Source organism: Prionailurus viverrinus, chromosome B3 (genome assembly GCF_022837055.1).
Source record: "Prionailurus viverrinus isolate Anna chromosome B3, UM_Priviv_1.0, whole genome shotgun sequence".
Lineage (NCBI taxonomy): Eukaryota > Metazoa > Chordata > Mammalia > Carnivora > Felidae > Prionailurus > Prionailurus viverrinus.
The window spans coordinates 117,931,333-118,075,511 of NC_062566.1; the positions used below are offsets into that span (position 1 = coordinate 117,931,333).

Here is a 144,179-nt window from a genome sequence, read left to right on the forward strand (position 1 = left end):
CCAATGCATAAGATAACCCCGCACCCTGACAGCCCAGGGCAGCAAGCCTCTGCCCCCTCTTCATCAGCACCACCTCCCCCCACCCCTGCACCCCAGCATCCTTCCCTTTGCTCACAGAGCATCAGTCACATTTTCTTTTGGATCCCTCATGCCTTAGAAATGTTTTCTGTATCACCTCTGTCTAAACCATACTGGTTACCTATTTTTATCATGCTCTTTACTTTTCCTTCACAGACTTAGCAGTTTGTAAAATGATGAATGAGTCCGGATGCTTATTTGTTTGCTGCTGGTACTGGTAATGCCAGAGCCTGACATGGAAATAACACTCCATATTTATTGGTTGAATGAATAAAGGCAGAGATAGCTTTCTGAATAGTTTATTTGGGCAAAACAATATTATTTGCATGGGATGATTCTTAAGTCATTTCAAGTAGTCCCCCTTCAGTTCTTAACATGTGCTCTCAAAACTGATAACTGATACACCTGACCCAACCCATTATTTATAGCTTCACAGTCATCCAAGGTAAAAAAAAAAAAAAAAAAAAAATCATCTGGCAAAAAAGGTAGATGGGGATAAGGGAGAAAGAGAGAAGAGTGACATTTTAACACAGTACTAGAATTTAACATTTTTAAAAAAATTTTTTTTTCAACGTTTATTTATTTTTGGGACAGAGAGAGACAGAGCATGAACGGGGGAGGGACAGAGAGAGAGGGAGACACAGAATCGGAAACAGGCTCCAGGCTCTGAGCCATCAGCCCAGAGCCCGACGCGGGGCTCGAACTCACGGACCGCGAGATCGTGACCTGGCTGAAGTCGGACGCTTACCTGACTGCACCACCCAGGCGCCCCAGAATTTAACATTTTTTATTTACATTTCCCCCTCTCACACTTTCTCAGATTAGATAGGCATCCCAGCAATGGAGAGGGGTTATCACAGCACCTCTTGCAAAGTCCAGCTTACAGGCAAATTGGTCAATGAAAAAAAAAAAAAAAAAAAACAAAGGCCAACAAAACAAGATCTCAGCTCCCCATAAGCTATCTCTCTGTTCTTATTCTCTTTCCCCCTTCTCTTAATGTTTGCTACCTTTCTACAGAGAGGGATCATCAAGACTGTATGGACATGCTGGCTGAATTGACATGGTGATTTCACCAGTATCCTGTAAAGAACCATCAAGGATGCTTTTTATCACTCCAACCACTGGTTTAACATCACTGAGGGAACATGACCTAATGTTAAGGGTGAAGACAAGTTACCATCCACCCCAATCAGGAATATGTCCCACACTCCCTTTGAAGGCCTGGGCCAAGCGACCAAGCTTTGCACAAGAAACCTGAGAATTGTCAGAAAACGCAGGCTCTGAATTGACTCAAGGGTCCTCACGCATGGAGGGATCCACTTATCCATGGAGATGGCAACAAGGCAGGACACTTAGCACATCAGGGTATTGCTCTTGTCTTTACTTTCCATTCAGCTTCCCCACAACTACTCCAAAGAACAGAGCTTTGGGTATTGCTTCAATAAAAACGTGTAACTGCAGTTTAAGAACCATTGCATTCTTTAGGATTGGTTTATAATAACTCATCATACCACAAAGAATCACAGTTTAAGGCCATCTATCACGTGCACTGTGTAGTAAACAAGACCTTGCCCACAGCTCCCCCATCAAGCCACCTCCAAGCGTGGACTGCCAGACCCACCAGAGAAGACTAAACAACTTCAGTGAGTATCAAGCTAACTCCTTTGGTTTCCACCTAAAAAAGATTCAGTCTATAGCGAAAGGTGCTTGGAAAACAGAAGTCACTGGAGATGACAGAAGGGGCAACATTGTCCATAAAATTAAAAGCAAAAGGATCATTGGCTGGTCGTGGTGTCTCTTCTGGATGAGAAGGCAGGAAGCCAACCTTCTCATTAGGCTATCTGGGCACACGGGAATTGGGCAGGAGCCCAAACACTACATTTCCTGCGGTCAAAGCTGAGGAGAAGATAGATATGCTTTTCTCCGAGTGGAAGGGATTTTGATTAATTGGCTTAATGGATTAAGATGCCTGCGGGGCACTGAGCTTCCGTGTTAAGCAGGTAGCAGTTTATCTTATGTTCTTGGGCTGCATTTAAGCAAATAGCTGCTCAACAGCCAAGAAGAATCTTTTGATTTTCATGACTCCCCGCTTCATGACCCCTTCGGCCTATGCTGATTTTACCTGTGGGAGATGGTCAACAGTTCTGAACTTCATGAAGGCAGACAGAGGAAAAGCACTACACTCTTTCCCCTTTTCTAACTGCACAGGTTATAGCCACCAGAGATTAAAGCCCATGGTGGCTTACCTAGAACACCAGGGAAGGAAAGACACCCTGGGAATTCGGTCCCAGCCGTTCTTCACACAAGAGAGCCAGGAGGCAGTCAGTTGTATTTGATCTCCTGTCGATGGTTTTGCCACATCCCGACAAATTCTTACAAAACAAGAATTGCCCAAATTCTTTTTCTTCACTGCCTAAGCTGCCCAATCTGGTATGATTGGGGCCAGAGCCTTATCAATTAGGAAAGGGGGCGGGGTGGGGGGAAAAACAGGGAGGTAGTGGTAGATAGCGTCCCCTTTTCCCCCTTCCCTGAGAAGCCAGGAAATCTCTCCACGTAAGCCATTTTCTCCTGGTTTTCACTAACAGAAATGAAGCAGAGCATATTAAACACTAGGAAGTTCAGCTAGACTGTAATAGTCATAACAAACTTAGATATAAGTTCCCTCAAGTAGGGCACAAAGAAGCTCACTATCTCCCCTGAAAGGTAAGGCTGAGTGTCCCAAGAAAAGAGTATCTGACCTAGCGATCCTCCAAACACAGCACCACCACGTATGTTTTCTCTGGACTTGAAATGCTAACAATCAAGAATCAGAAGGTAGAGAAAGAAAGGCCAAATATAGGAGGGAGGGATTACAGAGAAAAATCATTGGCAGAATATTCAATTCCTGGGCTTCTGAAAGGGCACTGAGCAAACACCTAGCCCTTAGCAGTTGTATAGGGTATTTCTGTTCACCTTGCATGACTGCATCAGGAAGAAGGATGCTGTGACCTTCTGAAGTCCTCACCCTATCATGAAAACTTAAGATAGTAACTACAGGACTAAGATGTCAAGTTCTTCAAACAAGCAAGCAGTATTTGGGGGTTCTGGAGATGATTTATTTTTTTATTTCTTAGAGCACGCACACGAGATGGGGAGAGAGGCAGAGGGAAAGAGAAAGAATCTTGAGCAGGCTTCACGCTCAGCACAGAGCCCCACGCGGGGCTCCATCCCATGATCCTGGGGCTCATGACCTGAGATGAAATCAAGAGTTGGACGCTTACCTAGGCGAGCCACCCAGGTGCCCCTAGACTAGGATGATTTTTTTTTAAGTTTGAGAGAGTATGAGGAGTGTGCATGTGAGTGGGGGAGGGGCAGAGAGAGAGAGAGAGAGAGAGAGAGAGAGAGAATCCCAAACAGGCTCTGTGTTGTCAGCTCGAGCCCAACTCAGGGCATGAACTCACAAATCATGAGATCATGACCTGAGCTGAAATCAAGAGTAGGACACTTAACCAACTGAGCCACCCAGGTGCTCCTAGGGTGCTTTTTAAAGGGAAGACATTTTCTAGAGCAAAGCAAAAAGTTGAAGTGCTCCAAAGACCCCAGTCCTGAAAATACTCTTTGCATATTTACTTGCTGTAGAGCGTATGCCATATTCTGGGGTAAAGCTTTTAAAATAAAGGCAGGAGGAGAATCTGCCACTGCCTCTTGATCCATTCTTTGTGATTGTGATGTCTCCTAGGTATATATTTCCTGGTTTCTGATGTGATCTGCAAAAAAAGGTCTTATAAACCTGAAATGGATAAAGGCAATGCTAAATAGAAAGAGGGATGAGAAAAAGTGGTAAGCTTAGCCCCATCTCTACTGATTGACTCCGATTCTCAGCTTTGGCAGTAATAGTTAGCTGCTACCTGTTTGCATCCCATCAGATTTGTGAATCAGGCTGTGTTAAACCATGCATCCAAACAATACCTATGTCTACTCATTCCCAATGACTGTATTTATATATACACCTGTATTTCCCCAGATGCTTGGTTAAATAATGATACTTGTGATATGACTGGACCCTAGATTTATACTACAGTTTCCAAGAAGAGACAACCAGCGAGTATAACATTTTGTTCTCTAGAAAGCAGATATCCTGCTTTGCCTCACAGCTTTGTCTCTTCAAAAATAAACTTGTAACTTAACTACATTTATCCTGACATAACTTTGCACCAGCAAAGTGATGTGTGTGTGTGTATCTATCTATATATCTATACATATATATACATAGATATATATAGATATATATATATTTAAATGCCCATACTGACATTTTAAATTGCAGTGACTTCATGCAAGCCAAAGTAAAAAGAGTAGCAGGAAAGTTCATTGCTTAAAGTTTGTGACTTTTGCAAACCCTACAACATTTTATAGTAACTACAGTGCAAACTCTGGTGCTCTAGTGGGGTTCTGTGGTGAGGGACTAGATGTAGGGGAAAGGTTAGCAATGTATTTTTACAGGACTACTTAGTTGACACAATCTCTTTACTTCCATTTACACATGCTAAATATAGTCCCTGCATTTCTACTTGCTTCTTTCATTCACCTTTTCTATTGTTTAAAAAAGTAAAACAAAACCTTAGAGTATTTCAAAGGCTGAAGGCTCTCAAGATGTTGAGAGTGACCAAAGGTAACGTAAGACGTGAAAACAAAACTTCCCCAACAATCATATTGCTTCTGTCCTCCCCTACGTGTATCTGCACAAACACCACAGCTGATGACAAGATACCCAGGAGAATTTGGACTGAGTATTTTTACCAGTTCAAGGAGTGATTTCAAAAACAGAGACGTGCAAAACTACTTTCACACAGTGTTCTTCCATTCTGTTCCCGATCCTTCCCCCATAATTACTTGATGGCTACTAAAAGACAAGCTGATTTTGGATATAATAAAGTCAAAAGTCCTCTTCACTTAAGCTTTGGTCAACAGAAAAAAGTAAGAGCTTTAACACGGTGGTTTTCAGATTTGTTCTTTGGTCAGGCAGTATAAAGCTCTCTGAATGAAGTCCCCTTACCTGCAAAGAGTCGAAATAGAGGATCCCAGTTTAGCAAAGAGATACAGGTGTTCAGGATTGCTCAAGAGGAAAAAAAAAAAGGAAAAAAGAGAGAGACCCTAACCTCCAGATGCCAGATTAGAATTGTCTTAGGACATCAAGAATAACAAAAGAGAACTAGCAGTCAGAAGAGTAATATTTAAATGGGTCAGCTTCTAAAAAGGGTAAGTTAATAACTTTAATCCTTAAAGAGGAACATGACAAATGATTTCTGAGTAGAGGATTTACCAACATTTTCCTTTATCAGTTTAAATCCTAATCTGGACCCAGACCCAGGCAGAAAAGTAAACAGTATGAATCAACCACAGATGTTCCACCGGGAGTAATCCGTTCTCTCCACACTGCCCCAGCCCTCTGACCCCTGCAGGATGGCAGGTCACTCTGCCAAACAGCTGTAGACACAGAACACACAGTGAGGTGTGAGTCAGCTCCACCACAACAGGTCTGACCAGGGTGGGATGTGAGTACTTTTTGAACAATTTAAGTGTTTTAAATAGCAAGTGGGAGTGTTAGTTTAGAGCTTGGGGAAAACCCAAGAAAGTGGACATAGCCCTCAGACGGTGACCATTACAAAGAAATATTTGATGGTGAAGGAAGAAATCATCTGGTGACCAGAACAAAACGGAACAAGACCAAGCCTTGGGAGGCTGCTGGCCAGAGGGAGATACATAATGAGGGGCGGTTTTAGCAATGTTAGTGTTTAGGTTTTTCTTAAACGGCTAAACTTGAGATGAAAGGAACACTTTGGTCGAATCCTTGACAGGTTAAATAAGGATTCTGAGGTTGGTGGCCTCTGAGACCTGGATGGGAAGTAAGCGGAAGGCACTTGCTCCCTGGGAAGGAGGGCCGGGTGAGTCTCCAGGCTGTAGTACGGGGGACAGCAGGAGCTTTTGTAGGGCCAAGTCTGCAGGTGGCAGGGAGAGGGTAACGGCCTGCGTGGTTAGCCAGGGACAGGCTAGGGTCAGCGTGATTTCACAAGGAGAAGAGTTATAAAATAAAACATTTTTAATGGACAAAAAAGTAGAGAGCGGGTCACCTCTTTTTTGAAAGGTGAAATGTAGCAAAGGAAGAACGTGAAGCAGTTTTTTACTATTTACAAAATGCCACTTAGAGTGAGGTGGCCACCGTCAGTAGTTGAGGAAATGTCTTTCACGTGAGATGGCCACAGAAGTATGGTTCCTGGAACTGGCTCAGAAAAGCCACACACTGTCCTGGTAGGAAGAGTTCCTCCAAGGGAGCACCAAAAAGGCTCAGTCTTCTGTTTCTTCATATGTAGTCTCGTCAAAGGGCCTGTCCAGTAGAGGTACCAACCGATGACGGGAATACTTCAGTTGCAATAGGTCCCCAACTTCATCTATCTCTTTTAAAGCCTAAAATATGTAAGAGCAGAGGTTAGTCAGAGCCAGTAGGATGCAGGCATGCCTGGTGCTTTATTTTTCTAAAAACACTCATGGCAAGATTATCTTTTATGAGACCATTCGTGTCTAGTGCATTTACTGTGATCAGACTATAGGACAGCTGTGGAAAGAGCTGCTTTTTCAGCAAGAATGTCAGGCTGGTCATGAATAATGGGTTGTGAATAGCAATTATGCAGGATAAAGGGTATAATTCATCAAAGGACATTATGCTTGGTAGAAAAAGGAATATGCACCCTGAACTTGTCAGCCTGGCTACAACTATCCTCTCTCCTTTCGTATTCCAGTACTTGTTGTTTCTATTATTAAAATACAAGAAAACCGATGAGAGGTCTGTGTTGAGATGCCTTCTACATGCAAGATGAAGACAGCACCCAAGGTGGGCTGCTGATCAGACTTAGTAAGAAAAAGAGGAAGCTGGGGCGCCTGGGTGGCTCAGTTGGTTAAGCATCAGATTTAGGCTCAGGTCATGATCTCACCGTTTGTGAGTTTGAGCCCCGTGTTGGGCTCTGTGCTGACAGCTCAGAGCCTGGAGGCTGCTCTGGATTCTCTCTCTCCCTCTGCCCCTCCCCTGCTCGAACTCTGTCTCTCTCTCAAAAATAAACAAACATAAAAAAAATAAAAAAGAAAGAAAGAAAAAGGGGAAGCTGTTAGGAGACTCTGGGTAGGTAATGAACAAGGTGTAAGTGAGGGAGCAAGAACAGACAGAACCAGGATTTAAACTCAGGTATGAGTCTGAACTCCAAAATCCTAATCTTGAGAGATCATCTTGTCTTCCCATCAAAACTAATTAGCTCAGTATAACTTTCTTTCTTGTAAAACTTGCTCTTTTGTTTTTCAAAGAAATTCAAACGCTAAGATAAGTTATGAAATGAAACTTATTTCATAAGATAAGTTATGAAAAGTCTCTCCCTGTCACCCTGCCTTTTTTTTTTTTTTTTTTTGAGAGTGCATGTGTGAGCGGGGGAGGGGCAGAGAGAAGGAGAGAAAATCCCCAGCAGGCTTTGCACTGTCAGAACAGAGCCCGATGCGGGGCTCAATCTCACAACAGTGAGATCATGACCTGAGCCAAAATCAAAAGTTGGATGATTAACGGGCTGAGCCACCTAGGCACCCCAAAAAATCTCTTCCTGATTGCTACACCAGTCCTATCTGGTAGAGGTAATTGTTATTTTTTATACGTGTATGTTTTTTAAAAAATGAACTCTCGGTTGAAGTATAACATGTATACAGCAAAGTGCACGAATCACAGTTCACAGACTTAATCTTTCCAAAAAGCAGCCCAGAGAGTCAGAATAGAGGATCCAATATAAGAAAGCGATATGTGTTCACAATTTCTCAGAAAAAATCTAATAGAAGGACAGAGAAACTCTAAGCCCAGATACTTCCCAAAGAAATCCAAAGACAGCAAAAATTTGTGACCCTAGGTTCTAAGGCTTTTTACTAAGAGTGCCTCACGCAGGTCACAGAACGCAGTTTGCATGGCAGCTCTCCGGCCCTATTATTCATTCCCCAAGCACCTGTGGATGTTACCCCGTGGATCCAGTAACAAACCTGGGGCGAAGGGCCCCAGCTTCGGAGACAGGGCTCTGTCTAGGACACCCTAATTAGACTAAGAAATGGAAAAGGTGGGCAGTAGTAGCCGAGTGTGACTCTCTAAATTTCCATCACGTCATACACATCTTCTGTTCACTCTTACGGTTACAATTTCATATGAAAATGTATACCTTCTACTTCATAAAAGGGAATCAACTGATTAGTAAAAGACACATTTGCCTGTTCTTAAATTTAACTTTTAAAACTCAGTGTTTGTAGAGAGAAAAAAACCCACCGGTAAATAGTATTCCTTAATTTATGTAGAAGAAAAAAAATTTTTCACTGCAAATGTGGAAAATATAGAAAGCAAATTAAGAGCTGCACTTCAGAATGCTATCAGAACAGTGGTATCTTCAAGAAAATGTTTAACCGAAAGTTCCATATGTAAATAAGAGTGACTTCAGCTGGAAGAACCCATTAACCATTTATCCCCCTGACCTCTGATACAGGATTTATTAATTTAAAACAACACATGACTTATGGAAGATCACAAAGGAAAGGACATTTATGACCTCTGACTTCAGAAAGACCTGATTTTTTTTACTGATGTAAAAAAGAAAATGAATAGACAGAAAGAAAAAAAAAACCCACAGTATCCCAAAGGGATCTAGATTATATGATTTCCTCTGATCCCACACCAAATATTTCAGATAAATTGATTTTATTTATTTATTAAAGATAAAATTGTACCTAGAAACTGTTAGTTTGCCATTATATAGGTTACCTGGTTAGATTAGAAATAAGAAACTGCTACAAGTTCCACCATCTGTTAAATAATCTACACTCAACCTCTGGACAGGGTGAGATGGGTTCTTAGGAAAAAAAGATGAGTAAATCAGAATTGAGTTTGGTCCTTGAATAAGAGAATATTCTAGGACAGCTGTACCCCAGAGATGATCGATAACCTTGCCCTTCTCATTTTTAAAAGTAACAGTTTTACTGAGATACAATTCATATGCCATAAGTCACCTTTTATTTTTAATTGATTAATCTTTATTTTTGAGACAGCAAGAGAGTGTGCGAGTGGGGGAGGGGCAGGGAGACAGGGAGAGAGGGAGGGAGATTTGGTGGGGGGGTGGGGTGGGGTGGGGTGTGGAAGAATCTTAAGCAGGCTCCACGCTCAGCATGGAGCCCAAAGCAGGGCTTGATTCCATGACCCTGGAATCATAACCTAAGCTGAAATCAAGAGCTCAACCTACTGAGTCACCCAGGCACCCCAAATTGTAAAGTGTACAATTCAGTGTTTCTTAGTATATTCACAGAGGTGTACAACTTTCACCATGTAATCTTAAAGCATTACCACCTCAAAAAAGAAACCCCACACTCTCATCCTCATCCCTGCCTCCTCCCAGACCCTGAAAACCACCAATCTATTTTCTGACCCTATGGATTTGCCTGTTCGTTACATTTCATATAATGTGGTCTTTTGTGCCTGGCTTCTTTTACTTAGCATAATGTTTTCAAGGTTCATCCATGTTGTAGGGGCCAACTTCATTCTTTTGCATATAGTTATTCAGTTGTCCAGTACCACTTGCTGAAGAGAACATTCTTTCCCCATTAACTAGTCTGAGCTCTCCTGTGGAAAAATCAATTGGCCATAGGTGCATGGGTGTACTTATGGACTCTCACCACCATTGGTCTATATGTCTATCCTTAAGCTAGCACCCCACTGATTTAATTACTTTGTAGTAAGTTTCAAAACTGGAGAGTTTGACTCCTCCAACTTAGATTTTCCATTTCCATACTGTTTTGGCTATCGGGGGCCCCTTACAGTTCCTTATGAACTTGAGGATCAGCTTTTCCATTTCTGCTAAAAAAAAAAAGCCACTGGAATTTTGACAGGGACTGCATTAGATCTACACATTTTAGAGTTTTCAGTATACAAATTTTTCATATCATTGGTTTAATTTATTCCTGGGTATTTTATTGTTTTGAATGCTAGCATAAATGAAATTTTCTTAATTTCCTTTTTGTTTCTTCACTGCTGGTATTGGGAAATGTCCTAACTTTGTGCTGATTGTTTATTTTTTTATTTTATTTTTTTAATTTTTTTAATGTTTATTTATTTTTGAGAGACAGAGACAGCATGAGTGGGGGAGGGGCAGAGAGAGAAGAAGCACAGAATCCGAAGCAGGCTCCAGGCTCCGAACTGTCAGCACAGAGCCCAACGCGGGGCTCGAACTCACGAGCTGTGACATCATGACCTGAGCCGAAGTCAGATGCTCAACCAACTGAGCCACCCAGGCGCCCCTGTGCTGATTGTTTACTCTGCAACTCTGCTAGCTATGTTTATTAGCTCTAGAGGTTGGTTTTGGTTTTTCTGTGTGTGAATTTTATGGCATTTCTATGTAATCATGTCACACGGCTCATTACACACAAAATGCATTTGTACCTCATAAGGCTCATGTTTACCTCCATAAAATATCTGAGGACAAAACAACTTCAAGAAACCTTTGGTTTCAAAAAATGCACTTTATGCTTCAAGAAAAACTAAACGGGAGGCAAAATCAAACAATTCCTTAAGTGGATCTTACAGAAAGGGTGAGAATTCTCAACTGGCAAACATATTTATTGGCAACATAAATCTACTTCAATATCTTGGCTACATCTAAATTCTTTCATGAATGTGTATAGTCTTTGGGAGTCAAAGCTGTTGTTAGAAGACAGTGTATTGCTGTAGCCATTGCTTGTAATGACACAGATCTTTTGTTAAAGGCACATCAAACTTTTAAACACACAAATAAAAGAGAATAGAAGAAAAGTTGGTATCAGTGGGTTAAAAAAGAAATAATGAAGAAACTTACCAGTAAGATTTTTGAAAAATTGGAAAATCTATTGGACAAAATTTGAAAGGCACATCAAAATAAAGAAAAAGAAAAAGATACAGTACCAATAATACACTGAATCTAATTTCCCAGTGTTAGAATGTGATTAAAAATATAAATAAAGTTAAAGAAAAAAAAAAGGCTTGCAGTAGAAATAGCGCAAGGACAATTACACAGTTATAGTGGCCATAATAAGGGACAGAATAGAACAAGATAAAGCGAGAAATTCCCAGAGCTCTGATGGGTCTAGCGGGTGTTGCTAATGGCTTTGCGATTTATTTTGTAAATTGCAGTGTTTGAAGCAGCACTGTATACTCCCTCCTCCATTTTACCAGTCAATACCTCAGGTGCTCAAAGAACTTCAAGATCAACAGATGATTAATTTCATCTGACATCTAGGTGTGCTTAGTGTAGGTATGTTTATATCAAGGTCAAAGTGTCTACTTACAGTATCAAGTATTTCTTTGGTATGAGCTGCTGACAGGCAAAACCTGGCTCTGGACTCAATAATCGGAGTAGCAGGAAATCCCACCACAACTACCCCGATATTCCGCTTCAGCATCTCCCGTCCAAAGGCGCTGCAAGGGGAAAGCAGGGTAAGAATCAGGAAGAATAATAAACTACGGTCCAAAGGTCTTTGGTCCTGAGTGATTTAAACTCAGGTGACACAGGCATTGGAGACTTCTATTAGAAATTTCCTCTAACTTCTTTTCAAGTTAAAATTGCCAGACTTCTTTAATTCAGTCCTAAAGTGGTCTTCTCCCAAATGGTTTCCTTCACAAAGATAAAGAATATAGTTGTCACAGACCAATTTTTAATAGGGCTTGACTAAAGTGATTTGCAGTTAGAGCCTTAAAGTGTCCCTGACACATAAGAGTGGTTCAGAGGCTTCAAAATGAACTTGAGTTTATTTTTTTAAATATTTTATTTATTTTTGAGAGAGAGAAAGAGAGCAAGAGCAGGAGAGGGGCAGAGAGAGAGGGAGACACAGAATCCGAGGCAAGCTCTGGGCTCTGTGTGGACAGCTCAGAGCCTGGAGGCTGCCTCGGATTCTGTGTCTCCTTCTGTCTCTGCCCACCCCGCTCCCAAAAATAAATAAACATTTAAAAAAAACTAAAAATTTTAAAACCTTGTCCTTGAAATATTAGAATTGGCAGTAAATTTAAAGAATTCTTAAGATCACAGATGCAAAAGATCTGGGTAACATGGACATCTTTCTGCTGGCAGAATGGCCGATCAGTATTAGCCCTCCAGACCAGGTATTTCTTTTTTTTTTTTTTTTAAGTTTATTTATCTATTTAAGTAATCTTTACCCAACGTGGGGCTCAAACTCACCTGAGATCAAGAGTCATACAACTCTTCAGACTGAGCTAGCCAGGTGCCCCAAAGACCAGGTATTTCTGATTTGGAATTTAGGATTTCCTTTGGTGTCTGTGAGGCAAACTCATCCCCAGGCTTCAGCTGATTTCCCAGACTACACAAAATTTATTTAACTCTCCACCCTAAACCAAAGTGATGGCACGTGGCCTCACTCCACATCTATATCTTGTCTAAATAACAGAATTCTAACTTTCATGTAAGTTCTTATTTGCTAATTATGTTGTTTCTTGTCTTTCCCTCTTGCTGACCTACCTTATTCCTTCTTGACTATTCCCTTAGCTCTTTAAAGCATTTGTTTGAGGGGCGCCTGGGTGGCTTGGTCGGTTAAGCGTCCGACTTCGGCTCAGGTCATGATCTCACGGTCCGTGAGTTCGAGCCCCGCGTCGGGCTCTGTGCTGATGGCTCAGAGCCTGGAGCCCGTTTCAGATTCTGTGTCTCCCTCTCTCTCTGACCTTCCCCCATTCATGCTCTGTCTCTCTCTGTCTCAAAAATAAACATTAAAAAAATTAAAAAAAAAAAAAAATAAATAAATAAAGCATTTGTTTGAGAATAAAAAATCCTCCACACTTTAGTTACATGAGTAACCAATTATGTAAGTGCCACCCTCTCTCCACTTCCTCTATACTTCTTTTGACCCTGAGCACCCTGCATCTTCAGTCACCCTCCCAAACGGTCTAGTGCTTTATTCACCCTTTCTAAATCTTAATCATTTTGCACAGTCAGGTTTCCCTTGTGTAGAATAGGTCAGACATAGTCCTCTCTAAAAAAACAGTTCTGGGGCACCTGGGTGGCTCAGATGGTTAAGCGTCCGACTCTTTTTTTTTTTTTTTTTTTTAATTTTTTTTTCAACGTTTTTTATTTATTTTTGGGACAGAGAGAGACAGAGCATGAACGGGGGAGGGGCAGAGAGAGAGGGAGACACAGAATCGGAAACAGGCTCCAGGCTCTGAGCCATCAGCCCAGAGCCCGACGCGGGGCTCGAACTCCCGGACCGCGAGATCGTGACCTGGCTGAAGTCGGACGTTTAACCGACTGCGCCACCCAGGCGCCCCAAGCGTCCGACTCTTGATTTTGGCTCAGGTCATGATCTCACAGTGCATGGGTTTGACCCCTGCATCGGGCTCTGTGCTGGTGGCTCAGAGCCTGCTTGGGATTCTCTGTCTCCCCCTCTCTCTCTGCAACCCCCCCTCGCAAAATAAACATTTTCAAAAAAGGAAAGAAAGAAACAGCTCTAGACTAAGTTCTTCAGACCACACAACTCTTTGTTTATTTACGATAATTCCATTTAAAGAAGAGGGAGAAAATCTACACCTCTGCTTTGGTTCATTTCCTCCATCCCTGTAAGGCTATGAGGCCAAACGCACATAGGACTTCCTGTTGAAAACTGAACTTTTTTTCCCCTCAGTGGGCACTTTTCCCCAATTTCCTCCTCGTTATCTTTGCAATCACCATACTTCTCCGCTTTAATTTTCCCTCCTATATCCACTTTAATAAACATTTACTGAGTGCCCTCTGAGTGACAGGGATCATGATGGGCACTGGGGATTCAAAGATGAATAAAAATATCTGCTTCTTTAATGAGTTCAATTAAACCTGAGAAACGATCCTTATCCAGTTTTATATTTAAGATCAGTCAAAACCCACAAATCTGAAAAAATGTGCCTTTTTTTTTAACCCGAGTCTATACTAAGTAGATAACTCCTTTCTAAAAAAAATTTTTTTTAACGTTTATTTATTTTTGAGACAGAGAGAGACAGAGCATGAACGAGGTAGGGGCAGAGAGAGAGGGAGACACAGAATCGGAAGCAAGCTCCAGGCTCTGAGCCATCAGCCCAGAGCCCCACGTGGGGCTCGAACTCACGGACCGTGAGTACGTGACCCGAGCTGAAGTCGGACGCTTAACTGACTGAGCCACCCAGGCGCCCCAGATAACTCCTTTCTAATCTCTGATGCAGTTTTGCCTACTTTGCAAGTAACTATATTTGCTCACTTCATACTACTTTTCTTTCTTCCTTCCTTCCTTTTTTTTTTTTTTTAATTACTTTTCAAATGTCTTCTGGTTTTGTTATATACCTGGACTTGTCAAACACACTGGAAATGGTTCCAGAGCAAGGCTTTCCATTATACACGAGTTGCACAAATCAAAGAAACTGGTGTAATCTGCAACAACACACCCTGACCTCAAGGCTCACGACTCCCCTCCGGGCACTGCATTTCAGCTCCACTCACCTTCTTGCTACCCCTCTATCGACTAAGCATGTTCTTGTGCTATGGCATTTGCAGAGAACTTCTTTCTCTAAGTGGCTAACTCAGCTCCTTCAAGCTCACATGTCACCTTCCCTTTCCACTGGCTCACCCTGACCATTCCAAGTTAATACTGTCATCTGTCCACCCACAGGGTACTCTCCCCATCCCCTGCTCTACTTTTCCCCATAACATGTAACATCTTCTAACAAATTACATAACTTATTTATTATGTTTGTCTGACTTCTGCCCCATTAGAACATTAAACTCCACAAGGACAGGGATTTTATTTTTGTGTTTTGTTCACTGATCTATGCCAATCTCCTAGAAGAGGGCACTGAACTCAATATTTGTTTAATGAAACACTAACAAGTTAACATTATTTCATAAATTGGAATCCACTATTTACGGAATTTCTAGCAAATGAAGGTAGGTTAATATAATGAAGCCAAGACAATTTTTCCTGACAAAATACATAAGCCTGAGTCTAACAGCACAGAAACCTTAAGTCTAATTAGAGACCCATCTGTAGTCTGCAATAAAACATACCCAATTTTGGCTGGCATGTAGAGCATCAAAGGCACCACTGGAGAATCTTCATTTCCATAGATGATGAAGCCCATCTCTTTCAGACGTCTTCTGAAATACCTGGTGTTTTCAGCTAACTGCTGTATACATTCTTTGCCTGGAAAATCAAGAGGAGGAAAACAATAACACTAAGAAAAAGGAATGGGGAAAAAGAGAGCAATCTCCTCTGTCTCCATTCTATCAATCAGTCCTATGTTTGGTTCCTCCCTCCTAACATAAAATATTTTCACATAACAAACTGTATGAAATATAAATACAAACAAATCTTGCTTTGTATTCTGTCACAATAGATGTTGATAGCAGATTTTGTAATAATGTACAAAATGAAGTTTAACAATATTTTCATGGCACATTAGCATCATTAAACATTTTCAATATATCTCATTTAACATTCTTCTATCCCTTAACAGTAGGTACAATATTAACTATTATCTTCACTTTGCAGGTTGGGTGACTCCCACAAAGGTGGTGACTGGCCTGCAGTTACACGTTAACAGGTGGCACAGCCAAGACGAGAATCTAGGTCCCTTGACTTCAATATTCATTCCAATGAACTATGCTGCAAATAATTTTACACACAAGACCAGAGATGGAGCCATTTAGATCCCCAAACTTTCCTCCTAAGAGTTTGGTTTTATGTTACCATTTCCCCGAAACTACTATCAGACAACAATAGCATATCCGTAATAATGTAAAATCATATATATATATTTTTAAGGTTTATTTATTTTTGGGACAGAGAGAGACAGAGCATGAACGGGGGAGGGGCAGAGAGAGAGGGAGACACAGAATCAGAAACAGGCTCCAGGCTCTGAGCCATCAGCCCAGAGCCCGACGCGGGGCCCGAACTCACGGACGGCGAGATCGTGACCTGGCTGAAGTCGGACGCTTAACCGACTGCGCCACCCAGGCGTCCCTGTAAAATCATATTTTTAATCCCAGTCTGTTCATCTTCCTTACATAGGAATGGATTATAACAAACATTTCTCAAACCGCGGACTAAATATTTGAACTGGGTTTTGACATTATGGTACGTAAATCTATGAAGAGACGTCCACGAACAGACATCATGGAGAGCAAGCCTAAATTCAAAAGATCAGCACGCAAAGGGCTCAGCACTGCTTAAGGGTCTTCCCAACCACAAATACTCACAAATAAGAAAGGGTTGCACCCATCTTCTCACATATATTAGGGAGCCAACAAATTCGTATTTTTTAAAGTACAAGTGTCATATACCTCCAAAGATAAATTAATCAGTTGATCAGAAACACAGATGGTTAACAAACGTGCTTAGAATGCTAACATATCCATCCACTGATGCAAAGCCACCCTAGATAAGTCTGCTACAAATAACCCAAAATTAATACTTCGTGTAAATAATTTCAAGTTAACCAGAGAATAACACTCAAACTTAGACTCACTTAATGTGAACACTGAACAACATCACTTAAGTTATGACATATGTCCTACAATAAAGCAGACATTAAAGTATGTTACATTTAAGTATATTGAGAATCTCTGAGCCCTGTGCCCAAGTTTTTCCCTAGAAATACCAATACACGCTTAACTCTGCATTTAGAAAAAGAGACTTCTACTTCTGGCCATGGTAAAATACCCGGGACCAGTTTTACCTTTATGCCGTTAACAACAGAAAACTGGACAAATCACATAAAACAAAATGTATATACAATGGTTTTCAAACACCAGGCCACAGGCAGTGCAGGACTATGCTGCTGGGGAGAAGGAAAACAATACAGAAGCCTCTGGATTGCCCCGTGACTGCCTAGAGGCAGGTCCCAGGCTGCTGCCCAGGGACAGGAACCTAGTCTCCTCAGTTGGGACACCAGCGATCAGAGTTGGGGATGCTAAGGTGGCTAGAATTTGCTGGGCAGCGTACAGGAAAGGAGGGAGAAGTGTACAAAGAGAGAAGTGTGGGGGTCTACAGAAGGGTCCCCTTGAGCCTCTGGCTGAGTGTCATCTGCTTGTGCTTGAGAAGAAACCACCAGGGGCTGGGGAAAAAGCCAGCAGAAAGCAGCAGACTCAACAGTTCCCAGAGCTCATAGGGAATTGGCAACAGTGTGTATCGTCACCTTCCAAAATGGAGAGTCACACGAGTCGTGGAGCTAAATTAGCCCTAGACTCAAAGTTGCTGTGGATCCACCCTTACAAACTTTAACAGCAAGTCTCAAAAGGATCCAACTAATTCCAAGAACAAAGTCCAACACTACCTAAAGGAATACAACAAAGTGCAGCCCCTGGTAATGTAAAATTTACAACATCTGGCATACAATAAAAAATTCCAGCCATTCAAAGAAACGGGAAAATATGACCCACTAACCAGGAGGTAAGTCAATCAATAGCAATAGACCATAAATAAGAGTACCAGCAGACAAGGATGCACAAAATGCTATTGTAAATATGCTCCATACATTCGGAAAAGTGGGGGGAAAACACGATAAAAGGGAGAAAGGAAATATGCTGATGAATCTCAAAAAGCATTATGCTATATGAAATAAGCCAGACACAAAAGACTATACACTGAGTGCATTCATATATAGGAAATTCTAAGAAAGACATAATTATAGAGACAGAACACAGGTTAGTGATTGCCAGGGAGTGGAGAGAGGACTGGCTGCAAAGGGGTATGAGGGAACTCCTGGGGAGTGACAAAAACATCCTATTCCTCGACTGTGGTGTGATTGCCTGACTACATTCATTGGTCAACGCTCATGGAATTATACACTTAAAGCTGGTGAATTTTACTGTATACAAGTGATATCTCACTAAAGATGGTTTTTAAAAAATTGAGTGATACACCTGCATATTAGTATACATTATTTTTTTCTGCATTTACCTTATTATTTTGCAATTTGCTACCTTTTTCTCATCACAAACCAAATAGCTAAGAAAATTTTTTTTCATTGCAAATGGCAAGACTTCATCCTAAAAAAATTTTTTTTTTCTCATTCCAAGAATATCAAGAAAAATTATCAAGGGAAAGGGGGCGCCTGGGTGGCTCAGTCGGTTAAGCATCGACTGAGGCTCAGGTCATGATCTCACGGTTCGTGAGTTTGAGCCCTGCGTCGGGCTCTGTGCTGTCAGCTCGGAGCCTGGAGCCTGCTTCAGATTTTGTGTCTCCCTCTCTCTCTGCCATTCCCCCCTGCTCCCACTCTGTCTCTCTGTCTCTCTCTCTCAAAAATAAATAAAAAAAATTAATTAAAAAAATTTTTTTTTGAAAGAAAAATTATCAAGGAAAAGAAGAAATCTTAGGAGATGAAGACCTTAACTTTTTCAATTACTATATCATTCTAAGCAAGTTTTCTCTAACGGAAGGAAGTGAAAATCTCAGGTGCACGATTCATCACCATCTGCCCCCAGACAAGAAGAGTCCCAGGAGAACATACATCTAAAATGACACTCACGTCACACAACCTGAAGACAGTGGGAGTAGGCATTTAGGATCCCCAACTTATATAGCCCCATTATTGCTGACTAGCGTTCCTTTGTAAAGATACACCACTATTTTTTTGTTTGTATACTCACGTGCTAATGGACATCAGAGATCACCAACCTTCATTTTGGCAGCTATTAAAAGTTGAGATTAAAAAGAATTCTCTCCTAAATATATATCTAGGTATCATAGTCACACTAGAATTGAAATACAATTTAAAAATAAATTAAAAAAAAAGAAGAAATTAACAGCTCCATTTCATTTGATCCCAACTGCTTTTAGATGGGTATAGTAAAAGAATGTACTATTGACAAAAAGAAACTGCCCGCAGGTGTTAAATTACTTTTTCTAAGGCCTTTCTTTCAGTAGGAGGCAGATCAACGTTCTCTGGGTCTGTCAGTGTTTTTTCTTCTACACCACATCAAGAAATTATGTATTTTTCAAACTTTAAAGAGCACAGCCCTTTACTGGGTAAGAGTATCTGTGTCCTATTTTTAAAACAGTACTTACTGGCAAATGAATAGGGTAGGGGTGAATGGGTGCAGGAGCCTAGGGAGACACAGGGCAAGTACAAGACAAGTGAAAAATAGTACTTCCAATGAACTCACCCTGAACAGCAGACCGCAGTCACTGCTGGTGAGTACGGGGAATAAAGACCGAGAGGAAGTGTCAAGACCAGTGCTAAAGAAAGAAGTCAACTCGATCACAAATGGCAGCAAATCATACAAGTTCAGTGGTCTATTTATGCTACAAAAGTCACAGCCTGAACCATGAACTGCTAATATTTGACTATTTGTGACCTAAAAATGGCAATTTCTTGTGGTACAACCTAATAATATCAAAGATAATAATAGGAAAAATAAACAAATAATAGCACACAATTCAGTAAGCTCTGGCATTTACATATACTGGGAAGTAGTTAAGTGGTTATTCCTTTTTTTGACGTGACACTGAACTTTAAAGACAACACAGTTACCTATTTTGAATTAAATATCACCTAAAATACTAGTTAACATTAATGCAAGAAGTGTAACTGCTACTTAAGTCCAATCTGCTAGCTCAGTTCTAAGAAGTTTTCTTACCACAGAGTTGCCACAAGTTATAACAGGCTGGAAGAATGGTCTAAGAGGGATTTAGACCATTTCTTTTTCTTTTTTCTTTTTTTTTTTTTTTTATTTAAGTAAACTCTACACCCAATGTGGGGCTCAAACTCATGACCCCAAGACCAAGAGTCTGACCAACTGTTAGGGATTTAAAACATGTAAAGTGTAAAAAGAAGGTTTAGTCTTGTCTTAAAAAATCTAACTCTTAAAATGTCTTTATCTTTTTAAGAACACAGATGGTAATAGAAGAGGCCAGCATTCTTCTCTACTTTGCAAACATAAATCTTTACTTTTAAGGATGATAAAAAGCATCAAAGCAATTGAAAAAAAAAAAAAAAACAACCTTAATACTGATTCTCTTTAACTTTACAACTAAGCCTTGCTGTGTGGCCGTGAGTTTGGAGTTCTTCAATATGGTTAAGTGAAACCATTTTTAGAACTTCCTTAATAAAATCTACAGCTTGGCATGAAAAAAAGAAAAGAAAACAGGACCACATAATTTCATTTCTCAGAAAATGTAAGAGATAACTTTAATACATCATTTTTAGTCCTCAACTTCTTTGCAATGAATTTTATGCTTAGGAAGTAATGAAGGATCAATAGATTGTGATGGCATCATTAGATTTAGTTCTTTTAAGGAAACAAAACCTCAAAAGGTGGGGCATCACAACTATCTACCTATTGATAACCACTATGTATTAATAACTTCAAGTCACCGAACAAGATAGGATTAGATTTGGAGCTATAATTATTAACCCTGCCAAATAGATTGTGAGGTTGTACCAAATGCATTCCAGATGTTCTCCAAAAGGAATATTTTTATCAAGTCTTAATCCAGATTCCTCACGATTGCCAGCCATGTGAACTTAATGTTTGAAGGAACTACTGGATTATTACTCAAATAAAATTTCATAAGCCCTCCCAGACAGGTATCAATCAGAACAGCTAGTGTTCTATGAGCTACAAATTTCCTGATGTCTCAGGACTGGTTACAAAAACAACAGGACAAGACCTATGTATAGAGTAAGGGGATAAAAAAGGGAGCATTTTGTCTGAAATGGCATTAGTGCTAACTACTCAGAACTTATTCTTCAAAAATTATAGCATGTACTCACCTGCTTAAATAGCAATATAATTGTCAATTTAGCTGATGAGCTTTTATATAACTTATAACATAATCAACAAAATGTGTTTGAGTCTGCAACTTCAAAAACACCATCTCTGGTGTTAACTGAAATCTTTCAAAATAAAGGACACAAATATAAATGATGTTCAGCCAGATCTGATCCCCTAACTCACATCATACTCCATTACACAGTTCCTAATCTTCTTAGATTTCCTGGATATGCTGATATAATCTGCTTTCCTGGGAAAAATAAAATAAAATTACTGCTACTCTTCAGACTTACACTTTCCAATTAATTATAACGGGCTGGAAAAATTTGAAATTGAAGAACTTCTTCTCCCTCCCCCCCTTTTTCTTCAAGGTCATAATCTCAAAGTAGGTAAGGGTTTTCTTAATTGAGGGTCCCCCAAACAAAACAGCCCCAAGAATGGGCTCAATTGGTTTTCAGCTTTAACTACAAGGTAAGGGTTATTAAGGCAGGATAAAATATGGAAAAACACTACCCATCACCTTGTTCTAATTTAAACTATAAAAAACGTTACATTGTGGACAGTTCACATAGAGTCTCTTTTTTTTTTTTTTAACATTTATTTATTTTTGAGACAGAGAGAGACACAGCATGAACGGGGGAGGGGCAGAGAGAGAGGGAGACACAGAATCGGAAGCAGGCTCCAGGCTCTGAGCCATCAGCCCAGAGCCCAACGCGGGGCTCGAACTCGAGGACCGTGAGATTGTGACCTGAGCTGAAGTCGGACGCTTAACCGACTGAGCCACCCAGGCGCCCCACATAGAATCTCTTTAATACTATAGGTCTAAGAATTGAATTTAACTATCAATCTTTTAGTTTAATCATCTATCCAAATGGCTTATTTTTGCTATTTGGAAAGTTACTTTTTCTAATATTTTACTTTGGTTAGATCATACTGCCAAGTGAAAAGCAACTATGTTTCACTCTAGTGGTTTTTCTCTTGAAAAGCATTTTAGAAAAGTAGAATAAACTCACACATTGTGTACTTACTTTGCCTATGTTAAAGATGTGTCTCCACTCAAATCTAAAATGGGGTTATATCTTAAAGATCTCTTAAACAAGTATTATATTGTATCAAGTAAATGAGATCACATGCAAACTATGTTTTCAAAGGCTATTCCCATAGTGATTATGGAAGCTCTTAGTACTGATCCCCTTCAAGGCACAGAAAGTATGTAGTATAGCAAGCAGGGTGCCAGGCTCACTAAATGCTTCTTCCCTTTCCTTTGGCTGGTAACAGTAATTTCCAAACTGTATTTCATTTCAGTTGCTATATCTCTAAATATTACCAATTCCATTACCAGCCAGCCTTATCTTCTAATAAGATACTGCTGTATAGTCTCCCATAAGTGAGTGGAAGAACATGTTGATTTATATTAATGTAAATGAACTTGGCATTCTCTTATATGAGTGGTGCTACATCTAAATGTAATGTTAGGACAACAGCTCAATCTCTTGCTTGGCTGGAAGTATTTTGGGCTTAGCTGAAGAGGCAGTCAGGTCTGCCTTAACTATTGCTATTACAGCAGTTCCACGAACTGTAAATTATTTGCACGGTAGAAAATCTCAGATGCAATCACGATGACACTTTCAAAAGAGACAAGTAAACCTTGGCTACGATACTTAAACCACAGTGTCTTTCCTACACCACATCAATAATTTCTGAGAAGAAGAGACTTAGTAGGGTTGCCCTCCTTTCCCTTTTAGAAACTGGCAAATTTAAGAGTTATTTTGCAGCTGGGGAAAGTAAACCAATGCCAGGAGAGGCTAAGTAACTCCAAGAGGAGGAACCAGGATTTGAACTCCCTGGTTCTTCTAGTTTCAAAGACTGTACCCTCAACCACTGCTCACAGATCCTGTTTAGCTTCTGTATTAAGTAGGACATAAAAGGGAATGGTAGTTAACAGGAATGTAAAAAAAGAACTGAGTAACTGTTTAATTAAAGTCACTGATGGTGCCTGCTGGAGCCTCCCTTGGAGACTTACCTGCCTCTTAAGAATCTTACACTAACCCTGCCTCCACCACCCCAGCTCTGGAGGCCACACATCTCCTTGATTCTTGGGCCCTAATCCATCTGTTCCTAGGGAAAGAGTTGGTGCCGAGAGATTTCCTTTCATCCCGCATCCTTCGTATAATAGCACTTCAACCAGTATTAAGGGTTAAATTGTTTCAAGCTTATTCTGACCCAAGTCCCTTGATCTGTAGCAGACCTGACTGACTTTCTCTGAGATTTGCAGACCACTGGCCTTGAGGAGTGAAGGACCAAACTTTCTCAGAAGATAAGGTCTGACTACATTTGAAAGCAGTTATTGCTGCTGCCAGCAATTCTGTTCACACTCATGTCAACAGAGGAGTGGTTGCCTGGGCACCTGCTTCTCTTGCATATATCCCCCTCCCTTTTCCTGTGCATTCCCTTTTAAAACCTTCTGGCTTCCCCTGGATGGGGCAGATGGTCTCTGAGATATTAGTCCACCATCTTCCCATGTTGCCCGCTTCCTGAATAAAGCAACCTTTCCTTTCCCAACATCACCTGTCTCTCCACTATTGACTTTTGAGCGGCAAGGAACCAAATCTAAGATTGGAACGAGTTCTCTTGTCTAGTAACACTTCCAAATTTCCATTCTAAGATTTCAGTCACTGCTCTATCTTCCAACAGGGGGCATCCTGCAAAATTTCAGTCAACCACTGCCAGTGTTTCTCAGTAAGACTGCGATTGGCATATGGGACACAATTCTTAGTTGTTAAGGCTGTCCAGTGTCCTGAAGAACACTTAGAATCATTGGCCCCTTGGCAATAAATGCCAATACCACCACCCCATAGCCTAATCGGTGACAACCAAAAATGCCCCTAGATTTTTCCAAATATGTCTTAGGAAGGCAGCACTGCTCCTGGTTAGTTGAGAGCCACTACTGGCCCTAACGTTCTTTCTTCATAGGAACCATGGGTTTCTTTTCTCTTTACCCTTAAACTTGAGTTGGAGACACATCAGCTATATGATCTTGGGTATGTTTTTACCTCCCCTAGATTTAATTACGATATTACCAATTATGTAGAGGAAGATATAAATGTGGAGCAATCTGGTATATTTAAAGTGTAAAACCACACATGGGAAAACCCAATGTAAAATATGAGCTAAATGATTAGCAGTACATTAAAACACAATACTTTATGATTAGGTAAGGCTTCTTTTCAGCAGACCCTTTTCTTACCTTTCTGGAATTTTATTTCTATTCCATTACTTTGACTATTACAAATTATTACAGTTTATATAATAAATTGTACTCCCCCATTACTCTACTCTTTTTCAGTTCTCCTCCTTTTATTAAGATGTAATTCACATCCTGTAACATTCACCCTTTTAAAAATGTACAACTCAATGGTTTTTAGCATATGCAAAGTTGTGCAGCCATCACTAGTATGCAATTCATCTCTCCCAAAAGAAACTCCTTACCCGTTAACAGTCATTCCCCATTTCCCTCTCTCCACTGCCCTGAGCAACCACTGATCTACTTCCTGTCTCTATGATTTGCCTATTCTGGACATTTCATATAAATGGAATCATATTTTATGTGGCCTTTTGTATCTTACTTCTTTCACTTAATGTTTTCAAGGTTCATCCATGTTAGAACATATCAGTCCCTCATTCTTTTTTAAGAATTATTTTTTAATCCATTCTTTTTTAATGGATATACTACATTTTGTTTATCTACTCATCAGTTGATGCACACTGGTTGTTTCTACTTTTTGGCTACTGTGAATAATGCTGCATATGTTTTCAATTTGATTGGGAATATACCTAGGAAGAGAATCTGGGTAAAGTGGTAACTCTTTGGTGTCTGCTTTTTGAGGAACTGGAACTGTTTTCTAAAGTGGCTGGGACATTTTACATTCCCACCAGTAATACGGGAACACGCCATTCCAATTGCTTAGATCCTCACCAACATTACTGTCTTTTTTACTTAAGCCATACCAGTGAGAGTACAGTGGTATCCTGTGATTTTCATTTGCAAATCCCTAACGTCTAACAGGTTTAAATACCTTTTTTTCTGTGTTTATTGGCCATTTATCTTTTTTGGAGAAATACCTATTTGTATCCTTTGCACATTTTTAATTGGGTTGTTTAGTTTGAGTTGTAAAAGTTCTTTCTATATTCTGGATACTAGAGTCTTATCAGACATGATTTGCAAAACTTCCTCCCATTCTGAGGGTTGTATTTTCACTTTCTGGATGGGGTGTCTTTCAAAGAACAAAAGCTTGTAATTCTGATGAAGTGCAATATATGTTTTTTGGTTGCTTATTCTTTTGGTGTCATAACTAAGAAAGCACTGCCTAATCCCACAGTCATGAAGACTTACATCTACATTTTCTTCTAAGAGTTTGGTAAATTTGGCTCTTACACTTAGGCTTTTGATCCATTTTGAGTTATTTTTGTACAAGGTGGGAGGTAGGGGTCCAACTTCATTCTTTTGTATGCGGATATCTAATTGTCTCAGAATCATTTGTTAAGAGAGACTATTCTTTTCCATTGGATTGTCTTATTGAATACCAACTAATCCTAAATTAAAAGTTTACTTCTGGACTCTCGTTTGTATTTCATGGTCTGTCTATCTATACTTATGCCAGTTTGACACTATCTTGATACCACAGCTTCGGGACATGTGACTCCTCTTTGTTCTTTTTCAAGTTGGACTATTCTGGATCTCTTGTCTCTTGCATTTCCAAATGAATATGAGGATCCACTTGCCAACTTCTACAAAAAAGGCAGCTGGGATTCTGATGGGGATATTGTTGAATCTGTAGATCAACTTGGGAAGTACTGTTGTCTTAACAATACCAAGTCCTCCAATCCATGAGCACAGGAATCTTTCTATTTGTTTAGGTCTTCTTCCTGTTTGTTTCTGTACATTTTTTTTCCTTTGGATGGAATGTAGTAAATATTCTCAAAATATTGCGTTGGGTTGAGAAGGCAAGGCAAAGGGAGAAACGAATAAACATATTAAATACAACATGATACAGGTCCTAATTTGCGTAACAATAAATGTCTCTTCTTTTTTCCTCTTCCCTCTCTGATTTCCCCTAACGAAAATGTGTCTTTAAATGCATTAAAATATGTTGGAGAGGCTCTAGCAAATGCTGACAAAAATATGAAACCTCTCATACATTGCTAGTGAGATGGCAAACTGGGACTTTGTAAAAATGACAATATATGCAGGGTGGTCTCAGGCGGTCTCCTGTCAGCCTTTGTTAGTTAAGACAAACCTGGAAAAATAATGAAATTTGCTAGGTGTTCCAGGAATTTGTAAGACAGGGAAAGTGTTATGAAAAGCATACTTTGGAGTTAAAACCCTTGCCCCGAGGCAGGAAATGAAAGCCTAAGGGGCTGGCCCTTCCTCTTTTTCCTCCTTTCTCTTTTAAATGATATCAACAAATGCACAAATCAGACAATACTGGCCATAAAAATATTTATTTTCCACCTGTGAATCTGCTTTCATTCTCAAAGTCATTTTTCCCTAGATGTTTTAGTATTAGGTGTTTTGTCTACATAGTTCGCAAGGGGGAGTAGCTGATGAAAGGTTGGCACAAGTATTGTTAACGAATCTGGTTCCAACTGCCCTACTGGATGAAGGCCTTTTAGGAGAGCTGCAGGGCATTATCACCGGGATTATCAGCCTGCAATGCGCACAGAACTAATCAGATTAGCAAAGGAAAAGTTAAAATGACGCCAATCTCTCAGTAAGCACAATATATTACCGATGTACAAAAATGGGTTCTCTTGAGATTGTGCTTTCTAAGGAAGACTCAAATCTGAAATTCTGACCATCAAATATGGCAATGGCAAAATATCAATTTCTTAGGACTAATGCTTTTGCTAAATTACAATAGAAGGATGGGTTCTTTTGGAAAGGAGTAGAGTTTGATTTCCATTTTAAAAGGTAGAGCTGAGCAGAGGGTGTACATGTAGACAGACAGTTTAGGGAAGGCTGGACTTGTCCCAGGGTTTAAGATATTCCTGAACTAAATAAACCCTAGGTAAACAGAACATTCCTTACATGTGCAAGCATATCCTTTAATAGGGAGAATTGCTGGGATTCCTGACTCCACTTAATCAGGAAATCAGAGGTCTAAAAATAACTTTTACTTCTTCCAAGAAAGAGGAAGTGGGTTGGCAAGTGAACATTTAGATTTGATAATCAACAGTAATGAAAAACATTCTTAAGTCTCTGGGGTTTTCAAGAGCCTAAAGGAAAACAGCTGAATGTTGAATCCCCATTAAAACTGCTACTTATTAAAAAAAAAATTTTTTTTGTACATTTACAGAAGTCTCAATAGAATGTGTAAGTTTGTTTCATACAAATTATTTACTCCATGTAAATGATGAACCACTTAATCAAATTCAATATAGTCAATTAAAACAAAAGTGCTCATGGGGCACCTGGGTGGCTCAGTCGATTAAGCGCCGACTTTGGCTTAGGTCATGATCTCACAGTTTGTGAGTATGAGCCCCACGTTGGGCTCTGTGCTGACAGCTCAGAGCCTGGAGCCTGCTTTGGATTGTGTCTCCCTCTCTTCTGCTCCTACCCTGGTCATTCTCTCTCTCTCTCTCTCAAATAAACATTAAAAAAACTTTTTAAAAAGTGCTCAGATTTGAGAAAAATGACCAATTTATATTAAGGTCACCAAATGAAAGAAACGGTGCATATACAGTAGTTGTGAATATGCTTCAGGATTTCTGTGTTTTTTTTTTTTAAGTCTGCTAAAATACAATTGGGATGTTTATTACTTTTTCTATCGGCAGCAATGAAAAAAATCACTAGAAATCATATTTTTGTCTTTTTCAAATAATCTGCATTCAGTGTCAAAATCCTCAAAACGTTTAGATATCAAAGACAAATACTGATTTTTTTTTTATTAATGATGAGAAACAAGAGATCCAGTTTAATCAAGATCTGACATTTATAAATTTTAAGCATGCAAGTGAGCTAAAAGATTAAGAGATTAATTATAAATAACAACTACAGGAAGAGATGATCATTTGTGTGATTTCTAAGTTCATTAGGATAGTATACATCCAGAGAACCAACAGAAGTTCTCAGATCCGATGTTGAATAATGGAATGTGGGCAAGCACTCTTAAATGACCTTTATTATTTAAAAAAATTTTTTTTAATGTTTTATTTATTTTTTGAGACAGAGACAGAGCATGAGCAGGGGAGGGGCAGAGAGAGAGGGAGACACAGAATCATAAGCAGGCTCCAGGCTCTAGGCTGTCAGCACAGAGCCCGACGCGGGGCTGGAACCCACGGACTGTGAGATCATGACCTGAGCCGAAGTCGGCCGCTTAACTGACTGAGCCACAGGCGCCCCAAATGACCTTTATTTACTGTGCACTACATGCATACTGTATGCTGCAAGCAGAGAAAGAATCCATGCGTTAAAGACAGATTAGTACTATTGCCAAACTATAGACATGCTATCAAGGTGAGTCAACTAGGATATTGTTCAAAGCTCTTTATACTTAATGGTTTCCATGAAAATAAGTGCAGAAGCATAAATGCGTACACATCCCAAAGCGTCTTCTTCATTGTTTCCAGTGCTTTCTTTGCATTGTTTTTCTTTTGCTTTTTCTACTAGTGGCATTAACTGCTAGTGTTCTGCTAAAATCTTTAAAAATTCCATAATGAAAGGCAGATAATTATGCTACCCTCTGATATTTTTGATCTCTTATCTTTTTAGTTTCTGTACTATTTCTTCAATAAGCATCTGAGTTTTGGCAACCTCTGACTGAACAGCACTTAACATATTATTATCCTGATCTGCATCCAAGAGTTCCTCAGCAAGTTGTCTTGTAACTGCTATCTGTTCATGTCTCATTTTTCTGTCAGACACAATGGCCATCAAGTTAAATCAAATTTCACTGTGCTTTTGTATCCGTTTTTCTATGACTGCTTCATTGTGCTGTCATCTTGATCTCATGCATCTAAACCAGTCGGTCCTTCTCTTAATCCATCTAATTCATACAATCTTCTGTCCACAGGAACATAACTGACAGAATGAAAAGCATCTTCTTCTTTTGCTGATGTCTTTGCATCAAATGCAAACATCTGCTGTCTGGACAAGCTATTGTGGACTTGTCGAATCACACCTGGATTGCTCAATGCAAATCTTTCGTAGCTGCATCAAAGCTTTGTGAACGTTCTTTAAACTCTGATAATGTCTCTTCTAAATGGACACCTTGATGGGTACAATTCAATAACACACTTACTGTGGCTTGACTAGCACAAACATTATTAATTATCTGCTTGGCAAAAAATATCATGTCAAGTCTGGAGTCCTGAACTAAAGATACAGAGGGTGCTGATTCTTTTCCTGGCTGCCACTTGAAAAACAAAAAAAAAAAAATTAGCCCATGAACTGGCTTTAACTTTTCAAAATTCTTAGGCTCTAAACTCCGTATTTCTTCTACTTGGGCTCCTCAGCAACCAAATCCTTTAATGAGCTCAGTGAAGAGACCAGGGTTGTTTTCCATGAAGCACCATTCCCCAGCATTGGCTGTCATGGCCTAGGCCACACACTACCCCTGCTGCCACCTAGGCTCTGCCCACCCCTCATCCCACCCGGTACCAGCTGCCACTGGCCACTGAGCTCGTTGATCTCAGCAACCCTGCTGCGGAGTTCATCAACCCAGGTCACCCCACCTACTTCCGCCGACAGCCTGCTTCAGAATTTCTTACAGAAACTTAAAAGCAAACATTAAAGAAGTTGATTTGGGGGGCTACTAACATTTTTGAAGCCTCATCTACTTTTAAGACACAAAACTGTGAAGAAAAACAAATCTAGCACATAAAAATAAATAATAAAGATGTCTACACGAAAGACACTACACGAAAGACAAAAATCTCACCAGGAAGGCTACACAGAAAAGGAAGAATGTACTACATGCTAGGCAAGCAGATGTTAAATAAATACACCCTGAGTACCTGTCTAGTGTGTCTGTCAGACATCTAGGCCCTGGATACACTGCATGGAATAAAAGAAGCAAAGTTCATCCAATGTGGGAAATGGACAACAAAAAAGGTAAATGTCTCACTCAAGTGATGTCTGAGAAATGACCTGGATGAGCAAGCACTATCTCCATAAAGCACCAAGGCCCAGAAGCAAAAGCACATGTGGCATTTCCTAGGGTGGAGTAAACCAGCAAGGTTGGAACTGAGCCAGTAAAGGGAGCGTGTGATACAGGCGATCTATAGAGGGCCAATCCACAGGGGACTCACAGGTCTTCACTGTAAGAAAGACTCTGATTTTGATTTTGAGAGGTGGGAGAAGCCCCACAAGGGTTCTCAAACAGAAGATTGGTAAGATCTCCTGTTTCAACAGGGTTACCTAAGTGCTGCATTTAAACAGGTGAAGAGAGGGGCGCCTGGGTGGCGCAGTCGGTTAAGCGTCCGACTTCAGCCAGGTCACGATCTCGCGGTCCATGAGTTCGAGCCCCGCGTCAGGCTCTGGGCTGATGGCTCGGAGCCTGGAGCCTGTTTCCGATTCTGTGTCTCCCTCTCTCTCTGCCCCTCCCCCATTCATGCTCTGTCTCTCTCTGTGCCAAAAATAAATAAAAAAACGTTGAAAAAAAAATTAAAAAAATAAATAAAAAAAATAAACAGGTGAAGAGAGAAGCAGACAGGGGGCGTGGGCGATGATGGCTTGTACTAGGGTGACAGCAATGGATATGAAAAGTGGATAGGACATGTATTTTGAAGGTGGACAGAGTGTTACAAACTGTTAAAGCACACAGAAGATACAAAATAAATATTTGATGAATGAATGAATCTTGGATAGGAAGGAGAACCAATGTGGACTACAGTACTCAGGAAAGGCATTAGACTTATCACGTTTCACTTGAACTCTCTGCATGGATGTCTCCTATTCCTTATTATAAGCATGTTTATTTATCTTAATTCTTGGAAATTATTTTTGCTCGACTGATCCTTCTAGGACTATTAAATCCAAGTGAAAGTAGACAGAAGTCTAAGTAAATAACAGTGGCAATAGAGTAGTGGACAGATTCAAAGATATTAAGGAGGCACAATCTAAAGGCTCTGGTGATTAAATACATGGAATAAAGAAGCAGAGAAAATATAATAGGGGTTTCTTATTTGGACAACTTGCCGTTATCTGAAGGAACACGAAAGAAAAAGCATGTTTGAGGGGGAAACAAATGGAAAAGGCTAAAAATTTTAGAGAAACAAAACTCAATTTGGGGGAAGCAAGTATTTTTAAAGTCTAAAGGTTTAAAATTAAGTAGGTCAAGACTACTGCTTCCTTGGGGCGCCTGGGTGGCGCAGTCGGTTAAGCGTCCGACTTCAGCCAGGTCACGATCTCGCGGTCCGTGAGTTCAAGCCCCGCGTCAGGCTCTGGGATGATGGCTCAGAGCCTGGAGCCTGTTTCCGATTCTGTGTCTCCCTCTCTCTCTGCCCCTCCCCCGTTCATGCTCTGTCTCTCTCTGTCCCAAAAATAAATAAAAAACGTTGAAAAAAAAAATTAAAAAAAAAAAAAAAAAAAGACTACTGCTTCCAAACTCGGATTGGCATATTAAAAGTTAATTACTGTTTGGAATGATGACAGGATTCTGGAAATGGACAGTGGTAATTGTTACACAACATTCTATAGTATATTTAATGCCAGTGAATTGTACACCTAAAATGAGTTAAAATGTTACCTTTTATGTTATGTATATTTTACCACCATGTTCACTCACTAGAGGTCAAGTGGTTTTTTTGTTTGTTTTTTTTTAACGTTTATTCCTTTTCAAGAAACAGAGACAGAGTGCAAGTGGGGGAGACGCATAGAGAGAGGGAGACACAGAACCTGAAGCAGGCTCCAGGCTCTGAGCTGTCAGCACACAGCCTGATGCGGGGCTCAAACTCATGAACTGCTCGTGATCATGACTTGAGCTAAAATCAGTTGTTTAACCAACTGAGCCACCCAGGCGCCCTGAGGTCATTATTTTAAATGAGATATAATTCAGATTCCCATTTAAAGTGTTCAATTCCAAGTTTTTTAGTGTAACTATAGAACTGTGTAACCATCACAGTAATTAATTATAGAACATTTTCACTGCTCCCCAAAATAAACTGGCATGTATCACAGTCAATCATTCCCACTTCACCCCAGTCTTCCAGCCTATATGTCAGGTGTAAGCAATACTTTTTGTTTGTTTGTTTGTTGAGGAATAATTTATCCCAAAGTTGCTTTTTTCTACATAAACAAGAGACTTAGGGGGATAATTTCTGAACAAAGCCCACACATCTTTCTCCATTGTTAGCTTGGTGGTAAATACACAGCTCTACTAACAAAAATTCCTATGGACAATTTTTTTCCAGTAGGTGAAAATCATACAAATCAGTAAATATAAGCAATTTGTTTTCTCATTTTCATTTTGTTTTTGTTATTTTCTACCCATGTTTATATAGTTCTAAGTTTTTGAAAAACCTCAAAGGAACCAATAGCATTATGAAAGACAAAGGATAGAAGTAAAAAATTAGGTCGTGGAAAAATTCCTGGTACCCTTTAAGACATGCCTCTACTTTGTATGTCATTAATTTGCTCTTTTTATAAGTTCCTGTTTCTGTTCTTACACCTTTGATGTGTGGCCTCCTGTCCTCAAAACAAACTGCAAATTCTGAGGGCAAATAAGGTTTTCTCCCCCAGCACCTCCCCACCAAGAATATACAAACATTCAAGTTGAAATATTCTGAGAAAATGGAAACCTTTCTTATGTGTTCAAACTAATTTGAATTCCACAGAATTACCTAATTCAATTACACACACACACACACACACATACACACACACATAGCAATAATAATGAAATATGAAATAGCTCATACACAAAAAGCATCCTCACACTGGACACCCAAGTTCAAATTCTGGCTCTTCCAGTTAGTTAATTCTGTGACCTTGGGTAAGCAACTTAACTTCTCGGCTGTCTCATTTTCTAAAAGAAGGAAATCATGTCTAATACATATTCTGAGAATTTAAAAATTTTGAGGGGCGCCTGGGTGGCGCGGTCGGTTAAGCGTCCGACTTCAGCCAGGTCACGATCTCGCGGTCCATGAGTTCGAGCCCCGCGTCAGGCTCTGGGCTGATGGCTCAGAGCCTGGAGCCTGTTTCCGATTCTGTGTCTCCCTCTCTCTCTGCCCCTCCCCCGTTCATGCTCTGTCTCTCTCTGTCCCCCCAAAAAATAAATAAACGTTGAAAATAAAAATAAAAATAAAAATTTTGAGCAGTGCTCAGTACATAGTAAACAGAATACATGTCCACTTTATTATTCTCTGCCACCTGTGTATTTTTCCCTTAAAATTATGCCATTTACATCTTCCACAACATGACATGATCTGGCTTTAGCTTAGCCTTAGCTTTTAAAGATGAAATAAAGTACCCTCTTGCTTTCCCTCACTGTTTCTAGTTCCCCACTTTTTAATTTAGTATACTCTTAACACATAACATAGGACACAGCTGACATTACTAACATATAAACACATAACATATAAAGGTTTACAACTTATAAATACGCCTCAACTATCATACCATCATACTATACTATCAACTTTCCAAAGCTAGTTTTAGCCAGTGTTCCCTTACGCACCAATTTAGACAATCTCTGCCATCACATTATCCATTAATTACCATCCAGATGAGGCAAATTACCTTTGCAGTTGGGAGTATTCAAGATGGCAAGCAGACACCCTTATTTTCTGAAAACCACTGCCCACCTTAACAGGGATGGGACCTGGTCCCTATCTGGGCTAAACTGATTCTTTCACCTAATCCAGAAGAGGCATACAGACATGCTTGCACTAAGGATATTTTTTTAATTTAATTTAATTTAATTTAATTTAATTTTATTTTACTTTACTTTACTTTACTTTACTTTACTTTATTTTATTTTATTTTATTTTATTTTATTTTATTTTATTTTATTTTATTTTATTTTATTTTATTTTATTTTAAAGCAGGCTTAAAAGTCCCCAACAAGGGACTTGACCTCATTACCCTGAGATCAAGACCCAGAGGAGATCAAGAGTCAGATGCTTCACTGACTGACCCACCCAGGTGCCCGTACTAAGGACATTTTAAAGCCTGAAACCATCAGACAACCATTTTTAAGTAATACATCAAAGGAGTAAAAGCAGGTCTGAGAAAGAAAGGAACTAGAAATTCTACTGTCTTCCTAAATTTTACTCAGCTTTAGTTTGGTTCTTTGGTGGCACATACCCTTCTGAAGTCAGGCTATCTGGGTTTGTATTCTGGCTCCATCATCTACCAGCTGTAAGGTTTTGGCTAGGTCACTTAATCTCTCTGAGCTTGTTTCCTCATCTGCAAAATGGAATTGATAATGATGATTTCACCTACTTTGTAAGGCTGTTTGAAGGATGAAGTGAAATAATACATGTAAAGTGCTTAATAAAATGCCTCACATTTGGTACTTAAAAATTCATTAATTATATAAGAATTTATTATTTTACCTATAACAATGTGTTGAGGCATTATTCTTTCTTCCAATCAGAAAAAAGCCAGAATAGATGACTATATATACTTTGTCTTAATAAGGAGATATTAAATATCTTGAGCAAAAAGAGAAAAAGCCAACTGACTCTTCTAACTCTAAAGCCTAATAAGACACCAAAAATGAGAGAATAAAAATTAATAAAATAAAACACACAAGGGGTTAGGAGGTATTAAGAAATACTAGGAAAATGTTGCTTATTTTGAGAATTCAAAAACCTGAATGTTTTGCATTAAGAAGTTTTTGAAGATACTATGCCATTTTCCATAGCTGGCACACAGTAGTCAAAAACTGACTGCTGAGTGAATGAGGTCTTACTGTGGCTTAAACTAAAAAAAATAACATAACATAACATAACATAACATAACATAACATAACATAACATAACACAAAATTTTTAAAAAGCCAAAACCAAATAGAGGAGATAGTAAACAGCTCCCTCTGGATGTTTTAAACAAACATCTGGATGATATCAATAAAAGGAATAATATGCCTTAAAAAGACTAAAAAATATAAAAATGTAACAAGATACAGTTCTTATCTGCTACTAAAATAAATTTAACAACATATTCTCAATTAACTGTGCAGATGGGAGAGGGGTGAGGTACAGCAGCAAGGGTGCTCAGATAACCAAAAAAGTCTCCATTTGAATTTGAAATATATTTTGTTACCTTAAAAGCAGACTTCCTTAATTGCTAACATTTAATTCTGGCCTAAGTCCACATATGGCAGTTCCACTGAGAAGGGAACTAACACATAGTTAGGGGAAATGATACATTTAGTTGCAGAGGTGGATTATGAGAACAAATGTGCCATAGATAATGTGTTTGCAAAACCAAAAATATATGAAACATGCAAAATCCAAGAACATGCAAAAATTAACTATACGAAGAAGGTCTGTTTGCAATCATTTTATTTTTTTATTTTAATTATTTTTGAGAGAGGGGGAGAGGAGGAGAGAGAGAGAGAGAGAGAGGGGGAGAGAGAGAGAGAGAGAGAAGATGCACAGGTGTGCATAAGCCGGGAAGGCGCAGAGGGAGAGGGAAAGAGAAACTCATAAGAAGGCTCCGCGCTGGGCATGGATCTCATGATCCTGGATCATGACCTGAGCCGAAATCAAGAGTTGGACACTCAACCTACTGAGCCACCCAGGTGCTCCCGCAATCGTTTAAACTATACAGAAGAACAAACCAGTTCAACTGAAAGCAGCACATTCATTGATCAAAGAAACTTTTCCCAAGCAAAGTCTTATCATGGCCTATTTTCATTTCAATTTACTGTTTTCAGCTTAGAAATGCAAAGATTCAAGGTACACAGACTGCATTATCTGGACATACACATAACCCCGTTTAGGAGAGGTGTGGGATCTGTAAGGAAATGTGTTTGAGCATAATCCTACAGAGATGTACTTTCAGACAGGAACAGAGGAAGCCGCTTCTTGGCATCCTCTGTAATTATGGCAGGCTTCTGGTAACTCCACTGTTTCCTCTACTATCCTCACCATTACTGGTCAATACTCGCAGGCTGCAGGGACATCTGTGATGCTTTACAGTATCAAAGGCCTTAACTAATTAATCCTATTTTTTTTCTTTTTTTTTTTTTTTTGCCAATCATTACTAGCTGAGTCCTCAACCATTTCCTTGAAGAAACATCCAGAAGCCATGAAATGTGCATTTGAACACCTGGCATAATCCATTCCTCATTTGCATGATAGCTCTATCACTTGCACACATTTGTCGGTCATGACACACAGGTCAAAACTGTTTGTCAGAATACAAAATACACTGGGAATGCAAGCTGGTGCGGCCACTCCGGAAAACAGTATGGAGGTTCCTCAAAAAACTAAAAATAGAACTACCCTATGACCCAGCAATCGCACTACTAGGCATTTATCCAAGGGATACAGGTGTGCTGTTTCAAAGGGACACATGCACCCCCATGTTTATAGCAGCACTATCAACAATAGCCAAAGTATGGAAAGAGCCCAAATGTCCATCGATGGATGAATGGATAAAGAAGATGTGGTAAATACATACAATGGAATATTACTCAGTGATCAAAAAGAATAAAATCTTGCCATTTGCAACTACGTGGATGGAACTGGAGGGTATTATGCTAAGTGAAATTTGTCAGAGAAAGATAAAAATCATATGACTTTACTCATATGAGGACTTTAAGAGACAAAAACAGATGAACATAAGGGAAGGGAAACAAAAATAATATAAAAACAGGGAGGGGGACAACACAGAAGAGTCTCATAAATATGGAGAACAAACTGAGGGTTACTAGAGGGTTGTGGGAGGGGGGATGGGCTAAATGGGTAAGGGGCACTAAGGAATCTACTCCTGAAATCACTGTTGCACTATATGCTAACTAATTTGGATGCACATTTAAAAAAATAAAAAATAAAACTAAAAAAAAAAAATACACAATAACAACAGCAAAAGAAGACACCAACATGCTCAAGTCAAGACAGAGAAAGAGCTTCCTGCACAAGAGTATCTGTGTTGTGCCAGGGCACTTCTCACTGGTCTAAGGTAAGGAGAGCAATTGGCTAGACTCACCACTCACCAACTCTTATTAACAACTGACAGTAACATGGCTTATTTTGTTTCATTTTTTTAACACTTCAGAGAGAATTAACATTGTAATACATTAGCCTTATGTGGGGTGCTCTCTCAGATGAAGGTGTATGCACAAGAAATGCTGAAACAATACAGACAATTCCGCTTACCATAAGGACAAGATTCTGACCTTCAAGCCTACTTGGATAATATCACTTGCTTAGGCATTGTTAATGCCCCCATTTATGGAGAATTCACAAGCTGACAGCCCTCTCACAATGTGATTTCTTTCTCTTCTGTAATACTTAAGTACTATTAAACACAGACGGTAGAGGAGGTATCCCAGCAGAACTCATCTGTTTTTTGTTCTTGCCAAAATTACGGAGTAAAGTGTAATAATCCTAGAACAAAACTGTCCCCAGCAACGGTTAAAAAAGCAATAAATATTCTCATTTTCTTCCTACCCATGACTACCAGTCAACCTCTTTCTAATCAAGTGGTTTTATTTACACGCCATTGCTAAAAAGGAGTAACCGTGATAAAAATTACTATTTGTATAGAAGGGCATGTAAAATCAGTAATCTGCAGACTATATGCCAAACAACTGACATGAGTTATCCCAAGACATAAGATCATAGGGACTGTTTACTTTCTGTAATATTTGGGTTTGAAAATAAGCATGTTATTAGTTTTATAAACAAAATAAAGAATGAATAGATGGATACATTTAAATTGGTATTAAAAATCCTGTATTTTGGATCCTTAACAGACTGATCCCTGAGCTGCATATATATACTCATCATGTTACTGATGTTACTTTACAGCAAATTTCCCAGAGTTTGAACATTATTAATGAAACCAACTAAAAATCAATGAATAAACTAAAATATAAAGTTAACAAACAGTATTATAAAAACTGTTTACATTTGAAGAGAACCAGAGTTTAGAACCCAAAGCCAGTTCTTCACTGCCAAGCCCACTACAGAGGGAGACAAAAGTGACAGGCCTAGAACAGAGTTTATTCACGTATTTACTTCTAGTGAACCTGGAAAACTTTGCAGGCAAATTTTAGTGTTCAAAAACAAGAGGGCTGGGGTGCTGGGTGGGTGAGTCAGTTAAGCATCTGACTCTTGATTTCAGCTCAGGTCTTGATCTCACGGTTTGTGAGTCCGAGCCCCTGTTGGGCTCTTGCGGACAATGTGGAGCCTGCTTGGGATTCTCTCTCCCCCTCGCTCTGTCTCCCCCCGCCCCCAGCTTGTGCACTTGCTCACACAAACATTTTCTCTCTCTCTCTCAATAAATAAACATTTTTAAAAAAGAGAGAGAGTGCTAATCAACAGAGAAGAAAGCTGTGATGGCTAATTTTATGTGTTGTCTTCACTGGGCCACAGAGTGTCCGATGTTTGGTCAGACATAATTTGGGTGTGCTTGTGAGGGTGTTTTGGATGAGATTAACATTTGAACAACTGAGTAAAGGCTGTCCTCCTTAATGTGGGTGGGCCTCATCCAGTTGGTTGAAGGCCTCACAAGAATAAATGGGCCTTCCTGAATAAGAAGGAATTTCTCCTGCCTGCCTGTCATGCTGGCAAATCAGGTTTTTTCTGCCTTCAGACTTGAATTGAAGCATCAGCTCTTCCTGGGTCTCAAGACTAACGGCATTTGGACTAGAACTACATCAGCTCTTCTGGGCCTCCAGCTTGCCAAATGCAGATCTGCAGACCTGTCAGCCTCCACAACTATGTGAGTCAATTTCTTATAATACCTCTCTTGCCCACTCTCCCTCTTCCTCTCTATAAAAACACTGCACAGGAAAAGTCCAGCAAATGCTTTATGATGATGATTGCAGTTTTGATGCCTCAGAAAGCTTCAGATCCTCTCCAAGAAATGGCCATTTATTCATCTAACCAACTTATCCCAAGCCCAATGGGACTAAGATGATACTTAATAGAACATTTTCTTGAATAATGGCCACACTCTTACTTAGATGTTAAAAATAATCTCCAAGTGCTGTTAAAGCCAGTCATTTTCTACCATCTTCTTTCTACTTCTCTCCCCAAATGGTCACCATCCCCACTGCGACCACTATCTGAAGAACAAGCACAGAATTGGAAAGAGTACTAACCCATATAATTACTGTACTTCATCTAAATAGTTTTGATTATGAGAGAGAAGAACCCCCCCTTCCCATACCAAATATAAAAATAGCCAGGTACTTCCTTTGCTCTCTATCAATGGGCAAAAAACAGTACTCTAGGTCTCTAGGGAAGACAACATCCTATCATTAATGGGGTGTTTTTTAGGAATCATTGAATGGTACACATTACTCAAAATCACATACAGTAGCAAGCATCTTAGAGCAAAAAATCTTGCAGCCATACTCTGTGCACATTCCTCCAAGAATCAGGGTATGCTAACGAATTAAAACTGAATGGTAAGTTCAGAAAAGGTGAAGATCCATTAATGGAAAACAGAAAACCTTTCTGGCAGTAGTGGCAAACCCTTGGTACTTGCTGAAATTTCTTAAACTTTTGTTTATCTTAAGAATCTTATGAGTGCTTAAGTACCAAAGCTGATTTCCCTGCCAACAGAAATATATCGAGAGTTAACAAGGTTACACTACAAAGGAACTTCCACTCCATATTATTATTTTTATTATTTCACATGTAGATGATACCTTAGCATAGGGGCTGGGCAGAACAGGGATGAATTCTTAACAAAGTCATCCAGTTTCTTTCCGAAAGAAGCAGCAGTCTCTCCTCACTCATCTTTCTTAATTACCAATGGTCACCTTCTATGGACAGCTCTAAAGTGGGCGGAGAAGGCAGCAGACAACACTTTCCACTCATCAGAGAACTTTCTAGATCAATAAACTGTACATGTGTCACAAGCACCCAGTCGGGATATACCAGGGGAGTAGGATCTCATGGTTTACTGGAAAGGAGGGACAAAAGAATGCCTACACACACAAATCAACTGACCTATGAGGTCATCCTTTGTTCTTTAACTTCTTCATGAACACCTGAAAATTTCAATCTGTAAATGAAATTAAGATCACTATACCTAAAAATATCTTTAAGTACCAAACAGGACTAGAGCAGGAAACAGGAGTGGGAGAGAGAGGAGACCATGGGATGTAAAGAAAAAAACATTAGCAAAACCACACTATGTTGGAATTTGAATGTATGAGTTCAGGTTTTTCACATGATTTCAGAGAAAGAAGGATAAAGTATCTTATCCGGAAATATTACTTAAGACAAAAATAAAAGATATATTAGCTAAACGGCAGGGCAGACTGATTTGAATACCATGTTCCCCTTAAGTACCAGCTAAATTGCCCTAGAAAATATTTCTGTTTGAAGGTCCTTATAAGAGACATAAGGAATAGGACAATAAATGTACCCCCAACCCACTCTTAAGCTATTTTTGTGCTCCAGCAAACAGTCTTATAAAAGAGATATTTATAAGGCACTTCCAGAAAGCAAGAGTTCAGTAACTTTAACACTGAAGCAAAAGGAGTAGGAACTAGTTTCACCATCTCCTAGAAGCAGCCCCTCTATTTTGCCAGACTGGCAACAAACAAAGCGCTCAGTTTGGGCAACTGTCAAACTAATGAACATCAAAGCAGACAGCCTGCCTCTTCCTCCCCTAGGGACACTACTGTTCCAAAGTGGACTTTGGCGTTTTGTCTCCCTATAAGAATGCAGCCAAATTATCTGAGTCTACTCTCCCACATTACTGTTGCTCTTTCTCTCATCCGCAACTAGAGCAGCTTCTGCTAACACCAAGCACTGCACAGTAAATTACTCTCTCAAGTACTGCTTATCACTCCCTAACCGTAGTTTAATCTCTTAATTAGTTTCAATGCCAAAAATTAGGATTTCCTGAGGACTGCCACAGGATGTGCACCAGGCTGCAGGGGCCAAGGCTTAAAGTTGTTGATTCAATGCAATCAAGAGTTTAAAAGCATTGTTGCTATTGCACAGCCAGAAACAGAGGGCCCTAAACAAAAGGAAGAAAGGAGGCCAAGTGCTTTCGAAAAATTAAGGAACTGAGTTTAAAGGGTGCCAGCTCACAGTCAGGACAGAAAGTCTTAATTTGTCCAAAGACTATGCTTTGGGGCTAGAATACATTTAGGCAGAACTAAAGGGATGTATTGCCCTCAAGCACCCACCCTCAGATGAGGAGGGCCAGGAAATAAGACACTTGCTGGTAAGGCTAGGCTTGGAATTAAATTAATAGTTACCAGGGGTGGAAGACAAGCAATAATAAGTTTCACAAGCTAATTAGTATTGAACTTCTTAAAGTTTATAGCAGGGAAAGCCATTCGTAGGTTATGTACTAGAAAAATTTGATTCTGAATTAATAGGCCATTAAAAAAAAAAGAGCGAAACAAAAGTAATTCCAACCAGACTTAAGAAGCATGATCATGGGTCTCTGAATTCTTACTTCTCTTTCTCCTTTCCTAGTTGGTTTTTGACTTCTCCACCTGTGTCAATGATTTATTCAGGAAGGATCATCAGCTCTTTAGAAGAAAGCATCAAGGCATCCAGAGTTCCAAAAACAATTAAAATTGGCAACTCAGTTTTACCACCAAGCTCCTGTTCCACAAGCCAACATGTCCCTTTATTTTTCTTTCAAAAAAAAAAAAAAAAAAAAAAGAGGTCATATATCATGCCTTCCAGACACCTACCAGTAGAGTAACTCTTGGTTCTCTTGAAGTAAATAAGCAGAAGAAAGAAAGAAAGAAAGAAAGAAAGAAAGAGAGAGAGGGAGGGAGGGAGGGAGGGAGGGAGGAAGGGAGAAGAAAAAGAAAAAAAATAACCCTTAAATTCCTTAAAAACTAGTTTGCATTATTAACTGAGGTTTTCTTTAAAATAAACATTCTAGGGACACTTGGGTGGCTCAGTCGGTTAAACACCTGACTTCGGCTCAGGTCAGGATCTCACAATTTGTGGGTTTGAGCCCCACGTCGGGCTCTGTGCTGACAGCTGGGAGCCTGGAGCCTGCTTCAGATTCTGTGTCTCCCTCTCTCTCTGCCCCTCCCCTCTCTCCCTCTCTCTCTGCCCTCCCTCTCTCTCTCTCTCTGCCCGCTCCCTCTCTGCCTCTCTCTGCCCACTCACACTCTGTCTCTCTCTCAAAAATAAATAAACATTAAAAAAAAATTTTTTTTTAATGCACATTCTAGGGCCTTGTCCACCAAGACTCAGTGGTCTGGTAGAATGGACTAGAATCCTCATTTCTAACAAGCTTTACAACACTGGTGCTCAACTTCGAGGTGCTTTTAAATAACACCCTGCAGGGGTCTTACCCCCAGATACTCACAGGGTCTGCAAGGGACCCTGACATCAGCATTATTACTAACTTTAAAGCCTTCCTTTGTGTGAGCAAGTTAAGAACCACTTCACTAAAAGTGCCTTTGATGCCCAGGGTCCATGGACAAAGCTTGAGAACAGAGGCTTACAACAGTGTATCTTAATGAGGTCCTTCTGAACCTTACTTCACCACCGGAGCAGATGGCAGGCAGATTAAAATATTTAGATAATTAGAAAAACCATAGGTGACTTTTTGTTTGTTTCCTTAAATCAATTCCTCTTCAAAAAGCTCTCAAATGTGGCAAGGCTTCAGAAGGGTATCTGGTTCTTAATTGAGAACAGAGTCCATACACCCTCTCCTTTTTTTAAATATGTAGCAAATTGGTGAAAAGCTAGGATCAAGTCTCCTAGACAAAGTCCTCAGAAATAATTCTGGGGGCAGGGGGGAAGCAATTCTAATCATGCTAAGGTTTAGAAAGTTCTTCTCCAACAAACAAAACAGAGCGTGGGTTATAAAGGTTCACAAATTAGAAATGATAAGAACAGGCTTAAGGAATGGTCATAAGGCTCAGCTAAACAGTAACTGAATAAATCAAACTGTGGGGAAAAAAATCTTCAAAATAAACTTGTTTTTAATTTTTTGAAGGTTTTATTATTTATATTTGACAGAGAGAGACAGAGCATGAGCAGGGAAGGGGCAGAGAGAAAGGGAGACACAGAATCTGAAACAGGCTCCAGACTCTGAGCCGTCAGCACAGAGCCCGACACAGGGCTCGAACTCACAAACCGCAAGATCATGACCTGAGCCAAAGTCAGACGCTTAACTGACTGAGCCATCCAGGCGCCCCTAAAATAAATTTGATTATGTAATAAAACCAAGGTAATTCACCCACTTTCATCTTAAAAAACAAAATGACCCTGTACTGACTCACAATGCTTTAATTAAGAATTAGCTTCCTTATATCATCTTACTACATCTCCCAAAGGAGGAACATCCAGTGCAGGCTCCTTTCCTGTCCCATGGGAACCTCCAACTCCTTATTTATGTTTTGCATTAAGAACCATATTCTACGAACTGAACAAGCCTACATTTGTTCAAAGGTTAGCTCCCAGCCTGCTGCCTGTGGGCATCTTAATAGCTAGTTTCAAACAAACTCTGAAGCAAGACACAAAGGGAGAGACCACTCTTGTGGTGAGACACTTTTATTAGCATTTGGATGTGGAAGAAAGAGATGGGAGTGGAAGAAGAAACAGACTGTGCAACAGAGCTCTGGAGTATTCCGAACAGATTCCTAAAACAGAGAAGGAGGCTTAAGGGGTTATTGATCCATGGAGAGGAAATAGGTAGGTAAATACCCCAAAGGACTTTCATTTGCAGGGCTAATTACTCACAAATAAATTTAGCTGTTTTTTGGAATACTAGCATACCAGAAATCAGAAAATTAGAATGAGGTTATAAAGGTCTATTTTAATAAAATGTTAAATACCATTAATGCAACTTCAGAAGAAACGGAGTTCAAGAAAGCCACGTTCTTTCAATTTAGAGACAAGATATTGAGAAAACTTGTACCATTTGTGGGCTGAAATTTCTCCACTTATGAAGTAGTCATATTGCTTGCTGATTTTTTTTAATTTTTTTTTTTAATGTTTATTTTTGAAAGAGAGCACAGGCAGGGGAGTGGCAGAGAGAGAAGGACAGAATCCAAAGCAGGCTCCAGGCTCTGAGCTATGAGCACAGAGCCCAACGTGGGGCTTGAACCCACAAACTGTGAGATCATAACTTGAGCCGAAGTTGGATATTTAACCAACTGAGCCCCTGGCACCCCTGAAGTGGTCATATTGCTTGCCGATTTTAGAAGGCTTAAGCTATTGGTTAAAAAGCCCTTTAGGCTACATAATGATGAAGTCAATTTACAAAAGGAAAATCTTTCTTTTTCTTTAATTGCTGGTAATTTACTAGAGTGAAAGCTTCTATAGAAAAAAATCCACTTTGGGGCGCCTGGGTGGCTCAGTCGGTTGAGCGTCCGACTTCAGCCCAGGTCATGATCTCGCGGTTCGTGGGTTCGAGCCCCACGTCGGGCTCTGTGCTGACACCTCAGTGCCCGGAGCGTGTTTCAGATTCTGTGTCTCCCTCTCTCTCTGACCCTCCCCTGTTCATGCTCTGTCTCTCTCTGTCTCAAAAATAAAATAAACATAAAAAAATTAAAAAAAAAAAAAAAGAAAAAAATCCACTTAGATGGGCCACCTGGGTGGCTCTGTCAGTTAAGGGTCTTGACTCTTGATTTGGGCTCAGGTCATGATCTCACAGTTTGTGAGCCTGTGGTGGGCATTGCGTGGACAGTGCAAAACCCACCTGGGATTCTCAATCTCTCTCTCTGTCTCTCCCCATCCCTCCCTCTCTCTCTCCTCCGCCTGCTTAAGTACACTCTAAAAATAAACATTAAAAAAAAGGGAAAAATCCATTTGGAAAAATTAAAGGAACATAAGATTAATAAAATCTGAGTTTGCCTCAAATAATTAGCTAGCTTCAAGGAAGTTTAAGATTTTTGGGGGATGATGGTGAGGAAGGAGCTTTTGAGGGAGGAGACAGAAGGAGGAACCTGAGAAAAGAGGAAGCTGAAAAAAGGAAGAATTTACCTGTGGCTCTGAGACCAGGTCTTTTCTGGAATCCTATCCCTAGCACTAGACAGTAAGATTTTTCAAAGGCAAGTATCATGTTTGAAACCTACCACAGGATACACAGTAGATGCTTGATAAATGTTTTATAAATGTCGAAGCCAGTATCTTTTTTAACGGTGTTCAAGGAAGTCAGTTATAAGAAAGGAGGTAATCTGGTTTGACTCGCAATGTCAGATATACTGCTAAGCTATACTAAGAAGAAAACTTTATTAGAAAACTTGATTTTTATTTACATGAATTTCTAATATTGAATTAAACACTTAGGTAAAAGCAGATAAATAATGACAACAAAAAAAGTGGAATCCAAAAACAGTCCTGCGCGCAGAAAGCTCAGCACTTACAGAAGGGTGCCCAGGCTTAGCCTGTCCACCTTCCTGCAGAAAAGCAGGAGATTCTCCTTATGCCTACCTCTCCTCCCAAAAAGACTGTTTTCTTTTCTTTTTAAATATTTTTTTAACATGTATTCACTTTTGAGAGACAAAGAGTGGGAGAGGGGCAGAGAAAGAGGGAGACACAGAATCCAAAACAGGCTCCAGGTTCTGAGCTGTCAGCACAGAGCCTGATGTGGGGCTCAAACTCGAACTGTGAGATCATGACCTGAGCCCGAAGTCAGATGCTTAACTGACTGAGCCACCCCGGTGCCCCAAGATTCTGTTTTCTTTAAAAGTTCAGCCTCCTCAGCATGGGACTCCTGGAATGCTTTTTTAAATTATTTTTTTAAGTTTCTCAGTTCTCTTAAATTAACTTTTGACAGTTCCTGGGATTCTCAAGATGATCATTTAACACCTCATTAACAAGTCTATTATAGGAATTAATTCAAATGAGCCCAAACTAATTTTAATTAAACCTCAATCTGCCCAAGGTATTCCTTTTTTCTCCTATACAATAACCGCCTAAATAGGCTCAGTTCTTTCAAAACTAAGAAGTACAAAAAGTGCAGTTTTCCGGAAAATTACTTGTCATCGTTTCTAAATTTACCTAGTAAAATGCACCTATCTATTTAATTTGTTCCATGATTTGGCCATTCCGTTTAACATTCATCTACTTAAGCAATACACTTTAAGAACCCACTCATTTTCTAATAGTTATGGATGTGTGCATTCATTCATTCAGCAAATTTATCAAAAGGCTACTACTAGATGCCAGACACTAAGCTGGGTGCTACGCATGTTATTAACTACATCTCTAGCCAGAAATAAATTACAGCCAAGCACAGCTCTGGAAAATGAAAAAGCACAATTTTAGTTGCTTTTGGTCAGTCATGTTTTGCCTGGACTCATGAATAGATCTTACAGTTAAATTTCCATTACTGGAGGTGTGCTAAGTAAAAGTTAGAATTTCAAATGTCTGGCGGAATCTGTCAGAATTTCCTAGCTGTCAGTTTTTCTAGACGGCCTGTTCTAACTCCGTGTGTCCACTCAAAGCACGAGCCCCCCTCCTCCCCGCACACTTCCCACCCACTCTTCTCTGGCTTCGGTTCAACAGCTCCTCATCAATCCAGTCACATGACCCTCTCTTCTTTGGGAAAAGGAGAGGAACTGGAAGGAGAAAGGGGGAGAAAGGGAAGGAGGGAGGGAGGGAGGGAGAGGAGGGCTTACAAAGTAGGGGAGTGGGTGGATCTCAACCTCCCCTGCGCCATTGCGGCTTCTCTGAAGGCTCCACACTCCTATCACCACAGAGCAATACATCTTCCCACAAAAAAGATGAGAACATTTCTTAACAATCAACCATGCAATATCTGTGTATATGTTTAAGCCTTACTTTCATATTTTAGGCAGGATTTATTTCCATGTAGGTTATTCATGTAGCCTGGCATCTAATAACAAAAAAGTTGTACTCACAAAAGTGACATACACATAGGATAAAAGTCTAGTAGTACCGAATATTAAATACAAAGTACAGAAGTGCCCCCTGCCCACCTCCAACCAGCCACCTCCATTCCCATCCCAGGAAGCGGGGCCGGGTTCTCCATCCAGCTTGTTGGCAGCTAGCACCACAATGCTGATTAACACGCTCACACCCCTGCTTCTGTTCCAGCAGCGCTGCAGGGTGGTGGTGGTGGTGGTGGTGGTGGTGGTGGCAGCGGTGTGCCAAGACAGCCGTGCTTCCGCTACTAATCACCGCCCAGTTTTGTCGTATGACTGTTTTTAATTCTAGTGGCCAGTACCGTCATAAATTTGAAGACGATTCCTTTACTTTAAAATACTTTATTAACTTAAAATAGTATCTACTGATTCTCCACCAAGTACATAACAGAAGCTGATACACCTTCATGTCCCTCACCTTCCTTTACCCCTTTCAACACCTCCTGTCTTCCGTCTGCTACTGTTTACAATGCCGAGGTTTTTGTTATTTACATTTGGTTTATAACCACTGCTAAACTTTCCATGCTTTACCTGTAACTGATCCTATAAACTAGAAATTAATTAAGAGCAATAATATTATGATTATTTTACCACACTTGTGTGAAACAAAAGAAAGTCTTCCAAGTGTCAAAACTAAGTGATTTCTTTTTTTAACACCCAACAATTCAAGTCACATTTTAGTTTTGATTTCATCTTTTTTTCTTAATTGTTTTTAATGTTTATTTGTGAGAGAGACAGAGCATGAACAGGGGAAGGGCAGGGAGAGAGGGAGACACAGAATCTGAAGCAGGTTCCAGGCTCTGAGCTGTCAGCACAGAGCCCAATGTGGGGCTTGAACTCACGAACTGCAAGATCATGACCTGAGCCAAAGTCGGACGCTTAACCGACTGAGCCACCCAGACACCCAATTTCATCTTAAATGAAGAAGAGTTGTTCACTATTTCATAGCTCATCATATTATCATTATTTTTTTTTAAGTTTATTTATTTTGAGAGAGAGAGTGAGCATGCTCGTGAGCAGGAAAGGGACAGAGAGAGAGGGAGAGAGAGAGAATCCTAAGCAGGCGCCATGCTGTCAATGAAGAGCCCAACACAGGGCTCGATCTCACAAACCACCATGAGATCATGACCTGAGGCGAAATCAAGAGTCAGAAGCTTAACCAACTGAGACACACAGGCACCCCCATGTTATCATTATGAAACAACTATTTCAGATCCACTAACTCTGGCTCTGGGGAGGGGCAAGGAGAAAAATTATACTAAGCACATAACTGGAGAGAGAACAGTAGCTCCAGTGAAAACGAGTGCCATAGTCCCACATTCTGACGCAGGTCATATCTTTGCTTAGAATAGATGTTCAGGGACAACCCTAAAGCTCAACTAGAGTATTTAATGACAAACAAGTATTTATATTATAATCCAAGTCTTATCTGTTTTACAGTTACCTATAAATCCTATTTATATGAAACTAGGTTCAGTGTCTCTATCCTAATCTGATTCATAACATTTCTCCAACAATTCTTAGGCTCCATTTCTTTATCACTGATGAGATACAACACCTGCCAGTGAGAATGGAGCAAATGTTTCTCAGGCTCAGAAAGCCAGCTTACAAATGGTTGCTATGTTACAAGTGGACCTGGTTAGGGACAGCAAAGGTCAAATCACCTGTATCATCAAAGTTTGAGGATTTATCCCACTAAGGGAAAATCAGTAACAACATCAAATCAAAGATACATTTATATTTTAAAAACCAAATTATTAATCTTAAGTCTCTTGTATGTTTCTTCCTAAATCCTTTAATTCTAGGAACATTGGTCAGTATACATACATGAGGCTTCAATTCAGGAATAATCCTATATGAGTGAATGAATGATCTTTTCCTCTTAGGTGCATAGCTTTATCAAGTCCTCAGCATTTAAGAGAACAAAGAATATAAGGGACTAAATTGTAGGTCATTAACTCTTAAGAATGCCTCTCTTCAAGGCACCAAAGTATTCATTTAATCATCCCCCAGGTATTTACTGCATGCCTACTATGTGCCAAACACAGTTCTAAACAGAAAGAATAAAATGAACAAAATAGCCAAAACTCCAGGTTTTTGTGGAGTTTATATTCTACTTTGGGAAGATATAGGTAACAATTATGAAAATAATCAAGTCAAACAATTATTGACGCTAAGTTCCTGATACAGGCACTATTTAAGGTGTGAAGGAGGAACAAGACAAGGATCTTAACAGGGGAGGTGACAGGGGCGCCTGGGTGGCTCAGTCGGTTGAGCGTCCGACTTCAGCCCGGGTCACGATCTCGCGGTCTGTGAGTTCGAGCCCTGCGTCAGGCTCTGGGCTGATGGCTCAGAGCCTGGAACCTGCTTCCAATTCTGTGTCTCCCTCTCTCTCTGCCCCTCCCCTGTTCATGCTCTGTCTCTCTCTGTCTCAAGAATAAATAAACGTTAAAAAAAAAAAAAAAACAAAACAGGGGAGGTGACATACATACAGAAACATTACAGCCAATGGTTAGGGAACTTCAATACATTATACAGTGAAATCTCCACACTACTGGTCTAGCTCCAGTACCTGACCAACAAGCTTTTCAAGTTACTACCCAGTAATACTGCCATAACTGAACGTTCATTTTTGGAAAAGTTTCTGTCTTTCTATAACAGCATTATTCTATGACAGTTCATCCTTGTATTACCAAAAATATTAGCTAAAGGGAAAAAATAAAGTGTGAATACTAACACAGCACTCAGAAACTTAATTTATCTGAGACAAAACCAAAAATTATTAGACTCGCTGAATATGACAATAATAAACTTTATATGCTCATTGGAATTGTACTGTAGCTACACAATCAGTTATGAAGAAAAAAAACCCAAAAGCAAGTAACATAAAATACTTTAAAATACTTAAAACAGTCAAAATTACAATGAAAAGGTAAGGTTTAGAGATTTCATCACATATTTGGTGTTTTAGGACTGGACACCAATTTTAACATCTAGCAGTTAAGTCTACAAACTGACTTACATACACACTTTAGACAAAACACTGTGTTCAAACATTAAACACCAACCCTGTGAGACAAAATTATAAGTCTGTGATACTATAAAGCTGTGAAAAAGGCTTTTGAGAGAAAAAGGGTATTAGCACAAAGGTGTTGTAAAAGAGCCTTTCAGTTGGTCCTGAAGAATGAACAGAATTTGGGGAATAGGAGGATAAGCATTCTGGCAGAGGGACCAAGCTGGTTTAAATAAGGATACGTGAGAGGATACAGAAAAAGATGGGTTAAGCTACTGTTAAATGTAGAGGACCTTGAGCATCGTATCAAGAATTTGGACTTTATTCTGCGAGCAACTAGTAGATACTGAAGACTGCTATTTTCTATTTCTGCATCTTTAAGCAGATGCTGACAAACAGCTGTCTGTTAGGAAGCGCAACAGGTGGCCGTGTTCAGGAAAAGATTGCAGCAAGAAAAAGGCAGTTATAGGCTGGGGCAATAGTTTGGGCAATAGGTAATCAGGGCCTGAAATAGAAATGTGGCAATGGGAGTAAGCAGAAGTGAGAGGCAGAATCAACAAAATCTGACTTAGATATGGGGGAAGTTGACCAAGATTTCAGGCCTGAATAACCTGAAGATAGAAAACCGCAGTGTAACTTCTGTGCTGTTCCTGTTCAAGATACATTCCTGAGTCTTAATCACGAGGAAAACACTGGGTGAACCCAAGCTGAGGAATATTCTATAGCATAAGTGGCCTGTAATCGTTCGTGGTGTCAAAGTCATGGAAGTCAAAGAAAGAGTGGGAACCGTGGCGGCAGAAGACTAGAGACGGGGACCATTAAATGCAACACGTGATTCTGAACCACACCTGCATCACTCGGACACTGGCCAAACTTAAAAGGGGTCTGTGGAATAGACAGTAATAACGTTTCAGTATTAGTTACTGAAATAACATCATGCCATATTGTTTAGTTAATTGTTAATTTTTTCAGTGTCAATTTCTGACTTTGTATGGTTGTATTGTGGTTATGTAGGAAAATGTAGGAAGTACTCACTAAAGCATTTGGGATGATGAAGCTTCTCATCAGCAGCTTGATTTCAACTGGTTCAGGAAAAAAAAGTCTTTTGTGCTTTATTTCCAACTTTTCTTTTTTTTAATTTTTTTTTTTTAACGTTTATTTATTTTTGAGACAGAGAGAGACAGAGCATGAAGGGGAGAGGGGAAGAGAAAGAAGGAGACACAGAATCGGAAGCAGGCTCCAGGCTCTGAGCCATCAGCCCAGAGCCTGACGCGGGGCTCGAACTCACGGACGGCGAGATCATGACCTGAGCTGAAGTCGGACGCTTAACCGACTGCGCCACCCAGGCGCCCCTATTTCCAACTTTTCTGTGTGATTGTTTTAAATAAGAAAATGATTTAAAAATACTATGCTCAGAAATACTGACTCTACCATATGGCTATAGCTAGCTCTACATCATGGAATTTTGAAATATTTGAATAATATTTCAAATTATTGTGATTTTTTTTCCCACAGTTTTTAGTTGTCTTCCCCTGCCCCAGTCTCTTAAAGCCAACAGGAAAAGCCAAGAACACGGAGCAAGATTAGAATGCTCAAATTTCACATCCAGATGGCCAACCGACACACTCATCATCACTCATCATCAGGGAAATACAAATCAAAACCACAATGAGATACCACCTCACGCCTGTCAGAATGGCTAACATTATCAACTCAGGCAACAACAGATGTTGGCGAGAATGTGGAGAAAGAGGATCTCTTTTGCACTGCTGGTGGGATTGCAAGTTGGTGCAGCCACTCTGGAAAACAGTATGGAGGTTCCTCAAAAAACTAAAATTAGAACTACCCTATGACCCAGCAATTGCACTACTAGGTATTTATCCAAGGGATACAGGGGTGCTATTTCAAAGGGGCACGTGCACCCCAATGTTTATAGCAGCACTATCAACAACAGCCAAAGTATGGAAAGAGCCCAAATGTCCATCGATGGATGAATGGATAAAGAAGATGTGGTATATATATATTCAATGGAGTATTACTTGGCAATCAAAAAGAATGAAATCTTGCCACTTGCAAGTACGTGGATGGAACTAAAGGGTATTATGCTAAGCGAAATCAGTCAGAGAAAGACAAATCTCATATGACTTCACTCATATGAGGACTTTAAGAGACAAAACAGATGAGCATAACGGAAGGGAATAAAAATAAGACAAAAACACGGAGGGGGACAAAACATAAGAGACTCTTAAAATGGAGAACAAACAGAGGGTTACTGGAGGAGTTGTGGGAGGGGGGATGGCCTAAATGGGTAAGGGGCATTAAGGAATCTACTCCTGAAATCACTGTTGCACTATATGCTAACTTGGAGGTAAATTAAAAAGAAAAAAAATGCTCAAATTTCTCCCTACATTTTCTATTTTCTTCCAGAAGCTGCAAAGTTTCAAAAAATGAAACCTGCACACTTAAAAATAAAAGACATAAGAAAGATGATCTTTGTATGGCAACAAGAAACTTGTGCTGCAAATCAACAGGGGTCCATACTTGGCCAGGAAAGAAGAAAATAAAAACTACCTTAGCACAGGTAATACATGAACTTCCTAAATCAGTCTCAAAATTGACATTCTGAATAAAAGGCTCAAATTTATGACCACATATAAAATGCTAAAAACTCGAATAATAGATTATCTTAAAGAAAAGATACATAATCAGGGTACCTGGGTGGCTCAGTCAGTTGAGCGTCTGGCTTTGGCTCAGGTCATGATCTCATGGTCCGTGAGTTCGAGCCCCGCATCGGGCTCTGTGCTGACAGTTCAGAGCCTAGAGCCTGCTTCAGATTCTGTGTCTCCCTCTCTCTGCCCCTCCCCCACTCATGTTCTCTCTCTCACTCTCTCGCTCTCTCTCTCTCTCTCTCTCTCTGTCAAAAATAAACTTTAAAAAAAGAAAGAAAGAAAAGATATATAATAAATTCATGATCTTAAAAACAGAAAACTAAAACACATCTATCAAATACAACATGTTCAGAAAAGTGAATCTGAGTGCCAAATAGGGTAGAGTGTGTGGTAATAAGGGTAGATTCAATTATATGATACTCCAAGTGGTCAAGTGTAAACACAAAAACAAAACAAAAAAATGCCATGCTAATAACTGCAGCTTATTTAAAGCATCTAGCTATAATTCTTTGAATTATCTGAAACTGACATGAGAGAGAGAGAGAGAGAAAGAGAGAGAGAAAGAGAGAGAGAGAGAGAGAAAGAAAGAAAGAAAGAAAGAAAGAAAGAAAGAAAGAAAGAAAAGAAAAGAAAAGAAAAGAAAAAGGAAGGGAGGGAGGAAGAGAGAGAAAGAGGGAAAGAGAAAGAAAGAAAGAAAGAAAGAAAGAAAGAAAGAAAGAAAGAAAAGAAAAAGGAAGGAAGGAAGGAAGGAAGGAAGGAAGGAAGGAAGGAAGGGAATCAAGTTCCCAGTGACTTCACTGCCTTCAGCCCCATCTGCAACAGAACTCCTTTGGGTTAGCATCCTGTTTGAAGTGGTCCTACAGCAAGGACTAGTTATGGTGAAATAACTTTACACAACACAGAGATTGAAAACGTGCAAGTAAACAGGAACTGTCATATCTTATAAAAAGGAGAAAATAGTATGTCAAAAATGAACTTATTCAAAATAATGCTTGATATTTTATATCCAATAACAGAAATCAGAAAATTAGAGGGTAAGGCATGAAAAGAAAGCAAGCCAGCTTCTTAGTGCAACATTCCCTAAAACTAAAATCAAAGCCAGGACCAAGCACTTACATTACGTGACCTTTTCTCCCTCCTTCCTATACAGAAGTTAAACATGAGATATCTGACACAAGGTAGAGAAAAGGCTCTTCACTTTGCAAGTTCACTGTCATGATGTAAAAGTGTCTTCAGCTCACATATGGGTTATCTTTAGCTCTCCCCATTTCCAATTCACAGCACTGTGGAAATTCAATGAAAGAAATACTGGTGCAGCTCTTATGTAAATCTGATTCCTTCCAGACAAACTTCTTCAACATATAAAAAGCGAAAAACAGTACAATATTAAAATGCATGGTTCTAGAAAGCCTAGATAACCCAAGATGAAACTGAAAAAATGCCCCTAAAATAAGCCATGCACATACATATATAACCATAAAGACATACCACAAATTAATACAAAACAGAAGAAAGCAATAAACACTTACAGAAGATATATTTGACTCAGACTAAAGAAAAGTTTGTTTAAGGCACAAAAACATTGTCCACATGGGAAAAGAATCATAAATTCTATCACATTAAGAATGAAAACTTTTGTGAAAGTTTTGTGAAATTATTAACAAGATTTAAAGAAAAGCCATGTCTCTCAGGTTGAGAGACAATAGTGGTAAAGAATTATTATCCAGAATACATGAAGAACTCTTAAAAATACCCATCTAAACAAACAGCCAGGGGCGCCTGGGTGGCTCAGTAACTCTTGATCTCAGCTCAGGTTTTGATCTCAGGGTTGTAAGTTCAAGCCCCACCTTGGGCTCCACACTGGGCGTGGAACCTACTTAAGAAAATAACAAAAACAAACAAACAAAAACCCCCAGCCAATGGGACAAATGATCAGGAAAATAGAAATAAAAACTACAATGAGATTCTGTTTCACACAGATCCTATGTGCAGGATTAAAGGGACTGACAGTATCTACAAAGACAAGGAAATGGGCATATGATAACTTTCATATACTAGAATGGGAGACTTAACTGCTGTAAGGACTTCTGAAAGAATTTGGCAGCCTCTGAGGATATCCACCAATATCACTGTATGACCTCGTATGACCAACTTATGTAACATTTAAAAACAGATAATACCATAGACAGTCCTCGCTACTGGAATCCAGTCTGTTCCTAAGTGTGTCACACTGTGAATTTCAGGCGGCAGAGTCTGTATATTACATCATTCAAAAATAAGAAAAATTACATGTTCCTGGCTCATCCAAAGCTCCAAACTGAAACAGTCTTCAATATCTACATAACAGCCTACCAAGAATTTCTATAAAATAGAAGGCACCTAAAATACCAATGACCTATTTTAACCCTCAAACAACTGAAGTACTCTAGCGTGCATCATTCAGTGATGCTGCCCAGTACGGAGTCTATTATATTTCTACTTAGGCATTCACTCGTCTCCAGGAGCATGAGCACTCCCACGTTTTCTTCAAATGCAGGGACATCCGTGGGCCTCTTGTGCTCACCTATTTCCTTCATAGGCTTTCCTGCATATCACAGGACATTTTCACTAGTAATATAAGGAAGGTAAGAGATATTGCACAACACATTTTACAACACAAGTGGACAAGGGACCGGGTCCTATCAGGAAAAGAGGAGAAATACAACTGAAGTGCACTCCACAGCCTCTTCCCCAGACTTGTGCACAAGTGAAAACATCTTTGATGGTGTGCACATGATGGGGGTTTTGATTCAGACAGTTAAATTCCATAAGCATTTCTGGAAGTCATCACAGCAAAGAGTGAGCCTTCAAACAGTGGGGGATACTTACATTACATGGATATGGTCCTAGTAAAAGCATAAAAGTACAGAAAGATAATTTCAGAATAGTGGTTATCTCTAGGGAATGGGTGAGAGAAACAGAAACAAGAAGGGACATTACAGGGAGTTTTAGCTATCTTTTTCTTTTTAAAAAGTGGATAAATCGGGGCGCCTGGGTGGCGTAGTCGGTTAAGCGTCCGACTTCAGCCAGGTCACGATCTCGCGGTCCGGGAGTTCGAGCCCCGCGTCAGGCTCTGGGCTGATGGCTCGGAGCCTGGAGCCTGTTTCCGATTCTGTGTCTCCCTCTCTCTCTGCCCCTCCCCCGTTCATGCTCTGTCTCTCTCTGTCCCAAAAATAAATAAACGTTGAAAAAAGTGGATAAATGGGGTGAGATATTAACATCATTAAAATATTAGATCATGGGTACATTATTTTCTGTACCTTTTCATCAAATCTGAAGGACCAATAACATTTTTTTTAATGCTTATTTATTCTTGAGAGAGAGAGAGGAATAGAGACAGAGCACAAGCAGGGGAGGGGCAGAGAGAGAGGGAGAGACAGAATCCGAAGCAGGCTCCAGGCTCGAAGCTGTCAGCACACAGCCCGATGCAGGGCTCGAACCCATGAACCATGAGATCATGACCTGAGCCAAAGTCAAACACTTAGCCAGTTGAGCCACCCAGGTGCCCCTGAAGGACCAATAACATTTTTAACCTACCTGAAGCATGCCAGAAGCCTGCCAACATTAGTGAGGCCACAGATTCATAAGAATCTGAACTCAATACTAGACAAGAATCTGAATTTGATACTAGGGCAAGAGAACCAGTGTGTCTGTTTTTTTTTTGTGTGTGTCACCCTAATACCCTTAACAAGACAAGTGTGCCTCCTATCAGAACTGCCATCCTCCACACCTCACCTGCAACCCCTCTACCCGTACTATTATGCTCAGGCCACAGTGGACTCCTTGATATTCCTGACCACAGAGTTGCCTCCATCTCTAGGCCCTTTTATCCCTGGATTTTTCAGGGCCAAATCCTCACTTCTCTCAAATTCTTGCTAAAATCTTGCCTTCTCAATGACAGCTTTATTTAAAATTGCAAACTGGGTCCCTCAAAACTTCTCTACTTATTCTCCGGAGTACTCACCATTTTCTAGCATACTCCATAATCTGTTTCCCTCACTAGAAACCCCATTAGGCAAAAATTTGGGGGTGTTTCATTCTTGATGAATCACGAGTGCCTAGAAACAGCACCTAGCACACAGCAAGCACTCAAATATTTGGTAAAATAGTAAAACTTCAATTTTTCTGTTATAGTACTCTCCAAGACTAACACAACAAGCCACTGTCCTCTGCATCTCCAATACTGCCCAAGTATATACTCCACTCAAATGATCTGCTTGTAAGCCCATTTCCTGTGGATTGTGATTCACAGAGCCTAACACGTAGTGAAATACTCAGTGTTTGTGGAATGAATGAAATTCAATGTCTCGAACATAACAGATTAAGTTTCACTCAGGGCAGGCCACTTCTATTATAAAATCACACTCAGGCAATTACTTGCAGATACCTCTTTTTAAAAATCACTTTAAGGCATAGTCAAAGGGCTGCTGCTTGAGTCACACTTTTTTCCTTCTGCAAGGACAATGAAAAGATGCATTCAGTGATACCATAAAAATAAACATTACCTTACACAGTCAAATCTAAAAGAAATCAGGTCATATTTAATTAAGACTGGGTAGCTGGATTTAAGAGATACAGAATTTATCTCTACTTTTGGTTTCATTTTTATTATCCTCTATTTTGGCAGAGAAATAATGTAACCAAAAGAAGTTTGTCACTACTAATTAAAAGTTTTAGAGAGTAATTTTTAAAATGTATAAAAGCTGGTAGTGGCAAGTTGTAAAAATGGCCACACACTCTTGGACCCACTTCCCATTTGAGACGGTGTCTGATTTCCCCGCCCTGCAATCTGGACTGGCCTTAGTGACCTGCTTGTTAACAACAAATCAGAAAAGGTCATGGGGTTACAGCACATCCTTTGGAAATGCCTGCTCTGAAGCATCCCTCTGGATTCCCAGTCACCGTGCAATAAGGAGCCCAGCCTCGCGGGGAGGGAATGTGAAGGTGCTCGGGTCAACAGCCTCAGCTGAGCCCAGAATTCAAGACACTTGGGCCCAAGTGACATGGGAGGGAAGAAGCCTCCAGATGATCCCAGCCCCCAGCCATCTGAGTCTTCCCCAGCCGTTTGGGTCTTCCAAGCTCAAGCCTTGGATATTACGGAGCAAAGACAAGCCATCCTGCTGTGCCCTGACCGAATTCCTGACCTGCAGAATCTGTGAGCATAATAAGACGGCTCTTATTTCACACCACTACGCATAGGGGGTGGTTAGAGAGGCGAGAAATAAACTGGAAAATGAGTGCTAACCCAACGTCTATCTATAGCTAATTACCACATTTCATTTTCTCACTGCCAGCAGAGCCTAGATTTCATTATTTGGTATGGATAAGTCATCTATCCAGAGGTCACACATCACACAGATCCATGCTCTAGGACAGGGCAAAAAAATTATCCAAAATTAACTTTGATAGCTGTTGGCCTTTCACTGCAGTCACCTCAGTCCATATACTGGATCAGTAAGGTTGATGGCACCTACGTGAAGGAGGTAGATCACCGCTAGCTATATATGTATATCTCAGATCAGAACACGCTACTTGTAATTAACACCATAAAGGAAGGAGAGGAGATAACATAGACACTGTTAACAGGGGGTTACTCACAAGGCTCCATACTGTGTTCACAATATGAATGAAGTATTTCCTTCCCCAAGGAATGAATTCATGAAACTGAAAATCATCAACACTTTCAAAATCCATTTCCAAAAATCTCTTACTAGAGATAATAAGGATATATCACAGATGAGAAAAAATATTAAGGTAAAATTCTGATTTAAGAAAACAGGCTTACATTAATCAAAATCAGACATACTCCTTCCTTCCTGTTTTTCAGTGCAAACCAAATAAATCTTATTACCACAAAATATTATATAAATGAAGACAGCTCAAGGCTGATAATGAAGAATCTTTTACAAGAATAAGACTCATTTTAGACGCACTTAAAAAAGCAATAACCAAAACTAACGTATGTCTCATACACACAATGGAAATAGTTCAGAAGTGAAAAAAACAAAACAAAAATCCCAATTGTTCTACATTTTCTGCAGTCAATACTGCCCTCTAGTGATGCAGAATAAAAGCCAAATAGAAAGTGAGTACCACATTTTATTTATTGTTCATTTTAGTATGTTTATGTCAGGGCATCTAGCTTGGACTACAAATCCCACCAAAGACAGAATAAACAAATCCAGGATGACTTTTATTATCCGCTCTTAAATTAGAAACTCTTTTAAAAGGCACTGAATCAAGGACACTAATATATGCAAACAGCAGACTTTAAATACATTGGGAACAGATTCTCACTACACACAGTGAGTTACATCTTCATATAAAACTGTACAATTTGAGAAAGACTCTGGGGCTCATTACCTAAGACTTATGAAGATAGGTAAGATCGTAAGATTAAAGTGTCACCATCTGTAGACAAGAAAATTCAACTGGAAGCAAGCCAGGCTAGTTGTCATGGCATATGTGTACCAAACACACTGAAAAGTGCCCATAGCAACCAAGGCCTCACACACCTGCCAGTTCTGCCCATTAGTAGACCTGACTCCTCATTTGAGGAAAAAAGTTCAAGAAAAGAGCATGTTTGGTTGCTAAGCATTTACTGAACATAGGAAATTTTCCAAGAAAACAGACTTACCGAGGGTAGTGCCATCCTGCCCCATGATGCACTTCATAGAGGTGACAATCTGCTCCACAACAGGCGGTGACAGCGACGTGGCATACACTGCACTATGGGAATGTGTTCGCAGATAGTCTATCAGCTCCTGCAGAGTTCACAGAAGCAAGTCATTAGAGGTAAAGCTTGAATCCTCGGGCGATGTCACTGCCTTCCTTCCAGGTGAAAGCACTCTTCCTCCCTTCAAGAGCATGGGGATGGGGACACTAATCTGAGATGCAAGATCAACCAGCATCGATGGTCAAAGGACACCACCAGCAACAACTGCATCTGACACATGGCAACAGCCTCAGGCTTTGTTTTGTTAAATGTGCCACAACATGAAAGAAAGAGAAACTAGTTTTAAAGAAGCCCTCTAAATTTGGAGAACATATCACTTAATGTTATAAACATATGTGCAATGCTGTGTTAATAAACAAGGCGTATGGATTGCTTTTTAGATACAATAATTTCCTTTTTTTTTTTTTTAAGTTTATTTATTTATTTTGAGAACACACGCAGGGGAGGGGCAGAGAGACAGGGAGAGAGAGAAAATTCCAAGCAGGCTCCACACTGTCAGCGACTTGGGGCTCAATCTCACAAACCACGAGATCATGACTTGAGCCGAAACCAAGAGTCAGACACTTAACCAAATGAGCCACCTGGGCACCCCACAATAATTTACTTTTAAGTATTACAAAAAATATCATCTACATGCTACCCTATGTCTGCTAAGCCCATCCTTACACTTCTGAGTAAGAGTAAGACCGTTCTCTAGCATCAATTTTAAAGGTATTAAATATCCTCTAGGGGCGCCTGGGTGGCTCAGTTGGTTAAGTGTCCGACTTCACCTCAGGTCATAATCTCATGGTTCCTCATAACCATATCTCATAACCATAATCTCATGGTTCCTCAGTTCAAGCACCCCACCAGGCTCTCTGCTGTCAGAGCAGAGCCTGCTTCAGATCCTCTCTGTCCCCTTGTCTCTCTGCCCCCCCCCAAACATTAAAAAATCTAAATATCCTCCAGATACATAGATTTATAAAATAATATAAATATGGCAGAATAGAAATTCACTGGGTCTTTCATGAGAACAGGAAAGCCATCTCACTGAGTGAAGAAAAACTTTGTATGCCAGTTACAAGGAGTCCAAAACAATCAGGTCTATGTCCCTATTCTCTCCTTTTAACTTCACTAAATCTTTAAATAAAATGTGCAAAGTAGCTCATGTATCAGAACCCAAAAAGGACACACAGAATAGGACTACAAAAATAGTGTATCACTTCAAAAACACTAAAAACTATTCAAAACCCACAAAAGCAAAGATATACCATACCTAAATGATCTCCCAGAGTATGATTTCAAGTCCTTTGGTTTGGCAATAAATCTTAGCAATCAAACTCTCCAAAGTGAGCCTGGTTCCATTAACAAAAATTTGAGGTAAAACTCTATCAGCCTTGACTAAAACCACTAATAATGAGTTTTCTCTAAAAGGCAATCAATTATTAAGAGAAAGTCCATGCTTTAAGCCTCCCAATGTCAAGGTTTAAAAAGGAATTAGAGATATGTATGAGCTCCTACCACATACCTCATACAAATACTAACAAATGATGTGTTTTTTTCTAATACCATGGTGAGTTTTTTTAAATAACAGTTTTACCGAGATGGAATTAACTTTTCTAAAGTATACAATTCAGTGGCTTTCAGTATACTCATAGAGCTGTGCGACTTTCATCACTATCTAATCTTGTTTTATTTATTTTTTTAAAGTAGGCTCTATGCCCAGCATGGGGCTTGAACTCATGACCCTGAGATCAAGAATCACTCTACCAACTGAGCGAGCCAGGCCCTACTATCTAATTTTAGGACATTTTATTACCTCAGAAAGAAACCTCATACCCATCAGCAATCACTTGCCGCTTCTCCCATCCCCTCAGCCCTTGGCAACCACGAACTTACATTCTGTCTCTGAATCGGCCTGCTCTGGATATATCATATAAAAGCAATAATACAATGTGACCTTTGTGACTGACTTCTTTAAGTTCATGTAAACTGACTAACGTGAACTTTCAAATTCATCCATGTTGTAACATGGACATACATTATTTTTTCAACCCTTACTATACAATCTTATAAACTAGGCATATTTATCTCTGTTTTTAGTGATAAGGAAATGGGAAGGTTAAATGCTTTGCCCAAGGTCTCACAAAGTTAGGGAAATATTCAAACCTAGGCCTCTGTCTCATGATTCAGCCATTTCCATCACACCGCATTGATTCTCAAAAGCCTCAGAGTTCATTACATAATTTTTCAATTGAAAAATACAATGCCTTGTAGTACACCAGAGCAGGCAAAATAATCTTTTTCTTCCTGTCTCTATGCTCACCCAAGATGCATTCGAGGTCAAGGGGAGGGAAACTGGTCTTCTATTCCCACTGGCTCTCATTATAAACTCTACTTTTGAAACTGTGGGCACAACTCAAACCCAGTAGAAGACTGTGGCAAACAGGCAGCACCACTGTGTGTTCTCTCATACAAGAGGGTGTTCTGTATCTCAGACCAGTGTGTAGTTTAGAGCGAAGCTCAAATAAGAAAACAACAAACAATGAACAGAACCCGCCTTCAGTTTATCAGTCACTCCCTAAGCTAAACTGTGAAGCCCAAAGGCACTGTGAGCCTAAGCCACAAACAAATTCAGGGTCTCCACATCAGGGTTCCAGATTCTTATCTGTCACAAGTGAGTTACCAAGTCTAATCACCAGTCCCTTTATCCTCAATTGCTCAATTCACATGGCCCATTTACCTTCTTGCCTCCAATGTATCCTCCAGAAGCACCAAAACTCTTTGTGAATGTTCCCATCATAACGTCCACATCCTCAGGATCCAGGCCAAAGTAATCTACCACCCCTCGACCTGTAGGGCCCAGAGCCCCAATGCTGTGAGCTTCATCTAGATACAAGTATGCCTTGTATTTCTTCTTAAGAGCAATCACTTCAGGAAGGCGAACAATAGATCCCTCCATGCTGGCAAGACAGGAGAAAATACATACAGAGACTTCTTAACTCAAAATTAGGGGCTGGTCTGTCAACTTACTGTTATTATTAATTTTTTCAGTTTATTGCTTTTTAAAAATAGTTTGACAACTCTGCCTGTGATTTTATTTTTTAATTTTTTTCAACGTTTTTTATTTATTTTTGGGACAGAGAGAGACAGAGCATGAATGGGGGAGGGGCAGAGAGAGAGGGAGACACAGAATCGGAAACAGGCTCCAGGCTCTGAGCCATCAGCCCAGAGCCTGACGCGGGGCTCGAACTCACGGACCGCGAGATCGTGACCTGGCTGAAGTCCGACGCTTAACCGACTGCGCCACCCAGGCGCCCCATCTGCCTGTGATTTTAAACTAGCAAAGTTAGGTGATGCCATGGCCAGGCAGATGTCTAGGGGAAAGGAGAGTGGATCTTTTAAAACAAGCATCAGAACAGAACTGATCTTAATTTACCACAGAGGGATAAAGGTCACCAGATTCTTCCAATGCTTGTAATTACAGGCAACATTAGATTTTGTATTATGTTGCATGTGTAATTAAAATAACAGAATAAAATGAAATAAAAGAATTAAGTGTGAGGACTGCAAATAAACCAGAATTACAATCTTTCTTCAAATGAAATGATGTATGATTTTTTTTGACATATTAGAAAATATATTCCAATTCTTGGCCCTCTGTATAAATTCCCTCTATAAACAGCAGAAAAAGAAAGGACCCCAACAGAGGGGTGATCTGGAGACTATGAAGCACAACAGAAAGAATAAAGAAAAGCCAGAGAAAAAGACTTCTGTTCTAGTGCAAACTCTGCTTCCAGGTTTGTTTGTTTTTTTTAACGTTTATTTATTTTTGAGACAGAGAGAGACAGAGCATGAACGGGGGAGGGCCAGAGAGAGAGGGAGACACAGAATCTGAAGCAGGCTCCAGGCTCTGAGCTGTCAGCACAGAGCCCGACGCGGGGCTGGAACTCACAGAGCGCGAGATCATGACCTGAGCCGAAGTCGGCCGCTTAACCGACTGAGCCACCCAGGCGCCCCTGCTTCCAGGTATTTTAACAAATCATAAACATTGTTCCCTTAGTTTCCAGAGGGGTCTAGATTACCATTCCCTTCTGCTTAAAAATTCTGTAACTTCATGGAGCCAAATCAGAAAAGATAAGAATAGGAAAGTAGGATTACCTATATATTCCCTCCACAAGGATTAGAATTTTCTTCCAGGGCCTTCGAGTCCGAGGCTGACCATAAACAATGGCATCTTTCAGCAGCTTCTCTAGGCTTTGCATATCTACATCACACAAAAAAGAATTTCAGCACAAAGTACCTTCCTCTTTCTGAACTTTATTTCAGAAATGCAAATACACATTTCTTATTCAGGAAGGGTGTCTCAAATAGCAAAGGATATTAACTTATGGAATCAGAACTGAGCAGAAAAAGGCAAAATGGGTGAGCTACTGCTAGCCTGAATGACAATCTGAAATGTAATAAATGTTCAAAACCACAAAAACTCCACCAAATAACTGTGGCATAGGTGATTCAGAGTTGGTTAGCATGCTTGTGAAATGGCTCATGTTTCATGTTAAATAACCTGACCATTCAGTTAGCTTTTTTTTTTTTTGTATTCGTAGAATCAACTGTATCTTTAATCCTAGTGAGTCATTCAGAAATACACACATAAAAGACTGAGCAAGAAAGTGCAAATAAACTATTAAAAATACATGCACCTCTTAAAAAGCAAATAGGAGGGAAAATTCATGCGCATGCTCCATTTCCTTTCACCCAGGATACACTCAATAACTGCTTATTAAACAGCTTTAACTTAGTAGTGTGCTAAAAATACGCCAGTGGCATCCATGAGACTATGTGTTAAGAAAGCTTGGCAATTAGTTACCCTTTTGTTTGACTTGATCAGCTGTCTGTACATTATCTAGCTCTCATGGCTCTGTTGGTCCTTAAGGATGGTTAACAGGCCCAGAAACAGCTTGGCTGGTACTACCATTAATGAGGATCATAATTTTCCTGTTAATGATAAATGCTCTGGGGTGTCTCGGTCAGCTGAGCATCCGACTCTTGGTTTGTGCTCAGGTCATGATCCCAGGGTCAGGGGTTCAAGCCCCATGTCAGGCATCAGTCTCCACGCTGTGTGTGGAACCCACTTAAGATTCTCTCCCCCACCACAAGCCCTCCCCTGCCTCTCTCGGGGCACCTGGGTGGCTCAGTTGGTTAAGTGGCCGACTTCAGCTCAGGTCATGATCTCACTGTTCATGGATTCAAGCCCCACATTGGGTTCTGTGCTGACAGCTCAAAGCCTGGAGCCTGCTTTGGATTCTGTGTCTCCCTCTCTCTGCTCCTCCCCTGCTTTCACTCTGTCTCTCTCTCTCTCAGAAATAAATACACATTGAAAAAATTTATTTAGAAAAAGTTGAAAGCCAAATAAAAGGAGAATCTTGTATTTTGTACCAAAAGGCTTCCTTTAGCCTCTATTTTTATTCTAATGAGGAAGAGAATAACTTTTTAAAGTTTATTTATTTTTTTGAGAGAGAGAAAGAGAGAGACAGAGACAGAGAAAGAGAGAGAGAGAGTCCCAGGTAGACTCCACTCTGTCAGCACAGAGCCTGATTAGGGGCTCGAACTCACAAACTATTGATCGTGACCTGAGCCAAACCCAAGAGGCAGTCGCTTAACCAACTGAGCCACCCAGGTGCCCCAAGAATAACTTTTAAAAGACTGGACCAGAAGGACATTTTAAATGTTGCAACACGCTTCATTTAGATTTTCTATTATTAATGTAACTAATGGTACCACTGCCACTAACCCAAAAAATATTAAACACTAAAGTCTGAAGTGGATTCCACATCAAACTCACTGTTGTGTTTGAAGATTCGAATGGTTGCTCCCGAGAGTCTGGCTCCTAGAACCAGAGATGCATGGTTCAGTTCGTCACTCAAAATCAGGCAACCCTGCAAAACCACAAGCACAGGAAGGTAAGAAGCTGGGAGGAAAGACGTAGTTACACAAATTATAAAACGCTAAAATCATGAATAATGCTATCTTATTAAGGAAAGCTTGTACAACAGCAAAACTATCAATTTCAAGAAGAAGAAAAGTATACATATTTTTGTTTTGCAAAATTAACTTAGAAGTAGATGCAGAATTCCAGCCTTTTAATTTCTTCAGTCCTGTGACTGACTTAAATATTCAGGTATACAACAACAAGCTTTTATTTACATCCAAACTCTGAATTTCTCTTCTCCAAGTCTTCAAATCCTTTACTTGCCACTCTTGCATTCCACTGTACCTTAAAAGGATCCTCCTCCTTTCCCTCCATACAATTTTATTTTCTTCTCTTTCCAGCTCATTTTTTTTTCCTGACAAAATCTGCAATATGATTTGTTATTTACCTTTTTATGTATTTTTTTAAGAGTTTATTTTTAAGTAATCTCTGCACCCAACGTGGGGCTCGAACTTACAGCTCCAAGATCAAGAGTTGCATGCTCCACGACTGAGCCAGCCAGGAGCCCCTTACCTCCTTTTCAGACATTCTTATTCACCATTTCTGTGTATCAATCTACCATGAACTATCCTTAGTTCAAAAATAAAATAAAATTAAATGTCAGCAGTTAACAGCTAAGTACTTAATAGGTTCCTGGCATTATGTTAAGGCTTTTAAAGGCATTATTACTTTTAATCCTCATTAAAAAAATCTCTGAGGCAGGTACTATTATTATCCCCACTTTACATATGAGGAAATTCCCTTTCAGAGAAGTTAACAAACCTTGCCCAAGGTCACAAGCATGCTAAGTGATTCATTACAAAGCTTCTGCTACCAGAACACATGCTCTTATTCTACAGTATACTGTTTCCCCCTTCCTTGAAGCTGAATAATCAACAACCTCACATAGAATTTAGTATCAGACTCAAAGAAATATTAAAACTGTATTGGTTCCTGCCTTTAATAGATTAAATGATACTTAATAACATTTCAACTAAAATACTTGATTTGAAAGATAAATCTTTAAGGTAAGACCTTCCATGTCTGTATATAAGATCTCTAATTCTACATGATTATTAGAGTTTCTGAACATACAGGGAAGAATCGAACAAGATTATTTAACTCTTTACTGTGAAAAATTCTGAGAAATTCCAAGTAAGAATCTCAAGATTTATACTGCTAAAATGCAGGACAGGAATGTATTATAATCAACGTGACGAAGTCAAAGAACCATACATTTAGGTCTTTCAAAGAATGTGTCCACTGTATCTAAGTTTTTCAATTTACTGGCATAAAGTTCTTAAAATGTCCTTATTATCCTTTTAATGTCTATAGGATGTGTAGTGATGTGCCCTCTGTCATTCCTGCCACTGGCAATTTGTGTCTTCTTTTTATCCTCACCAGTCTGGCTAGAGAGTTATCAATTTTATTCATTTTCTCAAAGAACTATCTTTGGTTTCACACATTTTTCCCATTGTCTCTTTTCTAAATCATTGATTTCTGAATTTACCTTTATTTTATCTTTCCTCTGTTTGGACTCTTTGGGACTCTTTAATTTGCTCTTCTTTTTCAAAGTCCTTATTTAGATGGCTGATTCAAAATGTGTGTTTTTTTTATATAAAATTTATTGTCAAATTGGTTTCCATAAAAATTTTTCTTTTTTGGGGTGCCTGGGTGGCTCAGTCGGTTAAGCGTCCGACTTCGGCTCAGGTCATGATCTCACGGTCCAAGAGTTCAAGCCCCGCATCAGGTTCTGTGCTGACAGCTCAGAGCCTGCTTCAGACTCTGTGTCTCCCTCTCTCTCTGCCTCTCCCCTCCTCATACTCTGTCTCTCTCTCCTTCAAAAAAAAAGTTTTTCTTTTTTTTTAATGTTTATTTTTTCATTTTGAAGGGAGGGGTGATAGGGACTGAGAGAGGAGGAGAGAGAAAAATCCCAAGCAGGCTCAAGCTGTCAGCATGGAACACAGGGCTCCATCTCATGAACCATGAGATCACAACCTGAGCTGAAATCAAGAGTCGGACGCTTAACCAAATGAGCTACCCAGGCACCCCAAAACTTTTCTTTTATTAATACAAGCACTTAACACTATATAGTCCCTGAGAATTGCTTTAGCTTTGTCTCACAAATTATAATACGCTTCACTTCCATTTCATTCAAGTTATTTTCTATGTTTCCTTTCTGCTTTGACTAATGAGTTATCTGGAAGTATGTTTTTTCAAATATTTGAGCATTTTCCAAGTATCTCTGTGTTACTGATTTCTTCCTTTTTTTTTTTTTTTTTTTTTTAAATTTTATTTGTTTTTGAGAGAGAGAGCAGGCACGTACGAGTTGGGGAGGGGCAGAGGGAGACACAGAAGCAGACTCCAGGCTCTGAGCTGTCAACACGGAGCCCAATGTGGGGCTCAAACTCATAAACCGTGATATCATGACCTGAGCCAAAGTCTGACACCTACGGATGCCACCCAGGTGCCCCTTATGTTACTGATTTCTAATTTAATTGCATTAGAATCAGAGAACATACTTTGAATAATTTAAATTTTTAAAATTTTGTTAAGACTTGTTTAATGGCCCTGAAAATGGCCTATCTTGGTAAATGTTTGCTGTTATTGGGTAAAATGTTTCATAAATGTCAATTAGGTCAAGTTGGTTGGTAATGTTTTTCAAGTGTTCTCTAACCTTGCTGATTTTCTGCCTAGTTCTATCAATTATTCAGAGAAGGATATGGAGATCTCTAGTAACAATTATATATTTGTCTATTTCTCCTTTCATCAATTTTTGCTTCATGTACTTTGAAGCTCTATTTAGGTACCGATATATTTTAAATTGTTATCTTTTTAATGAATTAACTCCTGTATCATTATACAATGTTCCACTTTACCCGAGAAATATTCCTTGCTCTGAAATCTTTGTTTATATTAATATAGTCACTCTAACTTTCTTTTCAATTATTGTTTGCTTGCTGTATCTCCTTTCATCCTTTTACTTTTAACCTGTGTCTTTAAAGCAGGTTTTTGGTAGAAACCTACTTAATTTTATCTAATCTGACAAGCTCTTTTTTCTTTTTGAAAAAATAATTTTTTTAAGTTTATTTATTTTGAGAGAGAGAGCACGTGTGTGGGGGGAAGGGGCAGAGAGGAGAGAGAGAGAAACCCAAGCCAGCTCTGCACCATCAGTGCACAGCCCAACGTGGGGCTTGATCTCATGAATAGTGAGATCACGACCTGAGCCAAAGTCAGATGCTTAAATGACTGAGCCACCCAGATGCTCCCAACCTCTCTTTTCTAATTGGAATGTATAAGCCATTTATATTTAATATAATATCATATAATATCAATATAATTGGATTTAAACCTCCTCCCTTGGTATTTGTTCTCTATTTGTTCCATGTGTTCCTTGAAACCATACATTATAGGGGCACCTGGGTGGCTCAGTCAGTTAAGTGTCCGACTTCGGCTCAGGTCATGATCTTGCGGTCCGTAAGTTTGAGCCCCGCGTCGGGCTCTGTGCTGACAGCTCAGAGCCTGGAGCCTGTTTCAGATTCTGTGTCTCCCTCTCTCTCTGACCCTCCCCCGTTCATGCTCTGTCTCTCCCTGTCTCAAAAATAAATAAACGTTAAAAAAAAAAATTAAAAAGAAAAAAAAAGAAACCATACATTATATAACTGAAAAGGACTTTACAGTTAACCTAGTCCAAGTACCTCATTTTACAAGGCAAAATCTGAGGCTCAGAAAGTCTGTGACGGGGTGCCTGGCTGGCTCAGTCAGAAGAGCAGGCAATTCTAGTGTCTCCCTCCCTCTCTCTGCCTCTCCCCCACTCACACTGTCTCTCTCAAAAAATAAATAAACATTAAAAAAAAAAAAAAAAAAAGAAGAGCAGGCCAATTCTTGGACCTTGGGAGGTCATGGGTTTGAGCCCCAGGTTTGGGTGTAGAGATATCTTAAATAAATAAAACTTAAAAGGAAAAAAAAAAAAAAAAAAAAAAAAGGAAGGCTGTGACATGCTCACAGTCATAGAGCTAAATTTGAATATATAAAAAAATAAATAAATTTGAATATATAAGCAACCAAACAAAAACCCAAGTCTTCCAACTCAGTAATCTACCAATTTTTCAATATACAATTCTTAAATATCAATATTAAAAAACCTGGGGCACCTGGCTGGCTCAGTCAGTGGAGCATACAATTCTTGATCTCAGGGTTATGAGTTCAAGCCCCACATTGAGTGTGGAGCCTACTTAAAATAAAATTTAAAAAATAAATAAAATTCCTTGAAGGCCCTTTCAAGCGGAGAGTGTCAGTCTGCTAAAATGTGATTTACAAAGTCTCTTATCTCTTCTCTCCTTAACTGCCCCTTACAAACTCTACCCACAAGGGAGCAAAAAATACACAGTTCTTAAATTATTATTTTTATTAGTACTACTACTTTTAACCTTCATTATTACTTTTTTTAAGTTTATTTACTTATCTTGAGAGACAGAGAGAGAGTGCAAGCACAGGAGGGCAGAGAGGGAGAAAGAGAATCCCAAGGAGGCTCAACACTGTCAGTGCAGAGCCCGATGCAGGCTTGATCTCATGAACTGTGAGATCATGACCTGAGCCGAAATCAAGAGTTAGCCACTTAACTGATTGAGCCACCCAGGTGCTTCAAACCTTCACTATTATTAACTTATATTCTTACTTTTAATCTATAGTATTACCTTCACTTTACATATATACCTATAATTTGCCTATATTATCTCTGAGCAACACGCATTATAAGAACAAGTATTAGGGTACCTATGTATTTTCAAATTTTTCTACTTAGGAAAAACCACCTGTTAAACAACCTTCCAAATTAAACATTCTTTCTTTCAAAATTTTAGCATTTTATGAGGTTTTTATCAGAATCCCTTTCAAAACCACATGAATGACAAAGGCAAGAGTCCTCTAATGGAAGAGTAAAGAATCATGAGTTCTAGCAAGAAAGCTTCCACCAAGTCTTCATGTGATATTGTTATTCAAAAATTTGTGATAGAAATATCTTTCAGCAGACCAGGTTTGGTATGAAGTTTACAACAGCCTTTGGCTTGTTCTGAATGCTTTACAACATACAAGAGAGTTTTCATAAATGACAAGTCTTACTTTGCCAACAAGAGCAGGAATGTTCATTGAATTTGTTGCAAATCCCATGCCATATGCCATAGCAGCTTCTACTCCCAAGAAACTTGCCACAAGCTTCTCTAGTTCTTCATGCTTGTCCAGGTTTCCTGTGTGAAGAACTTAGTGAAGTTAACACTGCCAAATCCTGAATTTAAGAGTTACTCATTACTTTATAAAAAGAAATCACAGTCTTCACGTTACAACCTTTTCAGACTAAGCTCTATGGAAGAGTAGTATGAAGAGAAATGGCTAACGAAAGACATCGTGGTCGATACCACTTCAGATCTGAATACCTTCAGATTCAGCACCTGTGATGGAATTTCTGTAAAGAAGATTGCCAACAATTTCTCCCATTCCTGCTGACACATGATAGTTCTAAGTCTAGGCCTTGACAGGCCTGGCAACATCTGCTTTTATACTTTTGAAGTCAGCTGTCACACAAAACAGTCTAACTAGCTTGTTGTAAAGAAAAGCCACGGGGAGCAGGAGGGCCTCTGGAGGATAAGAGACTATGGAAGAGGAATGCAGGGCTCAGCCAGCCCTTGACTGATCCCACTACCCAACTGAGGTACCAGACATGTAAGTGAAACCACCCTGGATACTCTATCCTCAGCCATAATGCCCCACCCAACACCACATGGAGCTAAGATAAATATCAAGGCTTCTCCAAATGGCAGAATTATAAGCAAATAAATGTCTGTGTCTGTTTTAAGTTGCTAGGTTTTAGAATGATTTGTTATGTAGCAAAAGACAAGTTAAAAAACATCCTCCCTCACTTTGTATTGTGATTTTATGTCAATAATCAAATCTGTAAGGACCGAACAAGACTGATCAATGCAGAAAAGATGATGAAAAAAAGACTGCTGAACTGAGATGCTACAAGTTCTCAAAGCTTTAAGCAAGTCATTTAACCTCCCTGGGCTTCAGTTTCATATCTGCTAAATACCAATAATAATATTTGCTCTATCTACCTCATGACATTGTTGTGAGGATCAAAAGAGAGAAAAGGCTCAAGAAATTTATAAACTACAAAGTGCCATAAAGATGTAAGGTCTGATTACCATATATCGTCATTGCACCATGCTTCCTAAACTATGTCATTAAGGACCTGAGTACAAATGACCCAGCTAAACTTGCCAATCTTTAGACCTATGAGAAATAATGATGAATTACTGTTTTAATCTACTAAGTTTGAAGGTGATTCATAGTAATAAATATCCAGAAGTTGCCTTTTAACCTTTATAGTTATCAGTTCTCTGGAACAAAACAGAAGAATTTGAAATCGTCCTATGAACAAAAATGAAATTTATTCATATAAATCTATTCACCTTTACATTTTGTAAAGGTACAATAACAAAAAGTTAACATTTACTGAATATTTACCAAGTCACAAATGCTTTACATGAATTAATTCTTCAATAGCCCTATAAGGTAGTAATTATTTTCACCCCCACTTACCAGCATGGAAACAGATTAAATAACCCTCATATGCCCACAGGGTCAGGCCTAGGAAACAGCACTCTTAACCACTACCATTTGTAAAAGCCAACAAAGTGGACATTAAAGCTGTAAATGAGTCAAATACTTATGGAACTTTTCTAGAGATATTTTGTATTATAATATAATGGAAAAGATAAATATGTCTCAACATGTGTTGAACACATTAAAATCATCCATTGTTTCAGAAACTATATGGCAAAGTATGCATTTGGATGTTTACTATTCTAGCTCTGTATCAGCATTATTCCCTCCTGAGTAGCACAATTAAGAACATTAGCTGGCCAAACAGAGCCTGCACTTACCAATTTCCTGCCGAGTGCTGCACACTCCAACTCCATACTCCTCTAGGACTTTGGCAGCTGCTTCTTGACATGATCCAGTATTCCGTGCAAATCCAAGATAGTTGTAGGAACCCATGTTTATAACACCTTTAATTATATTCCCTGTGTACCTGTATTTCAATACCATAAAAGTTCATGAAACTCATGAGCAAATCAAATATGTACACGTAATAATAAACACACTGATGATATAAAAGGAAGCACCATATACAGAAAGTAGGGAGAATATGGCCTAGTAGAAAGGAAGCTCAAACTCACTAAGAAACTAAAATTAAGCAAATGAAAGTTAAAACAAAATAGTAATTTTCACGTATAGATAATGATAAAGATTTAAAAACTGACCATAGCCAGTGTTGGCCAGGACAGTCTCACATACTGTAGATAAGAATATCAGTCAGTAATTTTTTTTTTTTTTTGGAGGGCAGTTTGGCAGGACTTCTCCATTAAAAGACGTACATACTCTTTGACTCAGCAATTTCCACACAGATACGAAAGGATAGCTGCATAAAGATCCTTTCAGAGTCACTGCACAATTTATCTACCATGCCCCTTCTCCAGGCACACAGACCAGTGACATTCCATATGATGGAAGCTCGATCAGCCTGGGCCCACCAGTGAGAATAACATGGTTCAGAGGCTCCACCAACCTAAGGTGGACGGGAAGTGTGGACAAGAAACTGCTGCTGTTTGAACTCTGAAATTTTGGGGTTTTTAACAAAGGATGGTGCAGCCCAACCTGCCATACACTATATACATCCATACTATACGATGCTAAGTAGCCACTGCTAATATTAAGCTGGCTGTGGATACAGACAAGCAGGATATTACCAACATGTTAGCAAGAAAAAAGCAAGATATAAAATGATTTCTATAGTATGGTCCCATTTTTATAAATCAAAAATTACCTGTACGTAACCCCAGTGGATTCACCACATACATACCCCACAGAAAACATCTGGAGGAATCATACACAACAAACTGGTAACAGTGGTCACCTCTGGGGAGTGAAGATTTGTGGGGAAGTGGATTTGCAGAAGGGATAGTGGTTAGTTGTCATGGGGAAATGTTTCATTTATCTGTATTATCTGTCTTTTTCTTTTTTTAATAGTAACAATGCAACCATGCAATACTTGTGAGATCTAAACAATAAAGTTTTATGAATATGAAAAGTTTTCTAAACTATTCAGCCTATTTAAGTAAAAGCATTGCATATATCCTGGAATCATTCGAGAAATCAAAATATCTAGAAGTATATTCAGACACTTGATTCTGGTAAGTGGCACAACAGGACAGTTTTTCTTTGGCTTCTTGTTTTTCTTTTTAATTAGTCAAGCTTTGTCTTCAGTTATAATCTAACACAGTATCAAATGTAACAGAAAAATATATTTTAAAAATCTGGATAACGATGAACTATATGCAAGGAAACTAATTATGTTGTGCTGTACTCTCAGCTTCGACTCTTGTTTTAACAGAATACTCAATTTGCAATAGAATAAATTCTGAAGTGAAGAAATTCCTTTTTGTTGCTGTCAAGAGATAATTTCCCAACTGAGACTCACTTGAAGGACCAGTTATAATCATGAGACTGCCTCTCCATGATGTCCACCCTGGCTCCAGGCACACTACAGATCGGTCGATTCCAGTTGTCTCTAATCCTCATGTAGAGGTTTCTTGTATAGAAGTTTTCGAAATCCTGATACAATGACACAAAGTCCTGCCAACAAATGGTGAAATACCATGAATTTAACTAAATTGCTTTAGAAAATTTTTACAACTTCCCTTTTCATGTTGTAAGAGCACTTAAGAATGAGAGGTCAATTATATTGAATTTGCTGATAAGGAAAACAATCACAAAGGCATCAATTCTCTATGTTAAAAACAACTTTAAAACTTTAAAACAACTCTGGGGCACCTGGTTGGCTTAGTAGAGCATGAGACTGTCGACTTCAGGGTTGTAATTTGAGTCCCATGTTGAGTGTGGAGATTACTTTAAAAAAAGGGGGGGGGGGGAACAACTCTTTTTTTTTTTTAGTTTTTTTATTTGAGAGAGACAGAGAGAGTGGGGAAGGGCAGAGAGAAACAGGAAGAGAGAGACAATCCCAAGCAAGCTCCGCACTGCCAGCACAGAGCCCCACACGGGCTCGAACTCACGAAACCGTGAGATCATGACCTGAGCTGAAACCAAGACTCCCATGCTAAACCACTAAGCCACCAAGGTGCCTCAAGGTAAAACAACTCTTAATCAGGTAAAAACCACTTGGCTTTGATGGCTAACCTATATGAAATCGTTGTAAATAATCATCTGACTGCATGAATGTAGAGTCAAAGAACTTAACTTAATAAAGTAGGCCTTGGGGCACCTGGGCGGTTCAGTCGAGTTCGGCTCAGGTCATGATCTCACGGTTCAGTTCAAGCCCCGCGTTGGGCTCTGTGCTGACAGCTCAGAGCCTGGAGCCTGCTTCTGATTCTGTCTCTGTCTCTCTCTTTCTCTCAAATATAAATAAAAACATTAAAAAAAATTTTTTTTTTTAATAAAAACACTGTAATTTTAAGGGCACCTGGGAGGCTTGGTTGGTTAAGCATTCAAAACTCTTGGTTTTGGCTCAGGTCATGATCTCATTGTTCATGGATTTGAACCCCTTGTCTGGATCTGTGCTGACAGCGTGAAGCCTGTTTGGGATTCTCTCTCTCTGCCCCTCCCCTACTCATGCTCTCTCTCTGTCTCTCAAAATAAATTAAACTTAAAAAAAAAAAAAACACTGTAATTTCAGTTTTAAACAAAAAATAATTCTGAAATTAAAATTCCATCCTCTGCATATTTTTAAAATGAAAGTGAAACAAATCCAAAGAAAAATGATAAGCAAGAAAGACTAAAAGTTTGCTTATATAGAAAGACACCTATCTCAGGTTTCTTTCCTTGGATGGGAGTTTGAAAAAAAGATTCTCGTGATGAATTCCCATGATGAGGGACTTAAAGCCCTCCCTTCTTCCCTGAAATAAGATGCACTAAAAATTAAGTCTATAAAAAAATAGTCTGGGTGGAGCTAAAATGAATGCATAATGATATGACTGATGTGATATGACCACATGATCAGACCACATTAGAGCAACTGGACTCCTGAAGATAAGGGGTAATCCAAATAAAAAGAAAACTATACTACAGTTAGCAAACTGTTGAACTTCTAGCCCCGAGATCTGGACTTGGTGTCAATCTAAATTAATCTGTTAAATAAGCTAATTAGAAACATGCAAAGCTTAAGCCTTATTGTGTAAGATTTTTATTGCTAAAAAAGACTCTTCATAAAATTTTATAATTAACCTTCTATGACATTGGACTATAAAGTAACTAATAAGTAAGCCTCACAGTAGATAAAATCTTAAATAAAGCTGAGCAGAGTCAGAAAGTACTCTCTGGAATGTGCAGTACCTGATACCATCTCTTTCACAATTGCCCTAACATTTACATTTCCTTGAGAAAATATCCATAAATAATGTGTCTATCATAATTGGAAATTTACTACTTAAATAACGTATCCTTTTTGATAGTCTCTTCTTCCAACAAGAATACTAAGTGAATGAAAACTGGAACAAAGACATCCAAATTCTAATTTGGGACTTTCCCTTGGCTGTCATTCACCATGCATTTATTTCCCAAAGTAGGATTGGGGGAGTGGGGGGAGCTGTTTCCAATCTTTGTCCATTCACATCAAATAGGGTAAACAGTACAAACTCTTCTTGATCTCATTTCTTTAAACCCTTTCTAAATACTGCACATTAATGTTAAAGGTATTAACTCAAACACCTGAGAGAAATACTCCATCACAGACAAATTTTTATTAGGAGAAAGAGCACTATTTTTGTTTTACTATATAAACATCAGAAAACGCTTAAGACAGTCTGGTCCCATTTATTGGAAGGGTTACCAAACCCAAAACGGTTGCAGGCTCAAGTGAAGTAGAGCTCTGGGCAGCCAGGGTGTGGCTGGGAGGGCAGAGACTGTCAAGATCAAGGAGCTCACCACTCCTCATTGTTCCGATGAGACAATACCTCAGTCCCTGAGACAGGAACAGACTTACACAGAGTGACAGGAAAGTTGCCACAGTGAGGGATGTTAGAGACCAAAAGCTGGTGGGACAGAACGGCAGAAGAGAAGGACTCCTGGCCAGGGTAGAAGCTTGACTACAGTTAGAAGGTTCGGTGAAAAGAACTGAAAGGCCACTAACCAAACTCCCTGCAGCTTAGCAATGAAGCAAGAATAGGGATGGAACAGGGTAACTATTCAGGGTTCCAGTTTAGGCAACAAGAGTGTCTGTTCCCAAAAATATCTCCTACAGTTTAAATATTCTAGGACAGGGTTAAAATAGATGACTTATCCCTCCCTTCCTTCCTTCCTTCCTTCCTTCCTTCCTTCCTTCCAATGCCTTTTGCTGAATACTTCTGCCAGACTCAGGATATATTAAAAAACAAGACAGTTCTCTCCACAAACTACAATACCCCCACTACTCCTACCCTCCCCCTCCCCCTCCCCCAGCCTATCCCCCATCCCCACTCCACATCCTCACCCTCCTCTTCCTCCTCCTTCTTAATTTAGTCACTGTGAAATGACTTTAGTCAGGCCAACCTAATACTTGTTTGCTCAGTCACTGAACAAACGTTTACTGGGCTGTCCTTTCCAGGCACTAAGGTAGGCATTAGGAATAAAAATGAGTAAGACACAACCTTTACACTCCTAAGGATCTCTTAGTGGAGCAGAGTGGCACACAAATGAAGTTATAATACAATATAACAAGTACTCTAAAGGGATACTTGCTCAGACAAAAAATACTTAACTGGCAGGTGAGTGGCAATGGTAAAGTACAAACAGCTTTCATGCGCTGTTTGAACTTGATGTTCATGAGTTTGAGCCTCAAGTCGGGCTCTGTGCTTGGAGCCTGGAGCCTGCTTCAGATTCTGTGTCTCCCTCTCTCTGTTCCTCCCCCACTCGTGCTGTCTCTCTCTCTCTCAAAAATAAATAAAACATTAAAATAATAATAATAATAAAATTAAATTTAAAAAAGCTACACTGTTGCTCCAAACAAAAAAGCCCAAAAGGTGACAGGGAAACTTTTGCAAACCTACTAATGTCACTAGTGCAAAAGGATAAGGTGGTAATCTACTACAAAACTCTTTGAAAAGGTTTATCTGGGATACAGCTTGGTACTAGTGAGAAATCCCTAGAGTAAATACAAATAGATGACTTCTATACAGTGGAATATGATTCAGCAATAAAAACAAATGAATTACTGAAGCATACTACAACATGGATGACCCTCAAAAACATTACGCCAAGTAAAAGGCAGACACAAATAATCACACATTGTATGATCCCATTCATATGAAACATCTAGAAACAGAAAGTAGATCAGTGGTTGCCTAGGGTGATAAGGGGGAGTAATAAGTGACTGCTAACAGCTATGGGGTTTCTTTTTCAGATGATAAAAATGTTCTAAAACTAGATTATGGTGCTGGCTGCATACTTCTGAAAATACATTTGACCCTTGAACAATAGGGGTTTGAACTTTGCAGGTCCATCTACACGCAGATTTTTTTCTAATAAATACAGTACGGTATTATAAATGTATTTTCTCTTCCTTATAATGTTCTTAATATTTTTTCTCTAGCTTACTTTATTGTAAGAATACAGTATATAAGGGGCACCTGGCTGGCTCAGTTGGTGGAGCAGGTAATCTTGGTCTCAGGGTTGTAAATTCAAGCCCCACCTTGGGTGTAGAGATTACTTAAAAAAGAAAATAAAAGGTGGGGGTGCCTGGGTGGCTCAGTAGGTTGAGTGTCCCAGTCACTTGAATGTCCGTCCGACTGTTGGATTTGGCTCAGGTCATCATCTCATGGTTCTTGAGTTCAAGCCTGCATTGGGATCTGCACTGCCACTTGGGATCCTCTTTCTTTCTCTTGCTCTCTGCCCCTCCCCTGCTGGTACTCTGTCTCAAAATAAATAAACTTCAAAAAAAAAAAAAAAGAATACAGCATGTGATACATATAACTTACAAAATATGTGTTAATCGACTGTTTATGTTATCAGCAAAACTTCAGGTCAACTGAAGAGTATTAGTTAAGTTTTGGGGGAGTCAAAAGTATACATAAATTTTCAACTGCATGTGGGAGGTGTCGGCACCCCTAACCTCCACATTTTTCAAGGGTCAACTGTAATGCTAAAATTAACTGAATTATATGTTTTAAACAGGTGACGTTTATGGTATATAAATTTTATCTCAATGAGGCTATTTAAAAAAAAAAAAAAAAATAGATGACTGCTGTCCGGGGGTCCACACACACCACAAAACAATGGAAAGTAGAGCTCTTTATAAGTCCACAGAACTAGGGGCGCCTGGGTGGCGCAGTCGGTTAAGCGTCCGACTTCAGCCAGGTCACAATCTCGCGGTCCGTGAGTTCGAGCCCCGCGTCGGGCTCTGGGCTGATGGCTCAGAGCCTGGAGCCTGTTTCCGATTCTGTGTCTCCCTCTCTCTGCCCCTCCCCCATTCATGCTCTGTCTCTCTCTGTCCCAAAAATAAGTCCACAGAACTAAAAAAGACAAACCAACTGATAATCCCTCAGCTTAATACATCAAGCAACTATACGACATTAATAGTTTCCAAAGATACTGCTACAATGGCAACCATCAAAATATTCTTAGTGAACTACTTTTTGAGGAAGGCCAAGAATAAAATACTTCCAGGAATTTCTATTAATCTATTTCAAATAATTTTCTTCTTTTGTATCTTGAAAATTAAACATATCAGGATGTGGATAAATAATGTCCCTTCCCAATATCCTATCCTTCCCATTTTTGAATATTTGATCATAAACAAACCGTAGAGGCAAAATATTAAGTTTGGTAAGTTGTATGGGAACTACCTACCATGATTTGATCCTTAAATTTCTTAGGTATTTCTTGTCTAGATACTGGAATGTTTTAAATTCAACCTTTTGCTATATCTAATCACATACATGTTTCTAGAGGACTAGTAGTTTCATCTCACATAAAAAAGAAACAGACTACAGACTGGGAAAAACAACACTCTCCTCCAAAATAACACTAATAGGAGAGGATCAAGCAGTAAAGAATTCAAAGAATTTTTTTTTTTTTTTTACAATTTACATAGAATAGAACAAAGTCATGCTAACTCATTAGTTGGGGCCATGGGATTCAGTTCTACCCAAAGCAACATATAAAGAACTAGCATAAATAGTTAAAATGGACTCTCTTTTATAATGGAATGGGGAAGAAAGTAAGGAGGCAGTTATAAACACCATTCACTCAGTGAAATGAGGAAGTGGCAACATTAGATTTGCATTTTATGATCCCAAGCACTTTCCCTCACTTCTTCCAATGTAACACTTAAAACTCTGCATATCCCTCTCACTACATCTAATCCAGTATCAGAAAATAAACATGCTCTACCATAGGGCTGAATGATCTTCCTTTCCCTCTAAAAGCTAAACTTTGATAAGAAAATGGCAGAATTCGGGGCGCCTGGGTGGCTCAGTCGGTTAAGTGTCCGACTTCAGCTCAGGTCATGATCTCGCGGCTCGTGAGTTAGAGCCCCACCTTGGGTTCTGTGCTGACAGCTCGGGGGCCTGGAGCCTGCTTCGGATTCTGTGTCTCCCTCTCTCTGCTCCTCCCCTGCTCACACTGTCTTTCTCTCAAAAATAAATAAAGATTAAAAAAAGAAAGAAAGAAAAGAAAATGGCAGAATTCAACTGTTTTAACTGTTAATGTTATCTACTGTGAAAATCCTGTTGAAAGAATTCAAACAAATTAGTACAGTCCTCTAAACCGTAGAAGCAAATGTCCCCCCTCTGTCCCACATATTTCCTATTACTTCCTCCTACAATTATTTCCTGATTAATTCAATGCTAGTCAGCTATTTTTTTGTTCTGCATACAATTCAGACACTATTTTTTTGTTCTGCATACAATTCAGACACTATTTACGTGTATAGTGCTTTGCAAAGACCCGTTAAATCTGAAGAGTTTATGTTTCCTCAACAGAATTAGAAACTACTTAATAAAATCTATGTGTTCTGACTCCTTAACACAAAGGTCAAGTACACACAGGCAGCCCTAATACTCAAGAGTCAATTCACCCTCTGGAAACACAGAACAAGTTCGAAACGTGATGTACTCTTTTACAAAGTAATTCTGATGCAACCCCATTCATTCTTTATCACACCATGACACAACACCAGCTATGCAAACTCTCCGGCCACTCCCCTGCTCAAAAACTGCCCAGACTCTTCACTGCCCACAAAGTTCTTAGCTTGACATTCAAACCACAATCTCTCATACAGCCAAAACCCAGCTGCTCCCAAACATTCCTCATACCCATGCCCACCCCATCCCCTCAGCCTGGAATACTCTCCACATCAAAACCAGTACCCCCACACCCACCTCTACATGTTAGTTAGTAGGTCTTTGAAGTATGTCCACACTAGGAGAGGTCCCTGTAGACAAAGATTTTTGAATGTGGCTATGTGAATCAAATGTTAGCTCCCATCAGTGACAACCACCATCAACTCAGTCTAATAGGAAGATACGGGCCCATAAATAAGTAACAGCAATACCATCAACGAGTTTTGCCTACTGGACCAAACTTCTGAGTGCAGGGCTTTGCTTGCATTAGGTATTCAAGAAATACCTTCTTGATGAAGTGAACTGTAGGCCCTTCAGGGCAGTGAAGGATGGCCAACTTGTGGTTCTGGTGCTGGTGAGGATGCAAAATGACTGACATGAGAGAGAAGACAGCCTGGGTTCTGGGTTCTCCCAGGACCAGAATCCTCAATTCCATACAGACTGGTTTTGGCTTTCTAGCAGCTGATGAGGTCCCTTCTTTGCCCACATTTCTGGATGCCCCCGTCCCTCCCCCCACAGGACCACCATCCATGCCCAGTGTCTAATGGCTTCTCTCTCAGTGGTGACCTTGCTGCCACCATATCCGCCTCTCTCCTCTAAAACCCCACAAAAGTGAGAAGTATGATGGACCAAAAAAATCTAATTTCTGAAGCCCTTCTATAATCTATCTCTAATCTAAATCTAATCTATCTACCTAATCTCTAATCTAAATATTCCTTGGGTTAGAGGACAACCTCTGCATACTTCACATGCCAAGAACAAACAAGTTTGTTTTTAGAAACACCAGGCATTTTTCACCTTAATTTGGCTGATTTTTGAGAATAGGCAATACATGCATACTGTACAGAACTCTAGAGGTGCAAAGGAGTATAGAGAGAAAAGTGAAGTGAGGTCTTTCCTCCCAGAGACCACCATTATTATCTCTGTTTACAATTACTCGAACAAGATTGTTTTTCTACCATGAACAGAGCTCAACCACATTCTGTTTACAGACTTGTTTGGGGAGAGGAGCTGATCTGTGAGCCAAACATCTATGTACAATGTGTCTATGAGAAAACACATCATGAGTTCTCCAGAACTTCATCTTCTCAGACGAATGGAGCCGCAACTTGGGATACAGCACAGTACCACGAACAGAAAGAACATGGCTTCTGGCACTTCACAGACCTGTGTCTGTGTACCAGCTCTGACACGAAGTGTCTTAGGAAATGTTACTTTAACTTGTGAATTTTAGCTTTCTCATCCATCAAACAGGAATAAATTCTTGTGATGACTAAATTAGAAATATCTTAAAGACCTTGATTTCTCCATGCCTTAACCTTGTTTTCCACTTCCTTTGTGAAATGCTTTCATTTAACTTCATCTGGAATATTTTTATTTTAACGTGTCCCCAGATCTCTAAAGATATAATGAGTGAAAATACCAAGATCTCTATAAAAGGCTTCCATTTATAGAATCAAAGACTCTTAACAATTACCTGTTGTTCTTTTCTTTCTGTTGCATGATGACACTTTTCAATTCTCCAATGCCTCAAGAAATCTCGGAGATATCCAAAGAGAGTGAGTACACCATACCCCACATAAGTAAGCACAGCGACCAGCATCGGTGTTTCTTCAAAAGCTTCATTAAACGGTTTTTTGTAAAGTCCTCCATTTTGTGTAACATGATGGACCTAAAAGGGAGTGTAAAAATGTTTATTTCAATCCCAGTAAGAAAAAGATTAAGCTCTAAGTCCTTACAGATTTGCATAACTTCAGAATTCTCTACTAGTAAAAATAAATCCACTAAGATCTAAGCAGGGCATAATTTTTTCCAACAGAAATATTGTAAGTTATATATACTTTAGATAAACAGCAAACAAAGAAAAACAGAGGGAGAAGGAAGTGCCCAAGAACAATGCTTAATGCTCATTTCTATCATTATTTGATTTTATGAAATAGATTCTAAAATGCTATGGTTGGAGCATGTATAATTTCCTTTGTTCTAATAAAGCAATTTAAAAAATAAATCAACAAAGAAAAATCCTGTCCTGAAAAACAGTATATTAACTTACAAATGAAGCAGTCAAAGTAAATCAGTCCTAGAATAAACTATTTATGTTTTACTGCTGTATAGTCTTAAAGCCACCAGCCATAGTATTCCAAATAATGACCAGTACTAGGTTCCTATGGGAAACATGTGGTTTATTAACCCTTTGTTGTGGTAACACAAATAAATTATGCACAAAAGTAAAATGCTTACATAAGAGTGGTCCAGCACTGTACAGAAGTAGAAAGTGAAATGCAACACAAGGGAAAAACAGTTAAGAATGGTCAGCAACTGTCATGAAATCATTCTGACCCCTTCATCTTCACCTAAGTACCCATTTCCACTCTAAGATTATCCCTGGTTTAATCCTTTGGGACACTTGAATTTTAATATAAAATATCAAGCTACTGTACTTTTGATCTCATACCTCAAAGCTTTTTACTTTTTGGTCAATCTTTTTTTTTTTTTTTTAATGTTTGTTTATTTTTGAGACAGACAGAGACAGCGTATGAGCAGGGAAGGGGCACAAGAGAGGGAGACACAGAATCTGAAGCAGGCTCCAGGCTCTGAGCTGTCAGCACAGAGCCCGATGCGGGGCTTGAACTCACCAGCTGTGAGATCATGACCTGAGCCGAAGTCAGACACTTAACCGGCTGAGCCACCCAGGCACCCCACTTTTTGGTCAATCTTAATGGAAATCTTGTTTTATAAAAAAATCTCATCAGAGGAGTTTGCGTGTTAACTTTTTTTTTTTTAAGTTTATTTATTTTGACAGAGAGAGAACACTTGAGCTCACAAACCAAACCGTGAGATCATGACCCAAGCTGAAATCAAGAGTCGTACACTAAACGCCTGAGCCACCCAGGCACCCCTGTGTGTTAACTTTAATCTTAACTATGAAACAGCCAATTACAGTGAGGATGGTCATTCACAATTTATCAGGAACACATTTTCAATTGAGCACTGTACTAGAGTTATGAAAAGTCCCAAAGGAATAAAAGATTCTTTCTTGGCCTCTCAGGCAACTTGATCCAGGGGTTAAATATATTTTAGAGTATTTCATACCGATAATATTAATTTGGGGAAGCTATCTGAATGCTGCAAGCTAGAACAGCTGGAAAATAAAAACTTGTTCTTAACAAAGGAACAGCATTCAAATAGGCATGATACTTAGAATCTGATGGTACTGCTTCAATTTGATGGCCTAAAGAAACTTGTGAAAACTAATTGTAAAACTGATATAGATCTTCATCAATCTCTTCCCCAAAGGGGTAGAAGTTTGTATGGATGTTTACTACTGAAAGTTTTATGCAGGAGCAAGGCTGCAATGTGTTTAGAATAGAATAGCTAGAAATGAGCCAATAACTGAAGACAGGAGATTGTTTAAAAATTAACAATATAACAGGGGGCGCCTGGGTGGCGCAGTCGGTTAAGCGTCCGACTTCAGCCAGGTCACGATCTCGTGGTCCGTGAGTTCGAGCCCCACGTCGGGCTCTGGGCTGATGGCTCAGAGCCTGGAGCCTGTTTCCGATTCTGTGTCTCCCTCTCTCTCTGCCCCTCCCCCGTTCATGCTCTGTCTCTCTCTGTCCCAAAAATAAATAAAAAACGTTGAAAAAAAATAAAAATAAATAAAAAATAAATAAAAAAAATTAAAAAAATAAAAAATAAATAAAAAAATAAAAAATAAAAAAAGAATTAACAATATAACATATAAACAAGTTACTAAACTGGGCAAAGCAGGGGCACCGGGGTGGCTTAGTCAGTTGAGCGTCCTACTCTTGGTTTCAGCTCAGGTCCTCTTCTCAAAGTTGTGAGATGGAGCCCCACACTGGGCTCAGAGGTGATAGCTCAGAGCCTACTCGGGAGTTTTTTCTCTCCCTCTCTCTCTGCCCCTTCCCCATTCACACGTTCTCTCTCTCTCTCAAGATAAATAAACATTTTTAAAAACCTGGACAGGAGCACCTGGGTGGCTCAGTCAGTTAAGCGTCCAACTAGGTTTCAGCTCAGGTCACGATCTCACGGTTCCATGAGTTCAAGCCTCGCATGGAGCTCTGCACTGACAGTGCAGGGCCTGCTTGGGATTCTGTCTCCCTCTCTCCCTCTCATGTTGTCTCTGTCTCTCTCAAAATAAATAAACTTAAAACTTTTTTAAGCTGGACAAATCAAAAACACTTAAAACACAACAAAAATAAAATAATAATCTGATCATCTCTTTTAAAAACTGTATCTAGGGCACCTGGGTGGCTCAGTTGGTTAAGCGTCTGACTTCAGCTCAGGTCATGATCTCACGGTTCACGAGTTCAAGCTCTGCATCAGGCTCTCTGCTGTCAGCACAGAGTCTGCTTCAGATCCTCTGTCCCTCTCTTTCTCTCTGCCCCTGCCTGGCTTGTGCTCGCTCTCTCTCTCTCTCTCTCTCTCTCTCTCTCTCTCTCTCTCTCTCAAAAATAAATAAACAGTAAAAATAAATAAATAAATAATAAATAAAATATAAAAAATAAAAAACTATATCTAAAAGAACACTGTATTTAATACCAGTACCCAACTCTTAACTCTCAAATTGTTTAAACTATTTTCTCGAAATAGAACATACTAGTAAAAAGACAATTTTCAGAGCTCCTAAGTAACAAATGTGTGGCAGGTGTGTATGTCAGAAATGCTGTGAGTGTATCTCTTTAAAAGATATCCGCCTTGATTTGAGACACACCCAAACCAGCACTACCCACAGTGTATTCATACTGTTGGCTGGACTGTCTAGGAAGTAGTAAGTTAAATCATTAGTTTGCTTTTAAATATTGTAATTATAATCACAGTGTCACTTTAATTGCATTTTAAGGAACTGAGATTCAACTAAGTAACTCTTGGAAAACAGCCTCAGTCAAATCACTGGGGGTCATTCTGGGGATGCCTAGGTGGCTCAGTCAGTTGAGTGTTCAACTTCAGCTCAGGTCATGAGCTCAAAGTTTGTGAGCCCCTCATGGGCCTCGCTGCTGTCAGCGCGGACCCCGCTTGGGATCCTCTGTTTCCACCCCACCTCTGGCCCGCTCCCACTCTCTCAAAAAAAAAAAAAGTTAAAAAAAAAATACAGGTCACTCTGATCATTCAGGATCAGAATGTACAGGCCAACTGGTATGCAAACCTCCGATAAAGGTGACAAAGTCTTAGAACTCAGAAGAAAATCAATTCAACTACTGATGCTAAATTTTCTTATTGACATGATTCAAATAAAAATGGTAGTATTACTATCTTATACATGTGTAATGTTCCATAAAGGAAAGCACCAGGTTTATTTTGCTCATTATTGCAAATCTAGCACTCAGGATAGTATTTATTAAGAGCTAACAAATAGTAAGTACTAAGCAATGTTTCCTTTTATTACTATTAGTATTACAGAAAGCGGTACCTTACAAGTGTTTGTTGAATGAATGAAAATACACATTATGCTCTTTGCTCTTTCAACAATAAGTACCCTGTAATAGAAGGGTTTAAACAAGTTACAGTGATTGCACAATTAACATTAGGACATTTCTCGAAACGACATCTAATACCTTTTAGTCTCAACTAGACTGGAGATCAAATCCATGCTAAAGAAAACATGGGCTACAAACTTTTCCAGTGTATTTTAGTCTCTGGATTCACCAGGCAAGAGGACTCTTAAAAAGCTTTCATTCATTCTAATGAGAATTACACTGTCGACAAGGCAATCAAGAAAAATACTAGCTTATCACTACCTCCAGGTTAAAAAAACAGTTACTAGTCTGCTCACATTAAGCAGACAAGGTTGTGACAGTGTTAGTACTATTAATCGAGGGAAGATTTAAGTACTACAACTACTAAGATGTTTGCCTGAACAGTAACATTTTTTTCCAAGAAAATGCAAAAGAAAAAAAAAGGCAAAAGAAGAAAATTTTTTTCCAGTCAAGATTATAAGCATATCATCATAAAACACATTACAGGACAAGGGGAGGGGGGGAAAAATCAAACTAATAAGCCACACTGTTCACATGCCTGTAGGCTGTCAGCCATATTTATTAAACTGCTGCCACTCTTAACCAAAGCAATACTGGAAAGGAATAATCAAGATAAACCATAAACATAATATGTATGCACTAAAATCATCTGGAAGGAGACACAAGAAATTGGAGTGGGAAGAGAGCATACTTCCTACTCATAACCCTCTGAACCGATGTGATTTTTTCATTTTTAACAAAGAGTACACATTACTGAATTTTTATGTATCATTGTTTTAAAAATGTTTACACCAGGGGCACCTGAGTGGTTCAGTCAGTTAGGCATCCGACTTTGGCTCAGGTCATGATCTCCCAGTCTGTGAGTTCGAGTCCCACGTCAGGCTCTGTGCTGACAGCTCAGAGCCTGGAGCCTGCTTTGGATTCAGTGTCTGCCTGCCTCTCTGCCCCTCCCCTGTTCGTGCTCTGTGTGTGTGTCTCTCTCTCCCTCAAAAATAAATAAACATTAAAATTTAAAAAAGAAAAGTTTACACTGAATTTTTCTCACTGATTTTATGCACTATTAATAAAAACAGAATTAATAAAAGCAACATATGCCTTTCATCATAACCTTGGGTCTCTATAGAGTCTCTAGAGAATTCTCATCTTCTTGCTGGCTCTCAGACCGCAAATGCTGATGAGCATACACAAATCCACATGTCAGTTCCAAACTTTCCCCAGAACTCCAAATTTACACTTCCACCCACCACCAAGTTCCACTTGGACATCCTAACTCAGCAAGTCCAAGGCTGAACTCTCACCCTCTTAACTCCTCCCTTAATGCAAACCAGAATCTCCTCCTGAACCACCCACCTTGTTGACAGCATCACCACCCAGTCTACCCAGTCTCCCAAGTTTGGAGTCATCTTTAGCACCACCTCATTTTCTAACTTCATTCTAGAACCAGTAATGCATTTTTGGGCCTTAGTTCAAGACCTTCTTTTGGGGCACAAGGACATTTTAAGGAGGCTGGAAATGTTCTACAATTTGAGAGAGGTCTTGGAGACACAGTATACACACAGGTTAAAAAAGTCAGGGAGCAGGATATACTTTATGCACTTAACAGATGTATGTTACTCCTCAATTTTAAAAAGCCCTCAGTGCCTCTTCCTTCAGTGGACTATTGCAATGCCCTCCTCTTCCCATCTGGTCTCCCTGCCACCAACACCCTCCACACATGCCAGTTATCCTTCTAGTCACACCAAACTTCTTGCTGCAGTCTTTCCAACAAAGATCCTCTCCTAGAGGGACTGCAAGTCTTCTAATAGCAATAAGGCAATAAATAATGTCCAATGTGAACAGTCAAGAAGCAGTAACATAAGCACGTTGCAATGTGGAGGTCAATGCCAAAAAGAAGATGGAGAAAAGAGTAGAAGAGAGCAGGAGACTGCTGTATATTTCAAAACAAGCCTTGTGGAACCATCTGATGCTTGAAACCATGTGCTACAGGCTGTTAGGAATTCTTAGATCCTAGAGGACTGGACCATAGGGTTATTTGGCTGTGATCATGTGCTATTTTCAAGACAAGAATAACTCCAAAGACAATTCAGAGACCATCGGGTTCCCTCCTCAGTTTCAAAGGTGGCAAGGAGGGACCATCACTTCAGATCCAATAGGCAACCTACTTTAAAAGGGGTGGCGGGGGGATGGCACCTCTCAGTTGGTTAAGTGTCTGACTCTTGATCTCAGCTCAGGTCTTAATCTCAGGGTTGTGAGTTCAAGCTCTGTGCTGGGCATAAAGCCTACTTAAAGAAAAAGAAAAAAAAAAAAAAAAGATTCACTAGGTGAGTGCCTCCAAAAGGCAGCCTGAAGCATAAGAGATAGAGGAAAGTGACTCCCCCCCGCCCAACCCAGTGGGTCCAGGGGGCATAGCATCAAACCAAGGAGGATTTTTCTTGAGCCTTAAAAATCTCATGGAATCTGCCTTGCTAAATTTTGGACTTGGTTTGGACCCATTACTCCTTTCTTCATTCTGATTTCTCCCTTTTGGAACAGGAATGTCTATCCTCTGTGTCCCACCATAGCATTTTGGAAGCACATAATTTACATGGCTTTACAAGCTCATAGCTGAAGATGATTGTCTCAGGATAAATTGTGTCTTGAGTTTCACCCATATCAGATGTAGATGATATTTAGATGAGACTTTGGATTATAGACTTTAGAACTGATGCTGGAATGAGTTAAGACTTTTGAGGCTGTTGGGGCAGAATGAATGTATTTTGCATGCAAGAACATGATTTTAGAGGGGTCACAGGCAGACTGTTATAGGCTGAATGTTTGTCTCCCCTCTTTCCCACCTCATTTATATACTGAAGCTCTGAGCCTCCAGTGTGATAGAATTTCAAAGTGGGGCCTCTGGGAGATAATTAGGTTTGTATTAGGTCATGAGGGTGGGATCCCCATGATGTGATTATGCCCTTGTAAGTATTGGAAGCAGAGATCTGATCTCCACTGAAGAATGACCCTGTGAATGCACGATGAGAAAGCAGCCATCTACAGGCCAGGAAAAGGGCCCTCACCAAGAACTGAATGTGCCAGCAACTTGATCTTGAAATTCCTGAACCATGACAAATATCTATTGTTTTCTGATTTTTTTTTTTTTAATTTTTCAGAGAGAGACAGAGTGTGAGCAGGGGAGGGGCAGAGAGAGAGGGAGACAGAATCCAAAGCAGGCTCCAGGCTCTGAGCTAACAGCTCAGAGCCTGACGCAGGGACCGAAACCACGGACTGCGAGATCATGACCTGAGCCGAAGTCGGACGCCCAACCAACTAAGCCACCTAGGCGCCCTGACAAATATCTATTGTTTAAGATAGATATGGTATCCATACACCTATGGTATTTTGTTACAGGTGCCCACACTGATTAAGAAAATAGTAAGGGGAGATAATATACAGAACTTACTTTCAATTGCCTCAGGAAAAAATAATTGTGTGTGTGTGTGTGTGTGTGTGTGTGTGTGTGTGGTGTGTAGAGAGAATGATGGAGAATTTTCTTCAAGAACCATTGGTGAGTCAGTTGCAGTTATGATGTACCTCTATAATTCATCATGTCTCTCTTAAAAACAAAGATATTCTCTTACATAACTACAGAATAATTACTAATCAGGAAACCGATAGGGTACTATACTAATAGCTAGTCTACAGACTTTATTTAAATTTTGCCAGTTTTCCTAATAACGTCTTTATAGCAAAAGAGTCCTTGATAATGTGCTGCATTCTGGCTTTTCAGTTTCAGAAAAGGAAAAAGGTAAGTTTTGATTACAGGGTAAACTGACTTACAAGGAATGATCCTGAGCAGAGGTTTTGAGAATCCCATGAAAGAACACAAGATAACTACGTAATGATACAAAAATGGGGAAGCAATTATTGGGAAACAAAAACAAGTATATTCATACATTTGACATGAATACAAAACCATACAAGCATGATTTTATAAGCAAATAGATATATCGCCACTGAATGTGATAGCACGATGACAGAACCTGCCCACCCGGCAGACATTTTGGAACATTACAAAAGGGGGACGCCTGGTGGCTCAGTCGGTTAAGCGTCCGACTTCAGCTCAGGTCATGATCTCTCAGTCTGTGAGTTCGAGCCCCGCGTCAGGCTCTGTGCTGACAGCTCAGAGCCTGGAGCCTGTTTCAGATTCTGTGTCTCCCTCTCTCTGACCCTCCCCCGTTCATGCTCTGTCTCTCTCTGTCTCAAAAATAAATAAACGTTAAAAAAAAATTAAAAAAAAAAAAAAAGAAATCAATGTCCATTATGAACACCTATTATTCTTTGGCAACCAAAGGACTGTTATCATCCTTTTCTGCTAAATGAACCCTGTTTACTTCCAGTGTTGTTCCTTAAAAAGTTCTACTGAAATGGCCCTTTCTTGGAATCCTACTGAAATGTACTATCCTCTCCCTACCGCATACCACGCATACTAACGAAAATAGTTTGGAGCTTTGCACTGGTCACACAAGCTATTCCACACTCTGAACATATATTTCCAGAAGTGTCCTCCTTTTTTCAGCAGGGAAATTTTGAAAAGTAGGGAGTCCACATTTTTTTTTTTTTTTTTTTTTGCAATCAGGATAAATTCCCTCACTTGTGTCAATAGCATCCCCATATGGAATGCCTGAAAAGTGCTTCCAAAGCCAGCTGTAAAGCAAACATATTTTGACATTACTGTTTTCCTGCCTCAAAAATGGAGACCCCCAAGTATGTACGCACGGGAGCGTTTTCAGTTAGTTCAGTGGCATCCTGTGCACGCGGGCAGCGAGGCTCTGCCCCGGAGTTACCGTGCTCACCTGCCGCCCACATCCCCTCTGTAGCGTTTCCCAGTCTCCGGGTCAGCGTGTCACGGCATCACAGACCCGCGTAACAGGAGAGCGGAGCACGAGGGTGGCTCTGCCACAGGTGACTGCACCTTCATCTCGGCTCTCTTCCACCTCTGACACGTTCTGGGGCTGTGGCACCACACCCTCCGCTCTGGCTGTGTGGTGGACGCCGACTGAGAGGCAACCTGGTTCGCGTGCCTTTGCCTTCTCTGCGAATAATCTCGGATTATTCCGGTGGTCGCCTCTGTGCGACACGATCACGTTCCTTCCTCGGTCCTGACTGACACGGGGGTAGGCTCCTGTGCCACAATGAACCTAACAACACTCTCTCACGGGGATTTAAAATTTCCATGGGGAGAGTTTGTCCTTAAGTAGAATAGTATCTGTATTATATACACTCCATCAGAGTTAACATATCTGAAAACTTTTACAAATTTTTAGTTTTAACAAGTATTTCTTGAACGTTTGTATATTTTCAATAAAATTTAAAGTGGGCATATGTAGTGTTTCTCTTGTAAAGTCAGCATACATTACATACAATTTTACATGCAAAATACTGGAATTGGAAAAACACTGTACTTGGAAAGCACTAAACCAACACATTAAAGTATAAAGAAAATAATCTCCTGAAGTTCTACAACCCGGAGATAACCACTGTAACATTTTCATGTATATCCTGCCAGATAGGTAGGTAGGTAGATAGAGACACACACAAATATATAAATATAAATATATATATATACATATGTAATAGGGAGGGGGTACAGTTTTATGTAAAAGAAATTGCTTAATGTCATTAATATATTCTATCACCAGTCAGTAAGACAAACATCATTCTTTTAAGGGGTACAAAAATTTCCCAGTATGAATATATAGTGTAATTTATTTAACCAATCCCTGTGCATAATGTTTACACTTCCCCAATATTTTCAATATGTCAACACTTTGTATATCTTCTCACACTTTTGAGTTTTTCATAGGGATAAATTCCTGGAAATGAGATTGCCCACTCAAAAAGTATATGTGTGGGACGCCTGGGTGGCTCAATTGGTTGAGCGTCCGACTCTTAATTTGGCTCAGGTCATGATCTCAAGGTCAGGGGATCCTGTCCCACATGGGGCACAGACCGCTTGAGATTCTCTCTCTCTCCCTCTCTCTCTGCCACTCTCCCGTGTGTGCTTGCGCTTTCTCTCTTAAGAAAAAGAGGGAGGTGCATGGGTGGCTCACTGGGTTAAGCTTCTGATTTCAGCTCAGGTCATGATCTTATGGTTCATGGGTTCAAGCCCCACATCAGACTCTGTGCTGATAGCTTAGAGCCTGGAGCCTGGTTCAGATTCTGTGTCTCCCCCTCTCTCTCCCTCTCCCCCGCTCATGTTCTATCTCTTTCTCTCAAAAATGAGTAAACATTAAAAAAATGTATATGTACGTATGTGTATATATATGATTCTGATCAGAATATCATTTTAAAATGAATTTAAAGAAAGCTGTAGAAATATTTTTTTAAGCTTTCTGATTTCTAAAGTGCAATTGACTGCAATTTAAGTGATCCAAACCGTATCTTTAAATGAGTAAAACTACTATCTCAAAATATAATGTAACACAGAATCCTCTTGGGTTCCCAAAATGCATTGGTGAAAATGTGATACAAATGTCACTCTCCTCACCTGATCTTTAAGTCAGAGCATTTCAGGTACACAGTCCTACCTTCTGAGTGTTTTGGGGTTTTTTTCTTCTCTCTCTCTCTCCCTTCCTCTCTTCCTCATGCTTTCTTTCCTGACACATTGATTCTAAAATTCATGTGCAAAAGCAAAGGACCAGGAAGAGCCAAAGCAGTTTTGAAGAGAAAATGGGTAGGAGGAATCACCTTTATTAGATAATAAGACTTGGATAAACCTATAGTGATATTGGCAGTATGATTTTGATGGAACAGAATAGAAAACCCAGAAAGAGCACACTATGAATATGAAATTTGATTGATAATGATGGTGGCATTTCAAATCAGTGGGGAATGGACTAGTGCTGAGAGAGGTGATTTTCTGTATAGAAAAAGAAGAAAAAAAAAAAAATCCCCACCTCACCACCCCCATACACACCATCCCCATACACACCACACCTCACACCAATCTGTAAAATCAATTCCAGGTTGTTAGATACTCAAATATGAAAATTATATATATGTAACTCTAGCATAGAGGAGAAAATATTTATGACCTTAAAGTATAGAGTGACTTTCCTAAAACTACCAAAGCACAAATTATAAAATAAAGGTTGATAAGTTTGATCACTTAAAACCTTTGCAGGGGCACCTGGGTGGCTCAGTTGGTTAAGCGTCTGACTCTTAATTTCGGCTCAGGTCAAGACTCAGTTGCTCAACTGACTGAGCCACCCAGGCACCCCTAGGCAGTGTTTTTTTAGATATGGCTCTGTAAGTATAAGCAACCAAAAACAAATAAATTGGAGTAGATCAAAATTAACGTTTTTACCTCTTTGTACTTTTGTATTTCAAAGGACGCTGTCAGTAGAATGAAAAGATAATTCACAATGTATTTGAAATCATACGTGGATAAGGGACTTGTTATATAGAATACATAACGTACTCTTACAACTCAACAATAAAAAGACAACCCAATTTTAAAACAAAGGACTTGAGGGGCGCCTGGGTGGCTCAGTCGGTTAAGCGGCTGACTTCGGCTCAGTTCATGATCTTGTGGTCCATGAATTCGAGCCCCACATCGGGCTCTGTGCTGACAGCTCAGAGCCTGGAGCCTGTTTCGGATTCTGTGTCTCCCTCTCTCTGACCCTCCCCCGTTCATGCTCTGTCTCTGTCTCAAAAATAAATAAACGTTAAAAAAAATTTTTTTTAATAAAATAAAATAAAACAAAGGACTTGAATAGACATTTCTCCAAAGAAGATATACAAATGACTAGTAAATCCACGAAAAGATGCTCTGCATCATTAGTCATTAGGGAAACGCAAGTCAAAACCACAGTGAGATGCTACTTCATATCCACTAGGATAGCTAAAACCCTTGTAGTTGCTGGTGTAATCACAAAATGATATAGACACTTTGGAAAACAGTTCCTAAAATGCTAAACCTAAAGTTACCATATGATGCAGCATTTCTAGTCCCTGGAGAAATGAAACATACACACAAAAACTTCTACATAAATGCTCATGGCAACATTATTCCTAAGAGTCAAAAAATGGAAACAATCCAAATGTCCATAAATTGATGAACAGATAAACAAAATACAGAATAATTTTACAGTGGAATATTATTTAACAATAAAAAGGAAGTAATGATACATGTTAAAGATGAAAGAAACATTATGCATATTATAAAAAGCCAGAAATCAAAGGCTTCATACTCTGTGGTTCCACTAACATGAAATGTCTAGGACAGGTAAATCCACAGAGACAGAAAGTAGACTAGGAGTTTGCCAGGGCCAGGGGTGGAGTTTGTTTTTGGGGCGATGAAACTGTTCTAAAGTTACATTGTGATGATTGCACCATTATGTGAATATAATAAAAACCAACGAATTGTACACTTGGGAAGGGCGAATGTAATGATTTGTTAATTACATTTCAATAAAACTGTTTTGTAAGAAACAGGCCTTGTGCACAATATGACATCATAAACACAATAACACCAGGGGTTAGTATCCAGGTGCAAAAGCCATATAAATTAGAGGCAAGTATGCACTCCAGCAGAAAAATGGGCCAAAGATAGGAACTGTCAATTCACAGAGAAAGGAACTTGATCGCAAAATAAATATATGAATATGCTCATCCTCACTAGTCCAAGTTATTGTAAATAAAACAATGAAGTAACTGTTTCCATCTTTACCTTTCTGAAAGCTGTAAAAATAAAAGACCATATTAAATGTTGGCAACGTTATGTAGCAATGGGAATTTATATACAGGTGCTCTTAGTATAAATTGGTACAATTGTCTTGGAGAATAGTGGCAATTTCTAGAAAAGTTGAAATACACGTATTCATAATGACCACCCTATTAAGTTTTTATCTGGGTATATACAATAGCTGAGATTTGCAAACATTTTTGTTCTAGCCTATACTAAGGATGAACATTTTTCTATCAACCTAATGCACGTATAATGTATGAGGTCTTGGGAATGAGGACCTCAACATATTACTTTTGGGGGGATCAGTTCAACATGCTGTTTTCCCAAGAAATTCTGCTCATGCCACAAGGAGACATGTTTAAGAATGTTTACTGTAGAAATGTAATAATGAAAAAATGGAAGTAACCTAGTTTTTCATTAGTTTACTGTAGAAATGTAATAACGAAAAAATGGAAGTAACCTAGTTTTTCATTAGCTCATGCCACAAGGAGACATGTTTAAGAACGTTTACTGTAGAAATGTAATAACGAAAAAATGGAAGTAACCTAGTTTTTCATTAGTTTGTTGTAACCCTCCTACAACAAACAAGCAAAAAACCAGTATGGCATATTGCTAGAATGAATACTATACAGCATTGAAGAGATGACTCTAGATCTGTATTATCAACATGGGCAAATCTCAGAAACATATTGTTAAACAAAAGCTGCAGAAAGATACATATGGTGTGATATGTATATAAGGATTAAAAACATGCAGGAGAATACTGTATTGCTTATGGCTGTGTCTACAGGGAAGGTTTCATTCATTCATTCATTCATTCATTTATAAAAGGAATCTTTTTTCATCTTTTTAAATAATTTGTTTATTTTTGAGAGAGTGCTTGCACGCGCATGGAGGAGGGGCAGAGAGAGGGAGAGCTAGAATCCCTACCAGGCTCTTTGCTTTTAGTATCAGAGTCTGACGCAGGGCTTGAACCCACCAACGGGGAGTTCGTGACCTGAGCTGAGATCAGGATGCTTAACCAACTGAGCCACCCAGGCGTCCCAGAAAGGTATTTTTTTCATGCATGGTAATGATAAACACCAAAAATGAGGGTAGTTTTCATACTTTTGGGGGAGAAAGGGAAGTTAACACTTCACTAGGACAAACTTCTTAAACGGACTGGGGGAATTGCTTAAACATAAGTCAGATCAACACACCCCTGAGGGCTTCTTATCACTGACAACAAAAGACAGTTTCTGTTGGTTTGCAGGGCCCTGTGTCATCAGGTTCTCCCATACTTCTGACTTCATTCATATCCCGTCAGGTCACTGCACTCCAGCCGAGTGGGCCTTTCTGCTCTTCTCTGAACACATCAAGAAGCACCTCTGCCCTTCCCCCACCCTCTGCCCTGGGGCTTTTGCCCTCACAGTAACTCCAGCCTGGAAAACTTCTCTCATTAGTTTTCTCCCTGCCTCTGTGTACATTTTGCTTACCCCTTACCTCCTTCTGACAGGTTATCCTTGACCACCTTGTCTAAAATGCTTTCCTCTTCCCGTGATTTTTTTTTTTTTTTCTGGTTATAGAGCTTACAATTGCCTGGTATTTTAGTGTATATCTATTTGCTTATTAATTGTCTGCCTCTCCCATTGGAGTGTATGGTATTGTATTCCAGTGTTCAGATCATGCTTAGCTCATAGAGGCTCAGGAAGTATTAATGGAATAAATGAAAGAATTAATGATAGCTTTAATGTTTTATTTAATGGGAAAAAATAAGATCTAAAGCCTATAAGCTAATTAAGTTTTGATAAATCTATATGTTGAGTACCTTTTAATCTGCTTTTTGTATTAATTACAGTGTGCTATTTCATATATACTTGCTAGTTGACAAAAACCAGTTTCCCAAAATAATGTTGTAAATATACACAAGAAACAAGTTGTGGTACGTTTGCCGTTAAAGAAACCCGTAGCGTAGTTTTTATTGTTTCAGGTTTACAGGTGGTTAGACTCAGCAGGAGCTTACTGAACGTTCCTGGTAGTGGCAGTGACAGCGTGTGAGGAGCAGGAAGAGGCCGATGACCGTCCGATGGTCTGGAAATGGCACAGACCCTAGTGTATTTTATCGCCTTTCCATTAGTTCTTTCTAAGGGGCGGCGTGGCCACAAGTGGGACTTCTGTAGCACCCCTTCCCATTGTCCTATGAGGGGTCTAAGCTGTGACATGCTGGTTAGTGCTTCAAGGGAAGGGAAGCCTGTCAGCACGGACTTTTCTGCTATGTCTCCCGTTCTCACCTTGATTTGAAATGCCATGAAGCTGGGCTGAGACACCTGTGATCACCAATTAGACTGTAACAGAAATACATGTTGGAGACCCCTGTTTATGTGCTAACAGCTAGGATCTTTATTGCCTCCTGCGCAGGCTTGGCTTGCATGTAGAAGCAAAGGGAGCAGTTTATTTCTAGGACAGCTAAATTAGTGTCCTGGTTTCCTAAAAGCAGACGTTTTCTTAGCAGTGGAAGCTCATATAACTATTTATCTCAATCCAAGTATAGCTAAGTAATATGAGCAGCAAAATTATCTAATTACTGTATGAGTAGCAAAAAAGGAGCACAAATGGTGAGTTTTAAGTGAAATTCTAATATTAAGCCACTGATGATTTTAAAACAGACTAAGTTGTAGTATTTCTGAAATAATTAAAGGAAAATTTGATTCATAGAAAATCTGAGAAATATGACTAAGAAATGGCAATAAATTGAAAATGTAAAGACTTGGATTCTAATCGCAATTTAGAACTTAGAATTAAATTTTTGAATTCAGTTTCCTAGAATGTGTGTGACTGGACACATTGCTCAATCTCCTTTCCTTGGTGCTGTCATTTAGTCATGTGAAGAGGACTCAGAATCACTTGTAAAAGAAGGGCTTCTCACTGTGTTGGTGTATTTTTCATCCTGTGTATTTAAATATAAATCCCTTTTGACAGTATTCTGTAGTTTCTTTATCTCTTTAATCTCAAAAACCATATTGATCTTTGCATCCTTTTTCGCTAAAAAAAAAACCCTGAAGAGTCCTTGAATACAAGAATTATCTCTTTATTTGTGTCTTCAGAGTACAAACCTTGATACAGAGATTAAATATTTGTTGAGAAGAATGAGATGATAACGCTGATTTTGAGCTCCTTGGTAGAAAGGGGGCTCTAGGTTCCTAGGAGAGGCTTTGATGTCTGATAGTTATTTGTGCAGTTTTGGGATGTTAAAAAATGAAACAGGAGGAATGTCCATTCCCGGGTACGTGAAATTAAGGAGAGAGGGAGAGGGTCAAGTTGTAAGGGATTTCCCAGGGTTGGTAGTACCGAAGTGAAGAGAGGGAATGTGTAGACTATTGTATTCTCTGCTTTCTATTTCAGGCATGTCCACATTCTCTCCCTGCCCCTAGAAAAGCAGACATCTTTGATTGATTGCTGGACACTATATATAAAGGACCTGCAGAGACTCAAGTCCATGTTGTTTTCTCCTTTTGCTCTGAGCACCCGCAATCTAACCAGGGACTGAGATAGGTGGGACTGGGCTAAAACTTTGGGTAGATTCCACTAAGGATGGGATCCATTGTGTTTGTTGCAAGCCCCTCCCTCTAGCATTGTAAGACTGTGGTTGATTTCAAGCCACCTTTCTAGTCTAGCTCTCTAGCTTCTCTAGCACGTGGTAAGTGTCCTGTGCAGAAAACTGGCCATAGGTCTGGGGCTCTGCTAGAATTCAGTCTGTGACACCATCCTATAGAGCTATCATAAGCCCCACTGGTTTTTCTTCCTCTTGGCAGAGTTCTTCTGCTTGTGGCAAGCCCATTTATGATCATTCGTGCTCACACTCTGCAAATAACACCAGGGAAGAAAATGACTAGCGATTTCAGCTCACTAAGGAAAGGTTCTTCTTCTCTGGAATTTTCGTTTATTTGCCCTCTTTGCTTTGCATGAGAGACAGTTCTTCAATGTCTTTAAAACTATTTCTTGTTTTGAGTAATCTGTGTAGTTTTATCTAGTTGTTCTGTGGAAGTAATGGTTTGTCTCTACCTATTAATTTTAACCTATAAGCAGAAGTCTCAGTATGGTTTTTTGTTTTTGTTGATGTAAATGGGACATCAAAATAAAGTTGTTCAAACAACTTTGATAGAGGGTGCCTGGGTGGCTCAGTCGGTTAAGGGTCCAATCAGGTCATGATCTCACGGTTCACGGGTTCAAGCCCTGTGTTGGGCTCTCTGCTGTCAGCACAGAGCCTGGAGCTTGCTTTGGATTCTGTGTCTCCCTCTCTTTCTGCCCCTCCCCAACTTGTGCTCTCTCTCTCTCTCAAAAATAAATAAACATTAAAAAAAAAAAAAAAAACAGAAATTCTCTTTGTAAAGTCTGAAGGTAGACAGGTAGCATTCAGTAGGGTATGAGCTATCTTTGTTTTGTAATCTTTTAGGATGTTTTTATTTTTATTTATTAAATTTCTTTTTGTAGTGTTTATTTTTGAGAGAGAGGGAAAAAAAAAAACCCACAGTGGGGAAGGGGTGGCAAGAGAGGAAACACAGAATCTGAAGCAGGCTCCAGGCCCGAGCTGTCACCACAGAACCCAAGGAGGAGGCTCGATCCCACGAACTGTGAGATTATGATGGGAGCCGAAGTCAGACGCTTAACCCAGGTGCTCCTGTTTATTTTTTGTTTGAGAGAGAGAGAGAGGGAGAGAGAGAGCACGGGAGCATGAGCTGGGGAGGGGGGGGGGGGGTGGAGAAAGAGAGAATCTTAAGCAGGCTCCATGCTCAGAGCAGAGCCCAATGAGGGGCTTGATCCCACTACCCCGGGACCATGACTGAAGCAGAAATCAAGAGTCGGAGGCTTAACTCACTGAGCCACCCAGGCACCAGGATGTTTTGTTGTTGTTGTTGTTGTTGTTGTTTTAGCATCTCCGTCTTCAATCACATCCATCTACATTCCAGGCCACTGGCACTTCATTCTCTTTCTCTCCAGGAAAGAGAAGTGGAAGGAGAACAATTGTTTCAAGGGATGTAATCCGGCCCTGGTACCTGCCCCTTCTGTTCACTTCCTGTTGGCCAAAGTTCATTACATGGCTACTCCTAGCTGCCAGGGAGATTGAGAAATGTAGACTGTAGCTGGATGACCATGGACCCAGCTAAATCTGAGAGCTTCTATTACCAAAGGGGAGATAGGAATATCTACAGGGGGCCAGTTAGCAGTCTCTGTGATGCTATGGTGTGGGGAGAAGCTCTAACCAGAGTTTTCTTCTAAACAGTCCAATTTTCTTAAACTCTTGTACTAAATAATCTATTACTTCCTCTTTGGTTTGTGATTTTTCAACCCTGAATGAGTCTTGTTTAATGTTTATGAGCATGTTCTCCATAGTTAGGCAAAGTTAGCAGACAAATACTGTCTGAATTTTGATCTGTGGTCTTCTGTTGTCTTTTTTTAAAAATACTAGTTCTGATTTTTGTTTTTCCTTTTTTGGTCTGTCTTCATGTGTGTTAATGAGAACCTGGAAAGGGTTTAGTTATAGGTGGCAATGAGACTCTCACGTCTTCAAAACAGGAAAGGTACTGCCTTATAATTTTGGACCAGATGTCCCTTATCCCAGATAAGAGTAAACAATATTCCAAATGCACAAAATTAACAGAGTTAGGAGCCCTTTTAAAAATTTTTACTGACGCTCTGAAAATCAGTAGGTGCCTAGTCAGTGTAAGTGTACAGAAGTTCTAAGACATTTTAACACAGAATATATAACTGTTAAATTTCTCTCAGTTGATAGCAGTGGAAACTGACTCTAGCTAACCAAAAAGGTGATTTACTGCAAGGATCATAGGCATGCAAAAAATAAATAAAAGGAGGGAGCAGGGTAGACCTGATGAACAACTCAGAAAAGTCAGACGGGAACTAGCACCTGGGACCTCAGCAGGAGTTCACAGACCTTTTCTCCAGGATGTTGGAGATCCAGCGCCCTTCAGACTCTTTCCCTGTTGAAACCATAAATCCCCATGAGAGAGTGTTGTTAGGTTCATTGTGGCACAGGAGCCTACCCCCGTGTCAGTCAGGACCGAGGAAGGAACGTGATCGTGTCGCACAGAGGCGACCACCGGAATAATCCGAGATTATTCGCAGAGAAGGCAAAGGCACGCGAACCAGGTTGCCTCTCAGTCGGCGTCCACCACACAGCCAGAGCGGAGGGTGTGGTGCCACAGCCCCAGAACGTGTCAGAGGTGGAAGAGAGCCGAGATGAAGGTGCAGTCACCTGTGGCAGAGCCACCCTCGTGCTCCGCTCTCCTGTTACGCGGGTCTGTGATGCCGTGACACGCTGACCCGGAGACTGGGAAACGCTACAGAGGGGATGTGGGCGGCAGGTGAGCACGGTAACTCCGGGGCAGAGCCTCGCTGCCCGCGTGCACAGGATGCCACTGAACTAACTGAAAACGCTCCCGTGCGTACATACTTGGGGGTCTCCATTTTTGAGGCAGGAAAACAGTAATGTCAAAATATGTTTGCTTTACAGCTAGCTTTGGAAGCACTTTTCAGGCATTCCATATGGGGATGCTATTGACACAAGTGAGGGAATTTATCCTGATTGCAAAATAAATAAATAAATAAATGTGGACTCCCTACTTTTCAAAATCCCCCTGCTGAAAAAAGGAGGACACTTCTGGGAATATATGTTCAGAGCATGGCATAACTTGTAGCATATCTAATTTAAACTCCTCAAAACTTACCAGTAATTTCTAAACTGCCAAATCCAGTGGCTTAATAGAGTAAGACAAGCCAGGTTCTATCAACTTACTAACTGGACTGGTTATTTAAATGATCTGGAATTCAGTCTTATTCATAAAATGGGGATAATATACACCCAGAAAGGACCTTGTGAAGACTAGATACGTGAAGAAGCTGGAGGAGGTCCTGGCCACAGTAAATGGTGCCTGTTACAATTATAGCCTTGCTTTCCCACCGCCACCACATTGCATACCCTCCTTAATGAAATGGCCTCTCTCTCTCCTTGGGCTTTCTCAAACCACTTCCCAATGATTCTGTTCTTGCACAATCAGCCTTCTTCAGCAGTGTGTGTGTCTTCTCCCAGTAACATTATGATTCCCCCGTATTACTTCCTAGGTGCCTCGTCTTCTTGCTTAGTGCCTTCTTCTGCTTCACCAATTCTCCTGGCTTCAACCACCACCAGTTCATTCCTTCAACTAAGATTCCCTAAGATCCTACCATACACCAGGCACAAGGCAAATATAGAAGTCCCCCTTACCCATGTTTTCCAAACCCACAGTCAACCACAGTCTGGAAGATGGTCCTCCTTCTGACGTATCATCAGAAGGTCAACACCAGTCTTAATGCTGTGTCGCAATGCCTACATCATTCACCTCATTTCGTCACATCCTGTAGGCATGTTATCGTCTCACATCATCACAACAGTGAGTACAGTACAATAAGGTATTTTGAGAGAGAGAAACCACATTCACATAACTTTTATTACAGCGTATCATTATAATTTTCTATTCTATTATTATTTATTGTGGTTAATCTCTTACTGTGCCTAATTTATAAATTAACATTTATCATGGGAATGTATGTAGAGGAAAAAATAGTATATACAGGGTTTGATACTATCTACTGTACACAGTGGTTTCAGGCATCGACTAGGGATCTTAGAAAATATGCCCCACGGATAAGGGGAACTATGCAGTAAAATCTCAGGTGTTTGCTGAAGGCTTACTAATTAGACAGCAGGAGGCTTATTTAGAATAAGTCAAAACCATTAAATTTGGGAAGTCAGTACTTTACTTTCTAAACCTACCAGATTACCAAATTTGTTGAATACTTTCCCCAACCTCAATATGCGTTATTTGGAGTAAGGCTGGGCCATACCCATAGTCTCAGTACAACTTCGTATTTCACTGTACTTAGAGATTAGCAGAAAGCAGCAGGCTGGTAAAACAGACCACACTAAAAAAAATCAATACCCCTACACCAGGGATTATCCCAATCCTTTTGGGTCCTACAGTACACATGTATTATTTCTACAATCAGAAGCAAAAATTTTTTAAAGAGGAAAAATAGCAACCTTAATCTTTATTATGGGTCTTGAAGGTAACATTAAAGACCGCAAACATCAACATAAATGTTCTCAGATTAAATGGGTTGAGAGAAAGGGCTTACTTGCTTAATCAGTCACAAACTACAAATTATATTATGGAAGCCTTCTTAGAAGCTATTCAGAAGGCAACGGACTTCTGAGGCCACAAACCACGTATTTAATCAAGTAAGGCACACCCACTCAGAATGCAAACACAGTCTCTACCCATCCCTCTCAATTGCCTATTCTGCCAATAAAACACTACTTCTTTCTTTCAAAAACTGAATCTAATTGAATCTCAACCAATTAACTATCTTGCCCCAGAGCACTACAAAGTTTCTAGGGCACCTAGGCCAACCCTAAAAAGTGGGCAAGCCTGCTTTCCCTGAATATCCAAGTTTTAAAATACTGTCTTAAGAATACAGAGGTTTATGTATTAAATACTGCTTTCATTGCCCAAGAAGTTTTATTCGAGAGAATTCCTGAGTGGAATTAATGACTCTGGAATCTTTCAGATCCAGCTAGGAAGATTTGAAATGTTCTTCTCCTTGGAAGAAGTGCATTCAAAACAAAAATCTAGTCCCACAACTGTAGTTACAACATTATTTTGGCTCAATGCCTTGAGGTCTTTGGATGTCTCATGAGACCTGTGAAGTGTGAACAGGTATCATGGCCAAGTGTGAACAGATACTCCTCCAGCTCTTGTCTTAAAACTAACTTCTTTTCACAGTTACTGTTTCCTTTCAGTGGAAACAAAAGCTAGTAGCTATTTAGTAAACCACCCTCCATTAGTTATTCATTTGCCTCCTAAGTAGCAAGACTGGCCCTTTGTTCTTTCTACTTTGCTTGTCTTATATTTAAATAAGAACATGACTTGTGCCCCAAGTCCTCCTTAGGATAGAATCTTATTCTGGCAGCTAGAAGGCTGTCATCATTCTAATATATCATTAAAACTACTTCTAAAACTACTTCTACAGGTTAGAAAGTTAGGTTCAAAATGATCTCAAAGGCAGGTAATTTTTTTTTCCCCTTCAATACTTAACAACTAGTTAAGGAAGGTAAAATGTGTGCCCAAACCTCAAACGTTCCTTAAAGAAATGAAAGAGATTTTTTTAAAAAGGCTGTAAACAAGGAACTCTAAAAGTAAAAACAAGTATACTATTTCAGGTGCAACCAAAATACGGCATTTATTTGATCAAACGTTAAACCCACGGTAAGAAACTCTTGCAATTAAGATCACTGAATGCTGCAACACGCTGAAGAAAAGTTCCTGCAAATCCTCTAGGGGTCTTTAAAAATAGAATAGAATCATCTATCAAGATTACTTTTTAATAAAGTCCTACAAAGAGATAAAAGAACTGAATTACATAAACCCCTAAAGGTGCCTTCTAGCTCTAATTCTGCCAAAGCTCCCAATTCTAACTCTTTCAAAGTTTTCCTAGTGCTAATTGCCACCCTTCACCTCAAATAAAGGCTGGCCCTCCTCTCACCCCTCTGAATGGTAAGGGAGGAAAAATTACTGCTTTATTGCTCCTCTTCCTTGTGAAAACTCCACGTCTACTGTCATCGTTAAAAAACAGTCATGTCAGGGGCGCCTGGGTGGCTCGGTCGGTTAAGCGTCCGACTTCGGCTCAGGTCATGATCTCGCGGTCCGTGAGTTCGAGCCCCGCGTCGGGCTCTGTGCTGACAGCTCAGAGCCTGGAGCCTGTTTCAGATTCTGTGTCTCCCTCTCTCTGACCCTCCCCCGTTCATGCTCTGTCTCTCTCTGTCTCAAAAATAAATAAACGTTAAAAAAAAATTAAAAAAAAAAAAAAAAAAAAAACAGTCATGTCGGGGTGCCTGGGTGGCACAGTCAGTTAAGCCTCCGACTTCAGCCAGGTCACGATCTCGCAGTCCGGGAGTTCGAGCCCCACGTCAGGCTCTGGGCTGATGGCTCAGAGCCTGGAGCCTGTTTCTGATTCTGTGTCTCCCTCTCTCTCTGCCCCTCCCCCGTTCATGCTCTGTCTCTCTCTGTCCCAAAAATAAATAAACGTTGAAAAAAATTAAAAAAAAAAAAAAAAACAGTCATGTCTACACAGGGCTCCCGTAGAGAGCAAAACCCAATGCTCCTGCGATGTTCCTCCTCTCCTCTCCTCTCACTGAGCTACCACACTCACAGCACTTCTCACACCTGATTGGGGCGGGGGGCGGTGTTCCACCGTGACACCAGCTGGTGTCGATCTAACCCAATTCTGACACTCTCTTCCTGGAGATGTGTCAGATCCCGCAGGTGAAGGCCCCACCCCCTTCAGATGCCTGTCACAAGTCCAGGTTGTCCCACGGCTTCTGACCCATCGGCTATAAATCAGGTTTCTCACCACTTCCTCCACTGGTTGATAATTTGCTAGAATGGCTCACAGAACTCAGGAAGACTGTTTATTTACTATTTCCCAGTTTATTATAAAAAGATACAATAAAGGACACAGACGAACAGGGACAATGTGTGTGGGAAGGGGCGCCACTCTCCTAGCATCTCCTTATGTTCAACAACCCGGAAGCTCCCTGAACCTGGTACTTTGAGGATTTTTATAGAGGCTTCACGCATCAGCAATCATTAACTTCATTTCCAGCCTATCGCTCCTCTGTGGAGAATGGGGGTGGAGCTGACACCTGGCTTGGTCTTTCTGGTGAGCAGCCCCCATGCGGGAACCTACACAGAGTCACCTCATTAGAACAAAAGACACTGCTATCACTGGGGAAATTCCAAGGGATTTAGATACTCTGTGTCAGGAATAAGGGTCAAAGACTAAATATTAGAACAAAAGATGCTCCTAGTATTATCACTTAGGAAATTGCACAAGTTTCATGAGCTCTGTGCCAGGATATGGGAGCAGAAACACATAGACACATTTTTCCCTATTACCTCACAGCTACTATGCAAAAAAAAAAAAAAAAAAAAAAAAGAGAGAGAGAGAGAGAAAATAACAAGTGTTAGCGAGGATGTGAAGAAATTGGAACCCTTGTGCACTGTTGATGGGAATGTAAAATGGTATAGCTGCTGTGGAAAACAGTACGGCATTTCCTCAAAAACTTCAAAATAGAATTATCATATGATAAAGCAATTCCACTTCTGAATATATATCCAAGATGACAGAAAGCTCGGTCTTGAAGAGGTATTTGTATACCCATATTCAAAGCAGCATTATTCACAATACCTAAACCTTGGAAGCAACCCAAGTGTCAATTAACAAATGGCTGGGAATGCAAACTGGTGCAACCACTCTGGAAAACAGTATGGAGGTTCCTCAAAAAACTAAAAATAGAACTACCCTACGACCCAGCAATTGCACTACTAGGCATTTATCCATGAGATACAGGTGTGCTGTTTCAAAGGGACACATGCACCCGCATGTTTATAGCAGCCATACAATAGCCAAAGTATGGAAAGAGCCCAAATGTCCATCGATGGATGAATGGATAAAGATGTGGTGTATATATATATATATATATATATACAGTGGAGTATTACTCGCCAATCCGAAAGGATGAAATCTTGCCATTTGCAACTACGTGGATGGAACTAGAGGGTATGATGTTAAGTGAAATTAGTCAGAGAAAGACAAATCTCATATGACTTCACTCATATGAGGACTTTAAGATACGAAACAGATGAACACAAGGCAAAGGAAGCAAAATTAATATAAAAACAGGGAGGGGGACAAAACATAGGAGACTCTGAAATATAGAGAACAAACAGAGGGTTGCTGGAGGGGAGATGGGCTAAATGGGTAAGGGCTTAAGGAATCTGCTCCTGAAATCATTGTTGCACCATGTGCTAACTAACTTGGGTGTAAATTATAAAAAATACAGAAAAATAAAATAAAATAAAAATAAACTCCTACAAGAAAAAAAAAACAAATAAATGGCTAAGCAAAATGTGGTTTATACATACAATGGAATATTATTCAGCCTTTAAAAGGAAGGATATTCTGATACACAGTGCTACATGGATGAACCATGAGGACATTATGCTAAATGAAATAAGCCAGTCATAAAAAGAAAAATATTGTACGATTCCATTTATATGAGGTACTTACAGCAAATTCATAGAGACAGAAGTAGAATGGTGGTTGCCACGGACTGGGTGGGCTAGGTGGAGGAGGGAATGGGGAGTTACTGTTTGATGGGGACAGAGTTTCCGTTTTACCAGAAGAAAAAGTTGGGGCACCTGGGTGGCTCAGTCGGTTGAGCGTCCGACTTCAGCTCAGGTCATGATCTCACAGTCTGTGGGTTCGAGCCCCGGGTCGGGCTCTGGGCTGATGGCTCAGAGCCTGGAGCCCGTTTCAGATTCTCTGTCTCCCTCTCTCTCTGACCCTCCCCTGTTCATGCTCTGTCTCTCTCTGTCTCAAAAATAAATAAACGTTTAAAATTAAAAAAAAGAAGAAGAAGAAGAAGAAACAGTTATGGCAGTGGATGGTGGTGGTGGTAGCACATTATGAATGTATATAATACCACTGAACTGTATACTTACAAATGGTTAAGATGGTAAATTTTATATTATGTGTATTTTACTACAATGAGAAGAAACTGGGGGGGGGGGGACCCAGAAAACAAAAACAAACAGTAATGTTTGATTGTTTTATATGCCCATTCTACCAAAGGATCTATTTACTCAGACTCTAAACCCAAATAGAACAAAGGGCAAGCATATATATCCATCCCATCAGACGCAGAAACTCTTGAGAGTGTAAAAGGACCCTAGAAGTTTCTAACCTCTCTTCTGTTCATCCAAAGACAAATGCTGGGATATGGGAGGAAACAAACCTGTATCTTGGGGCTTAAAAACTCTCGATTTATATTTCAGTTAAAAGAGGACACAAACCTGCAGACTTAATATCTTATGTGTATTTTTATGGCATAATTGGGAACATTCCCCCAGCAACTGAGGAAAAATAGAGGTTGGAGCACTAATGTAGCACTTTAAAGTGATTAACTTAATGTAGCACTTTAATTAAAACAAAAACAACTAAAAATTTTTTAAATATACTCTTGCTCCCATGAAGTTACCAAAAATCTCTTTGGCTTAAGGAAAAACAAACAAACCCATGGTCAATATTCCTCATATTCATGTACAAAGCTGTATCTCTAAAGTCTCTGTTTTTCAACGTTTATTTATTTTTGGGACAGAGAGAGACAGAGCATGAACGGGGGAGGGGCAGAGAGAGAGGGAGACACAGAATCGGAAGCAGGCTCCAGGCTCTGAGCCATCAGCCCAGAGCCTGACGCGGGGCTCGAACTCACGAACCGCAAGATCGTGACCTGGCTGAAGTCGGACGCTTAACCGACTGCGCCACCCAGGCGCCCCTAAAGTCTCTGTTTTAAAAAGACTTGTGACAAACAGTTTTCTAGAAGGGACACTGGAGCCCTAAACATTCTTTCAGGCCTTCTACTAGACCATTTTTCCAGATGCCACCACAGTGCCTTGAGTGGAATTTTTCTCTACAATATACTAGAAAAAGTCAGCCAGCTATTAGAGTCATACAAATTTTTAAATTTCACTTTAGCAACTTGATGTGTCTTCATCTTATTATTAATCAGCTGTCTCTGAAGAAATATCATGCCAGGGCGCTTGGGTGGCTCAGTTGATTAAGCATCTGACTTCGACTCAGGGCATGATCTCGAGGTTTGTGAGTTTGAGCCCCACATCAAGCTCTGTGCTGACAGCTCGGAGACTGGAGCCTGCTTTGGATTCTGTGTCTCCCTCTCTCTCTCTGCCCCTCCCCCTACTCATGCTCTGTCTCTCTCTCAAAAATAAATACAAACATTAAAGAAATATATATCATGCCTACAAATGTTAAATTGCTAGATTATGGGAGGGAGAAATTTACTATTAAATCAGAACATAACTCCTTTGTTAGGTGAAAAGAGCAGCTAAACACAAAACACTTCCTGAAGTGGAAACACCTTTCTCTTGTCTTCCTTTTCCTTCTTAAAAATCATAATCCACTCATTCATCGGCAATGTATTCTCTGACTCCTACCCCTTAGGTTTCCATGCTGTACCCTATACCACAAGTTTATTACCCATTTATGTTACTAAAAAAACAACCCTTTACACCATTAATAACGAGAGCATTCTCACCATTTCTTCTCTCACACATTTCTTTAAAAATGAAAATAAATCTTTTGTTTTTTAATAGTTTTTATTTACCTTTTTTTCTTAAAAATTTTAAGGTGTATTTATTTTTGAAGGACAGAGAAAGAGAAGGGCAGGGGAGGGGCAGAGAGAGAGGGAGACACAGAATTTGAAGCAGGCTCCAGGCTCCGAGCTGTCAGCACAGAGCCAGATGCGAGGCTCGAACTCATGAGCCTCAAGATCATGCCCTGAGCCGAAGTCGGAGGCTTCACCGACTGAGCCACCCAGGTGCCCCGAAAATAAATCTTTTGAATCTGTGCATTACGGTGCCTTCCATCTTACAACTTCAAGGGAGGTCAAGTCTTTTATTTGTCCCCCAACTCTCATAGTTTTACTATGTCAGCATGACCTGGAGAAATGCTCTATTTTCTATTTCACACCAAACAGTAACAGGTCTATCTACCATATCACATCTACTGACTTGGGGTGGGGGGGGGGGGAGCTGCTAGATAATTAAAGCCAAATAAATCACAATAGTCACACTACTGCTACTGGGAACAGATGGCTTTGGGAGGGAAAAAAAAAGTTTTCCTTAATATCTGATTGGGATTTATAAGTATTAAAGTCAATTGCAGGGGCACCTGGGTGGCTCCGACTTTGGCTCAGGTTATGATCTAGAGGTTTGTGAGTTCCAGCCCCACAAATGGTTCTGTGCTTACAGCTCAGAGCCTGGAGCCTGCTTCGGATTCTGTGTTTCCCTCTCTCTCTGCCCCTTCCCTCTCTCTCTCTCTCTCTCAAAAATAAATAAACATTAAAATTTTTTCATTAAAAATAATTAAAAAAAATAAAGTCAATTGTAAATCTCACAACACTTTCTTCAAGTAACACTGTCCTTTAATCTTTTTAAACAGCTTGTCTTTAAAAACACATCTCAGGGAATATGTCATCCAGAGAATTGGAAGGCTGTTAATAATTATTGTCTTCAATTCACAACTTTTCAAAATATTTCAGAACTGCCTGAACTTGGTTGGTGATTCAACCTTGGTTAACTGGTATAGATAGAGACGCATCACACGTCACCACCTGCGTTCAACAGCCCCTTCTGTGATAGCACGCTTGCTCACAGGGACCACCTAACTCTACCTAGAGCCCGGGATGGGGTTTCACCAAGGGCTGGGTAGAAGCATAATGCTTGTGAGGCACCAGGCCCGGTTCACTGTCAGATCTGTGGTCCAATGCCTTGCTTGCAGAAGGGGTAGGTATGTGTTAGGGAGAGACTGGGTTTGTTTCCGCCTGGTACCACCTCCTAACTTTCTCTGCCTCCTGAGGACCCCGAGGGTGTTTCTCAGGACTCTTAAAGGAAGCAACCACCTCGAGGACAGGAGGAGGGAGCCTCCAGGGAAAAAACCAAGAGCCCCGGAGTGGATCCTCCCAGGGTCCGCAGGGTCACTCCCTGCCTCCCCGGGGGAGGAGGGGCACGAATTTCTGGTCAAATCAGGCGGAGGAAGGCACTGTGGCTTTGAGCAGAACCCAAACCTCTGCAGGAAAAGAGGAAGACCTCAGACGCGGAGAGATGGGGGAGCCCCTACGCCTCCCTTGAGCCTCCCGCTCCGGGCAGGCCCGGTCAGCGCCGGGACACCGCTTCCAGCACACCTGAGCCGTGCCCGGCGCCCGCTCCCGGCCCCGCGGACGGTCAACGCGACCTCGCCCTGCCCGGCCGCCCCCTCCGCCGACTCGGCACGGGCGCAGCTCGCGGGGTCCCGGCCCACTGCCTCCGGTTCAGCCCGACCGCCCAGTCCCACCGTACCTGGCCGGCGGCGGCGGCTGCGGCGGCGGCGGCAGCGGCGGTGCTCCTCACGTACCCGTTCCGCACTTCCCCGTTCGCCACGCAGCCGTTCGCCCGCACAGGGCGACGATAGCAGCAGCCTCCGGGCCCCGGCCGCATCGTCCCGGTAGCACCAGGCACAAGGCGACTCTGTAGGCGGCGGCCGAGACGGCAGCAGCTTCAGTCCCGCTCAGCACCCCACCCACCTCCTCGAAACCGGAAATGGTTGCACGCCCCCGCCAATTACCGGCCTGGCCGTCACATAGGGGCGGGGCCCACTCCGGGGAGTAGGTGGTTCGCCCAAAGCCCCGCTGCCAAGGGGAAACGGGGCGGGGCCGGACAGGAGGGTCATAAGCCTAAGGACTGATGACCAATCAGGAGGAGGAGGAGGCAGACCCTATGCTACAGTCTGGCCAATCACGGGGGCGACAGCAAAACAGCTTGCTGGTGTTGAGGAGGTGGTCTGAGGAGGCTTTGGCGGCTTCTTGGTCCACGCAAAGGAGGCGGGGCCCAGGAAGAAGTAGCCAATTAGAGTGTGAGAAAAGGAAGGGGGCTGAGCCCAAGTGTCCAGAGCGGGTTCCTGGGTTCTCCCGGACAGGTGGCGCCCTCTTTGCCCTTGCCTTCGGGGAAGTTCTCCGAGGTGAATCCCAGCCCGAGACAGGGATCCTTTATTTAATTTGCGAATTCCTATGTAGGTGTCTGTAGAAGAGCATTCTCTAACCATTCCTCGACATGCACCGTACAATAACATATTTCTTAGTAATTCGAACGTCGCTTGGCCCTTCACATCTGCCCCCAGTCAGGATTTTCTGTACAATTTCCTTTAAAGGGTACTTATTTGAGAGCCAAGGAACCTGAATAACTGAAAGCTAAACCTTGAGTAGCCACTTTGGGAGCCAAATTCTTTAAAGTTAACACTTGTTTCATAGACTCACAGCAAGAAATATATTAATAAAACATCATGCACCTATCATAATGCCTGGCCCATAGTAGGAGCATAATAAATATTATTTTCGCACCCCTTTAGTTCTCTCTTCCCGTAGGGGTTAGAAAGGAAATGGATCTACATCATAACACGAGACTTTTGGGGGAGCCTGGGTGGCCCAATCAGTTGAGCCTCTGAGTTTGGCTCAGGTCATCATCTCACAGTTCTGAGTTTGAACCCTGCATGGGGTTCTCTGCTGTCAGAGTAGAGCCCGCTTCGAATCCTCTCTCTGCACCTCCCCTGCTCATGCTCTCTCTAGGTCTCAAAAATAAATATACATAAAAAAAGAGAGAGAGAGACTTTTGGTTACCCATAAAGAATTTCGTGTCACAGTCAAGAGCATGGACTCTGGAGGTGGTCTGGGTTTGAATCCTGACTGCACCACTTACTACTAGCTGAGTGACCACTATATATCTTCATCTGTTCAGTGAAGACAATAATAGTTGTCCTGAGGATTTGAGTTAATATATGTAGTGTATTTTGTATAAGACATGGCCATGGGTAAAAATTCATTCAATGTTGGTTATTTTTAATTGCTGAATGGGCCTATGAGAGCCCCTGCATTCTCCCCCCTACCCCATATTTAGAAAAGGGATAGACAAGGTATCAGTTTTGTGTGGAGCTGAACAATCTAACAGCAGATGGGCAGAGAGTTTTCTTCTTTGAGTTAACAAACACTGTGATCCCAAAGAATATAAGTTTGTGACAGAAGTATGAGGCTAAAAGAAAAGCATGTGGGGACCCCTGGGTGGCTCAGTTGGTTGACTGTGTGATTCCTGGTCTCGGCTCTGGTCATGATCTCATGGTTGGTGAATTCAAGCCCCATGTCAGGCTCTGTGCTGACAGTGTGGAACCTGCTCGAGATTCTCTGTCTCCCTCTCTCTCTCTCTCTGCTTCTCCCTTGCTTGTGCTCTCTTTCTCTCAAAAATAAATAAATATTTTTTAAAAAGAAGAAGAAAAGCATGTGTTTTGCACTTCATGGAGCTTACATTATAGTGAGAAAAGATGTACATAGATAAAGCAAACAGCAATAAAAGTCCTACGGAAGGCTGGAGTTCTGATGAAGAAAGCTGGACCGCAGTGACAAGTCTAGTCTTCCCATATAGAAAGTTTTCAGGGCAGGAATCTGGTTGGAAGCAGGGCTAAAGGATTAAATTGAAGCTTAGATATTGGGTTGAATGAAATTGGAAAAGACTTGGAAAGACGATGTAGGATGAGCAGGATTTGGAGAGCTGAGAATGAGAAGGAAGGGGACAGTGTTCCCGGGAGAGAGAACCTTCAAAAACTCAGGTGCAGAGGCTGGAAAGAACAAAGACTAAAACTGGAGCATAAGGGTGAAGAATGCAGCTAGATTAGAGGAATCCTGTTAGCTAGTGCCTCCCTCCAGAAGGCAGGACACAGGTTCTTGTCTTGTTCTGCCACTTACTCACCATGTGTGGTCTTGGACGAGTCATACAACATTATCCTTAGTTTCCGCACCCATCTTACAAAATTAATACCTGTAATACTTACCTTGCAGGGCTTTTGTGAGCATCAATGATATGATATGCAAATGATCTGATAAACTTGCACACCATTGCTAAATCACAAAACGGATGCCTCAGAAGGCAGTAGGAAACACCCCAGGCTCCATGCAAACAGAAAAACAGCTCCTTCCAGATGCATAAGCCACCTCATCACCATTTTACTGAGTTCATATGCAAAGTTCTGGGCTAGGCACCAGACTTACAACCCTTCCTTCAAGATTGCTCAAACCATATCAACTGTAAAACCTTTCTTGAACTCCAAACTCCTCACAAAATTAGTCTCTTTCTTCACTGTGAACTTATACACACCTGTGTAAGCATGTGTCACATTACTTCTTTGGGATTCTTTTTTTTTTTTTTTTTTTTGAGAGGGAGATTACACAGTGGTTAGAAGCAAGAGCTCCAGGGACACCTGGGTGGCTCAGTCAGTTAAGTGTCCAACTTTGGTTCAGATCATGATCTCATGGCTCATGAGTTCATGCCCTCATTGGGCCCTCTGCTGTCAGCACAGAGTCTGCTTCAGATCCTCTGCCCTCCCCCCACCCCCGTCCCTTCCCTGCTTGCATGCTCTCTCTGTCTCAAAAATAAATAAACACTAAAAATAAAATAAAATAAAATAAAAAGAAGAAGAAGAAGCAAGAGCTCCATAGTCACACAGAATTGGAGACCCAGGTTCAGCACTTAGAAGCCTTGTGACTTTAGCAAAGCTGCTTAACGTCTCTGTGACTCAGTTCTTTCATCTGTAAAATGAAGCATAACTCTGTTGTAAGAATGAAATAAGAAAAGCATTTACTTACAGGGCCTGTCACATAATAGTAAGTGCTAGCAATCATTTTTTAATAAATGAATTATTTGGGGGCGCCTGGGTGGCGCAGTCGGTTAAGCGTCCGACTTCAGCCAGGTCACCATCTCGCGGTCCGTGAGTTCGAGCCCCGCGTCAGGCTCTGGGCTGATGGCTCAGAGCCTGGAGACTGTTTCCGATTCTGTGTCTCCCTCTCTCTCTGCCCCTCCCCCGTTCATGCTCTGTCTCTCTCTGTCCCAAAAATAAATAAACGTTGAAAAAAAAAATTTTTTAAAAAAATAAATGAATTATTTGTTAAATGAATAAATGATTGATTAAATATATTTATACCCCCAACTAGACATAGAGCAAGCTCCTTGAGTACAGGAGATTGTTTAACTCACCTTTGGGTTCCCAGCACCCAGTACAGTGCCTGGAGCATACTAAATGCTCAAGAAATGTCGGATGAATAATAAAAAATGGACAAATGAATGAAAATCTGGCCCTGCCTCCAAGGAGCTTTCTATCACATGGAGACTGTATTAAGATTCTTATAATTGAGGCTAACATAAGTCAATATTAGAAAACTTTGTCAAGAAAGGTACATTTATTGGAAGTCTCCTCATGATAGGGAAGTGTGGGGACTCAGGAAAAAAATCCCAAACATCAGCAACAGAAACTTATACACCTTCCTCCTAGCACCAACCCACTTCTAAGACTTAGCTCTCAGCAACCGACCCCTTTCAAATTCCCTAGGTCAAATTTATAAAATGCCAGGGAAGAGAAATCTAATTGGCCCAGCTTAGGGTGAGATGTCTAATGCTTGACCAAAAACATTAGACATGGTGGCCAAAGCACAAGTCCAAGCTGCTGGAGGTGAGGAGCCAGTTACAGAGAAAGAAGAATCAATGCAGAGAAGAAAGGACAACCCTATCATTGTCTGCTACAAGGAGATAGAACTTGGGAATGAAAAGAACAGGTAACAATCACTCGGAAGAAGTATTGAAGGAGGAGGCTTCCGGTATAGCATTTGTTTGTATGTATGTATGTGTGTATGTATGTATGTGTAAGTAGGCTCTACACCCAGTGTGGGGCTCAAACTCACAACCCTGAGATCAAGAGTCACTTGCTCTACTGAATGCCCCAGTATGGCATTTTTAAATGGCCATGCAGAATGCCTGCCTAGAAAGAGAACTGAAGTGAGAGAAGACAGGCTATTTAGCTGGAGGAGCAGGCGGCCTGCACAATAGGATAGGGGTCTTGGTCACATGCATGCAAGTTAACACTGGCTGACTTAGAAGGGGATTCAGCGGAAGGTTATTAGCAGGTCAGTGCATGGCTGAAGGCTGGAGGACAGGGCTTAGAAAAAGTCAGGAGTAAGGGGAATCTCCATAGGGCTAGGCAGCAAGGGCTGTAGCAAGGGTTTGTGGCAGAGACTGTCTGGTAAGTGTATCACCACTAAGATAAATGATCTCCAACCAGCTTTTTCATCCTTGAGTCATTTGCCCAAGAGTCAAAGTCCTAGGAGAGAGCATCTGATGGGCTGAGTTTAGGTCACACTGGTCCATACAGAGAGTGGCTGAAAGGGAGGCAAACATAAGGATGTGATTCCTTTACCTTTCATGATGGGAGCTGCTTACCAAAATTCACCCTTCCCACAAGAGGATACAAAATGAAGACAGGTGATTTCCCAAAAGGGAATTGAGGACCTCTTGAAAACGGGAGCCAACACTGGGCAGGCAGAAATGATGAAAATCAGTTAAGACTGTAGAAGAGGGGCACCTGGGTGCCTCAGTTGGCTAAACACCTGACTTCGGCTCAGGTCATGATCTAGAAGTTCATGGGTTCGAGCCCCACGCCGGGCTCTGTGCTAACAGCACAGACCCTGGAGCCTGCTTCGGATTCTGTGTCTCCTTCTTTCTCTACCCTGCCTCCCCTCTCTCTCTCTCTCTCAAAAATAAATACATATTAAAAAAAAAAAAAGACTGCAGAAGAATCATAAGGGAAAAGGGGCCCTTTAGTTGTTCTCTGCTTTGGTACAAAAACTAGGGCTGGACACCTCGGAGGTACTATCTGATTCTGACCCTGGAATCATCATTTGGTTTTCCTTTCTAAACTTTTAATACTCGTTCATTCATTTTTATATTTGACCAGTCATTTGACAAATACTTTTTTTCTAACCATCATGTTATTACATCTATAGGCGCCCCTATAAATACAATGACAGGGGCACCTTGCAGGCTCAGTTGGTAGAGCATGTGACTCTTGATCTTAGGGTTGTGAGTTTAAGCCCCATGTTGGAGGTAGAGTTTACTTTTAAAAGTTATATATATAGGGGCGCCTGAGTGGCTCAGTTGGTTAAGCAACTGACTTCGGCTCAGGTCATGATCTCACGGTTTGTGGGTTCAAGCCCTGCGTTGGGCTCTGTGACGACAGCTAAGAGCCTGGAGCCTGCTTCAGATGCTGTGTCTCCCTTCCTCTCTGCCCCTCCCCTGCTCATTCTCTGTCTCTCTCTGTCTCTCAAAAATAAATAAAATTTAAAAAATAAAAATTATATATATAGTGAGATCCACAGTCATGAATTTTGGGTCCAAGAACTTCTAGCCGCCGCCTTGGACAGGGGCCGCTTTCCACTGGATCACTTCGGTGAATGTAAAAGCTTTAAAGAGAAATTCATGAAGTGTCTCTGTGACAATAAATTTGAAAATGCTTTGTGCAGAAATGAACCAAAAGACTATTTAAATTTTTTTTTTCAACGTTTATTTATTTTTGGGACAGAGAGAGACAGAGCATGAACGGGGGAGGGGCAGAGAGAGAGGGAGACACAGAATCGGAAACAGGCTCCAGGCTCTGAGCCATCAGCCCAGAGCCTGACGCGGGGCTCGAGCTCACGGACCGCGAGATGGTGACCTGGCTGAAGTCGGACGCTTAACCGACTGCGCCACCCAGGCGCCCCCCAAAAAACTATTTAGAATGCAGAATGGATAGGCAGCTGACAGAACAAGAACCACTGGAAAAACTGAGGTTAGAAGATTTGATCGATGGAAAACCAAAGGCAAAGACTAAGTTTTGATGGGAAAAAGACTGCTGGCTGCTGGGTCGTCCAGTATGGACCTCATCACCTGACAATTTATGGTTAGGTGCTGTGACTTAGAAAGGGGCTTCCAGAACACCCTCCTTGATGGAAACATCTCATCCTGACGTTTACCAGCTTATTTTGAAAAATTATTGCTCCTTTTAGATCTCATTTTCCCCCAAGAGCATCAGGTTTTATCTTCACATCGTGTGTGGCAGAGTTCCTAGGGAGACCCATGGCAGGTGGGAGTTAAGAATGCGAATCACACCTGCTTACCGAGGGGACACGTGAAACAGTGACTCCATATGGTAATACTCTGCATAGCTTCCCAATAGTGATATGCTCAATGTTCATGGCTTCAGATATTGTCAGAAAACCATTCCCTAGCAAAACAGTTTCCTTTTTGTACTCATAAATACATATGTCAATTTCCTTTTTTAAAAAACAAAAATAGAGCATAAACTTGGAAATGAGAAAAAAAAAATACAGTGATAGAAAGAAACATAGTGTCTGCCCTTGTGGAGCTTATGGTCTTGATTTACAAGAAATGGGTTTGGTATTTCCCTTTTTACTACTCCTGATACAGTGAGTGAAAAAGTCCGATTCTCTCCCTGAGTTTCTGGCCCTCCTTTTGCTGGAAAATCTTGGATTACATTTTTGGACCATTTTTAGTGGCAATATTTGCATCCACAAAACTGAGTAGGCCCTGGGACAAGAGTTTAGAATTGCATTATTCTAGAATTGCATTATTCTGCTGAGGCCTGGGCTGTTTAAAGGAATGATTGCTTGCAAATATGAAGTTTTAACAGGAATGGTGGTTCCTGATTGCCTGCTAAGCAGCCCAGAAGAGTGACTCGAATCTGTGTCTAACAGGCATTTGCAGTTGGAGCTGGGAGATAAGACTGATGCATGCTCCAGGAATAGGCAGCTAGAGCCTGTGTCTCAATGGTTGCTCTCTGCCTGTATGTTTCCTCGGCCCTAGAAGCACCTCGAAGCCTCCTACTCAACCACCACACCCCACACTGCCACTCCATACTTCCTGTGGGTATTCACTCAGTTGACTGTCGCAATCATCTGATGTTCTGCTTCAGGAAGTGGACTTTTGCTTCTGGCTCCAGGAAGAAGGGGTGGTGCTGAAGATAACGATTATGATAACGGGTGGTTGTATTCGTCAAAGCTCTTCGAGTTGCAAGGTTGTTTTCTTTTTAATTTTTTTTTTTTAATGTTTATTTTTGACAGAGAGAGAGAGAGAGCAAGCAGAGGAGGGGCAGAGGGAGAGGGAGACACAGAATCCGAAGCAGGCTCCAGGCTTAGAGCTGTCAGCACAAAGTCCGATGCGGAGCTCGAACCCACAAACCATGAGATCATGACCTGAGCTGAAGCTGGACGTTTAACCCACTGACCCACCCAGGCGCCCCTGAGTTGGAAGTTTTGAAACTGAATTCAAATTGGATTAAGCATAGAGATTTATTGGCTTACATAACCAAAAAGAGTAGGGATAGATCTGACAGGATTCATGTGCCCAAATGATGTCATCAGGAATCCAACTCTATCCTTGGCTTGGCACCCCTCTGAGTTGGCTTCATTCACACAGAAGGGGTTACCCTATAATAGTAAAGATGGTCTATGGCTTGGCAAACTTGCATTCTACCAGTTTTAAAATCTCAGCCTAGAAAAAGTGCTTCCTTTCTGGACTCCCAGTGAGAATCCTAGCTAAATTCCCATTGACCCAGCTCAGGTCACAGGCCCCAGGCAGATGTTGAATTGATTGGCCAGGCCTGAGTCTTATGCCCACCCATTCCCTCAGTTCTCATCTACAGGTGGGTGACGGACCAATGGTTTCCCAAATAGAAAAGATGGGTTCTGTTTCCAGAAAAAAGAGTGCTGGGCAGGCATAAAAAACAGATAGACTGCTCATATTGGATATGATGATAACAAGAAGAGGTGGTAAGAATGCCTAGGAGATTCTCAACATTTTTAGAACATGTTATTAAGAAATACCAGTTTTAGACTTTCCCTCCTGCCCAAATCCAGCCTCCAAAATTCACCCCAGATTTATGTTTATTTAAACTGATTAAAGTTGTTGGTATCTTACTATTTTCATCTTCATCAAATCATCATCCCACAGCAATTAATAAACAGACTCTGTGTATGTGGTTGTGTAAGAAAAATATAAATATCATCTTTACAAACTGAGACTTTATTCCCAAAGGAAGCATTAATGATGACAAAGGACTCACAGACAACCATGCTAGCTCTGAATGTTACATATTGTCAATTTTATTTTCTAAAAAATTTTTTTAATGTGTATATTTGAGAGAGAGAGCAAGTGGGGGAGGGGGAGAGAGAGAGGGAGACAGAGAATCCCAAGCAGGACCCATGCTGTCAGCACAGAGCCCAATGTAGGGCTCAAACTCACGAACCATGAGATCATGACCTGAGCTGAAATCAAGAGCTGGACGTTTAATCGACTGAGCCACCCAGGCCCCCCTGTATTATCAATTAAATGACATAAATTGAATTGTACTATATGCAAAGGATACCTCAATAAAAGAAAAAAAATAGTTAAAAGAAAAATGACACAAAGTAGAAGGTTCATTCATTGTGGGCCAGGGTGTCATATGCATTCTATGGAGTGATGAGATTTGCTTATTTATTTATTCATATTTATGTATTTATTTATTTATTAAGTAGGCTCCATGCCCAATGTGGGACTTGAACTCACGACCCTGAGATCAAGGGTCACATGTCTGTACTGACTGAGCCAGCCAGGGGCCCTGAGTTTTTAAATGGAATAGATTCAAGGTAAGGCTGCCACTTCTTTTCTACTTCATTGTAGAACACTTTAAAGACTTTGCTGTCTTCTTCATCACTCTCTTTATATCTATTTGGCAATGCTATATATTCTTGGAGAAAATAACTTCTTTTAAAATGGCCTTCTGAGGCTCTTGCCCATACCCTCAATATTTCCTAACTTTTCCTCACGTATTTTCCTATCTTACACAATCCCCAAACCTGTCATTTCCAGTGCCTAATGTCTGGGAGAGCCATTTTAACCTGTACTTAGAATGTGCTACTTTGTTGCTTGTGCTCCCCTGGTATCTCCAAAATCACGTAAGTTGTCTCAGTAGATGTCCTGGGACACCTGGGCGGCTCAGTGGGTTGAGCAGTTGAGCGTCTGACTCTTGATTTCGGCTCAGAGCCTGATCTTATGGGTCTGTAGGTTTGAACCCCATGTCAAGGATGGGATTCTCTCTTTCCCTCTCTTTCTGCACCTCAACCCTCTCAAAATAAATAAACTTAAAAAAAAATAGATGTCTTGGAAAGCACAGGAATTAGGACAGGCAGTGAGAACCAGAGAAAAGAAACTTCTTCATACCTACTGTAAGACCCTGTCACTCTAACACTTTAAAATATAGCATACCTCTGGGGAACCTGGGTGTCTCAGTTGGTTGAGCATCTGACTTCAGCTCAGGTCATGATCTTGCAGTTTATGAGTTCAAGCTCCACATCAGCTCACTGCTGTCAGCCTGTCAGCACAGAGTCTGCTTCAGATCCTCTGTCCCCTTCTCTCTGCCCCTCCCCCACTCTCCCAAAAAATAAATATTTAAAAAAATATATAGCGTACTTCTGTTTTGTATCAAGAACACCTTTTAAAACATGAATGATGGGTTGCCTGGGTGGCTCAGTCTGTTAAGCATCTGACTCTGGATTCTCACCTCAGGTCTTGATTTCAGGGTCATGAGTTCAAGCCCCACGTTGGACTCCACATTGGGTGTGAAGGCTACTTGTGGTAGGGCCCCCTCCTTAAGGAGAGAGAAAAATAAGGGAGAGAAAACTTCAAGGTAACCTGGCTATGCACCTAAGTGACAACATCCCTCATGACCTTGTAAACTGAGACGACTTAATCAGATTGCATGTTTATGTGTGTTACCATAGATGGGAGACAAAGAAATAGAAACTGTATAAAGAAGCTATGCCATGTGACATTTGGTGCTCAGTTCTTTGGGTACAAGCCCAACTGAGAGGTGCCGGCAAGAATAAAAGTTGCTTCCTGGAAATTAAAAAGCCTCGGTGTCACAGCTCTCTGTGGGAGAATCCTGCTACATACTTACAAACAAAAACAAAAACATAAATGACAATTTTATTTATTTACTTATTTTACCAGCAAAAGAAGAGTTTATTCAGAAGTAGAAAATTGCCATGCCATACAAACAAGCCAGAGGCAAATCCTCTAGGTGACATCTTTGGAGTCACCTTCTATTTCAATCCAATCTTGACTTTCCCCATGCTGACCATTCCATATTGATTTGCCGATCCACATCTCACATTTCAACCGGTTGCTTCTCTCTCATCCGTTCCACTTTTCCTTTATCAGTTAGGAGTCATATCCTTAGAGTTGGGTTCATTGTTGCCCTGGTCCTTGCCACAGTGTTTGGTTTAGGGACAGACACAGCTTAGTCAATTCAATCACAGTAAGACTGGAGATTTGGGTTCAATGGTTGGGAGAAGGAAACCTATCTGTTCTCCTAGATGTGCTCTATGAATGTGAAGCCTATACCTGTTGTAGTTATTTGGCTACTAGAAACAAAACCCATGTAAGGATGAAGCCAGCATCAGAAAGCAAACAGACTGGCTCACAGACATACGGAGGTGGTGCCCTGATCAAACCATGCCTGAAGGCTACTCCTAGACATTTCAATTATACTGAGTCAAGAATTTTTAATTGTTTATGCCAGTTGGGTTTTTAAAAAAATGTTTTTAATGTTTATTCATTTTTGAGAGAGAGGCGAGGGATGGGGGGAAGAGGGTGAGCAGGGGAGGGGAAGAGAGAGAGGGAGACACAGAATCTGAAGCAGGCTCCAGGCTCTGAGCTGTCAGCACAGAGTCCCACGTGGTACTCTAACTCATGAAGATCATGACCTGAGCCAAAGTCGGACTTTACCTGACTGAGCCACCCAGGAGCTTCTGGATTTTTTTTTTTTTTAATTGTAACTTAAAGTATCCTATTAAACTCCCTCAGGAGAATCTTTTTTATAACATTATTGATGTACATTTTACATCATGTAAACTATATATATTTAAGTGCAAGATGTAATGAGTTTTCACATATATACACACCTGTGAAATCATCTCCACAATCCAAATAATGAAAATACTTGTCAGCCTCCAAAGATTCCCAGTACCTTTTGGAATCCCCCCCTCCCCCCCATCACTACCCTTCCCCATCCCTTCTGACAATAGACTAGTTTACATTATCTAAATTTTATCTAAATGGAAGAATAGAGCACCATACACTAAATGTTTGTGTCCTCCCCCCATTTCATAGGTTAAAATACAAATCCTTAAGGCGATGGCAATAGGAGGTAGTACCTTTGTGAGGTGAGTAGGTCATGAGGGTGGAGATTTCATGAATGGGATTAGTGCCTTTATAAGAGAGGCCCCAGAGAGATTCCTCCTCTCTTCCCTCATATGAGGTTACATTGAAAAGGCAGGTTCTCGGGGTGCCTGGGTGGCTCAGTTGGTTAAGCCTCCAACTTCGGCTCAGTTCATGATCTTGCAGCTCATGGGTTCAGGCCCCGAGTCTGTGCTGACAGCTCAGACCCTGGGGCCTGTTTCAGATTCTGTCTCCATCTCTCTCTGCCTCTTTCTCCCTCTCTCTCAAAAATAAATAAACATTAAAAAAAAAAAAAAAAAAGGCAAGCTTTCATTAGATACTAAACCTACCAGTGCCTTGATCTGGGACTTCCCAGAACTGTGAGAAATAAATTTGGGTTGTTTATAAACCATCCAGTCTATGATATTTTGTTATAGCAGCCTTGACTGACTGAGACAGACAATCGGTACTGACAAGTAGGGTGCTGGTACAACAAATATCTAAATTGTTGAAGCAGCTTTGGATGTGGGTAATGGATAGAGGCTTTAAGTTTTCAGGTACATGACAAAAATTTTACATTGTTGTTAATGGACGTTTAAGGGTGATGTTAGTGAGAGTCCAGGGAGTAAAGAGAGCTGTAGAGAGAGTCTCAGACTTGTTAGAGAATACTCAAGTAATTATAAACAGAATGTTGACAAAAACATTGACTGTTTTTTAAAATTCACTTATCTTTTTTTTAAATGTTTATTTATTTTTGAGTGAGACAGACAGAGTGCAAGCGGGGGAAGGGCAGAGAGAGAGGGAGAGGGAGAATCCCAAGCAGGATCCTTGCTGTCAACACAGAGCCTGATGAGGGGCTCGAACTCACGAACCGTGAGATCATGGACCTGAGCTGAAATGAAGAGTCGGATGCTTAACCAACTGAGCCACCCAGGTGCCCCAAAACATTAACCATTCTGATGGGATCTCAGACAGAAATGAGGAACATGCTTTTGGACAATGGCTGAAAGGCCATCCTGTTATAAAGTGGCAAAGAACTTGGCTGAATTGTGTTTGTATCACAGTATTTTGTGGAAGGTTAAACTTGTATGTGACAATATTAGATATTTAGCTGAGGAAATATCAAAGCAAAGTGTTGAAGAAGTGACATGGTTCCTCTTGACTACTTAAAGTAAAATGTATGAAAAGAGAAATCATTTAAAGATGAAATTGTTCATCAAAAAGGATGCAGAACTGAAAAGACTGCAAATACTCAGCCTATCCATCTTGTAAAGAATGAGAAAATATGTTTGGGAGAGAACACAAGGGGTGTGGCCAACCAATCATTTGGTAAGGGGATTAATAAGCCATTTCAAAAGAAATGCTGAGCTGTTGTTTAAAACAATGGAAGAGCACAAAGGAGGGGTCACCAGTACCTGTGATTCCCCAGTGCACTGCTTTGTCTCAAGTCACAGGCTCGGCTTCCTGCATTCTGGCGCCTAGCACCTAGGGCACTCCAGGTGCAACTCTTGTGGGCCCCCAAGTGGAGTCTATTTATTTATTTATTTAATTTATTTAATTTTTTTTAAACATTTATTTTTGAGAAAGAGAAAGCATGAGTGGGGGAGGGGCAGAGAGAGGGGGACAGAAGCTCTTTAGCAGGCTCTGTGCTGACAGCAGAGTCCGATGTGGGGCTTGATCTCATAAACCATGAGATCGTGACCTGAGCCAAAGCCCGGCTCTTAACTGAGCCACCCATGTGCCCCTGGAGTCTTTTTTTTAATTTTAATTTTAATTTTTTTTATTTTTTTTTTCAACGTTTATTTATTTTTTGGGACAGAGAGAGACAGAGCATGAACGGGGGAGGGGCAGAGAGAGAGGGAGACACAGAATCGGAAACAGTCTCCAGGCTCTGAGCCATCAGCCCAGAGCCCGACGCGGGGCTCGAACTCACGGACCGGGAGATCGTGACCTGGCTGAAGTCGGACGCTTAACCGACTGCGCCACCCAGGCGCCCCTAATTTTTATTTTTAAGTAATGTTTGTTTCTATTACAAAAGCAACATGTATTTAATACAGGAAAATTAGAATATAAGCAAAAGGAAAGAAATTAAAACCACTACTAATATATATTGATATATGACCTCCCAGGAATAATAAGCAAGAAAAAAATAGTGAAAGAAACATGGGAAGAAAATTTGGGGCAGTCAGTCACCAAGATACAAAACAGCCTAGAATGTGGGCAAACAACACAGCCACTTGTTATTTGTGGAGCAGAGTCCTAGAGAAGTAGTCTCCCTGCTAAGGCGAATTTTGTTCAGGTACAGGGAAGAAATCCCTTGATCTCAGAGAAGCAGGTGCCCTGCTAGACCCATGAATCACAATCATGGAAATCCAGTTCCCTTTTTCTTGCCAGACACTCAGCTTTCCAGCCCATATTGCAGGTAGAGTAAATATATGAAACAGTTCTAGCTAACAAGATGTAAGAGGGAGATGTCTATGGAGACTCTAAGAAACAGGATTTTTCGTTATTAACAAAAAGTAAGCCTCTTTCGTCAGCTCCCTTCTTTCTTAACTTCATGCAGTGATGTGAGGACATGACATCTGGAGCCATGGCAGCCATATGGAGACCATGAAGCAACAAGCACAGAATGAAAAGTCAACATGCTGAATGGCATAGCCAAAAGATGGAAAGAGTCTGGGTCCTTGATGATATAGCTGATGATATAGGTGAAGCCACTCCTTAGCTACACCTGCCTCCAGACTGCTTAAGGAAACAATGCATCCTAGCAGTTCAAGCCATGGTCTTTCAGGTTCTCTCTTACTTGTGGTCAAATACATCCTAATTCCTACAGACTTATACCACATTCGCAGTGATTATCAAGGAAACCAAGGGCAGCTGCTCTTAAACAGGAAGCAGGAACTGGAAAGTTGTCACACCCGTAGTCAGTTGTTTATTCTCTGCCAGCCTCATCTCCGCTTGTGTCTGAAAATTTGTGTCTTTCTTCATTCTTCTCTACAGACCAGTTTTCACAGATTCAACATCCACACAGCAAAGCCTTCCCTGTCTGCATTTCCTGCATCTAAGAGACCAGCTTAGGCTGTGACTACATCTCAAGCTCGATTCCAAGGTCTAGAAGGGAGAGGAGGCTGGACCCAGTTGTTTCTGCACTCTCTGGACACCCTGGGGGCAAAATCACACCCTCAAACCTGGCTGCCAAAGGCCCATCCACGTGTGTGTGACTCTCAGGGAAAGGATAGGCACGGGCTTAAAGACACCCCTAACTATCTACCATACTGGCTGCGGTTATGTTAGACAGTGGGTGGGAAGGGGCCATTCAGTAGGAGAGAGATGAAGAGATTCCAACACCAAGTGGAAAAGCTGAGAGAGGGCTAAGCTAACTCAAGGCGGGATAGCTGGGAAATTCCTCCCCAAAGAAGTCAAAATTCAATCTCCCAAGGCCTTTCCTTGAATGAGGAGTGAGGGAAAGAAATAAGAAGGAAAAAAGGAGTGGCCTTGGAAGCTGTCACTGAGAAAACGGGGCATAGGCTTGGACGCGCCTCTAACCTCCCCGCCGCCTCCACCCCCACCCCCAGAGAAGGGAAAACCAGGATTTCTGCTTATTTTAGGTTCAAGTCCCACCGAGAGCGTGAGCTTGTGTGCGTACCCTGGCTGTCGCTGGCAGCAACGTTTCGGTCGAGAAAAGGTTACTCGAACAGATTGGGGTCAGCATTAATGCTGTTTCCGTACAGAGATGAGAACAGCGTGGAGGCCAGAACGCTGCCCCGAGGGTCACCAGCTTCCCACGTGGCCTGCCCAGGAACAGGCGACAACCGGAGGAGGGGCACTGAGAGGCAGGGAGCAATTCCGAGAAAGGCGCGGGGGCGGGCCGCGTCAGCGGTCTCCGAGGAGAACGACGAGATTCTCAAGCCCCCTCTGCCCCCAGTGCGCGGGGCAAGTAGGGCGGCAGAAGTGCGCAGGCGCAGGCGCAGACGCAGGCGCTGGCGGTAGGGGCAGGGGGAGGACGAGGATAGCTGGAGGACGTGTGCGGGGAAAGCGCAGGAAGGAAGTCAGGGCGGGCAGATAGCGAGGGCTGTGGAGTCACAGTAGACAATTCTGGGAACACACAGGCTGGGGTGGATTTGGATCCAACTCTCCCTTCCTCCCTCCCGCTTTCTCTGCATTCCTGCATAATGCATCAGCGGGCACTGGGCCCCTGCGAAGGCACTTTCCACTTGCCACCGGGAGGGACCGGTCCCTCTTGGTTCACTACAGGTCATCCAATGCAGGGCTCTGAACTGGGAAGGTGCTCAGCAAATATTTCTTTCATGAGTAAGTGCGTGGAACTTTGTCCGGGAGAAAGGATCCAAGACATAAACAAACGTGCCGGTCGTCCAATAAGGGAGTAGTACTTCAGAAGAGTAACCTTCACACCATTTTTGGCTGTACCCTTTGAAGTGTTAACTAGTGGATTTCTTTTGTGCCGGTAGACTAAGGAGGCAGGAAAAAAATGTTTGGAATCACTGGGCCAATTAGTAATTTACCAATCTAATTCGTAGGAGGGGAATTTTTTTGTTTACGTGAAATTTCACCTGGAAGCCTAAACAAATAATAGAGATTAACAACAACAACAAAACCAGCAGCGGCTCTCCCGCCCATCCTCAGTGAAGAGCTGGTTTTCAAAAAAAAACATTCATCCTGGTGCCTGGACGGTTTTCCTCTGTTTTGTGGGTAGAGCATGCGACTCTCCATCTGGGGTCATGAGTTCAAGCCCCACATTGGGTGTGGAGCCTACTTACAAAATAAAAAATAATTTAAAAAAGAAACAAAAGCATTCCTCTGCTGCTACTCCACAGTTACTGGTAAAAAGTGAGGTCCGGATGGATAACTAAAATTACCGTAATCATTTCACAAGATATGTATGTCAAGTCATTATGCTGTACATCTTAAACTTAGTGCTGTATGTCAATGATATCTTAATGAAACTGAAAAAAAGTAAACAATTTAATTAAAAAAAGAGAGAGAACCAAGGCCCAGAGAGGTTAATTGACTTACTCAGTGTCACACAGCAAAGAAGGAAAGAAAGAGGGCAACTACTAAAATATCACAGGAACTTGAGTAAAAAGCCTACAGAAAATGATGACCCACAGTTGAGATTCTACTTGTTGCCTGTTTTTGTACAACTTGAGAGCAAAGAATGTTTTCTACATTTTTAAGTGGTTAAAAAAATAAAAAATAGTATTTTATTATTTTTCTTTTTTTTAATGTGTATTTATTGGGGGGGGGGGGGGGCGCTGAGAGGAGAAGAGAGAATCCCAAGCAGGCCCTAAGCCTATGTGGAGTTGGAACTCATGAACCATAAGATCATGACCTGAGCCAAAGTCAGATGCTTAAATGATCCAGGTGCCCCAAGAGAGAAACTCTTAAAATGATTACTTCTGTGAAGTGGTACTGTGGGTTGGGGAGGGAGGATTTATTTATCACATTATACTCTGGTATGCATTTAATATATGTGTCACTAAAATAAATTAAAAATACTTCACTCATAATGGACTTGAGCTAAGGTATGCACAACCACCTTAAAGACACAGAGTGACTTCCAGATTAACAGAACTTAACACAGTAGCCTAATTGGAACCATTGATCTCTCTCTAGAAAGAATATGCCTGTTAGAATGTGGTTACCAGATCATACCAGAATATATATATATATATGTGTGTATATATATATATATATATACACACACACACACACACATATATGTCTGTACTTTTATGTATCATATTATATAGACAGAACATTTTATTATATATTATAAACTTGTAAGTTTAAATTTATGGCCTTTACTTCTCAATGAGAGGATATATATCATTTTGATAAATAGAAAAAGTTAGGATTATTGAAACCTATCATGCTATCAGCCTCAGCATCAGAGTTAGCATGTTTGGTTTGTTTGTACATGTCTTGGTCGGGATAGGTTAGGTTAGGCTTCTATTACAAATGATCCCAACATTTCAGTGGCATGTAACAAAGGTTTATTTCTCAGGCTCAGTGTCTGGCAAGGGGAAGACTCTACTACATGTTGCCTTCTCTCCAGTGCATAGCTATCCTCCTTGTGGCCAAGAGAAGAAAGAACCATGGTGAACATCTGCTAGTTTTTATTTTTATTTTATTTTTATTTTAGAGAAAGAGAGAAAGTGTGAGCAGGGGAGAGGGGCAGAGGGAAGGAGAGGGAGGGAGGGAGGGAGGGAGGGAGAGAGAGAGAGAGAGAGAGAGAAAGAATCCCAAGCAGGCTCCACACTCAGCACAGAGCCCAATACGGGGCTTGATCCCACGACCCTGGATCATGACCTGAGCCGAAATCAAGAGTCGGATAGTCAAGTCGCCGAGCCACCCAGGCATCCCTACATCTGCCAGTTCTTAGAGCTTTGTTTCTGAAGTGGCCTATATTACTTCCACTCACATCTTATTGGCCCAAACAAATCACATAGTCAAGCCTGAGGTCAACAAGGCAAGAAAATAATCCCATCCAAGGGGGAAGCAGTGAATACTTGTAAAGAACAATACAGTCTATCATAGCAAAACACTGCAGAAATCGGGATTAACAGAAAAATGCTTAGAAGTGATAAAAACTCACCTGACAATCTCAAGCTCTCTAATTACATGACTCACCAAGCTTGAAATAAAAGTGAGAAAATTTGGGGCGCCTGGGTGGCGCAGTCGGTTAAGCGTCCGACTTCAGCCAGGTCACGATCTCCCGGTCCGTGAGTTCGAGCCCCGCGTCGGGCTCTGGGCTGATGGCTCAGAGCCTGGAGCCTGTTTCCGATTCTGTGTCTCCCTCTCTCTCTGCCCCCCCCCCCCATTCATGCTCTGTCTCTCTCTGTCCCAAAAATAAATAAACGTTGAAAAAAAAAATTAAAAAAAAAAGTGAGAAAATTTGTTTCAAAGTTGGGTCACTAAGCACTGAGTTTATCACTACTCATAAATATAAAAGTCAGACTAGAAGTATCCATCTGAAACCAAGCATTAAAGTATCTACTTTTGGACATTCTCCCCATGTGATGAGTTAAGTATTCACTTTTTATTGCCCAACTGATTCTTAGCCCTGTGACAAAAGCATGTCTCTAGGAGATACACCTGACCTTCACCATTCAATAGAGTGCAGAGGTCACGTGTTCCAGGGTGCACCCACTTGGATAATTTCATGTGAGCAGACATGCCCAGGCCTGGAATTTTCAATAAGAACCAATGCCAAACTAGCGGCTTGGTGGGTTAAGCGTCCGACTTCAGCTCAGGTTATGATCTCACGGTTCATGGGTTTGAGCCCCCCATCGGACTCTGAGCTGCCAGTGTGGATCTTGCTTGGGATTTTCTCTCTCTCCCTCTCTCTCTGCCCTCCCTGACTCATGCTCTCTCTCTCAAAATAAATAAGTAAACTTTAAAAAAAAAAAAAAGAACCAGTGCCAAACTACAGTCTTCCTAATCAGGGTCCCATTTACAGGGTGTTTAAATACATTCACAGACCTGGTAGGAAAATCCACCCCGAGGACTTCTCTGAAGTCTGGTGGGTATCATGCCACGGAATCCAAATAAAGAAACAGAGAAGTCTTGGAAATTCCAATATATGGAGGAGCCAGGCTGATCACTTAGGTGGTCAAAAGGATGAGCAATGAACCTTCCAGCAGTGTCAGCAGGCTTCAGAAAGGGAGGAGACCGGGAAGCTGGAGAACCTGCGCTTCCAAAAGAGACAGCTACTGGTTGGCCCTAGTCAGCTGTTGCTATATAGAAAAAAAAGCAAAACAAAAACTTTTTTTAGGTTGCAAATCAAACTTGTATGTGAAACCTGCCAGTTTAAAATACTGACACTAATTCAAAATTGTGAAATACGGTGTAGGCCAAGTAAGCACATTTGTAGGCCCTGTTTGGGGTTGTAAATCTGTGATCTCTGAGGCAGGTGACCAGGGTAAAGATCTCGGAAGAGAGAGGAGAAATCTGGAGAAAGGAAAGAGGAGGAGTCCCAAAATGGGGCATGTGGGAGGGAGCAGAGAGCGGGAGGTCAGCCGCTGGAGGGCAGGATGCTGCGGAAGAGACAGATGTGGAGACAGGACATTTAGCCAGTTTTGTGATGTGTAACCTCTTCGCTCTCCTTTTCATAAAACCTTCAGGAAAACAGGCTTTCGACGTTAGCGTCAAATCTGTGTTTTCCTAGTGGTGCGTCGTGGTGTTGAGACCGGCTCCAAGGAGGCCCAGTTACGCCTGATCTCACGGTTCACGGTTTGAGCCTCCACCTAAAGCCCCTTGCTTTGAGTCCACATTGCAGGTTTCCCAGGTGGTTGGAGAGGCAGGAGAGGTGGTGGCACATTCAGAGGGTGGGTCTTGGAGGCAGGCAGAATGGGGTTTGAATCCTGCGCCCCCGCACTTACTTGCTCTAAACATTTCTGAACCCCGTTGCAAAGTGGGGATAAAGTACCCCCACTGCAGAGTGGTAGAGATTTACATCAAAGATGAAGACAACACGCTCAGGACCGTACCCAGCACATCGTGTTACTCAACAAAGAGTAACTGTACTGTTATTAGTGTTATTTATATATGATTACTTTCATTTGTAATCATAAGCCCGCAGGGAGAGAACGTGCTGATCCTCAAACACAAGTAATTGCCCAGTAAAAGCTGGGCAATCCATTTAAAACTTTTATTTCTTATCAGAAAACAATTAAAGTGCTCTCCTGGCCTTTATGCCTGAGTCTCTTCTGAGTTTGGTCACACGATTCAGTCCAGTGGAGCACAACTTCTGCTCTACACCTGTCTGGCATCTTGCCTTAGGCTCTACACCTGTCTGGCATCTAACCTGGGTGTCTCCGCACTGCCTGGAGGAGAGAGATTACTCCCACAGCCTGCGTGCGAGGGAGCTCCGAGGAGAGGGAACCATGTGTCAGCTCCTCAGTCAGTGCTCGCGAGTGAATTAAAGCCTGCTGCCTGCTGAGGTGACTTCCTCTCTCCCTCCTTCCTCCAGACTGCACATCCTCTGCCTTCCTTCTCCTCCTCCTCTTCCTCCTCCTCCTTTTCCTCTTTCTCTTTTTCCGCTTCCTCTGGCTCCTCCTTTTCCTCTTCATTATTACAGGGGAAATATCACGCCAAAGGGCTCCCTTCGTTTTGGAAATCTGAGCAAGTAGAAGCCTTGCTCTGAGGAGGTAGTGTAAGAAGACTTCCTTTGGCATACTTAGTGAAAAGCACTTTCCACATAGACTTCTTATGACCAGGTATTAAGGAGCCCAGGAATCTTCTAGAACCAAAGGTTCCAATATCCCCTATTCTTAGTTCTCTCCAGCTGAAGTTAGAGAATTCCGTTGGGGATGAATCTAGATAGTTCTTGACCAAAACCTTGCAGCAACATGGTCATTTTTTTCCAAGAGATTATTTATTTATTTATTTATATTTTAAAGTTTATATTATTTATTTTGAGAGAGAGAGAGAGAGAGAGAGAGAGAGCTGAAGGGGCAGAGAGAGAGGGAGAAAGAGAGAATCACAAGCAGGGTCCTCACCATCAGAGTGGAGCCCAATGCAGGGCTCAAACTCACGAACCATAAGATCATGACCTGGGCTGAAACTGAGAGTCAGACACTTAACTGACTGAGCCACCCAGGTGCCCCACCACATGATCACTTTAACCTAGGACTGCTGGAATAAAATGACCACGAGAGAGAAGTCTTTACTTATGAATCAGACTAAAAATGAAGTGAATACACACACACCCCCACAGAAATCTGGAATGCCATAAGCCAAATTGAAAACAGGGGTTATCTTTTAGTGGGATGGCTGACAACTTTTACTTTCTACTTTAAATATTTGTGTTTGCATTTTTTTTCCTACAACAAGACTATTACTTTCATAATCAGGAAGGAAAAAAAAGGTCCTGTAGTTCCATTTTGAAGAAAAAAGAGAAGGAATGGATATAGCCTTGTGGCCGGAGCACTGCAGGTGGGTAAGAGTGTCTGTTTAATGCTCATGGCTGGCTTACAGAACAGAGAGTAGAGAAGGAAGGCAGGGAGGATGGGGGAAAGGACGGAGGGAGGAAGGGGGAAGGCTGGTGGGGCCAGCAGGGGAGGACGGCAGGCAGTCCTTCAGGAGCAGCGGGGTACGTGGGCGCAAACCCGGAGGGTGCTGGCCAGTTTGGGGTGAATTCATTGAGAAACGGGGGAATTAAGGATCAGTTGTTTTGGCAACCAGCCCCAAGTTAGACCCTATTTCTTGTCCTCAGTGAATCTGTGAACTCTGCCCACAGCTTCTGGCTTCACTTGTCCGGAGCGTGTGACTGGCTCTGAGTCCGGAACAAGATTTTTAGCCTTAGATGGGAGAAAAAGCATAGCAGGCAGCACCAGCCCTTCCTGTCTGCCAGTCGATCTGGGTAATCAACTGAGTGCTTTCCAGGCACAGGGGGCTTCATGCTCCATGCTGGGGGTTCGGAGACAAGAGAACAAGCCTTCTGTTCGGAGGAGCTTGTAGGCAGGAAAGAAGGACGTCTGTCTACGAGCTGCGGTTGAGGGGGTGGCACTTGTGACCACAGGCCTCTTTCACTTGCTGTCTGTGTGACCATGGGCACATGACCTGACCCGGCTCCTCTCAGCTTCCCCATCTGTAAAATGGGGACGGAACTAGCACCTGGCTGTTAGGGTTAGTGTAGGGATTAAAGAGACTGCCTCTGGAGCCCTTAGCACAGGGACTGGCATTACATGCTCAGTGTTAGCTATTGTTCCATACACAAGTGCTCAGGGGAATCCTGTGAGGGGCTGGGGATTCTCCCTCAGGGGGCGAAGAAAGCCACCGAGGTGTGAAGTGGGTCTTTATGGAGGAGTAAGAGTTTGTTTGGTGGACAAAGGTGGGCGGTTTATTGCCGGCCAAAGAAGTAAGGCAAGGAAATATATGGTGTGTTGTTGAAGGTGGTGGCTGTGTGTGTGTGTGTGTGTGTGTGTGTGAGAGAGAGAGAGAGAGAGAGAGAGAGAGAGAGAGAGAGAGGGAGAGGGAGAGGGAGAGGGGGAGAGAGAGGGAGAAGCTGGCTTTCAGTGGCCCTGGAAATGTAGGCTGGCTTGAACTTGAGAAAGACCTTGTAAACCAGGCCAACGGGCTTGGGCTTTATCTTTCCCTTGAAGGCACAGGGTGTGTGGAGTGGGGAGGTATGAGAGAGTTTGCTGTGTTTTTGAGGTTTCTAAGCAAAGAATAACAGAATCAGATATATGTTTCGACAAGTAGGTTCTGGGGGTGCCTGGGTGGCTTAGTCGGTTAAACATTCCACTCTTGATTTCGGCTCAGGTCATGGTCTCACAGTGTGCCTCACATCCCTTGCTTGGGGTTCTCTCTCTCCCTTTTTCTCTCTCTGCCCCTCCTCTACTTGCTCTCTTTCTCTCTTTCTCTGTCTCTCCAAATAAGTAAATAAACTTTAAATAAAAAAGAAAAGAAAAGAAAAGTAGGTTCTGGAAGAGCTGTCCATTCTGTAGAGTGGCCAGGAGCCCCTGGCTGTTGTGCCCAGACTGGTCACTAGAGGGAGGCCTGGGTTCAGAAGTGGCACCACACTAGCCCATTTTGTGGGGCTGCTGGTCCCTGGTGGCTGAGTAGGGGCGCCACAGAGGCAACCAAACCTTGACTCACATGAGCCCCTCACCTAGGCTGGGGTAGACTTGCCAGGTTACAAACAAGGGCACTGGGCAAGTTTAGAAGAAAAGAAAAGACGTGCCGTGGGAACCTTGATTTCCATGCATCTCACAACTAACTGACCTCTTCATCTCCCTCCCAGTTCACCCTCCTTGTCTCCCTATTCCTGATTCTGGCCCACTCCAAGTGTGTGGACACGCCAGCCTGCATGGCCAAGTTTTGTCCACACGCCCACAAATAGCCCAGGGGTGCACATACTGGTGGAAAAATGAACCTGACGACAGACCCCGGGAGACGCTTGGGTCATTAGAGAAGAGAATTCTGGGGTCCTGTGTACTCAGAGCACGGCTTACAAGGGGGTCAAGGGCTCTAAGAAGGTACTTCGTTTGGTCTCTAAGGGAGGGACGGGGCTAAAGGAGGGCCCCAAGGATGTGTGCTCTTTGAACCACATCTTGAGTGAAAGTACTTTGTGTTATTTCTGCCTTTATACACAACATCTGGCAGGGAGTCTAGCAGTTAGTAGGTTTTCAACAAAAGCTGTTTGAATGAATGACTTGTCCTTCTCCAGCTCTTGACTGGCTTCTTATGTGAGAGAGCTGAGTCACTTTTCCTTTGTGGAGCGTTCTGTGGTTTTAAGAAAGATCCACACAGTCTTTGACACTCTCCTGAAGAAATGGGGCCTAATTCCCCTTCTGGGCCAGCCTGTCAGCGACTTGAAAGTGTGGATGTGCTACTTTGGGAACTAGGTCATAAGGGCACTGTGACTTTCTCCCTTTGTCACTCGGATCATTGCGGGAGAAGCCCGCTGCCGTGTCAAAAGGACATTCAGGCAGCCCTGTGGAGAGGCCTGTGTGGGGTGGAGCCGATGCCTCCTGCCAACAGCCATGTTGGAAGCTGCTGATGCCCCAGCCCTGATCAATCTTTCGATGACGGCGCCTGACCTACATACAACCTCATCACCACTCCAGGTCGCCCCTTGAGAAACAGTATGAGATAATACACATGTGTCAGTTTACATCATTACGTTGAGGGTAATTTGTTAGGAAGCAATAAATAACTACTACAAGCTTCAAAGTAGCACTCTTGCTTCCTGCTTAGGTTTTGTGTAAGTTGAAAAATAAATCAGAAGTAAATATGGAAGGTGAAATGTCACCTTCATTAGTGGCAAGAGGCCAGTCTTTTGCCAACTGAGCCTGCTAATACTGAACCCCAGAATTTAGGCAGACGGACCCACCCAGTCCTAAGAAACACTTGGTGGAGGGGCACCTGGGTGGCTTGGTTGGTTAAGTGTCCGCCTTTGGCTCAGGTCATGATTTGGCTCAGGTTCATGGGTTTGAGCCCCGCGTCGGGATCTGTATGGACAGCATAGAGCCTGGAGCCCGCTTTGGATTCTGTGTCTCCCTCTCTCTCTGCCCCTCCCCTGCTCACACTCCATGTCTCTCTCTCTCTTAAAAATAAACATTAAAACAGATTTGAAAAAAAAAGAAGAAAAGAAACACTTGGTAGAGACAAATCGCCCCTCACAGAAGGTTCCAGAGGGGGAATAAAAACCTGGACGGGAGAATTTCTACTCGACTAGGAGAGAGACAAGGTGTGGGTCAAGGACGCCCGCACGTATGTTCTTCCCAAAATTAACAGAGCAGGATGAGCAAGATGCTTCAAGCACGATGCTTCAAACTTGTCATTTTGAGACCGAAGTTTTGTTTTCTCTTTAGGTGGGCCCCTTTTTCCTGGGAGTACTGTTTCGTTAGATGACCAGTGCCGATGGGCCAAACCGCCTCTGCAGGAATATTGTATAAATGTGAAATCATCACTCTTTTTTCACAAAGATCTTATCAGGGAGAATCAATCCCTTTTACTGGTGGGAGTGTTGTTCTAGAAAGTATTTTTTTTTAAATGTTTATTTATTTTTGAGAGAGAGCACGTGTGAGCAGGGGAGGGGCAGAGAGAGAGAGGGGGACAGAGGATCCAAAGTGGGCTCTGAGCTGACAGCAGAGAGCCCGATGCGGGGCTCGAACTCACGAACTGTGAGATTATGACCTGAGACGAAGTTGGACGCTTAACTGACTGAGCCACCCAGGTGCCCCCGGAAAGTATTTCATAACCAGCAAGCGGTGGCAGAGAGCCAGAAGAGAATGAAAAATCCTGTCATCCTTTCTGATAGCTGAGTAATAATACATACATCTGTTTCTTTTTTTTTAATATAAAGTTTCTTTTATTTATTTAGTTTTTCAATATATGAAGTTTATTGTCAAATTGGTTTCCATACAACACCCAGTGCTCATCCCAAAAGGTGCCCTCCTCAATACCCATCACCCACCCTCCCCTCCCTCGTATATCTGTTTCTTATGCACATCACTACTCAACATTGCCACATCTCTAGCTTTGGATATTCCAGTCTTCATTTCCTCAGTGGATTGAAAAAAAAAGAAAAGAAAAGAAAAGAAAAGAAAAGAAAAGAAAAGAAAAGAAAAGAAAAAAAAGCTTGTAGGCTGCCTGCCTGGCTCAGGGCACGAGCGAAACTCTTGATCTCAGGGTTGTGAGTTTGAGCCCCATGTTAAATGTAGAGATTACTTAAAAAAAAAAAAAAAAAAAGCTTACCACTAACCTTGAGGTCATCTTTGAGTTTTCCATCTGAATTTTGCATCAACCAAGTCCTCGTCATTCTTTCATATGCCTCTTGGATTTACCTTTTCCTGCTCATGTTTAAGGAACACATGAACGCTAAGTTCAGAATTATACACAGTAAAAAGCGGAAGGTGCCCGTGGCTGTTTACAAATTCTTCCCATCCCAACGCAGCTGCCCAGCTCACTTTGCCATTCGTCTCGTCAAGAGGTGGCCTGTTTCCTCGTCCCTGAAAGTGGGCTGCCCCTGGCACTTGCTCTGACAGAACGTGGCGGTGGCAGACGTGCCAGGCCTCTGCCTTCAGCAGTTTTCTGCCTCTCCTCTCACGGCCCCAGGAACGCTGCCTGGGGCCCCCGGGAAGAAGCAGGCCACAGGCCACCAAGTACCCATCGCTGCGGCTGGGTCAGAGCTCAGGGGCCCCAGCGCGGGAGTGACCCCACCGCGGAGGCGGGGAAAAGAATGTGCTGTTGGTGTTTTGAGTCGCTCGCGCTAGGGGTGTTGTCACGCAGCAAGAGAACTGAAACCGCCCCCACCAGCCCTCCCCGATCCCCTCTTCCCAGACCGCTCCCGGCGCGTTACAGACACCCCTGTGTACATAAGTCCGCGAACTGAAACACAGCAGCGCGAGGACACTTCACGCGCCCACGCACTTCCGTGTGGATACACACGGGCCACGCAACTCGCGAGTCTCCGCAGAGCACGCTGGTGGGTGCCGCCATTTTTGCACCTATGCCTCACTGATGGGCGTTCAGCCCGCTTCAGATGTTTCGCGGCTCCAAACGGCGTCCAGTGAGCATCCCCGGGCCTTCGTGTCTCCCCGCTCCAGTCGGCCCAGTCCGCCACTCCGCGTCAAGGGGGGGGGGGGGGGGGGCGGGCGAAACAGGACGTCCGTGGCTGAGGGCCTCCTGGATTAAGTCCCTGCAGGGTTTTGGCCTCACCCCTCTCCTCTCAAGAAGACAGAGACGCGGGTCTGCACCAGGGCCACCACCGTTCCGCTCCCCTTTCCTACCACCCCCCCCCCCCCCGCCCCGCCACGGTTAACGGGTGGGAGATGAGACACAAAGGGGGGCTTATAAAGGAGACGGAGACTGGGCCGTGCGTCGGGAACGCCGGAAAGCACATGGACCCCAGCGGGCTCCTCCGGGGGCCCGTCGCAGAGGGCGTGCACTCATCTGGCACCCCACGGGCCCTCTGGGCCGTCTGGGGGTGCTGCTGGAATCTGCGTGATTGGCCGAGGTGTCGCAGGGAAGGGTGTGAGTGTGAGTGTGGGTGTCTGTGACGGCGAGGAGGGTGCTGGGAATGGGCCCTGCTCCCCCAGAGGGATTTCTGCCAGAGGACTGTGTGTGCGAGTCGTGGGGGCTGCTGCTGACGGGGCGCTGTATGTGCCTGAGTGTGGATGTGACCAAACTCGGCGATATGCTGCTGTTAAATGAAGCGAGGCATCGCCATGGCAACACAGCTCTCTGCTCCCAGCCAGATGCCAAAGCCCTTAAATTATATTTTTCTGGCTGAAAGCACCTCGATCGCCTCTGGTCTCCAAAGCAGTGGGGCTGTGGGGGCACCAGATGCCTCGCCCTCATCTCCAACCTCTCAACAAAGCCCAAGAGGTGATAAGGGGAGGGGAGATGTGGCTGGGGCACTGATGAATTTTGTTTGGGGGAGGGTGTGGGGGTGGCCTCTGGTGAAGGGGGTGGGGGGAGCCCTAGACAGGCCCCACTTCTGTTACCTTCTGGTCCAGTGATCCGGGGGAGGGGGGGGGGCCCAACATTCTCCAGCACTTCATTCTAGAAGGCAAATTGTACGATGAATGTCAATAGAGGTGCCAGTCATTTTTTCCACTAATCATTTCCTTGCCTTCTGTCCACTGTCCTCCCTCTGGTTTTGAAGAGGAAAGTATCCCTGCCTCCTGGGCCACAGCCGACTGACTGGACTGGGGGTAGATAGCTGACCCAGAGAATAGCGGTCTGATTCTCTTCCAGCAATTTGGATTTGGGTTAACTATCTATCTGCAACCAACCTGGAAGGTCAAGGACTGAAGGTGCCACTTGGGGGCAGCCCCGTATAAGTAAAGTCAGCAAGGAGGGTCATAGTCAGACATAGTCACAAGAGGACAGGCAGAGGGAAGCCAAGACCAGGGAGGGAGGGAGACAGGGGAGAGGGAAACAAGGCAGTTGCTGTGGTCCCAGTCTTTCCTGATTCTAGTTCGCAGGGAGGCCAGGTGCACTTCCAGCCCGTGGTTGCTTTTCGTCATCTGCTGGGTTTGTGTCTTGTAGTGGAATGAGCCCTGATTAAAACATCAGGAGTACTTGGATAGGATTTGGCTGATGATGCTGGAAGTGCTTTTCTAGCCATATTCCTATTCAGGATAAGGAGCGGATCTCTCAAAAAAGGCTGCTTGGACACACACACACACACACACACACACACACACACACACCAGGCTGCTACCTTTCTGCATCCAGTTATTTGCAAAGAACTTTCATGATGCACAAAGTCTCATCAAGAGTATGACAAAGAGGGGCTCCTGGGTGGCTCAGCTGGTTAAGTGTCTGACTTTGGCTCAGGTCATGATCTTGCCATTGGTGAGTTCGAGCCCTGTGTCCAGCTCTGTGCTGACAGCTCAGAGCCTGGAGCCTGGAGCCTGCTTCAGATTGTGTCTCCCTCTCTCTGCCCCTCCCCTGCTCACTCTCTGTCTCTCTCTCTCAAAACTAAATAAAAAAACCAAAAAACAACAACAAAAAAAACCCCACAACCAAACAAAAGAGTATGACAAAGAAAACTTTCTTCAATCAGCAACAGTATTTTGCTGAGCAGGTGCCATGTGCCAAGCAGTATTCTAGATGTCAGGGAAAGGTCAGTGAGCACGACAGGAAAAAGCCTGCCCTTAAGGAGCTTATTCTTTGGAGGACACAGATAATAGAGTGAACAAAAGGTGTAAGAGCAGACATTGCTAAGGGCTATGAACAAGATAAACGAATCTCTCAATGTGAGTCGGACAGAATCAGCTATTAAGGCTTGAAAAAAGTCCCCACAAGTTTCCAGATGAAACAAAAGAGATAATAAATAGCCTTCAGACAAAGAGGAGGGTAGTGAAGCTAATCCAGCTGAATTCTTTGTTGGCTCTTCTTTTACTTCCTACAGGGAGCCTTTCCCTGCCAATTCTGGATTGAGTGCCTCTCCCACTGCACCTTGCACTTAGCCCATCACAGCTTATGGTGATTGCCTACTTATAAAGGTGTTTTCCCCCACTCACTGCAGGACCTGAGGGCAGAAACAATGCCTGTCACATTCACATAATACAGTGACTCACACTTCACAGACACTCAATAAATAGTTGCTGGATGAATAGACAAGGGCTGATGCCTGAGCGACAGCATCGATGCTGATGTTTCTTTTACCTCTGTGGGCAATTCTCCCACCCTGTGACCCCGCCAAAAGCACTAGTTCGTTAATAACACAGACATGGCATGTTGGTCTTCAGAGATGAAAGAAAATTATTCCACAGCCAGAAACCCAGGAGAGGTGGTTTGTCCACTCTTTTCCAGCTGTTGAGACTGGACCCTTTGGGCTGAGCACCTTTTAAAAATGAAGAAGCAAAGTCTGTAGGGCCTGTATCCGGTGGCTCTCAGGAAGTGCTGGGAGCAAGGAAAGCAGCCAGCCGCTGGTTGGGCACACTGCAGGCCTGATCTCACTTTGGGAACAGGACCATTAACGTGTTAACAAAAGGGAACACACAACGCACCCAGGAAATGTACACACGCACAAACACCCACCAGTGTGCCAGAAACAGATTTTACATCTCCTCCTCTGTCTCTCACCACAGAGCTAACAGAAAGAATATAACTTCTGGTTTCAATGTGATCTACCCAGCCATGTCCCTAGAAGAATACAGTCCTCCTTTTTTTCAGGCTAGCACTGTGGTCCTCATAAACTGGTTCAACGTTGACTATTGTCCTGGCAATCAAAGCCAGCTGCCTTTCTTTCTTTCTTTCTTTCTTTCTTTCTTTCTTTCTTTCTTTCTTTCTTTCTTTTGAGAGAGAGATAGAGACCAAGTGGGGGAGGGGCAGAGAGAGAGGGAGACAAAATCCCAAGCAGGCTCTGTGCTCTCACCAGAGCCTGATGTGGGGCTCGAACCCATGAACTGTGAGATCATGATCTGAGCCAAAGTCAAGAGTCAGAGGCTTAACCAACTGAGCCACCCAGGTGCCCTGGTATTTTCATCACAGAGGCAGAACAAGGTTTCTAGCCACAACAAACTACTTGAGCTTAGGATGGACAAAAACATGACAGAGCTGGTTCTCTAGCTTGGATAGGTGTGAGCAAACATTCTCCAACCAGCCCAAGGAGAACCCAACCCAGAGACTATGGCTGAAAGCTTTGTGGTACCTGCTGAGACCTGCTGCTTTCTGCATCACTTGACACGATACCAGATCTTATCTATAAAAAGGAAACCTCCAGAGTTTGGAGAAAGATGAATTTCCACCATTCCTTATTACCAAATGATTCTTTATAGGGTTTTCCATGCATAATTTAAAATACTTATATAGGTAATGCATAAATGTGCCCTTATAAAGAAATCACACACACAAAAGCATGTAAAGAGTCCCCCTACCACTTCCCAATCTCCTCCCCGCTGTTACATTCAGATGTATCTTTCCCGCCATGTATTTATAAACAGGTATGTACATATACAGATAATAGTCTTTTTAGTTTTTACATAGTATTTTTCATATATACGTTTACATGTACATAATAGTTTAACACATTGGGTTTCTTCTTTCTTTTTTTTTTAGGTTTATTTATTATTTAAGAGAGTGAGTGGGGAAGGGCAGAGAGAGAGGGAGAGAGAGAATCCCAAGCAGGGTCTGCACTGTCAGTGCAGAGCCCAATACAGGGCTCAAACTCACCAACTGTGAGATCATGACCTGAGCTGAAGTTGGACACTTAACTGAGCCACTCAGGCGCCCCGCAATTCTTTTTCTATTCACAATGATGTAAAAGATTTAGAAGGTGATTAATTTGCCAGATGAACTCAGTTGGTAGAGCCCCTGGCCACAGACAAATAGTAACATATAAGCTGAACCAGAAGTGTCCACCACGCAGTATGTGTTCATCAAAGCCGACAGAAACAGGTGACTGGGCCTTTGGCTTCTTTGCTGATGTTCTCTGCTCTTTACTGCCTCCCCTTCCTCCTCCTCCTCCCCATCCTCCCCATCCTCCTCCTCCTCCTTCTCCTCCTTCTCCTCCCCTTCCCCCTCCTCCTCCTTTTATAACATAAAATACAGGGGCACCTGGGTGACTCAGTGGGTTAAGCGTCCAACTTCGGCTCAGGTCATGATCTCGCGGTTCGTGAGTTCAAGCCCATGTCGGGCTCTGTGCTGACAGCTCAGAGCCTGGAGCCTGCTTCCGATTCTGTGTCTCCCTCTCTCTTTGCTCCTCCCCCACTCATGCTCTATCTCTCCCTCTCTCTCTCAAAGATAATTAAACATTAAACAATACTTTATAGCATAAAATATAAACATTTTTTATTTTAGGGCACAAAATCATAAACCAAAACTTTACTTGGGGAGTTTGGCCAAAGATACAAAAATATATAGAAGGGAAAGTATATTTAACTAATACCGTGTGCATTTTTACAATAGAGCATGTAACATTTGGATTCAGAGTTTTAACTATAGTAACCTCATCTGTTTGGTAATGATTTTTTAAATGTTTATTTTTTAATTTTTTAATTTTTAATTTACATCCAAGTTAGTTAGCATATAGTGCAGCAATGATTTCAGAAGTAGATTCCAGTGATTCATCCCCTATGTATAACACCCAGTGCTCATCCCAACAAGTGTCTTCCTTAATGCCCCTTCCTCATTTATCCTATTCCCCCCCACAACCCCTCCAGTACCCCTCAGTTTTTTCTCCATATTTAACAGTATCATATGTTTTGTCCACCTCCCTGTTTTTATATTACTTTTGCTTCTCTTCCCTTGTGTTCATCTGTTGTGTCTTAAAGTCCTCATATGAGTGAAGTAATGTGATTTTTGTCTTTCTCTCACTAATTTTGCTTAGCACAATACACTCCAGTTCCATCCACGTAGTTGCAAATGGCAAGATTTCATTCTTTTTGATTGCCGAGTAACACTCCATTGTGTGTGTGTGTGTATGTGTGTGTGTGTGTGTATATATATACACATACTGTATTTTCTTTATCCATTCATCCACTGATGGACATTTGGGCTCTTTCCATACTTTGGCTATTGTTGATAGTGCTGCTATAAACATTGGGGTGCACGTGCCCCTTCAAAACAGCACTCCTGTATCCCTTGGATAAATACCTAGTAGGGCAATTGCTGGGTCGTGGGGTAGTTGTATTTTTAATTTTTGGAGGAACCTCCATACTGTTTCCCAGAGTGGCTGCCCAGATTGCATTCCAACCAGCAGTTAACACATTGGGTTTTAACTGTGTATAATGTTGCAATTCCTTATTTTTCAAATAACCAATGCATCTTGGAGCCCTTTCTGGCAGCCATTCTTGTGAAGGGGTACATAGTATTAATGTCCCATAGTGTACATGAACCATAATTCAATTAACTCTTTCCCTACTAACATTTGGGTTCGGTCCAGTTTTCCACTATTATGAACAACACTGTGATGAACATTTTTTTACACATACCATTGTGTCTCTGCTTAGGCATTTCTATAGGGAAGATACCTGGAAGCAGAATTGCCAGATCAAAGTTTCGCTAAACATGGACAATGGCCTTATTGATTGACATTCCCCACTGTAGTGTATAAGTGTTCATCTTCATACATCCCATCGACTGTGGATATCCATTCATTATACAAATATATATTGAACAACTACTACGGGCCAGGCACTGTCCTAGAAAAGTAGGGCACATTTCTGCTTTATGTCACTTATAGTGTAGTAGAGGGAAACAATAAACAATTTAGGTCATATTTTATGATGAAAATATGTCATGTCATATTTTCTTATGTCTTATGTCATATTTTATGATGAAAGCATGATTTCTTTAGTAAATTATGTACAATGTTATGTCAGAAATGCTATAAAAGAATAAGTATGGCAAAGAAAATTAGGAACGCCTGTGGGGTTGAGATTTTGAATAGGCTAGTCAGGAAGGTGTCCTCAAGGTAATATTTGAACCTTTGAAGGAAGTGAGAGTGTGAATTCCCAGCAAAGGAAACAGCCCAGTGCCAAGGCTCAGCGCAGGAATGTGCTAGGTCTTTTCAGAG

The 144,179-nt window shown here is 41.2% G+C and overlaps 1 protein-coding gene and 1 pseudogene across 1 annotated transcript; both read right to left on the reverse strand.

Moving 5' to 3' along the window:
- Positions 1–5,305: 5,305 nt before the first annotated feature.
- Positions 5,306–111,134, reverse strand: SPTLC2 (serine palmitoyltransferase long chain base subunit 2). Its single transcript, XM_047862912.1, has 12 exons — positions 110,915–111,134; positions 82,162–82,356; positions 73,835–73,989; positions 72,237–72,385; positions 70,417–70,541; positions 65,170–65,263; positions 63,486–63,591; positions 62,068–62,287; positions 59,247–59,373; positions 15,162–15,297; positions 11,437–11,566; positions 5,306–6,522 (listed from the first exon to the last, which is right to left on the reverse strand). The coding sequence occupies exons 1-12, from the start codon at positions 111,050–111,052 to the stop codon at positions 6,403–6,405; spliced, it is 1,695 nt and encodes a 564-aa protein (XP_047718868.1). The 5' UTR covers positions 111,053–111,134; the 3' UTR covers positions 5,306–6,402.
- LOC125167964 (ubiquitin carboxyl-terminal hydrolase isozyme L5-like) lies at positions 28,248–29,464 on the reverse strand (annotated as a pseudogene).
- Positions 111,135–144,179: the final 33,045 nt, after the last annotated feature.

What these genes read in the sequence shown, in the direction of transcription:
- SPTLC2 (XM_047862912.1), bottom strand. Translation starts at nt 111,052, where the DNA reads ATGCGGCCGGGGCCCGGAGGCTGCTGCTATCGTCGCCCTGTGCGGGCG. An exon ending in GATTATAACTGGTCCTTCAA is followed by an intron (nt 72,386 to 73,834) that starts GTGAGTCTCAGT and finishes ATTGAAATACAG; the next exon opens with GTACACAGGGAATATAATTA. An exon ending in CAGCACTCGGCAGGAAATTG is followed by an intron (nt 70,542 to 72,236) that starts GTAAGTGCAGGC and finishes TTCTTCACACAG; the next exon opens with GAAACCTGGACAAGCATGAA.